The sequence below is a fragment of the Drosophila subobscura genome, chromosome O (genome assembly GCF_008121235.1).
Source record: "Drosophila subobscura isolate 14011-0131.10 chromosome O, UCBerk_Dsub_1.0, whole genome shotgun sequence".
NCBI classification, from domain to species: Eukaryota; Metazoa; Arthropoda; class Insecta; order Diptera; family Drosophilidae; genus Drosophila; species Drosophila subobscura.
Window position 1 is genome coordinate 3374396 of NC_048533.1, and position 103853 is coordinate 3478248.

Consider the following 103853-nt stretch of genomic DNA (forward strand, 5'->3'; position numbering starts at 1 on the left):
AGTCTGTTTCTGTGCAAGTTCGAGTGTAGGAATGCTTGATCGTAGATCTGACAAAACGTGTGCACAATCACAACAGATTCATTGGATTTTATAGTCGAAACATTGGGAGCAAAGAAACGCGCTAGAGCAGTTATTTTGAGGGTGTCTGGCTTGATGGAAAATGTTCTTATTTCTACTGCCAAACTACGATAATAATGGGGCTAATTTGAGAGACGTGGTCCAAGACTTAAGCTGCATATTTTTCATATTTGTAACGATCTTCTGGCCTTCTTTTTCGCTCCGCTGAATTCGGAGTTGAAGGAAAGATGTATCGATATTGGATGTCTTTTTATTTGCACTTTAATTATGCGTTTCAATCGTTCTAGTATCAAACTTTTGAGATATGCCTCGATGCCTTACACCAAGTCGGAAGGAAGTCTTTTCATTATTCATTCCTACCATATTACTGATACATTCCATGATAATCAAAGCTCCAAGTGCTCCAGCGACTCTCTCATCTTAAAGATGTTTGATTTCCCTTCCTCAAATATTGCAGAATCTCTTGAGGGGAAAACCACACAAATCACATATCAGAGACATCCCAGCAGCAGTCATGGAGCCGAGCCACACAGCCCCCAGGCAGCCCGTTCTCGGGCCAATCATAAATTGTTTATAGTTAAAGTCATAAAGCAAGCAGATATATGAGGGCCATTAACCATGCACAACCAACGAAACGCAAAGAGGTTCTCCACGGTAGAAAGAGGTTCCCCCACATCCACCTTTCGCTGCCCCTCGCTACTCGTAATGCTGACATTACCAGCATTTTCTCCACGCCCGCTCCGCCCACCCGCCACTCCATGAATGGAAATCGGGTTGCTGTGATAATTTTAATTGTTGCAACTCATGTGGTGCATAAATCATGGTGCAAATCTTAAGAGCAAAACCGCCAGACAAAAAGTATCTAATAGCTGCGACTCCGAGTCACGTTGCAAGTAGCAACTGACTGTGGCTGCGGCTCTGGCTGCGTGTCGCAAAATGTCAGCTCAGTGATTAATCACTCAAAAAAATGCTGACAGACAGCCTCCGAACAAATGGCGCTACATGGAATCAACATTACAAGAGATTAATACACGAGAGGGAGAGAGAGGGACAGTCCACTCCCCATGGCAGGAAAACAACTGAAAACTGACTCATGGCCAGGAGGAAGGGAAGCTTCCCGTCTTTCGTCTGTGCAATTAATACCCTAATTGATGGCACCGCCTTGGCCTGGCCTGGCCGGGGCTTTAGGTGCTTTTCAAAGTGAATTTACGGCGTTCGGGCCCGTACGTAAGACGCAAGACTTAGAAGGCGGCAGAACACACAAAAAAACAAAATAGAACCGAACCGAACCAGGGTAGAGGGTGGATGGCAGACTTAGCACTGCTTGACCAGAGTCTCGTATCTACGCCAAAGAATCAAGAAGCCAACTCACACACCCTTCAACTTGTCCACAGTCCAACGTGTCCACGTTGCTTCCAAGTTCTCAAGTGCCACTGCGCCAGCAAACAAAAGACAAGCTCCCAGCTCCAACCTGGAGCTCCGACCAAAATGCTATCTCCTATTCCGACTATCGAGACACTTTTCGTGCCTTGACAGTATCGGTCGAAGGCGATCAGTTCGGTTGTTTGTTTCTTTTTGCTGCTGCGGAATGACTGTAGCAAATTTAATTTATATTTTTTGTACAATTTTCGTCACTTGTTCTGCCAGAATTTAGTTTTGTTATTTTATTTTTTCTGTCCATGTTCGGTGGCGTATTTTGGCGGTCGTCTGTGACGATAAGCGGAAGAGCTCTTTTTCGGGAAATCAAGTGTTTGAGTGCCAACAAAGGCGTGCGCCACAGTTTTAATTATAGCCAGCACCCCACCCTTCCTTTCGAGGGTGGTTCCCACCACAACAGCAGCAGCCACCCCAAAGGCGTTGCCCAATCCGTGGCACACGGCAGCCATCAGCCATGGCGTGGTTCGATCACATAAAGCTGTATGGCAAATGGAACTGCTTCCGAGTCTAATTTTGGCCCTGATCTGAGACTCGAGAGAGACTCTCCTCCCTCTGGTTACTGCATTTCGGGTTCAAGTAAATTCTATTAATCCGCCAGGCGGAGCTCTCCCGCTCCCGCTCTCTCCCTCTTCTGTGTTTTGTGGCCATAAATCATCCGCTACCGACAATTTGGACATGAGTTATGGAAAATGGAACTGCGCATTCGATGAGGCGAATGGGGCCAAGCAGGCTCTGTCTCCTTCGAAATGAAGGCGGAGTTTGCTGGGTGAAAGAGTTGAGCTTTCTTTGTTTGTGTCACTGGGATAATGAATGGTTTCGGGATTATATTTATACGGATATTGGTTCATATCAAGAAATGATGTATACGTTGGGTATGAGTCAGCGAAGAGTTTGGGGCTTACATTAAGGAACATCGTTACATGATATTAGTTTCAAAGGAACCAATGCAGTTTTTCCTGCATTCCCATCTCTAACGCTTCTCATTAAATTTATACAAATTTCATCAAAAATCCATTCACAAATTATACAAATTCATGAGATCATTGAAGTGCACAAACAAAAATGCTTCAAACAATAGTCAAAATTGACAAAATGCCAACAGCTCTGCAGCTGATGATTGAAAGCAATCAATAAAGAAGATCTGTAGAGAACTTTGACAGGTTTTGTTTTTGCTACGATTGGCAGCAGCCAGCAGCAATATGTTTGCGAGTGGCAGTGTCGTCTCCTCCAATGTGGTGGCACATACAGCACTCGTCTCGCCACGTTTGTGGGTACGCACCTTTGTTTGCCAATGAGGCCAGGCCATGGGACGTCGTCGTTGCGGGTTTGTGAGTCATTATTAATACTGGCAATCCATAATAATCCATAAGGTTGCTGCTTGTATTGTGCATTGTTTTGGCCTGGCCAGCAGCGGCGGGGAGTCGGTGAGCGTGGAACGTGGGACGAGAGCAACATCGACACATCGACGCCATTAACGTTAACAACCATGGCTACTGGGGTTGATTGGGTTTGCCACTGGGGAGTGTGGGCACGGGAGTACGGGTATTGGTAGCTTGTTAACCGGAGATACATACAGCAGACACCAAACATTATTTATTACTTATGAACGTCTGACATTTTGTTGTTGAAAATTCAAGCCAAAAACTGAGATAAATGGAAGACGGGAGCAGGAGCTGCTTCCACACTTGAAATTTGCACAGAGAACGGACGGACGATGCACGCTTCGTGGCTGCCTCTTACCAAGGAAATGATCTAAACTTCAGTCATCCGATTGTTTTCCTATCAAACACGAGTGATTTCTCCACACTCCTCTGCCCCCTGCTCTATCCGCCTGCAGATATGTGTGCCTGCACATGCTCCTATATAGAGCGCAACATATCGAATATCTGAGAATAGATAGTGGCCTCAGATAAGTTAACGTATCTTAGCAGAGAGAGGGAGAGAGCGAGAGATTGCAACTCCCCCACGAACACTGCGCGGGAGAGCCCCCCAAGGGATACTCCCGATCCTATCCTCCAGACAGAGTGGCTCCCTCCCCGATAATGCTCCAAGGCAAGGCTTTCCCTCTCGTGACGTCGTTGATTTCTTAGAGGGGTGTGGGGGGGGAAGGGAACTCCTCGTTGACCCACAGCTAGATAAAAGTATCTAATCTTGGCTTTTTAGCAATACAATACACCAGCACCAGCACCAATGCAGCTCGTATTTATAAGATAATGAAGATTTGCTATCAATTTGTTGTAGCTGTAGGGGCAGCACCCCTCCTCCCTCCCGGCCTGGCTGTAGGATATCGGTATCAGTTTGGGGTATCTGCAACCGCACTGCCACGCCACTCCGCCACTCTGCCACTCTTTCACACTTCCACAGCGAGAGTTGTGCCTCTGGGAGGTTCCGCCACAGTTCCACCATGGGCTGTGCTCTCTCTCTTCTGGGCCTCTGGGGACTCTGGTGGTCTTTCTGTATCAGTATATCAGTGTTTGAACTGATAATGTCCCAAGATAATAAGCGATAATAATTTGAATTTTTCAGTAATTCCTTAAGTTTGGACGGCCCAACGGCATGGAATCTAATCACAGTTGGTGAGTGTAACTGGGATTTTCAACATGGAAACATTGTTTCATGTCCGCGTGCGAGTACAGAGTGTAAAAAGAGAGACAACAGAGACTCTGCAAGGATATTCTACATAAAATATAACAAAGTGAAGGAAACCCTTAAAATCCCAACAACCAACAGAGTTTTCCAAGTTCCAAGTGAAAGTACGGAAAGATTTATAATACATTATGGTGTACCCTGTCGGACCAGTGTTCAGCTACGAGTTTTGCAGTTATATAAATAAGTTGCAACATTTTGTTGGCTGATCTTTGACTCTGAACATCGATAAGATACGGGAACGGCACGGTGACTTCTGTATAAATTCTCAACTGCCAAAAGCAACGCTCAAGTAACACTTGAAAGCTGGCGAAAGTCAACGTTTTGGAAGTTAATTAATGATCCACTGATTAGATTAGAATATGCTTATTAAGTGCCCATGCGATAGCAAACAGAATTGAAACCATAGAAAAAATTCCCAGAAATACGACCAGTGGCAACTGACCAAAACAGAAGTGCACTTATCCACGGAGGTGATCTTTCGGGGCAGGAGGAGAACGACATTAAAGGCAGAGTAGGGCAGTAAAGGGAGCGAAAGCCTAAAGAGATATCCTTAACAAATAAGGGCAGCAATTGAGGTTTGAAATTCAGTGAACAAATCACTGAAAGTTGCACCCAAAACTACTTTTAAAGAGTCTACATATCTGTGCACCTTCCATGGAAAAAGTCTGTCAAAAGCGCAGGAAAATTGTCAAGCGATGACAAGACTCTGCTGTCTGTCTGCCTGTACATACATTTTCATTTAAGTTGATGTCTGTTGTTGTGTCTTGTGGATGGATGTCTGCATTGCGATACTTCCATGCCATGCGGGCGATGGCGATGGCGACGGCGACCCCCCTTCATGTCGTGGCCCATGGCTCACTGCCCATGGCATTTCTTCCTCAATTTCATTATCTTAAGTACACATTTTGAAGTACAAACGTCAGTTGGCGATAAGAAACAGCAACAGCAGACGGGGAGGTGGAGGTGAGAGGGAACTGGTGACGGCAAAGGTAGCAAACCAAAAGAAGACATCAAAAAGCAGTCAAGTCAACAACAAACACAGAAACGAACAGAACCGTGAAGGAACCGTGAACCGCGCAATGGAATGAATGCTCTAAATGCAATCTGTTTGCACAATTCCACACAGAGAACACCCATACCATATACGTACGAGTAAATGTATCCCCAGAAACAGACAGAATTTTCAGCATTTTAACGCTAAATAAATCAGGCAAATGTCAAACATTTAATTAGGTGCACCGCAGAGTAGAGAGACGGGAAACCCACTACATGCGATACCCTTAAGAAAAATCATGTAGAAAATCATTATGTAGAGAGCGAGCAAAGCACAGGGAGGGAGACCTTCTGTAGGGTTTCCTCACTGTTCCTCCTTTCTGTTTGTGGCAGTTTCTGCATATGGTAAATACCATTATCAAATCATATTATCTTATTTATAAGCATTATCGTGCCACAGATACAGATTGCCTATCTATGGAATGGGCATGTAAAAAAATCATATATACACAGATATCTTACTGGCGGCTACGTTATTTCGTTGCTGTCTGCCAGTAAGTTTTGCACTTTCGATTTAAACACGTTCCGCTCCCGCCAGCCAGCCATCAGCCGATCCGTCGAGTAATTATGAAAATATTATAATTATAATGCATTATAATGCCACCCCAAAATCTCTACGTGCGAGAGTGATAGAGATCGTAAAGTGACAAAACCAGCAACAAAAAGGTTCTACGGTTCTACGTTCTGCGAGTATTGTAAAAAAAAAACAGAGCCATAAAATGGCTCGGGGCATGAAATCATCGCATGTTATGGCCTGGCCTGGCCTGGCATGGACTTTAAGTGTGTGTACCGAGTACAAAATATACGAGCATGATAGTTTTATATTAAACCAACAAAAGAGAGCAGCAGCACAGAGTCTTACAGTGACAGTGACAGTGACAGTTTGTGGCAAGGAAAGGAAACCAAGTGCGAGTACTCCTCCTCCGATATTAATGGGGAAAACCCAAATGAGTTTTCAGTGCAGTGTATGAATAATTCTTGTACTTGGACTTGTACTCCATCATTCATTCCACATTTGTTCTTCTCCAAGAAGGCAAAAGATAAGAGCTGCTCAGAGACCTACTTACTGCTTAATAAGCATGATTAAATTTATTTCTAGCACTCGCTAATCGTATTTTTAGACACACATTATTTGGAGGAAAAGAAACGTTTCTCGAGCAACAAAATGGCTTTCTGAAACATTCGCAAGCATTTACAGATGGCATTTTCTGCTTTCCTCTGCTGCATAGTGATTGATATTTGTGCAGACATTTTATCTAAGAAATTACACAATAGTTTCCGTAAACACACATCTAACTAGTACATTCCCTGCTTAAAGCTCTTGTTTTTGAGCAATTTAGCAACTTGTTTGCCTGCAGTAAATAACTAGGAATTGGGTAAACAGCTTCAGACAATGGATTTCATGATCTCCAAGAAATACTTAAAGAGAAAACTCATCCCTTGGATGACCTCCTACCTCCCCCAACAGCGGATCTCGACTAAGAAACTTCTATATGCTCGAATGTACATTCACTCGGGAAGAGGGGTACTCCATAGTATGATTGGAAATCAAAGCCCAAGACCATATCTTTCTATATCTTATCACGGGCTATGCTTGTGTGTATGATGCGATATCATGTAAGACAAGGCTATATACAATATATGCCACTGGCATGGCATTATCATCCCATTATCTGGCCCCAAAGCGTTAATAGGGAAACCCTGACCCAGCCAGCCCCAAAAAAAAAGAAAATAATAAAAGAACTTACAATCTCTCGTGCTTAGTGTTTGAGTGAAAGTTTTGCTAAAACGAACAGAATCTCTCCGTACAATGACCGATTAGAGCTGCAAAGAGTGAGAGAGAGAAGACAGAAGAGAAGAGAAGGGAAACAGCTAAAAACTATTGAGTGACGATGGTGGGGTACAAATTGGTATTTGAGTGCCAAAAAGTGAACATTCTGATGAGCATGGAAGGGAGGATTCCGCTCTTATCGGATAGGCTATCAATCAGAGTGGACGCGGATCGAGACGGAGGTTCCATTTGGTGGCACTTGAACGAGTCTACGACCCAGCGCCGTCACCGACATGCGACACTTTGGTACAGTCACGTAGACATAGGCGCGTACACTCCCTCCCCCACTACCCCTCTTCAGTGTGGTAGCAAACAACCCTAGCAATAAACAAAAAACTGTTTTGCCACATGAAATGACTTTCAGATTTTCTGTTGTTGTTGTCGTTTTGTAACGCGTGACTCCCATAAAAAACAAAGTTTATTAAAAAAATAGGAAAAAGAGAGCAAAATAAAAGGGTGGAGGGTGCCTGATGAAAGGGGGGATGGGTAACTCGCGAGAGAGTGACAGGGACAGAGGGGTGGAGGGGAACTCAGCAATGCGACGTTATCTTATCGCTGAAAATGTCGCTTTCGTAAATGGCGGCGCACAAAATAAAATAATACACACACAGGCATACAGACATCCAAGCACACGTACATCCCCCCACACACACATTCTATATACACACATACATATGTATATATATGGCAGATATATGTATCTATGCAATACACCCTACTACCATTTATATCGTTCCGTTCCTGTCTGTGACGGCAAAATTGTTGCTACGGGATTGGGATTGGAATTGGAGGAGTACCTGCTCGCCGCTTACAAATTTATAGATTTCATGTAACGAAAATTGTCAATAAAATTCAATGAAATTATACCATAATGTACATGTTTTAATTCATAGCTGAAGTGTAGAAGTCAGCTGCAGGAAAATTTAAACAATTAATTGACCAAAGAGAGCAGTTAGTCCGCGCCTATGATCTACGAGCCTCTTGGAATTATTCATGAAAAATCAGCGATTCTTTTCTCATATAATCTGCAAATTGGAGTAAGGCCTAAACTCTGTTTCTTATATTTTGTATAGTTAATTAATATTAATTCTAATATTGTTAATTCTGCTTATTAAATGTAAATTATACACGAGATATACATAAATACACAAATGTATGTATAGAAATCATGTAGAATAAATGTAAGTCCCCAAAAATTACATGATGTGGCGCTGTCTACTTTGGGAAATACTTAAAGAAACTACTGGCGCCCTACAGGCAACAGCGGCCACTTTTTGAACTAACAAGTTTGCAGACATTAATGAGCTCGTTGCTGTGAAACTCAAAATCAAGCACACGCCATGGAGGCCAAACCCTCTTAATACTTATTTGTGGAAATTAATAGACAATTGTCGTTTATTTGTTCAAAAAGAAATAAAATTAATATTGCAAAATTATGTAAAAATGTGTGTGTGTGTTGTGTTGTGTTACGAGACTAAAACTTAAATTGCTTTAAATATTTCTACATGTATAGTGGCATAAAATATATGTATTTAAATTATTAACTAAATTGCATGAGATGGTTGCTTGTTTCGCTTGTTATTCGTTTTGTCATTGTTTTCGCTATGTGGCGCAACTAAAGTTAGGATCTAATAATCTTATATCTAAGTGGAATTTGATTGTAGGAGAAATCTCAAAAGGTATTCTTCATTCACTCGATTTGATAACAAATACAAAAAAAGTTAAACGAATGCCACACACCAAGAAGTCTTTGGCTGGCGATTAGGCTAGGATCTGCAATCGATAATTTAGCATTTTGCTAGGAATTAAACTAGAGTTTTAAATAAAGAAAAATTCGAGTAGTGCGCGATACAGAGTCGCCGAATGGAATCAATTTGCTTAAATCGTATTTACAGAATATATAATGTGATAGGGTTAGTGTAAGACAGAGAAGAGAGAGTAGAGGATAGAGGAGGGTTCTTGGAGAACTGCTCTTGGGTATACACGCTATAAATTCTTTGGAGCTATGAGATTTAACAACAGGATCTTTGGTCATGCTATAGTGCAACATTTTTCAGACGATGAACAACGTCTACTCCATCTTCACGACAGTCTCCCGATCCACACCGTACTTACGCTCCAGCTCCTGCAGCTGCTTGGCCTGCATGGCATAGCTGGCCACAGCGACTTGCTGCTCGTGGAGCAAACTCTGTTGGAGATGAAGCTCCTGTTGCTGCCGCTGGAAGGCCGCCAGTTCGTAGTGCTCGTCCAGCGAGCCCGATCGGCTGAGCATTAGCTCTCCCTGATGATGATGCTGCTGAAGGGTGTGCGAGTGGGGCTGCTCCTGATGATGCTGATGTTCCATCTGCTCGAGTTTTATGTGCTGCTCCTCCTCCGTGAGATAGTAGGGCGGGGAAGCACTGCGTCCGCCCTGCTTAGACAATGCCATCGCCTGCTGCCCAAGCCCCAGCTGTTGATAGGGATTTTGCAGACTGATAATGTTGCTGTTGCTGTTGCTGAGGCTCAGTGAGGATAATGTGCTCGATGCCGTGGTCGGTGTTGATGCCGTGATTGTGGCTGTGGCTGACGATGTGACTTCTGGCTTGATCGTTGTCTGTGCTGCTGCTGCTGCTGCTAGTGCTGCCGCCGTAATGGAGTTCGGCATTAGGTGCGCCAATAGATCCGTGCTCCCGCTGTTGCTGTTGCTGTTGTTGCTCCCGTTCAATGGTTGAGATTGCAGATATTTCTGTATAATTTTCGTGTTATTCTCATTGCTAATATTGTTGTTGTGGTTGTTGTTGTTGTTGTTGTTGAACAATGTGCTATTGTTGTTGTTATTGTGGATATTATGTTGATGATGTTGATGGGTGGGTGATGGTGTGTTGTAAATGGAGGCCGTGCTTGAGGTGGGAGTGCTGGGCGAATGCTGCTGCATGCTGCAGGATTGCTGTTGCTGCTGATGGGATGAATGTTGCTGCTGCTGCATATTGATGGGTGACATTTGATAGGGCGACGTGGGCGACATGTCCAGGCCAGAGCACAGCTGATGTTGCTGCTGCTGTTGATGATGCGAATGCGACTGCGACTGCGAATGTGATGTGGCTGAGGGGGACAATGAGGAGGAGGCCATGCTATGGGGCGAACTGGCAGCCGATGAATGCTGCTGTTGATCAGCAATGAGTTGCTGCTGATGATGCTGCTGTTGCTGCTGCTGCTGTGATTGCTGCTGCTGCTGTTGCGATGTGGTTGTGGTGTATGGCATGTATGGTTTCATATCTAAGACAGAGCAGAGAGACAGACACACGAATTAGGCATGCACCCTCAGAGCGAAGGATCATTCAGGCGACACTTACCTTCATTCACATCTAAGCCCATGCCACCCACATTGTGGGAACCAGAGCCAGCTGAGCCGGCACCACCGCCTGCACCGCCCTCTAGATTGGCATTCAGTGCCATTTTCATTTTCTTGGACTTTTCACTCTTTGTTCCCTTGGGTTTGCGCTTTCGTTTCTAAAGGATTAATAATATAGGATATAGAATTCAGTTTCCGTTGAGTTCTCCTCTAATTGCTCACCTGAATGGTATCCTTTTTCATGGCCAGAGGACGTGTGACGCTGTGCAACTTAAAGTACAACCCACAGGCATTGCACACAGGCTCTCCCGCAGGATTGCGGCGCCACAACGATGTATAGGTGGTTAGGCAATTGCTGCACGACAGACCAGCGCGCTTCGAGGCACTCTACATTGAGGGATAAAACAATCATTAATTAGTTAAGTTTGTACACATCCTTTGAGCCTTTTTCATGTGGAACAATATTTTCTATACAAGTATTTATGGGATTTCTACTCTACTCCTTCGATTTCTTTTTCTTTCGGTTTTTGTTAGTTGTGGGAGGTTCTTAGGCGGGGGTTTGTTTTTGTTGTTCTTTGGTTTGGTTTGGTTTGGTTTGGTTTGTTAATTAATGAGCGACCTACCAAGCGTCTCGAATTGGCGCGACTAACATGCTCTTCAAGCGTCGCTGTTGCATTTGCCGCTGCCGTCGAAGCTGTCGCTGTCGGGTTTGCCGTTGCACCACCCGCAGTTGCAACAGCAGTAGCAATGGCTGTTGGAGTGTTGGCCTTACTACGGCTGGCGTTCACATTAAATTGGTAGCTCTTATAGAAATCCCCGCCTGATTCAGCGGCCACTGTAATTATATTATCAGAAGATTTTTGATTGAGCAAAAAAGCAGTAGGCAAAATGGCAAAACAGTAGTAGTAGAAGGAGTAGAAGAGTAGCAGAAATTTGTACGTTTTGTTTTATCATCTTTTTGTTTTGTTTTGATTTTTGTTCTTTTTTGTATATAAAACTAATAATAAATTCAATTAATTTTTGTACGCTCTTTGAGGTTTGTTTTGGAATATGATTTTCCGATGGTGGGGGAGATTTCGGTTCAGAGGACGGTTTCGGTTCGATACAGAGGCTGGCGGTTTTTGGATTTCTATAAGTTTTTCCCATATTTCTTCTTTACAATACAAATATAATTTTGTTCCACACAAAAAAGCTTTTTTTGGGTTAGTAATAATTAGAGGAGTTTTCAAGAGAGATGAGGAGAGACATGAGAGAGTGACATTTACCAATCTTCTAGGCTGTTTTATTAGTGGACGATTCATGCCGTTCATTTTCATGTACAAGCCGCAGGCGTTGCACAGATAGTGTCCCGTGTTATCGCGTCGCCACAGCGGTGTCTGGATCGCACCACAATTGACGCACTCTCGCCCCTCAGTGAAATAATCGGCATCGAAAAATGCTTCAAAAAGATGCGAAACGGTTTTACATGGAAAAAGTCATACAAATTATCATCAAAATTTGGTTGGTTGGTTGGTTGGTTGGTTGGTTGGGAGTGGTTTTTGTGTGTTTGTTTTTTGTTTTTTGCTTTTTGTGGTGGTGTTTTTTGTTTTCTTGTGGTTTGGATTCTTTTTTGTTGTTGTAAGCTCAAGAGTGGATGTAAAATTAATTGAATTTATTATAGAGACGTAAGACTTAGAGATAGATTTGTATGCTAGGCATAGTTTCGGGTTCGAAAAGGAGTTTGTGTTTGGTGTGTGTTTTTGTTTGCATAGGAAAACAGCAGTTGGCAGCAGCAGTTGCAGCAGTTCCTTCGTTGCCGTTTGCTCAGGTTCCGTAAATATCCATCCTCCGGGATCGTGCGGGTGCGAACTTCTACCTAACGAGAGGGTTCTTCCTCCTTTCTCCTCCTCTTGTGGTAAGGCAAACAATTCTCCTCCAATTGTATTTTCTATTTTCTATTTCCTATATTCTATATACGAAATAGAGGCAAAAACTTACGTGCTGACAGCGAGGCTGATGCTGTTAGGTAGGATCCTGGATCCACTCGTCCTGCGGCGCCATCTACGGCCGCTGCTGCTGCTGCATTTGCCGCAAAGATCTCTCGGCCGTTGCGGATCACATTCGTGACTACGCCGGCCCCACCAAGGCCGCTGCCGAGCTGCGTCTGGACACCGGATGCGGTGGCTGCAGCGTAACTGATTGGCTCGTAATGACCCGGCCAGGCATCGTTCTGAAGGGGGGCAGAGAGCAGTGTGTTAGCATGGAATCAATCAGCAGGAGAGTCCCTGAGGGCAACACACTCACCTGAGTGCGATAATTGACCAGCGATGCGTAGCCAGCGGATCGTTCAGCTCCACTGACCACCGAGGAGCCATTGGAGCCGCCAGACGACGCACAGCAACCAGTTGCGGCAGCAACATCACGCGCTCCTGCTGCACGCAAACTCCCAGCTGCTGCCCAGCCGCTGCTCGCCGATGCAATGCGCTGGAAGGCGGGCAATGTGCCACCGCCGACGCTTCCACCTCCTCCTCCGCCGCCGCTGTGGCTGCTCTTTGGCGAGCCATAGCCATCGTCCAGGAGCCCACTGCCATTGACAGTCGTTCCAGTGGCCAGGCCCACTGGTCCTGGGCTGCTGCTGCTAGAATTGTGATGCTGATGGAGCTGCTGCTGCTGCTGCTGTTGCTGTTGAGGATTGTGCTGCTGCTGGTGGGAATGATGCTGCTGCTGATGGGGATGCTGCTGCTGCTGCAGATGCGCATGGGCGTGGTTTGGAGACTGCATTCCGTACTGCATGCCATTTGCCGCTTGGGTAAGCAGGGGTCCCGCATACACGGAACTGCAAAGCAAGGTAGGAAATTATTTAGTATTAAATTTATAAATATTTTATTTCGGATTAAAAATACGATTTTAAGGGCGTTACCTATAGCAATAGTTCTTCAAATACATATTATTGTAATTAGAGAAAAACATTTTGTTGGCTTTTTAGGAATTTTAGATAATTTTTAAGTTTTAGCTTTTTTATCAGGCGTTTAAAACAGCTGCTAAAACAAACGTTGGCATACGTTTAAAAACGCTTGGTACACATTTACGCGCGGTTTTAATCGCGAGGTTGTTAACAGCTCTGTTGTGGTGGCTGTTACTCCAGCTGTTATTGTTCCTGTAACTGCTTTTGCTTCTGTCAATGTTACTCTTGCTATCTCTTCTTCTCTACTTTTGCTCTGTCCTTCTCTGTGTGTCTCTCTGTTGGTGCCAAAAGGAATGAATCTGCTATTAACATTTCCTGATTTTTGTTTATTTTACAAGATTGTTGTTGGAGTTTATGCTGCTGTTGGACCACCAAAGCGGATTAGTGGATCGCATTTTGCAGTGTACTGTGTAGGTGTGTTTGAGTGTGTGTTTGGGTGCATATTTTGGTATGGTCATGTGTATTTCCATAAAACTTTTAATTACAAATAAAAGTGCTTGCGAGTCGTCTGAAAATGTCATTCCAGTAGGATCTCCCTCTCTTTCTATTTATTCTCTCTACTCATTCATCCGCTTCTTTCTCTTACCCAAACAGTAGCCTGTACAAATATTTATCCCCCAGGCCCCCAAGAGAAGGAACCAAAAGTGCTGCGTGGTCAAAGGTCTCTTTGTCACACAGATTTCTCACTTTTGACAGGATTTTGAACCAGAAATATACATTTGTATGTATATAGAAATCTACTAGAATTACTAGAATTAGGAACTATAGCTTCAGCAGATTTTCCTCAGACGAGTTATTGATTGCGCACTAAAATTCCACTAAGCAAACAGTCTTTCAAAGAAAGCAGATATTCTTCCACTTGAAAGGATTTGCTCGTATTTTATGAAGTAAAAATATATCATTAAAGACTGCAAACACGTACACACTCCACTAAAAGGACACTACAAAGTTCTCTGCAGACTTTTACAGCCCTTTTTGTTTTTTGTTTGGTATAAAAATACAATTATCATTTAATTCGTCCACATGCGCAGGCTTTAGCACTCGAAGGTATTTTTCTTCCACTAAATTGAAGTTTCATTTTGATTTATTTTTATTTGAGGAGGAGATCGATCCCGTAGCTGAGGCTGAGGCTGGAGACGAGAACGAGACCGAAAGCACAACCGAAACGGGGCACGCGCGTTTGCATAATGACTTGACGTCGGGTTTTAGGTTTTATGCCAGTGGAAGTTGCAGTTGCAGTCACCGCTGCTGCTGCACTGCTTTTGCTTTTGGCTGAGACGTAGACGCCGAGGGAGAGTTTAAGCCACAAAATAAGCGATAAAATTGTGTGAAAACTTGTACAAAATACAAATTGGAAATAAGCCATTTGACAATTTGCGTATGTACAGTGATCGCTCGGAGAGTGAAACCAAAGAGACCTAGAACATATACGTATTTTATAAAATTTAAACAATTTTAAAAACATTTAAACCTGATGTAAAGAAATATTAGGAAATTATGTTTGAGGATAGTTTCGGGATGGTTCAGGCATGATTATGGATTCCAAAGCTATCGAAATTCTGGTCCAAAAAAGGTTCTTCGTTCCTAGCAACCACTGTAGGTTTTAATAATCACCCAAAACGCTAGAACTATAGCTCTTCTTTAACATAAAACAAAGTCTTGCCAAAGTCTTAAAGCACGCTCTCTGATAACACAGTCAGGCCCAACAACAAAACCAATTTTCAAAGTTTCCGAGATGCCAAGTATATCTTTATCTCTGGCTATAGGTACTCATACTCGAACCTGCACTCGACTATGTAGAGAATGGCATACAATATATATAGGAAGTCGTCTCTGAGTGACAACAAAAAATGCACGACAACGATATAATTTATCATCGCTTCAGTTTTCTGTCGGTTCTGTCGGTTGTGTCGATTCTGTCGGTCGGTCCGCTGCTGCTGTTTGTTGCAGGTGAGTATTTTCTGCATTCAATTCGACTTCTTGTTTTTCCACAATACTCGTCTCGTACTCGTATGTGAGCTCTCGACGAATGTCGGGCGTTGTGATATCTTCTTCTGGTTTTCTGGTTTTCGCACTGCCGCCACAAAATGAATAAAAAGTCACATACAAAATGTTCCGAGCATCGTCATCACCGTCGAACCAAACCATAAGAGTTCTCTCTGAAGATCTTCTCCCAAGAATCAAAAATAAGCTTAGCAGTACTTTTCTTCCTTTAACCATAATTCGATATACCTTCTATGATATTTGCCGATCTTTCGGCATCTATAATTTGATCCCTTTCAATCTTAACGATCTCTCATCTATCCCCTTTCTTATTCTGTGATCTTAGGCGCTGTTTTGGGGCGCTGTTTTGGGGCGTATTCGAGGCTCAACCTTTCGAAAGATCAAAATAAACAATGGGAGAACATAAACAGAGGTTCACACTTGCATAAATGTATGGGGCGACGCGTCGTGCTCCGCTCCGTTCCGCACCCTTCTGTCTGTTTGCTTCTCCTGTCGTTGTCGTTGACGCTGAGTTTTGAGGCTCAGCGAAAAAAAATAATACGAATTGACGCTCAAATTTCGTAAACAAGAAAATATGCAATGTCTCCAATTATTGACGTAAGGGACGCACTGGCTGTGACTTCGACTCGGACTTTCTGACTCATGAGTTTTCTCGAGGGTCGGCCCAAACAGATGTTAGCGGCTCAACAAATGCTTGGCTAACTTTTGGCCTAAACAGGGGGGTTACCAGCAGTATTTTGTGGCCAGAGACGACACACGTGTCCAAAAAAAGTCAGGCACGTGCCACACTCAAAAAAAATTAAACGAAAAGGGGGGCGTGACCCGCATTTGATCGGCAGTTCCAAAATGCAATTGTAGCGCATTTTTCTAGCTTGTTTGTTGGATCGGATCGGGGTATTCCAATTTCAAAGCTCTCTATTCGAGGAGGATACCTGGTAGTGGTGGTGTCTCTGAATTTCTTGCGGGGTAATCTAAAGCCATCCCGTGACATAGAAACCGCCACCTGAACGAAACGAAACTCAAACCCAAACTCAAACCGAAACTCTGAAAACAGCTTCAAAGCCGCAGCTGAGTCAGCTTCAAAAACCCCTCTACAATACCTCTAGAAAGGAAGAACACTGGGGGGTTCTCTAACGATCCAAAAGGGTGGGATCCCACACGGTACAACCCGCACTTTGAATGCTCGTCCGCCAGTCGTCTTTCCATTGATCTCATTTCTGTTTCTGCCTTTGGATCTCATTCTTCTTCTCTGTTTTTCCCTCTGTTTTGGACTTGTTTTTCTCTCCTCTATTTTTCGCCACATTTTGAACTTCATTTGAGATCGCTTTTTGTGTGGTTATTTATTTTAAATTGGAAACGTGTTTTGCACATAGGAAAATACAGGCATGGCATGAAAACAGTCTGTGGGTTGAGTGAGGAATTTCTGTTTGTTCGGTTGATGATTGGAAATTAATGAAAATTTGTCAGAGGAAATATTTTGTTCCTGTGTTTATGGCATTTATTATTGGAAGGTATTCCCTTGATTTGCTTCCAGTTCGTGCCACACCTACTAAAACCCATACAAACTCTAGAGGCTGGCCGATTTTTCATATGACATCTGTGATGGCGAAAAAATCGCAACTGTTTTTTATGATTGTGTTTTCATTTGTATGCAGAAAAACAAGGCACACATTCCTCTCTCTAGACATGAAACACAAAATAGATGGAACCAGATTTTTGTAAGCATTCCATTAGTCGAATAAACCACCTGAGAATGCCACAGAACAGAAATGTGTGTGAGCAGGGATCGATCGATCGATCGAACCCACACTTTTTGAGAGCAAAGTCTAAAACCTGGAGGAACAATGAGCAACAATTATGACTAAAGTATAATACACATATAACCCAGTGGAGAAATGGAGCACCCTAACACAGAACAGAGAACTGAGGAAAAATCATAGTCACAGTCGCGACTGTCGTCGGTGGGGAAAGAGAGAGGGAAATATGAATCAACGAATGCGCTTCTCTGATCATGACTTTTGGCGGTGTCGCTCGTAGCTCGAAGCTCGGTTAAGGCACGTGCGATATGGATCGTGATAATGAGCTCATACTCTCGTTCGAGTAGCACGCGGGACGGTGGGTGCCACACACACAAACAATCACTCACCTGGTTGTCTGCAGGCTGGGACTGAAGTATCCCCCATGCTGTTCCGGCGAGAGGCTGTCCCGGTGGCCGGCGCTCGTCAGCTGCGTGAAGCTCTGGAGCGAGGACAATGCATGCGATGATGACGAGGGGGAATCCCCTCCTGCCGAACTGGCGGAAATGTTGTGATGGTGGTGCTGTTGTTGGTGGTGGTACAATTGTTGTTGCAACTGTTGCTGCTGCTGCTGTTGCTGGTGTGTCAGCGAGTAAATGGTGGGACTGGGATCCTTCAGGGAATGCAAATCTGAGACGGAGGTAAGCATGTGGTAGCTGGTGCTGTGCCCATCATCGAAGCACTCATCCTTCAGTGTGTCCTGGATGACCTCGTCAATGTTGGGCGTATTCTGGGCATTCGCTGCCGCTGCGGCGGCTGCCACCACATGATCGTGAGTGATCATTCCTCCTGCTCCTACTCCTCCCGCCGATCCTCCTCCTCCCCCACCATAGACGCTGTACAGCGCAAAGTTATTCCTCATTATGGATGGATCCGTGCTTGCGCCGGTGATGCTCTGGTAGTGTTCGTACAGCTGTGCGGGTGGATGCGGTGGCGGATAGCTCAGATGTCCGAAGAAATGATGCGAGGCTGCCAACGCATACAAATCGGTTGGCTTTTGCTCCACTGCTTGGACTGCTTGCACAGCTGCTGCGGATCCGCTTGTCAAATCGTAGGCCAACCAACGTTGCTCCTGTTGGTGCTGTTGTTCTTGTATTAATTGCTGACTGAGAAACTGTTGTTGCTGTTGTTGTTGTTGTTGTTGCTGCTGATCGTAGATTTGTTGGTGCTGCTGATGCGCATAGTTTATTACTTTGATCTTATTATCGACACTTTCACTCGCGTTGTTGCTCTCTTGAGTACCGTTGTTTAGCGCCGCCGCTTCACGATTAGGATCTCTCTCGATCTCTGCGGTAACTGATGTGGCTTCAGCTGCGGAATCTACTGTTAGAGTGTCGCTGGTGGTAACCGTTTCGTTTGTGAGTTTCGATGCAACTGAAGTGTGAGCCTGCAAACGCGCGGACTCAAATGACGATAAATTTGTGGCCGACGCCGACGTCGGCGCTGCCTCATTGTCGTCGGCGGTGGCGGCGGACCGAGTCTCTGTCTCTGTCTCGGCCTCTGTCGTAGGCTCCGTTTCGGTCGCAAGAGCTGATATAGTCGTCTCTTTCGCTGCTGCCGCTTCGACTGCATTTGCTGTTGTTGTTGCTGCTGCATTTGATCCTGTTGCTGTTGTCTCTTGTTGCTTTGGTTCTTTTGTTGCTGATGCAGCAGCACGTCCTTGCTTGTTCTGCTGCTGCGTCTTGGCATTGGACAGGGCTTTGGTGATCTTCATTTTGGCCGCATTTGCAAGCAAATTGGTGGAAGCACGCGCCGGCGTTGACGGCCCCTTCTCCTTGGGCTTAGTGGTCTTGGTCATCGTCTATGTACTCCCCACTCTCTGGCTCCCACAAAAAACTCGCGCGCGTCCAGAGTCCCAGAGTCTCGTGTCCCACTAATAAATCGATCCGCGCTCTGATCCGGCGTACGTGTCCGTGTCCGGCGAGTTTTTCAAACAAACTGGAGCCACTGGGGCTCTTGGGGCTCGACCGTTGGCGAGCGCTTAAAAATTTCGAAAACACGGACACAAATAAAACCTCGAGTAAAAATCATAAAAAAATTGTTTTTAGATTCCTCCACACACTACACGAGACGAGACGAGAGCGAGCGCGAGCTTAAGTTCTCATCTCCCTGGCACCACTTCCATTCATCCCCCCCACACATACTCATATCCCAACACTTTTGTTAGCTCTGCGCTTTGCTCCACTTGCCGTTATACGAAGCACAATCATAATCATCATCAATGTACAGCTTCAAACGTCGCTGTCAAAGCGTGAGAGAGAGAGAGAGTGAGAGTCAGCAAAAGCTTAAGCTCTCTTTGCCTCGTTGCCTCTCTTCCTTTTGCTGTTGTGTCTCTGCGACTGCGTTCGTGGACTTGTTGCTTGCTTGCCAGTTTTTAGCTACGCCTCTTAATATAATTACAACAGCAACAACACGCAGCAGGCAGCCGGGGGCTCATTTGTAGTTGTTGCTTTTTCTTTTATTGCTTCCATTGTGGTTGGCTGTTGCCAGCGAGCACATACATATACATGAGTACATATGTATGTAAGTATGAACATGTGTATGCATGTACAAGCAACAATTTAAGCAAATAGTAGTAACATTTACTAAATCGGTCTACAACGTTTGTTTTCACTGTACAGGCATGATATGTTATCGAACAGCGATCGTCGAGAAGCCACTTTGTCAATTATGGCGGAAATCAATATTTAAAAGTAGAACATTTAAAATTTTAATGTAATATATTACCAATTAAGTTAAGATTATATCAACCCGAACTGTGCGTAGCGTTTCCATAAATACAGCCCCTGGAATTTTAGTTCTATATTTTTCCAAAGTAATTTCAAAATTTAGTCGCACTTCATTAACCAAAATAAATCGGTACCCATTGTGGTTGGACTCTCCTTTCGTTGTGGCCAATAACCTCTCGATTTCTTCACGGTTACTTTTGAAAATCCTACGTAAATGGTTCCATAAATCAGTTCGTATTAGAACACACAAAATGCTCTCTAAAATTTCATATTTATAACAAGCGTAGAGTACTCGTACAGCAAGGGGAACTGTAGCCACAACCCAGAAAACACTTTCGTGCCTATCGCGAGGACGTGAACATTAAATGTTCATAGGAGACGCGTATAGAATTTCAGAATCAGGGCAAAGGACACACTCTGGAGTCGCGACAAGTGTTCGCTGGAGCCAGAGACCTACCCGACTCGACGGAGGGGCGCCGTGAGAAAAATCCAAGAGGAAAGCCTTTCCCGTAGCGGCCAGAGTTTTCTTTTGCAAATTCCCCAGACGACGCGCCAAAAAAGAATATTCAAAAACGATCGTAAAATGTTTGTCCGTGTACTTGAGATCCGTTATATTGGTTGATTAAAAAATTGTTATATTTGAACCAGGACGAAAAGTCGTAAAACGGCGAGGATCGCTCTGAAAATTTTATGGCATTTTTATCGTCATTTGAATAGGCGGCACCAACGATCTGTTTGGACATTTTGAGAACACTTTTACGATCCGATGGATCGATGGTGAATTGGGAAAAGTAGGCGGCGAGACTCTCAAGTGGGTCGCCACCGACTCCGGCTCCGTCGACCTCTCCTCGTCGCGGTTCGGTGAGGTTCAATACGGATCGGTTCGTTACAAAAACAAATCTAAATTCGAATTTAAATTCTACAAACTCGTACTCATCGAGCGCATAGACATACATACATATGTACATATGTACATGGCTTGTTGTTAACCTTTGTGGCCATTAAAAAATTATATTTAATATAAAAAAATGAAGGAAAAAACACTGATAACACTGGATGGGAGGGGGACCTGTCCGTACCGGACCTTTCCCTAGTCCCGCGTACACATGGGTCGGTCTCTGTATATGTAAAATATGTACATAGAATACATATTAAATGTTTGTGTATTTTGGTTGCCACAGCCACAGCCACAACCACAAAACTCTTGATCATTAACAAAAGTTTTCAATTTTTATTCGAACGCAAAAAAACAATTCAAATATTTAGACATTTTCAATACGCTTGCTCGTGGGTTGCATGTGTCGGTGATTTATATGGAACTTTAACCTTGGATTTATTAAATAACTCAGCACGAAAAACTTGCAGTGTAGACGTCACCCGGCGGCGGCGCCTGGTCCAGCGCTCTTTGGTACACAACACGCCATTCGAGCATGTCGGCAGAGAGGGGCTAAAGGTATGTTCAAGTACATATATATTTCTAGGAAGAAAAGTGTGTAGAAATCGGAAAACTAAAGCTTCAAAGAGCAGCAATATCTCTACTATATTTTCTTCATTATTCTTATATAACTTCTTATATTAAGATCCCATTCCTGTCTCGATTTCGGACTGTTTCTCGACAGTAAACTTTCTCACACTTGTGACTGGTGATTCCACCTACATATTCGTATCGTATCCACCCCCCTGTGATACTAAATGCTATGCTTAGTTAAGTCCGTTGATAAGTTTTCGGTTCTGCTATAAACGAAATGCATTGAGCACAAATGCAAATAACGGTAGACGACCTCAAAAGCCCCACCCCCCCAACTATCATTGAGAGTCGCACTGACTCTCCGCCATGTGAGTCAGGGCTGAGTGCCCCCGTGCCCCTGTGTGTGGCACACTCACAACTCTGTCGTGTTCAGTGAGTGTCAACAAACATGAAGAGATCTCTGGTGGAACCAATAAATCATCCAGCGAGCCGTGGCAGTGCCTAAATGCTAATGATGTGATTTATTACAATCCTGAGAAAAAGGATAATCTTTGTGGATCTTGCGGGTAAGGTGCGGGTGCGAGTGCTGGTGCTGGTGCGGGTGGTGCCCTGTTTCACACTCGAACTACAAATGTAATGGGCCGTGGCGATACTCCAATGTGGAACATATCGAATGGCGGCCCAATGTTTATGGCGAAAAGCAATGTAATTAGTTTTATACACAAATGAAAACCACTGAGGGCCAATTTAAAGAACACAAACCATACATGCCATTGCCATCGTAGAGTATATTTGTATATCCCACGAGACCCACGAAAAAACGAAGTTTTTTTTCTGTTGGGTGTTTGCTCTGGAATTATTTTGACATATTTATGGCTGCCACGAACGAAAATGGGTTGCAACAAGTGTGGACTGTGTGGCAAAGAGTCTCATGTATCATAGGAATGATCACATATAGTTCCAGTTCCAGTGCTGATGTATTTATGCATTTTTAATATTTTCGTGTACATCTACTCCTCAGGTCATAAACATTACACTCTTGGTAATCCAATCCTCCTCCTCCTCCTCCTCCTCGGGATCTCCTCTTTCGCAGTGCCCTCTGCCTATCTTTCGGGTACAACTTGCTTGACTCCTTAAGCGCCAATTATCAGCATCGTTATGTGGTAGGAATTATCCAATATAAATGCCATCAAAGAAAAGAAACAGCATCTGATTCAAGTGGTTCGCAATTGAGTTCTTCCGACGCTTATCAAAAACCCCATTTAACGACCGCGGAGAACATGTCTTTAACACTCTTTTAGGGCTACGATAACCAAGGCAAGTGCCCCAGCAGCTTCTTATCTCTGGGGTCCTGCAATGGATCCGAAAAGGGTAAAGAGTGTAATGGAAATAGTGGGAGAAATAGCCATGGAGCGGTATGTTTGATATTAGGAGTTAAAAAGTACTTTGACCAAGGAAAATCTGCTCGAAAAGATCTCTCCATATGTCCGCCATAATATCCGAATTTCTCAATATTATGCAAATAGAAAAAACATTTATTTCCCAGCTAATTTGTAGAGTCAACAGTTTTGACTGGCTTGTGCAGGATTTGATGCAATTTTCCCTAAGTGACTCTTAGATCTCTCCTAGATCCTGTCGCTCAACGAACGTAACATATTTCCCGCACATGAGCAACTTTTCCCACAGCCAAATAAACAACAAACAAAACGAAACGAAACGAAACGACAAACATCACAAATTGAACCTATTTAAATAGAGTTTTATATTGGGAGAAAGAAAACTGTCAAGAAGCCACGATTAAGCCGCTCAGATCAGTGCTAATCGGGCAGCAGTCCGGCCACAGAGACCACAGCCACAGACACAAGCAAAGGCCACAGACGGCTGCCATTTGCCACAAGCAGAGGGAGAGGTACGATCGATCCACAGGTAGAACTCATCCCCCCAGCCAACATCAGGTAAGCCACGGCCACAATTTGTGGCAAAAGGTAAACACAAACAAAATGGAAACACGCGCCGACACGATACAAATTGATCATGACAAAAAGGACAACCTTCGCTCTCTCTCTTTCTCTCTCTCTCTCTTTGAGGGTCCTTTCTGTGACAGGACAAACAAACAGCAACTCATCTCTCTGCTTTTGATTATTGTTTTCGCTGACAATATTTTCTATTCCATTTTCGCTTCTCTCCTTTGTTGGGTTATATAATTTTGTTGGCTGGAAAATATGTTTTCGTGTCCTGTGTCATGTGTCCTGTGTGACACGTACCTGGCGCTGCCGCTGGCGCTTTCTAATTAGGCCGTCGTCTTCCTCTCAGCACTTGGAAATGAATGCCTTGTATATTTTTTTAGGCAACCAATGTTTGTTTGATGATTTTTTAATGGCCTGAATGGGCTGAGTGACTTCAAAGTCTCCACCCCAGGCGGTGGTCAACTAATGGGCGAAGTCAAAGAAAATAGGTCTGAGATTTAGTAATATTTTGAATAATTTTACAAAGAAACTAGAAGAGTTTTGAATGAAGGGATATTAGTTTTCAAAGACTGAAAATAATCGAATGGAAGAACCGAATTTCTGTTAAATTTGCTAACCTAAGAACAGGAAAGAAATAAAACGAAAACGAGGAGGAACGTTGTGAGACGCGTCTTAAGCCGCGTCACAACTCTTATACCCGGTACTCAGTACTACATCTGCACCTTAGCGGTTATTTGTCAAATTTTACATTTTCTCTTCATCTGTCATCTACATCAACAACACTACTCACGCCAACACGCTCCTTTAGCTCGCCACCCTCCCCTAGAGACACACACTGCAGAGTCAGGGCAGAGGCAGCGGCAGAGTCGTGGCAGAGGATGAGTCAGAGACGTGTCAGGGGAAGAGGCCTCTGCCACTGCGCGAAGCAGAGTGTGAATGAGAGAATGTGTAAAAGCAACAAAAGCTGCTGGACAGGGTGGGTTTAGCCACTGCAACTTAATTTCTTCATTGTGGCCATAATAATGATCCAATCGGATCCCAATTTGGTGATCAGATAGATATGGTCATTCCCTACGGAATGGCGTTTTTAGTTTTCTTTTATCTTTAAAATTGTAGATTTGGGAGGTTTTCGCCCTTTTGCGGGGGCGGAAGAGGGCGTGGCTGATTTTTGAAATACACTTGTAACAGTGTGAGCATACAGAAGTCTGGATGCAAAATTTGGTGGCTCTAGCTTTTATGGTCTCTGAGATCCAGGCGCTCAACAAGACGGACGGACAGACGGACAGACGGACAGACGGACGGACAGACAGACATGGCTCAATCGACTCGGCTATTGATGCTGATCAAGAATATATATACTTTATGGGGTCGGAGACGTTTCCTTCTGTGCGTTACATACAACCGTTATGTGCACAAATACAATATACCCTATTTACTCTTCGAGTACCGGGTATAATGAAGACCAGAAAGCTTGGAAAAAGCATGAGTAAATAAAGTTGAAGTAAAAAAGTAAACGAAATAAAGAAAAGAAAAAGAATTATGAGCATTACAAGAAACCAGCATGACGATCGACGAACTCCACAAAAAAGAAGTGCAGAAACGAAACGAAGCCGGGGCTGGCAATGGAACTGGGACTGGGGCTAGGGCTAGGGCTGTGGCTGGTGCCTCTCCTTCGTTCGATGTGGGATCGTGTGGAAATGGAAATGGAATGGGCATATGGATGGGGTGCAAGTACGGTACTGCTGTCACAGAAACAAGTGGTTATGTGCCATATAAGACTGTGAAATAGGTACATACATATATATGCTCGAATGTATGTACATACTTATAACAGAAAAACAAAATGCGTGTCGTTCGTTGGGGCCCTGCCCTCTGGAGTGTCCGTCCGCAGGCTTACAATGTGCCTCTGGGCACTGCCTCAGCGCGGTCGTTGAGTTGCGACGCCGACGACGACAACAAACGACCGACAGCCTTATCAACTTGCCCCTACAGCAACAACCATACATACATATAATATACATATATATGGGGGAAATACAAACATATAAATAAATATATTATTGAAGAAAAAAAAAGCATTTCGTTGAAGAGAATTCACAAAACAAAAGAAATATAATTATACACAGTATACAGTCCGACTTCCTGCCATAGGTCAGCCATATTGGAAATTAATTATATATATAAAACAACTCTGAACAACAAAAGTCGTTTGCTCAGTAATTTTCCAAGGAAATTGTGCCCCATCAAAGCAGGAGAAAAGTGTGGCAGCGAGGCGGAGTGACAGACAGGCACGTGCAACAAAAAGGCATCGAAATGCATCTGCAAATAGTAGGAACATCTCAGCACGAACGAGGTTTAGGTTTACTTTTGGGAGGAACAATGGATGAAAACCGCAATAACAAATACCGCAAAAAAAAAGAACCAAAACCAAAACGCAAAGAACAAATAGCGGGACAAACATTAAGAGAGCGAACATGAACAAATTGTAGAATAAAAGGAATTTGAGTGAAATTCCGAAAGACAAACAACAACGTACAGAAAGACAAGATACAAGATACAAGATACAACACACACGGCACACAGCACACAACGAAACACGATGTTTGTCTTAATTGTTAATTGCTGTGAGCTCAGCTCGTCCCTCTTCCGATCTGCCCAAGTTTCAGTTCCAATCCCAGTTTCAGTGCAGTTCCAGTGCAGTTCCAGTCATGCGCCAAAGCCTAGGAAAAACCACACCTACTCCCATACCAAATATAAATACAGAAAGAAGACAGACGGACAGAGAGACTGCACTCATCACATCTCCAACTCCATGTCTCTTAGGAGCACTCCTCATAGTCGTCGTAATTCTGTATCAGCGCGTGTCTGGACTGGAGTACCTGTTCTTGTATCTCTCGATGGACGAACCTACCTGTCCATCCACATTACTGCCAATGTAATGTGTGTGTTTGACAGGATATACCCACGACCCCTGGCCCGAGTTCCCGAGTTCCCGATCCCCAGACAGACACTGCTGCAGTCATGGACTTGCATTGTTTTGCGTTTATGGAACTTTAATTGCCCAACAAATAAGCGATGAAACCTCTCTGGCCAGCCACTTTCACTCTCTTTCTCTCCTCCTGTTTGTCCCTATAACAATTAATGAGTTTAGGACTGCTGCCCTTCTGCTGGTTTTGGTTCTTCCATTCATAAATTTGGTTTCTAGTTTGGGAAATTCCCAGCCAGTGATTCGGTTGCCAACATTTTCATGAATGGACGGGACACTGGCAGTGCTCTGAGATTGTATTTTGTTTCATCTATTTTGGATTGGTTTTTAATGTGGAAATTCCATTTGTCTGATTGAGTCACACATACGATACACGAGACGATCCATGGTTAAGGGTGGGGACTAGGAGTGCCAGAGTATGGAAATTGGAATGCAGAAGAAGCATTTTTCTACACCTAGAATGGAGGTAACTTTCTGGTGATATATTCTAAAGACCTGATATACATATATTCTATTCTGCGACTTCTTTAGAGCTTGGTAAACAGTGGGTTCAAGAGGGGTTTATGGCGACACAAGTTGAAACCACTCCATGAAAATTATATAATTGAAACATTGAGTTCAAATCCCATAAAGTACTCTCTGTTTTCCACCCACAAGTCCCTTAACTTTACTCTTGGGAACTTACCAAATGGACGACCAGACGGTGCCACACATCGTACATGCATAGTATACCCATGGCAATGGGGAATACTTTTGGTTCCAGCCGCTAGAGCGAGATGCGATCCATGATGAGATTCTAGAGTCCAGAAATTCGTGTGTGGATAGATCCGCGTCAATTATGAGGGGCGTTTGACACACATCGGCACGGCACACACATGTGGCTTACATCGATTCAATGATGACCGAACGAACGAGCGAGCGAACCTTCGGATCAGGCATCTGGCAAACACACACACACTAGAACACACACACTAGCACACGCGAGCGTTAAGCAACCGTTAAATTTCGATGATTGCCAGGGAATCGCCCCTGAAATCTGCAATCTGGATATTCTCTGCATGTGTGTGAGTCTGCTATGTGTTTGTGTGTGTGGTTGGGGGGGCGTTAACACAACCAAATGAAAGTGTCACACAGATCACAACTCTTTCGTCGTCGGAGAAGAAGGAGGAGGAGTACGAGGAGGAGGATCCTGAGGTAGGAGTGGGCGTGCTGGGACACCGGGGGATTCCCTTGCCTACGCCGGCGCCACACGCACCCGCACCCGCACCCGAACCCAAACCCGTACCCGGCTTTTGTGTTGGTTAAACTCCCGTCACGTTTGTGGTTAAACATATTTAAAGGATTTTCCATGCGCCGGCGCAACTTTCCTTCACAATTTCCTTTCACAGTTCAAGAGTTGTCTCGTTTTGGCCAGATAGCGATTATCAGGCGGCACAGCACACAATCGCCGAGATGGCTACCGCCAATCCCGACTTGGACCCGCATCCGATCCGATTCGCGCTCCGTCCTCCGTACTACTACAACTTTTCAAATGCTACTCGCGTGAGAGTAGCCTGAGCCCATAGCAAGAGCCGCCCAAAGCAGCAAAATACGAGTAAAAATATTCTTGATTAAAACTTATCAGACCACAATTTCATATCACCTTTTCAGCAACAGCAACAGCAACAACAACAATAACAACGTCAACGGCAGCCACAGAGCAGCAAAGTAACGATTATACTTATTATCGGCCGCCTGTCCGTCCGTCCGTCCGTCCGTCCGTCCGCTCCTCTGTCCGTCCATACGGAGGGGCAACGGGAACATCACACTCATTGCGCGCCGTGTACTCTCCCAGCCTGGGCTCTGTAGTTTGTCCCTCCGTCCGCTGATTGGAAGCCCGTTCCAAGATATGGCTATCTCAGAGGCACAGTCACCGGAGCAACCAGCAGCCCCACTGACGCCACAACCACATCATGTATTAAGAGAGAGAGAGAGGGAGAAAGAGAGCGGGGGTAGTACCCAGGGAGCAATACCAAAAATTCAATCCGATTTGATTAAAAGTTGCATCACGCGGCTGTCGCGCGACTATCCTTATCGGTGGAGACAAGACACCAGCCGGAACACTCCGATTCCGGACACTGTCCGTCCATCTATCTGTATGGTGTCCTTATCAACAGTCCAGCAATAGTGCGAGTAAGTGTGTGCTCGACTATGATTAAAACCGAAACGACTAAACCTGATGAAAACTGATTGAGGTCTAAACAAAACTCAGCTCAAAAGTTGATCGTCATGAAAAGAAAAGGTAGCTAAAATTGTAACAAAAGATGGATTTCCATGTCCATTCCAGTGGCAAATCTACTAGCATATATTATGCTCCAAAGTAGTTCTCGTTAATGAAGCATTTCCAATATGCTTCATGTCTTTTTCACAGTGAAACAATCTCCTGATGATTGTTTTTCTTAGAATATGTAGAAAATAATAAAAATCAACAAACATAACTTCAGAAAATATACGAAAATTCATAATAAAAAGCTATAAAATGAACAATTGGTTCTATGTTTTGCATAGAAATTCGCTCAAGTTTCGCTGCCTAGAAGCCCCGCTACATATTGTAATACAATTTCTCTATAGATAATGCAAAAGCCACATTCCCCCCTCTGTTTTGGCTGATAACTAAACCAAGCAGCAGACGACCTTGCCTATCTTCATTCATATGTATGTACATACATACATATGTATACTCTCCCTGACTCACTCTCCAACTAACTCCCTATTTGCCCCTTCAGGGGTTTTTAGCGATAAAGCAGAACCATATCAAGCATTTGCTCTACTCCAAACAAAAACACCAGGAGAATGCCAAAGTGTCTGCTCGGTACAAAAAACCTAAAAACAAAATAAAAACGAACGATAAAAATACAACAAAAAAGTGTCAAGAAATTCCAATCAAATACTGTAAATGCCGGTTCTTGTGACGTCATGCGGATTTGATAAGAGCAAAAATAACAAAAGAATAATAGAATAAACAGAGAGAAGAAAAACATATTGCAAACATTGATAAAACGGCACAAAACGAACACTAAGAGGGAGGAGGGGATGGGGAGAGGGAACAATACACTCAGCGATAAGGAGGTAAAAATGTAAACAACCTGAAAACAGAGTGAAACAAAAACTTAAAGCAGAGGCGCCAGAGAACGGATCAAGAGAGCTGGAGCGAAAGAGAGATCGAGGGGTACATGTAGTATGTGGGCAGTAGAAACAGAAACCCGATAAAGATATAAGGCCCTGCGGGTGGGTGACGACGAGTGCGGGTGTAAGTCGCCTGCCTATCAGCAGCAGCGGACCGACCGACCGACCGACCGACCGACCGGCAGTAGCAGTAGCTCCGGCAAAAGTCTCCGGAAGATGCTATTGTGTTCATTCGAAAAGATAAGCCCCAGAGTTGGGACGCCTTATCAGCCCCTGGCTTCGCTTCGCTTTGTTTCGACTTTGGTTGTTATTTTGTTTGTGGGCATTTAAATCCAACATATTAATGGCCATTTAAAAGGAGTATTCCAAAGCAAAGGAACCGTCCAGGGAAGGGGTAAGATAAGGCTCTATCCTGCCTTAAGAGAATTGAAATGCAGGCTCCTCAATTGTGGATCGGGCACATAAATAATAATCTACGCCATGGATGGATGCTATACTAGTCTTTGGCTGCTATATGGATCCCATAATCCATAGCCACATCATCGTGACGGAGCACTCCACAGATAAGCGGAGAGGCGTACAAAAATTGAAAATATTATGTGTCTGTGGTGTGTGGCAAGAGGTCAAACTTCAAGTATTTACTAGGCGCAGAGTCGGGGATGGGGAGGAGACACCATTCTAATGGGGTAACAGGTCGCCCACTGATAGCCCCATCTACCAGTCAAGGTACTGGGTTCACACGAGACACGAGGGATAGTGACAGGGGAACAACCCAATATTATGCTCATTAAAACTGGAAAACACAAAAACCGATTTCCAAGGCATAATTTTCCATGACAATCAGATCGTAAGTACGGGTATGATATGAGAGGATCGCTTAGACAATGCCATCCGAAGGCAAACACTTGATAAGAGCCACATTATTGAGGCATAAATATTGACTGGGAAAACTGCGATTCCACTCAAATAAGAAATCTGTTTGGCAAACATTTGCACGGCCCTTATCAGAAGGAGAGCGACAGTGCAGCACTGATAAGGTTGACCGACACCTACAAATATATGATATTTCCATGTTCATCCATAGCTTTTGGAACAAAAGTTAAACAATAAATCAATATACGTTTTTAAAGATGAAAATAAGAATTTAAATATCTTTATCAAATAATCAAATATCGAATAACTTATTAAATTCAACAAAATAAATTTACACAAATGTCAGCGCCCTCTGTTGTTGGTTACAGAAACACACACGTTTCGCAGCAACCAGAATCCGACTGATGTTGCACATATTTATCGGCTATCGCTCATCGCTAATAAAGTTGATGTTTTTACAACGATCACCGCACAGCAACCTACCAGCCAACAAACATTTGAATTTAATGTTAGATAAGGAGCCAGATAAGAGCCCTTACTAACAGTTGGCTAAGAATTAGCTATATCTGCTATATTGGTAGTAGAACAGACGCAGCAGCATGTCGAACAACGATCAATTCACATTCCAGCGTGCCAAAGTGGAAGACATTAAAGATGTCTTGGCCATGATCCAGGTGGATAATCCACTCACACTAGATAATCATACTTTATGCTGTCTTTCAATGATCTTTAGGAACTGGCGGACTTTGAAAAGATGAGCAATGGCCCACGGCTGACGGAAGAGGGTAAGAACTTGGCAGTCTATCAAAGAAATCCACACAAAAGATCCCATTCCAACAGATCTCATACGTGATGCAGGACTCTCGGGTGAACAGGAATGCTGTGAAGTGTATGTGCTCGTGGACAATGCCACCAAGTGAGTAAAGTAAACCCAAACGATGCGATAAGAATTCAAAGGCAAACACCTGGAAATCTATTTGACTCGGGCAAGCATTTCGCCTGCCAATTTTGATAAGAACAATTTCTGTTTATTTTCTTGCCACAGACTGGCCATTGGCTATTCGATCTGCTACAAGGCCTATTCCACCTGGCAGGGACGCTACTTCTTTGTGGAGGACATCTACGTGAGGCCGGAGCATCGCCAGCGGGGCGCTGGCCGGCGCATCTTCCTCGAGGTGTCTGCCCGCGCGGTCGAGTTGAAGTGCCCGCGGCTGGAGTTCAATGTGCTCGAATGGAATCCCGCACGCAAGTTCTACGAGAGCCTGGGCGCCGTCGATTTGACCGCCAAAGAGGGCTGGCACTACTACCGCGTGGAGGAGCAGCAGCTGTCCAAGCTGGCCAACGATTTGGCCAGCTCCAAGTCTTGATTTTGAGTTGTTTTTTGGTGTTTTGTTTTTTTACTTTTATAAATATAAATAATACTTTGGAGCCCACGGGGCCATGGATGTTGTAGTTGAGTCGTTCACTGATTCTCCGCCACGCTGGCTATCACATGGATCTGCATGCTCTTCGTGGAGTTGTACACCTGTCCGGGCGGAAAGGGATGCACCTTGGAGTGGGCGTCGGCTTTGGTTTTGCCACCAGCCGTGTATTTGGACAAACGAATGCTGGGCATCGGCAGGAAGCCAGTGCTCAGTGGCATCACATCCAGGGATATGGAATGGCTGTCCACGTCTTTCATGGAGACGACACCTAAAATAACGGAGAAATAATTAGCCAGGAAAGTCCACAGAAATTGGAAAAGAAAGCTTAAGTTAGTGGTGGGTGAAAGCAGAGGAACAGATTGCTAAGTGGGATCTATGTACTCCAAGTTCTGGGCGTTAGTTTCGCTAGGGATTGTTCTACGTGTGTGTGTGTGTGTGTGGGTGTGTGTCCAAGGACCAACAACAACTTACCCATATCTTAAAGAGTGTGTGTGAGAAACGTGTGTAGAGAAACCAGAATTAAATCATAAAATAAACGAGACCAAAGACCAACAGCGCGACGCCGCAACCTGCAAACTCACCCGCAGAGCGACCGCAAACGGCCCAGAGATTCTGATCGTTGAGCACCTCGTACATGAGATCCGTGTATGGGTTCTCGTGCACTTTGCTGATCTTCAGATTCATGTTGCACACGGTGCGCAGGCGACACAGCTCGTTGGGCTCCAACTGCGCCTGCAGCTTGAAGAGCGTCCTGTAGTCCACGAGGTCGAAGGCACAGCCGTAGCTGCGCCACACCTCGGGCTGCGTGAGCGTCGCATATTTGATCACAAAGTGCACCTTGACGATGGGCAGCTCGTGCTCGGTCTTCAGGGGTTCCACTTGGATCTCGTACAGATACGTGACAGTCAGGGATTTGTAGATTTCCTGCAGAGGAAATAAACGCGGTTAGCAGGGAAGATCGAACTCCTTTTGGGTCCCTCTTACAATGGGCTGTTGGGGCATTGGGTTGAGGTCCAGCAGCTGAACGCCAGGCACATCGCACTTCACCTTGGCGTGGTGCAGCAGCAGATGCGCATCGAGACCCTTCATTATGACCTGCAGGAACTTTTGGGTGCCGCACGTGTGCAGCCGACATGTGGCCTCCATGGCCGGCTGGAACTCGATGGGTATCTGCAGCTCGCTGCGCGCCCACGGACAGCTCAGCGCTATGTGATGCTCGTGATGCTTGGACACCTTTCTGCCCGGCATATCCGTCAGCACCTCCAGCGGAATGTTGCGCTCTTCGAACGACTTGAAGTGGAGTAGTGGCACCTGCAGCAGACTCTCGAACGAGGCATCGTCATGTGTGTCCTGTGCCTGTCGCAGGCGCAGATTCTTGGAGCAGCGCAGCGTAATCTTGGCATCGGGTGGAAAGATGAAACTGCCACCGGACACATTCAGGCTGATGGGCTGCACAATGCCCGCAATGAGCGTCTTGAACTCCAGCGTGGCGCTGGCCGGCTTGGTGCTGATCTCGAAGCAGGGTGCCGCAAACGGCAGCTGCTCCGAGAGGAACTCCAGGCTGGACATGCTCACACAGAGCTGCAATAACAGAAGATTAACAGAGGGAATAAATGGTGGAGCAATTCTCGTACCTGCTTGAACTGCCAGTTGCCCACACGCGTTGCCTTGGCTTTCAGTTCAATGCAGTTGACTCCAGGCTGCAGGGCAATGTTCTCCGCCTGCACAAAGTTGGTAAAGTCACCCTGGACGCTGGGCGAGAGCTTTCGCTTGGTGCTGCTGGTGCGTCGCACGGGCTGCTTGCTTTTGGGCATGTCACACGCCACGGAGGCAGAGTGCAGTCGATTGTCCTGCTTGTACACCAACTGCAGTTCCACCTTCAGGCGCGACGTGGACTCTTTCACCTTTTGCGCTGATGGAGTGGCCGTCAGGGACACATTTTCCATGGCCAATTCGAGGGGAGTGGCCTGCAGCTCGTAGCACAGTTTGATGGTCTCCGCTACAATGCTCCGAGGGTAGAGACTCTCCAGTTTGAGCTGCACCAGGACATGATCGTCCTGTATGATGGGCTTCTGGTTGAGCACCTCAATGTCCAGGAGGCGGAAGTGATCCTCCAGCACACAGAAATTGGCATTCTCCGACGATGGCTGGGCGGAGAGTGTGGTCTTGAGGGTCTTCAGGGACTTGAGGAACTCATCAAAGTAGAATGTGCGCACCAGAGTCTCCAGTTCGACGCAGCAGGAGATGGAGCTGCAGGTCTTTGTGTAGGCCAGCGAGTCGCCCATCTTGCGATAGCAGTTGGCCAGCTCCAGCAGCGTCTGGGAGCTCAGCATGTGCCAGTTCTCGGCCTTAAGCTCGCGCAGCAGATCCGTAAAGAAGCCCACGGCCTTGTGCGGCTCGTTGAGGGCGCAGTAGAAGTTGCCCAGATCCAGGCCCACCAGTCGGGCCGAGCGCAGCCGCGTCACATGTTTGTACGTGCTGATTGCCAGCTCCGCCAGCTCCAGGTAGAGTTTCTGGAATGCCTGATTCGAGCCCAGGGCCTCCTTCAGCTGCTGGGCCGCCGACTTCTTGGGCTTGCGATTGGGCGAGCGGTCCCTGAGATGAGGCGTGGCCTGCAGGAACTGCTGCGGCTGATCGGGCGGCGCATCGCCAATGCCCGACGACAGCTGCACGACGATGTGCAGCTGCTCGGAGGTGGGCGTGCAGCCGGGCAGCAGGCCGCACAGTTTGCCCAGCTCGTAAAGCTTGTCCTTGGCCAGGTTCCAGATGGGCGCACAGTGCTGGAAGCAGGTGACTTCGTTCGGCTCCATGGCCTGCTCGCACAGCTGCAGCACCTCCAGGGCGCAGACGAATTCCCAACAGCACAGGGCGCCCTCCTGGCACTCCAGCTTGATGAACTCCACCTCGCGCAGCGTGGAAAACAGAAAGTTGAGCAGTCGCTTGGCTATCTCGGGTATATCGTTGCTGGTGAGCAGCAGATACGCCTGCCGCTCGAACAGATAGTTGCGAAACTCCAGGAGGGAGACGCCCTCCTCGCGGATCTTCTCGCGCATCTCAAATCGATCCAGGCGCGTCAGACAGATGCCATGGAAGGCGCTCAGCGGACGCTTGAAGTGGCTGAGCCACTGCTGCTTCTCGTTGAAGCCCGTGTGGGTGATGAACTGCGAGAACATGGCGTCCAATTCGTCGTACTGGATCAGCGCCTCGGTGGGCAGCTCCAGCTTCTCGAATATCAACGCCAGATCCTCCTGCATGAAGAAGTACTGGCGGTAGTCCCAGCCCTCGTGGTTGCGCTTCTCCCGCTTGCCGCGTATCATCTCCTCGTACTTGACAATGTTCCGGTTGTAGCTCGTGAGCATGAGGAAGCGTATGCGCTGCACCAGGCAGCGGAAGGACTCTGTGGACTTTTGCTCGAACTTGGCCGGATTCAGCACAGAGATGCAGCGATCATCGTTTTTGCTCCCAAAGTCGAGGCGAATCTTATCGAGGACTGTGGTGCGTGGCATAAAGTTTTTGGTCTTGCGCATGTCCAGCGTCTCCACCAGCAGAATCATCCAGTCCGAGATGCCATAGCTGTTCAGAACCTTAAGCCAGGCATCAATCTCCTCCCTAATGGTGGCCTTGTATGTGTCAATGTCCTGAAAAGTGGTTGAACAGTTTAGAGTTTCTGCTGACATTGTGGGCGTTGCCTTACATTGCATTCCGTGACAAAAATGTGCAGAATTGGATGCTCCAATATGCTCCAGTCTCCCTGCTTGTATTTCTCCAGTGGAGCCACATTGAACTGCTGTGTTTGGGCCTCCAGGCGAACATGTTTCGTGGGCCGTTGGAAGGTTCTACGCCACTCGCAGGTGTCCAAAGGAATGGCATTCAGGATTTGCGATTCCAGCGAACGGAAAAGCGGGCAGGAGCCGGAATCTATTGGAAAATAAAAGTCTTAAGGGAGTACCAATTAGTTTTGTGTGCCACTCACATGTAATAATCGGTTTTATCTGCATTATTATGCTAATTTTGCTTCGTTCAATGCATTTGTTGGTGGATAACGAAAGTGCAGAAAGCTGCCTATCGATTCTTAACAGCTGTTTTGTTATCGCTTGATAAAACTATTAAATTTATGAAATAAACTTCGAAATCTTCGTACTAAGCTGAGTTAATTTAAAGTACCCCATTATTTAACTAAATAAACATTGTTGTTTTTTGGTACACTCAACAGGTGCAGTCCAATCGATTGCACAACCTATCGTTGATCGCCTATCGAACAGCTGTGAACAGAAAATCACTGACACCTAAACAATGCAAAGTGAAAATTTTTGTTAGCTTCCAAAAAAAGCAAAGGGAAACATCTTATTTACTGAATGCCCAAATATCATAATTCAAAGGCAGGCTAGAACGTGTTGAGCAGCAGAATGGATATGGCCAGGAGCATATTCGGCAGGGACCACGATGGTTACGTGGGCCGTGCAGAACATACGGTAAGTACGGGCAGAGCGCAGATAATTAACCAGAAAAGATTGCTTATCAAAGCTAATTGATATTTTATCGTCTTCACGCACCAACTGGCAACTGGCAACTGCCAACACAGCGCAAACTGCAAAACTTGGGCTCGGAAGACGATCTGGGCGAGCTGCCGCCAATGATGGAAGAACTGAGCGTGGCCGATGGCGTTAGACCGAACCCGGGGGGGCCATTCTCCGCTCTGACGGCCTCCATGTGGCCGCAGGAGATCCTTGCAAAGCTTGGCAGTGAGGCTGAGCTGGGCTCGGGGCCCAACGACCAGCCCGAGTATCGTTTCGATGAGTTTGGGTTTCGCGTGGAGGAGGAGGACGGACCCGAGCAGAGCTCAAATAAACTGCTAGGCATACCGTTTGTGGAGGATGCGCAGCAGCGACTGCAGTGGATAGCCCATCTGGAGTTCTCGCACAACAAGGAGGCCACGGAGCTCACCTGGGAGCATGTGGATGTGATGCTGCCGCGCACCGAGAAGCTGCGCAACATGGTGCGACAGGGAATTCCACACACACTGCGCGCTCAGATGTGGATGCGACTCTCGGGTGCATTGGCCAAGAAGCAGAAGAGCGAGACGAGCTACCAGGACATTGTCAAGGGTAGGACTAAGCGCCACAGATGGAGAATCTCTTCTGACATACGTTCCTCTTTTAGCTTCCAGCAACGACCAACTGATGACATCGAAGCAGATCGAAAAGGATCTGCTGCGCATCCTGCCCACAAACGCGTGCTTCAGCAATCCCAATGGCACGGGCATTCCTCGCCTGCGTCGCATCCTGCGTGGCATTGCGTGGCTCTTCCCAGACATTGGCTACTGCCAGGGCACGGGCGTCATTGTCGCGTGCCTGCTGCTGTTCATGGAGGAGGAGAATGCCTTCTGGATGATGGCCACCATTGTGGAGGATCTGCTGCCCGCCTCGTACTACAGCTCCACGCTGCTGGGCATCCAAGCGGACCAGCGCGTCATGCAGACGCTCATCGCCAATTACCTGACCAACGTGGACGAGTCGCTCAAGAAGCACGACATTGAGTTGTCGCTGATTACGCTCCACTGGTTCCTCACGGTCTTCGCCAATGTCGTGCACATGAAGATTCTCGTGCGGATATGGGACTGGTTCTTCTACGAGGGATCCATTGTGCTCTTCCAGCTCACCCTGGGCATGCTCAAGGTCAAGGAGCAGGAGCTAAAGCACCTGGAGAACTCTGCCCAGATCTTCAATTCCCTTTCGGACATTCCGGGCGAGGTCACCGATGTGGAAGTGCTCTTCAGCCAGGCCCTGGAGGTGGGCGGCTCCCTCAGTCAGACGGTGATTGACACGCATCGGCGGCGCCACTTGGCCTACCTCATGGCCGATCAGGGGCATCAAATAGGCAATCCCGAGGCCACATCGAATCTGCCCAAGCAGCAGCTAGCCAGGAGGCAGGTGCGAAAAAGCAAATCCATACTGGAGGCATTCCTCTTCCGCGGCGACGGCTCGGAGGCCGACCAGCTGAAGAACAAGAACATCCGCCAAACGGAGATCCTGGTGGATCTGCGCGAGGCCATACTGAAGGTGGGGCGGCACTTCATCACGATTGAGCCCAAGCTGGCGGGGCACATCCAGCTGACGGCGAACTACAGCAGCGAATCGCATGCCAAGGACCACGAGAATTTCATCAATGTGGCGCGAACGCGCAAGCGGCGCGCCAAGGCGCTGCACGACTTTGAGCGGCACGACGACGACGAGCTGGGCTTCAGACGCAACGACATCATTACCATCATCAGCCAGAAGGATGAGCACTGCTGGGTGGGCGAGCTGAACGGACTGCGGGGCTGGTTTCCCGCCAAGTTCGTGGAGCTGCTGGACGAGCGCAGCAAGCTGTACACCTCCGCCGGCGATGATGCCATCTCCGAGACGGTGACGGATCTGGTACGCGGCACACTGGCGCCGGCCATCAAGGCCTTTCTGGAGCACGGCATGAAGCGGCCATCGTTCCTCGGCGGACCCATCCACCCCTGGCTGTACATCGAGGAGGCGGCCACGCGTGAAGTGGAAAAGGACTTTGAGAGCGTCTACAGCCGCCTGGTGCTGTGCAAAACGTATCGTCTGGACGAGGATGGCAAGGTGTTGACGCCCGAGGAGCTGCTCTACCGCTGCGTGCAGGCCATCAATCAGACGCACGACGATGCCCACGCACAGATGGATGTCAAGCTGCGCTCCCTCATCTGCCTGGGCCTCAACGAGCAGGTGCTACATCTCTGGCTGGAGGTGCTCTGCGCCTGCCAGGAGGTGGTGCAGAAATGGTACCACACCTGGAGCTTCATCGACTCCCCCGGCTGGGTGCAGATCAAGTGCGAGCTGCGGATACTCTCGCAGTTTGCCTTCAATCTGAATCCAGACTGGGAGCTGCCGCCGAAACGTGGCAAGGAGTCGCAGCCGCTGAAGGACGGTGTGCGCGACATGCTCGTCAAGCATCATCTCTTCTCGTGGGACCTGTGAGGCCTAACCCTAAACATTCCACAAATCAATCTGAACAAAAACAATATCTCAATCGCCGCGTAATCTTCTACTGCTTTATGATTTTTCTCCACATGTGCAATCACAGTCTAGGGACCCTCTAGATTTCGGCTTTTATATATGTACTTAAGTGCTTTACCTTACCACCTATCGTATATATATCTCTTTAGCTACTATAATTGTAACTACTTATGCACTATGTATAGCTCTTGTTCGTTTTTCCATCCATCCACATTGGTAGCTACACTTCGCACACACACACACAACAAACTAAAAGGAAATTACAAATGTAAACGTACCTCTTTCAATCGAAATCAAATCTTATAAAGTACATATTTATTACTATATATACACATAGATATTTAGCTGTCTAAATGCATTTCATTAAAGTTTAATATATATATATATAATTAAATTGTACATCAACAAAAGGGATGACTTCCTGCCTAGTTGCAAACGAGACCCAAATAATCATCCATCAGAGTGCCAATGGCAAACTAGGGGAAAAAGTAGCAATCAAAATCAGGCATTAAAATGTCTAAAGGATGCAACTTACTATGCCTGTGGCATCCACACGTGTGCCCACAATCTTGAGACGTATTTTGTCCTCTCCCGAGATGACCACATCCTCGTCTTTGCTCTTGTAGCAGGGCGGATTTCCATTCGGACAGAATTGCATATCAGCGGGAATAGACTGGATGGAATGAACATGAAATATAACATCATTTCAAAGGCTAAGTATCTGTCCACTCACATGATGCGATATAAAACAAGACAGTGGTCCTATTTCGGCAAACATCCCGACTTTGTTGATCTGCTTTACCACTGCATCCAGCACTTCTCCCTTGAAGGGACGAAACACAATGGCCTTGTACTTGACGGGGTACACCACAAAGCCCTGTCCGGGCTGGATGACACCAGATCCGATCTGATCTATGGTCGTGACAGCAATCACAAAACCATATTTGCCCGTGCAGGTTCCCTCCACTTCCGAGTACAATTTCTGCTTCACCGTCTCCAGCAGCTGCGGTCCAAAGTAGCGAGGATGCAGTAGAATCTCATGCTCCAGTGATATCTGAGGGAAGTAGCGGTTAGTCAGTTAATGTAAAAGCCTAACAACAAAACAACTCACATGATAAAACATTTTTTTAATAATTACAAAAAAATAGCAAAAATACACAACGCCGGACGCTTAACAATCTGTCATCGTTATCCAATACTGACGGAAAAATGCAATCACTTTACAGCACTGCTGGAAGGTAGTTTCGATATATATCGATAAGCATGTATCTGCACGTGTTAAAATAGTTGTATTTTTTATCAACGTAAAATTTAATTAAACAAGATGCGGCCCACCACGGAAATATTACAAGAAATGAGGGAAAAGTATTTCCCAGAGTCCGTCAAGCCAAGTAGTACATCGAAAAAGAAGGAAACACTGCTGACGGAGTACACAGAGTATCGTGACCGCCTGCTCGATCTGCTGACAACCGCTGGCGTGCCGTACTCCAAGGAGGAAGGTTCGTACGAACTGCTAATCCAAATGAAATTTAATTATATATAATATATGCTCTTCCAGACGATGACACCTACGAGGACTACTTGCTGTCGGACACCGAAGAAGAGCCTAAGAAAAAGAGCAAAAAACAAAAAGCAAATGGTGAACGTGGTGCGGATGAGGATCTGGAGGAGCGACTGGCATCCATGAAGAACAAACTGCGCCAGAAGAAGGGCCCCACCACAGAGCGCCAGCAGAAGCGGCGCGAGGCCAAGAAGATGAAGCGCAGCAAGGGTGTCCAGAAGCTGATGCTCTCCTCGGCCAAGAATCTGAAGAACGAGAACGTCAAGCAGAAAAAGTTGACCAATGGTGCGATAAAGCACGAGGAGGAAAATGGTGATTCCAAGGCACTCATCAAAGCCGTGAAACAGCAACCGGTGTACAATCAAGAGGGCAAAATTGTCTACTCCAAAGTGGACTTTGCCGCCACACCCGGCGGAAAGCAGAAGAAGTCGCATCAAAATCCCAAGGAAATCCTCAAGAAACTGAAGGACACCAAGAAACAGATCAACGAGCTGAAGGAGCAAGGCGAAACGGAGAAGGCGGCAGAGATGCAGACGGATATTGCGTGGAAGAAGGCGTTCGACAAGGTTGCCGGCAAGAAGGTGAAGGATGATCCCAAGCTCCTGCTGAAGTCCATCAAGAAGCGCAAGGTGGAGAAGAAGAAGGCCAAGACAAAGTGGTCGGAGCGCAAGCAGAAGGTGGACTACGACAAGGAGAAGCGACAGAAGAAGCGGCAAGATAATCTGGAGAAGCGCAGCAAGGACAAGAAGAAAACGAAGCTGAAGAAGGCCAGCAAGAAGGGTCGCATCATACCTGGCTACTAATAGATATAGACACTATACCAATTCTAGACTAAGTTTTTATGGGCCCATTGAAAATCTACTCAAATGGAAATAGAAATGTCTTACAAAACTGACAAATTTCAGTTTGTTTTATGGTTTCCCAAATTCACATACGTCTTGGCCTCACAACAGTCCAAATTTCTTGTTATTTCCATTTTCCGAAATTGTTGTACTTGGCCCACGGTGCGTTGTGACAAGAAGAGGAAGAGAGAAACCAGCTGTTCGCGAGTATCGATTGAGCTATCGATTGCACTACAAAGACAGTTCAGTGGGAAGATTTTTCTTGTTACAGCCCGCTGGCAATATTTGTGTTTAATCCATACTCTAGTTAGAGGTTTTAAGCAAAAACAAGTGCAATAATCAAAGCTGTTTTGGCGCCGCAAAGTAGCAGCCGTCAGCCACCTACACACAGACAGCTACCGAAAGGTGGAAAAGCAATCAGAGACAGCAGAAGTAATCGACATACACGCACACAGCGAAACACATTACGTGCCGAGCGCAATCTCTTTCCTTCCCCCCATTTTCCACCAAAAAAAAAAATAGCAGTGGCAGGCGAAAAAATCAACACAATTGCGTCGTAAACCAAGCGGACTGCAAAGCGTTTTCAAGTTTGTGCAAAATAACCAACAGCCTCGGCTGAAGTCTAGAAGAAACGTCTAAAGGAACAGTCTCGAAACAAGAATTCCACAGATCAGCAGCTTCAACAGGGGACAGAGGAGCAGAAGCAGCGCTCAGCTGAGACTTCCGCAGGCAGTGGATAAGCAGGGGAGAGAAGAGTGAAGTGAAGTGAAGCGGGCAGTAGCCATTATGAGCATGGTGCGGCGGATAATCTTGTTGGGCCCTAAATACAGCGTCTGGGCAAAGGGTAAGTGTCTTCTCCCCACTTGGCTACTGGGCTACTATTGCTGCGAAAATCATGGCATCGCATACGTAACTGCGTCATTTCCTGCTGGTGCAGCTGCTTTCGTATGAATCCAATTCCGATTGCTGTTTACCTATCTGTCTTATCAGAATTCCCTAGCCAGGCCCCCCACGTACGGCGCCACGAGATGCGCCTCTGGGCCACTCTACGTGAAGGTCGTCTTCTTTTGGTATCAAAAAAGCTGCTCTCGCGGTCAACATCCCGCACAGAGGCGTCGCTTCCAAGGGGATCGCATTGGATCGGATGTATCAGGCTATCGATAGTCGTTCGATCGTTTTGATTTTACATACATACATAAATCAAACATGCGCGAATTCCAACTGAGGTTTGCCTCGTACCTTTTCCCAATTAGGAGCTATATGAGCTCTTGTAAATGCACTTCATAAGAAGGGGTATGATTGCAAGAAAAGGTTAAGCATCTATCGATTTCAGATATCAACAATCGATCTGCAAAAGAGTATCAAATGCTGCGCCTTCAGCAGCTTCCTTTCTCGCTGTTTTGTTGGTCTTTGGACTGAACTTGAATTGTCTAAAAAAGTAGCTTGAATATTACCTGTGGATATCTATGCTCTGCTCGGCGTCTGACGCAATGATTTTTTATTATTACATGGCCTGGTGGTCGTCGGCATAAGTTTTTTGATATATTTAATAGCCAGGCCAGGCCCGGCAGTCTGCTATTACATTTGTGGGCCTACGGGTTATGTAGATAGGGAAAGCGATCGGATGCGGAAGTTAATGGCGGGAAATCCTACACTGAGCGAAAGTGCTCCATTATCCACTCTTGGGCATCACAGCTACCTGTAAAAAGAAGATCCAATGATGATCCATGATGCGACAATAAGCTGAGAGTGTGAAAAAGATAGTTTCGCCGGTCATCTATCATCTCTGATATCGGAAGATGCTAATTGGCCTTGGCCTTTATTTGTTTTGCATTCTGCGGTTGAAATCTCTCTCTCTATCTCCCTCTCTGCGTTGTTATCTGTCTTTTATATGGATTCCCATGCTATTAACCTTTGAAGAGTACAGGGTCAATGATTCCATTCTTTTATTGAATGTCTTTTTGAATGCCAACATCCCACTGATTCCGTCTTTGTGTGGTTCTTTTTAGGTGGCGGAGTTCCTACCACACAGCACACAGCCAAATGTGTGATACTGAGCCGGCAGAATGCAGCAGCAGCAGAAGGTGGAGGACCAGGAGTGTGTGGCGGGAGACGCTTCCACTTGGCCACACGCCAATGCGCTGCCAACAGGCAGATTGTACTGGAGCCCGTCATGAATATACCCGCGTACATTGACATCACCAATGGAACGACGCAGCCGCCAGAGGATACAAGCGACAGCGGGAGTGGCGGCGGCAGCAGCGCCAGCAGTGGCGGCACCTCAAAGATCCCTGGAGCTGGCTCGAGTGCTGGTGGCGCGAGCACAACGAGCGGTGGGGATCCGCCCGGCGGTGGCGACAAGTTTCTCTCGTGCCCGAAGTGCGGCAGTGCCTGCACGCAGGTGGAGACGTTCGTCAGCTCGACGCGATTCGTCAAGTGCGCCAAGTGCAACTACTTCTTTGTGGTGCTCTCCGAAGTGGAGACCAAGCAGCGGGTCAAGGACGAGCCGAAGAACCAGCGCAAGCCGCCTCCGCCGCCCCAGAAGATCATGGAGTACCTCGACAAGCATGTGGTGGGCCAGGACTTTGCCAAGAAAGTGCTCGCCGTGGCGGTCTACAATCACTACAAGCGCATCCACCACAATCTGCCACAGCTGCAGCAGCAGCAGGGCGGCGGCCATGGCGGACAGGGAGGCAGCGGGCTGGACGGCATTCCGCGTCCCGATCTCCTGCACATCACAGGCATTGGTCACACCCTGAACAGCACGCCGGGCAACGAGCTGCCCCCCAAACCCGCACAGATGGGCATGGGCGGAGGCATGGGTGGTGGTCTGGGCAGCAGCCTGGGCAATCATTCGGGACGCGGCGGCGGCGACAATCGCGCCGGCTCCGATATACTGGACAACAAGTCCACCGACGTGAAGCTGGAGAAGAGCAACATCATCATGCTGGGTCCCACGGGATCGGGCAAGACGCTGATTGCCCAAACGATTGCCCGCTGCCTGGACGTTCCCTTCGCCATCTGCGACTGCACGACCCTCACCCAAGCGGGTTACGTCGGCGAGGACATTGAGAGCGTCATCTCCAAGCTGCTGCAGGATGCCAACTACAATGTGGATCGTGCCCAGACAGGCATTGTGTTCCTCGACGAAGTGGACAAGATTGGCGCCGTCCCTGGCATCCATCAGCTGCGCGACGTTGGCGGCGAAGGTGTCCAGCAGGGCATGCTCAAGATGCTCGAGGGCACGGTCGTCAATGTGCCTGAGCGAAACTCCCCGCGAAAGCTGCGCGGCGAAACGGTGCAGGTGGACACCACGAATATCCTCTTTGTGGCCTCGGGCGCCTACACAGGATTGGATCGGCTCATTGGCAGACGCCTCAACGAGAAGGTAAGAGATCTCTATTGCAGAAGTCAATTTTATGATTAATCTGAGTTTGTTTTACCTTTAGTATTTGGGCTTTGGCATGCCTTCTTCGTCCAGCGGCTCTGGCAACCGTCGGGCCGTGCAATCGGTGGCCGCACCCATGGACAATGATCAGGAGGAGCGTGACAAATGCCTCACCAAAGTGCAGGCCCGTGATCTCGTTGAATTTGGCATGATTCCCGTGAGTGCATGATCCATTTTGGCATTGATTTATTCTATTAATGCCTTGGGTGTTATAGGAATTCGTTGGACGCTTTCCGGTTATTGTGCCCTTCCACAGTTTGAATGTCAGCATGTTGGTGCGCATTCTCACCGAGCCAAGGAATGCCCTGGTGCCTCAATACAAGGCGCTGCTGGGTCTGGATGAGGTCGATCTAACATTTGACGAGGATGCAGTGGAATCAATAGCCAAGCTGGCAATGGAAAGGCATACAGGTGCCAGAGGATTGCGCTCCATAATGGTACGAAAAGTCACGCATATTATTTTTAGTTTGTGTAAGCCTAAAGGATGTTTTTTGTTGTAGGAACAACTCTTGCTGGATCCCATGTTCATAGTGCCAGGCTCTGATATTCGTGGCGTGCACATCACCGGCGAATATGTGAGAGGACAGAGCACACCCGTCTACAGTCGCGACACGGATGCGACGGCGAACAGCAGCAGTGGTGCTGGGTCCTCTTCGGACTCCGAGAACACCAACGATAATGATAAGAACTTTGAGGATAGTGAAAAAGTACGCGTAAAACAGTAGAAACCTCACCACACAACAGAAACAGAATACAGAAACAGAGCTAGCGCCACAAAACGAATAATACGTTGAGTCTTCTATATTTAATCTGCCCGTATTCTATATATATTTGCTGCTTATTCTACAGTCCAAACTACTTGCTTGCTTCGAACACAGAACCCAATGTTTAAACTCCCCTTTCTATATATTTTAATACGTATATTTTTTTAGTCGTTTGTGAATGATACATTGGCTGGCACGTCGTAGCTCTTCCCCTATCTCTTCCTGTACAAAAAATCCCCCGAAAAACGGCGCCTAATATATACATTATAATAATATATAATCCCATATGCATCTGTGATTCATGAAACGACAAGCAGCAACTGTGAGCGGAGGAATATATAGATTAAAAGAACACCTAAAAAGCAGGAATAACGAGTAATAAAAAAACCCTATAAACCCCCTTTTAAATAATATTTAATTGTAATGTGTACCTCTCTGTAATCTGAATCGTGGTCGATCCTGTTTGGCGCTGAGATCCTCTCTCTATGATTATCTGATTATACCAATTATATCTATATATACACGATGTATTTAGGCAAATTTTTGCATAGTCTAAAAGCGAGTTTCATCATGAGTTCTCTGTTGGCGTTTTCAAATGATGACAAACGAGAAGTAAATTCTATTTTTAACTACATTTAAGTTAAACTTTGAAAACAAACAAAAAATCAAAAACAACAAAAACAGAAATTTAATAATAAAAAAAAAACAATGAAAAAAAACAATAGAATTTTGTTTTGATTTGGTGATTGGAAGAAGAAGAGCAATGGAAGATGATGAATGAAGTCAACGAAATCCAACAAAGAGAACGAGAGTGCAAGCTGTTCGTCGTCATCTCCTTAAAGCAGCATATTTTCTATAAAAAAATTGCAGTATTTTACAAACAATTCATGGTAGTTGATTTTCAATTAATTTATTTTATTCGTCATTAAAATTCAACTAAAATCTTTAGAAACTCATAAATAAATAATTCGAATTTATTGCACATATGGGACTAAAACTATTTCCTTTTCTTTTTTTTTCTTTCGTTCTTTTGTTTCTTTGTTTTGTTTCTTTGTTTCTTTCATTTTCAGTTTTTCATTTTACGTAGTGTATAAATTTGTATAAAAATTTGTATGTTAATAAATATGTGTGGTTTATCTTTAAGCGATCCCTCAATCTTAATCGTTCTCCTCGGATATGAGAAGTTCGTATTCCTGTGCCGCAAATCGATCCCAATCGGAGGTCTATTAAAGATATAAGATTTTGATATAGAGAGTGCACACCGGGTGCCACTGCGGCATGACAAACACTTACATATTCATCACGCTGCGAGGCAAATGGATCTCTTTGTTCATGATCCAAATACTTCTCCAGATTGAAGAAGGTATCGAAAAAGACGTGCGTCATTTTGCAGCGTTTCAGATCGCCCAACGTAATGCAGTCCCGATTCGCAGGCTTAATCATATCTAGCATCTGGAAAAAATACAAAATCTAAGACTCCACGACAGATAGAAAAGAATACTCCTTACCTGACACAGACAATCCTCAAATGGCAGACACTCGATGCCAATGCCCTCCATGCGCTGCTGTTGCTCTTCGTAGAAATACTCGAGCTCGTACATGGATAATGCTCCATCGCCATCGATGTCCATGCAGCGGAACCAATACTCAATGGCTGTCGGTGTGCGTTTGTCCTCCTCAGAGAGTATGAACCAAACAAAGTCTGTGTAGGACATTTTGGCCTCGTCCTCGGGTGCCTTTTTGCTGTCCGTGCGCGTAACACAGCCGGAGAAGATGCGCTCCACAATCCGCGAGGACAACGCATGATCGCTGTGCTTGGCCAGATCCTCTTGATTGATGAGCAGATCGTGATCCTTGTCCAGTTCCCAGAACTTGCAGTAGATCACATAAAAGTGCTCATAGCTAAAGAAGGCCATAATCTGATTGATGTCCTCCTCCTCCTCTAGAAGACTAATCATCTGTGGCGATTAAAGAGAGATCTTTAAGTAAGGATTTATTGGGCAATCTGAGGGTATAAGTACCTCTAAAAGATCAGATCTCTTGAGTTCTGCAATTGTGATCCTGCCGCTCCAACTGCGATTCACCGAATAGAAAATGCGCGCGATGACCGTGTGCACGTATCTGGAATGAAACTCGGTGGCCTCCTTGAGGAAGGCCAAACCGGGATGTGTGTCGACCACATCCTGCACCATCGGCACCAAATCCTCTGGCACAATGTAAGAGCGAAATCGCTGGCCACGCGACAAGATGTACACGAAACGAGACGCAGCCTCATGGCAATAGATATTCATTCTGCAAGTGACAGATACATAAATCAATCAGTAAATGATCCTTCGGGGGCAGTATCAATGTGCTTACTGTTTCCAGAACTCCACAAATCTCTGACGCTCGACAAGACCCGAATTCGATGTCTGGCAAAAGACCATTACGGGCATGCGCCAGTAGTAGGGCATGCCGCACAGCTTCAGGATCCTTGGCAGATCGTCTTTGGTCACCTGATTGTTGGGAAAGCTATCGAAGCCGGAGAGTATGCCTCGGACCACACGCTCCATGGCAATATTTGGCTGTGGTTTGCCATGTGGAAAGTAAAATCTATAAAAAAAATATTTTAGTATTCATATTTAAGGACTCTTAGAGGACTCTTCACCTTGGTATATAAACACTCTTGGTTGAGCGTATTTCCTTTTGCAGCAAATTTGTCTCCTGTGGCGGTGGCGGCGGTGTGGCATGCAGCTTGACCTGCGAGTTCCGTATAAATAATAAATTTTAACCATATTAATCTTTCCATCACTCTTGAATTGTTTACTCAAAGTCTTTGCTGCCTGCCCCGCCGCCACTCAATAAAATTACGAATTTATTTATTTTCGTTTGGTTTCGTTTCTTTTGTTTATATTTCGCAGAATTTTTTTGCAGACAGGCCACGCCCCAAATTTTTCGACGTATTTTGCGCCCTTTACCTTTTAATTTATTATGAAATGTTTGCCATTCAAATAAACATAAACAAAATTGCTGTCTAATGTGTGCGGTTGAGTGGGGCAGAGTAGCAGAATCAGATGAAAGCAGAAAAGATTGTGGATACCCTTTTAAAATATCTCATACATTTCTCTTTCACCTTCTCAAACCTCAATTCAATTCTATAGCACCCTCCTTTTCTTAGGGTACAACTACTGTACGTCTTTTGGGGCAAGTACTCGTGAAATTAAAGCATGTATGAGCATTCCCCTTCCCTCCGATCCGTTGGTGTGGTTTTTATGTGCCAAATCTGCTAATTAGCTACGGAATTTTGGGGCGGAAGGTAGGAAGATTTTGTGCCATAAATTTTTGAAACAGCAGAAAATGTGGGTAGAAGGGGGCGGATTCCTGATGGATTGCATGGATCATTATTTGGGGATTCATAAATGAATATATTATATGTTCTAAATTGTTTTAAAATTAGGTTAATCTATCTATAGAAATTATTAAGTGACTTTTACGTTGACTCTTTGAGTCATTAATTGAAACTATTAGCCTTAGAAGTACATTTTTCATCTTTCTTTCTGAGAAAGTCTTTTCTAAGATCAGAAAGGAATCGCATAATTGACTGGAAACTCGTTCACTTCATTAATCTTCAAAGAGCAATAAAAAACTGGAAATTTTTTTTCTTGAGCCATCTCTAGGGCTATTAAACGGCAATTAAAATGCGGAAAACATGTTTTCCTACTTTGAGATTCAAGGCCCTTTCTCAGTGTGTCTGTATTATTTCTGCCTGTTTTTATTAACCTTAACCCGAATATATGTACAAGTAAATCCCTCCCTGTCTCTCGCTGTCTTAAGGGAACTTCTTCCCATCTTTATGGTTGCTGCTCAATGGCCATTCATGATTTTAAAACTGTCAACGAGGACATAAATATTAATCTTTGCGCCCATCTATACACAAAAAAAAGAAAACAATCTACGAAATACTCTCGAGGCATGTGCGCGCACAAGAGTCTATTACGTATACGCCCGGCTACACAATCGTTTATACTCGTAGTCAAATATTACGCATACGCATTGTTGCCCAATTTATAGGAATAGAGATATCTCTCACAGAGAATAAGAAAGAGAGAGTGAGAGAGAGAAAAGCAAAGCCAAAAACTAAATACAACATTTGTCTGCCTAAAAGTTAATTGCAAAAAATAGTGGGGGGAGATGGGTTTATATTTTTAGACAATTTATTTGCTTTGATCCAACAATTCAACGATCCAACGAATCGAACGTTCACGTTCGATGAAGTGAGGAATTTCACAGCAGCCAACAATCGTCGTTAGGCAAAAACAAAACAAAAGTTCAAGTGTTTCATGGAATCACCGTCGATCGCTGTTTGTATTCGGTTTTGTTTTATTTTTATTTTTGTAGGAATATTGTACACCCTAGTAATTAAATAATTAAACAATTCTACAACACACAACAAAAAAGCAGCAACAATCAACAGCAAAAACACAATTGCATTTCATTTGAGTATTGCTCACAGAAAAAAAACAAACGAAAATTGATAATGATCACATGCGGGTGATTCTACTCTCGGGAGTACTATTCGGAGATTCGACTTTGTTGTTTGTTTTTGGTTTTAGTTTATTTTTTCATCTGCTCGTGTGCACGATCGAGAGGCTATGGTTGATCGTAAATGCTTGATTTGATTTGTTTGTATACGTAAAATATGCATACTCGTACTTGTACTCGTACGTACGAGTAGCGCTCGCATCCCCACACTATTTGTTCGCAAGGGGCACTCGATTTGCGCTAGTCAGATGCAGGGCCCATCCCCAAAATCAGAAAGAACAGAGGAGGTAGAGGATCTAGAACTTGGGAAAGTTAAAGGGATAGCTGAATGGATATTAAGATTACAATTCCACTTTTCTATCTAAGTATTCGGCAGAAAATAACTCTTTTTGAACTCCAGTATGTAATAACAAAATACACGTATTGCTCTCGAGCCCACTGCTGTATTAAGCTAAGAACGATCTAACCTGGAGCTCTATAAGGACCGTAATCCCCTCTATAGTCTTCGCAAAAGTAGAACCCACTAAAAAATATGTCTAGCCTAAATCTGGCCTACGACAACACCTTTTCCATGTGAAACCCCCACATTTCTTCTTGACTTTCTTTCTATTTCTCTGAATTTAGTCACTGATTTGGCACATGCTTTCATCTCTCATTTGGCGGTGGCGGCGTCTCAGGGGGTAACCTTAAATCAATCAATGTTGCCGCTGCTGTTGCTGCTGCTTCTGCTTCTGCCACTGCCACTCGCATCGATAACAAGTGCAATTATCTGAGTGGCGATCGGAGAGGGACGAGGGGCCTGAGGCAGGCACTCATTTTGTTGCTATAGTTTTCGCTTTTTCACATTTTCCTCTGGCATTTTCAACTGTTAGATAACAATCGCAAGGCAAGGCATGGGCATTCAATTGGTGGCGGCGGGAGGGCAAAATCCAACAGCCGCAGCCTCATGAATATCGTTCAATTAGGGCCTCCCTCAGAGAGGCAGTGGGACTGCAAGGGCAGAGGGATGGAATAGGTGACTGCGGTGGAGACTCACCTTGAGTAGACTCTTGGGCGCAACGTCGGCCTGGGGGCGCTTGATGTTGAGGAATGCATGCCTCACGTCCGGACACTTTTCGAACATCAGAACACGCTCCGCCACCGATCCGCGTGTGAGGAGACCCGCTAGAAGAGATGACGTGTCATCATCATTTCTGGGATTTCTGGTACGGTAACGGGGACTACAGGTACTACGTGGACTACTACGGGTATGGGGTGCTCTGGATGGATTCTGGGTGCTACTATTTTCAATCGTACCATTTTTATTCTTTGTCGGATCCTGGCCATTGGTTAGGACTGCCCGTGCCCCGCTAGTGGGTTTCACTTTATTCAACGTTGGCATCGCTGTACTGACGGATGTTGCATCCATCTCTGTTGCTGCTGCTGCTGCTGCCTCTGGTGCGGATGTTGCCACAGAAGATGCGTTAGCCACAATGTTGCTTGAACTGTGGCTGTTATCAGTGGCTATGCTGCCTCTTGTGGATTTGCGTGTGGCAGTAGCTGCTGTGGGTTTTTCTTTGGTTGCCGGCTGCTGCTTCCCTTCGGCACTGTTCTCTTTGGTTTTGCTTGACTTCCGATTTGTGGCCACCACCGTCGTCTCGGCGCTCTTATCACTCACTGCCTCTGCCACTCTATGAGCCTGTTGTGGGGCATCTATAACATCGATGCCAACTGCTGTTGCCGTTGCCGTTGCTGTTACGGCACTCCCGCTCTTGGCTTTGTTCTGCTTTTTGGCGGGGGATTGTGGCTCTGAGGCTGCTGCCGCTGTTACCTTTACAGAGTTGGCAACTTTCCCGCTGCTGCCAGTCTGCCGCTTCTTCACAGAATTCGCTGCCGTCGCGTCCTTCTGCTGCTGGATTATTTCACTGATCTTCAGGAGATGCTGCGTCTGCTCCTGCGACAGATTATTCATATCCAAATGGACATTGATGTCATAATTGAGATTCACATCCGGCAGAGGTTTGCTGACGGCAGCCACTTTCTTGGGCGATTGCAGGGCCTGCTCGAAGGTGGAAGCGCCTCCGAAAGCAGCGGATTCGGTCGTTGACTTCTTTACCTTGCCATTTGTGGTGGGTCCGTCGGATTTCTTTGCAGTCTTTCCCCGTTGCTCCTTGTCCATGTTTACAAAGCTGGTGACCATTTTTTTGAGTCCCTCCGCGTCCGCTGTGGTTGCTCCTGCTACCTCTGCAAAATCCCCGGATGCGGCCGCATTTTTGTAGATCTCAAGGAGGTCCACCGGGTGCCTCCCGTGACTCTTCCACGTGTGGTATAAGGCATCCGCATGCTCGTTGATTTTCTTTGAAAGCTCCGCGATCTCTGCCTGGGAATCGCTTGCACTGGATGCGGCAGTCACTGATGATCCCATTGTGGATGCCTTTGGCGACTTGGGGCTGGCTCCAGCCGGCTTCCGGGTGGTGGTTGTCGTCTTTGTGGCACTCGTCACCGCCACCGAGCTGATCATGTTGCTGCCACCCGTACTTGCGCCCGTGCTGCTGCTCAGCTTTTTCGTTTTTGTGGTTGTTGTTGTGGTGGTGCTCGAGGCCTGCATTTTGTTGCTGTAGTTTTGATGTTTTCTTCGATAATTCTCTTGTTCTTTATGCTTTTCTTTGCCGAAAATTCACATTTTTCGATCACATTTTCTCTCCAATAGATTTATGAAATTTTTAATTCAATTTCCAGCTTTTTATTCAAGCGATTTCTCAGGGCGAGTCAGATTCACATGCGTTTCATTCACTTTTCACTTTTCACATTTCACATCGTCTACACTTCAGAGTTTTTCCACCGTAGGCTGCGTATGGTATGGCGAAATCTATTTATAAATGAAACATACCAAATTTTCCTATTTCGTTTATTTCAGAAGCCGAAAACCGAAAGAGAAACAGAACAGACAGGCACACACGCACACAATTTGAGCACATGGATAGGGATCGTGAGGAGAAGACGCATCACACGAAAGTATACACGGAGAACGGGACCAGGCACAGGCAGAGCATGGCATCCCCGCACAGTGGTTGTGGGAGAATGGAAAAAGAATACAAACTACCCTAAACAATTATCATGTCACTCAATTAATAAAGTTTTCACACCTTTTATGAACAAAAAACAAACCATTATCAAGTCAAGTTTAATCATTCTCTCATTTCAATTGGATTCGCTGATATTCGTGGGAAAACAATCAATTAATCAATTGAACTAATTGAATCAAGGTTCACTGCAACTCAAATACAAATCATTCCACTGTGCATGCGTATGAATTGTATGTATAAATGCCGTCCGCCCGCCTGTGCCGTTGTTTTTACGTGTGTTGGGCGGGATGGGATGGGAATGGAAGATGGGATGAACAAACGGGATGGGGATGAGACCGGGCTGCGCTGCATAATACGACCGCAGCAGAGTCTTGGTCGGCGGCGGCTGCTTTCTACTGCTTCCTCTTCAACTTTGTACTATTTATTCGAAAATAAATTTCGAACAAGTACCGTACGCACACTCATTCTCATTCCGCCTTCTAATGCATTTTACATATGACTGATGTTCTCTCTTACTGTGTGTGTGTGTGTGTGTGTATCACCATACATACATATATTTCAATATTTGTCTGGTTTTTATTAATGATTTAATTGCATTTTTGCCTCAGAGGCGCGCGTGCTGACGACAATGGAGATGGATTTCGTCATTAATTAATTAACCAAACCAAAGGTTAATAGAATTTTCGCGGTTTGACATTTCGTTTTCGTTTTGTCAAGCCAATATTTGCAATCATGACTGAACTAGAAAAACACACGCGGCGGAAAATGGATTTGTACTTTTTGGAAAAACGCTGGCAGGCTTCCGCTTTAAACGAGTGTCTAAATTTAACAGCGAAACTGATCGAATTTGAACAAAAAATTAACAAATGTAAATTTTATCCGAGAGCGAACTGCACGCGGACGCTGCCCGATGCTGCTTAGCGGTTCGGGTTTGTTACTGTAAATCCCTCAGCCGCTGAAAATAACATCAGCCATGGCGCAAGAGAGTGAGTGTGTAGTCCGAGGTGATCTCAGCTGTTCGCTTCCACTGCACTAAACTAATGACACTCTCTTCCGTAGCCAACAAGAACAAGCGCTCCCACACACGACCCCAACCAAGCCCCAACAACCAGCAGATCGTCGGGCGCAGAGAGCTAGTGAGAGAGCAGAGGCCGAAAACATTGGCGTTCTCTCTTTCTCGCCCATTTACCCCCACACGAATAGGCTGTCGCCGAGGGAGGGCAGCGGCAGAACACTTGCCGTCGTTTACCCACTCACGCTCACACACATATACACGTGCAAGCGCCAAGCCATTGTCGAACATAGAAAAATACAAAAATCAAATCATAGGTGTTTGTTAATTATACACTGTCCTACCGGGGACAGAGGGCTTAACTTCATGGATATTAAGTTTGGCAAAAACCACTAAAAAGTAATATTAGCCAACCCCGTTAAGCACACTTGCTTATATTCCCATATGGTAGAGTGTAGGCCAAAGAGTGAGAGAGAGTGCCATCACCCTATCTCGTCACTCGAACATCATTGACTTGAGTTCGATTTTAGAACAATTAACGGCCTGAGCACTGGAAGGGCATACAATAACGGCTTTTGGTGCACGTTTCTCCGCTTTTTTTCGTGTCTGCCTCATTGAACAGGAAAACAGCAGCAGCAACAAATAATAGCAGCACCAGCAAAAACAACAAATCGAAGCATTTATCTCGCTTATTTGCTAATGCTAAATTATCTCCAACTTCTGCTTCTTCTTCTCGTTCCATCTTCTTCTTCTTGTGCTGCTGCTGCCCCCGCAAATGTTTGCTGCAATTGTTGTTGCCTTTGTTGTACCTTTACCGTACCCCTCCTTTTTTTCCACGCTTTGTTTATGGTATTTTGTTGTTGTTTTTTGCAGGTGGGCGAGCGAATACGAATTTTGTGTTTGTTTGTTTAAAGAAACCCGAATAAATGTTGAATAAATTGAAATGCGATTCATGTTTTCGCATAGTTTCGAAAAGTTTTCCTTCTGGATACCCTACAATTTCAACAATTTGTTGATGGATTTTACACCTACATACATACATACATACATATGTACATACAATACATATACAATCAGACATCCGTGCAAACAGTAAACCGCAAAAACACAGCTCTGACGCGATGATAATGATATAATAATAATGATGACGCTGAGAATGACTGCGAAGATAATGATGATCTGAGCTCAGCTTCCGGTTTTGCGCATTTGGTATGTATTTAAATATATTTTTAGGTTATATTTGATCTCCGTCTAACTTTATTTATCACACGATTATGCCGTTTCATGGCTTATAAAATCTCTGGTTGGATGCTTTGCGGTGTGTAATTGACTTAAACCAAAAGATCGTCAAACCCTAACATGTGTCGACTGTCACATAAATTGTCACACACAAATTGACACTTACAGTGACGCTCATCGATTGATGGACAGCTCCCAGACTCTTGTCTGACATCCCCTTGGACAGAATTCACTGTACTATTTAGACCTCGCTTCGTTTCTGCCATAAAACCATATAAAGGGTTAGGAGAGAGAGATTAGCTAAAAATTTGACCCAATTCAAGCAAAACAAAAGGCTTTAATGTTAAAATTTGGATCCACAAAAAGCAACCCCCCCCACACAAAAGCGACACAAACGCACACCTATTCGGAAAATTAGTGTCCGCGACCAGACGCCCCAACAATCGGACCTCCAAGCGTGACAATGGAAGTGTGAATAGATCAATCGCTATAGAGAGGGGGCACGAGTACCGTCTATAAGCAGCTTAAAGCCAGAGAGCCACAGAGCCAAAGCCCAAAGCGGGGGATTACTCTCCGAAGAGTTTGTATTTGCTTTTGGGCATTTTTCTAATGGCTCGTGACTGTGAGGGCACATTCCGGTGGGACATTGGGTGTGGAATATTAATAGCATGAATAATGGATGCCACTCATCTTTATATATACGTTTTTTGTTGTTACTTTTAGAGTACAAAATTAATTGAAATACTGAAAAACAGTTTTGGATATCTTCCATAATTGTGTTTACTGCTCAACACGTGTCGCGTGTTACGCAGCAGCGCCCCTCGGTCTGATACGCATGGCACACACGCACTCTTCTTAAGTTTCCCTATATCGTTTTTCCCATCGATTTCTTAAGCAATGACATATCGAATCGCTGACTTTCCACGCCTCTTTTTTTCGGGCACAATGTCAGAGACCCATAGAGGAGAGACCATAATCGAGTGCTGAAAGAAGCCACTGAAATGTCAAACTATTGACATTGGCCCATTGCAATGGGCAGTGGATTCTCTTGCGTTTTGTTATGGCTATTATGATTATAAGCCAAAAGCTGTCTGCACTCTTGTAGTATATATTTTTAGGTGTCTTGGCTAATTGAATTTGAACCCTACCTGGGGGTGCTCTTTCAAGAATCTCCTAGAAAAACTATAAAAGCCTGAGACGCCAGTGCGGACGTTGCAGGTTTCCAATGACCCATCGCCGCGAATAGTCCGCTCCAGTGAAATTTTCAGAAACAAATTAGGGACTCCTTTAATGTAAAAAGTGTTTGAAAAATATACAACGGAATTTGCAAGCTTTTTATGTAGAAAGAGTGTGATATATAGGCGGGATATAGTGACACACAACTGGGAAAAATCAAATCAAAATGGATAGGTAGGAAGACATCGTAGATCGAAGGTGATGGAATGATATCTATACCATGAGTTGTTCTGTTGCAGCTTTGCAGCAGTAGCCACACAACTGGGGCCGCATTTTGCAGCCCTCTCCAATGGATCGGTGGTGGATAAGGTCACACCCGATATGGCGCATCTCATCAGCCCGTACTGGAACCAGTTCCCCGCCATGGACCCCATCTGGGCAAAGATCCTCACGGCCTACATGATCATAATTGGAATGATTTCCTGGTGCGGAAATGGCGTGGTGATCTACATCTTTGCCACCACAAAATCACTGCGCACTCCTGCAAACCTCCTGGTCATCAATTTGGCCATCTCCGACTTTGGCATCATGATTACCAACACCCCGATGATGGGCATCAATTTGTACTTTGAGACCTGGGTCCTCGGGCCCATGATGTGCGACATTTATGCGGGCCTGGGCTCCGCCTTTGGCTGCAGCTCCATTTGGTCCATGTGCATGATCTCCCTGGATCGTTATCAAGTCATTGTCAAGGGCATGGCCGGTCGGCCGATGACCATTCCACTGGCATTGGGCAAGATTGCCTACATCTGGTTCATGTCGAGCATTTGGTGCCTGGCCCCCGTCTTCGGCTGGAGCAGGTGTGCAGAGACAAAACATCTTCATTTGGTTCTTTAAGCATTATCCTCTATCACCTTATCAAGGTATGTGCCGGAGGGTAATTTGACATCGTGCGGCATTGACTACTTGGAGCGCGACTGGAATCCACGCTCATACCTGATCTTCTACTCGATCTTCGTCTACTATATCCCGCTCTTCCTTATCTGCTATTCCTATTGGTTCATCATTGCTGTAAGTACACACCGCCTACACCCACCCTATATCCTCCAATGGCATCCGTTCTCTCCTTCAGGCCGTTTCCGCTCACGAGAAGGCCATGCGGGAGCAGGCCAAGAAAATGAATGTCAAGTCGCTGCGTTCCTCCGAGGATGCCGACAAGAGCGCCGAGGGCAAGCTGGCCAAAGTGGCTCTGGTCACCATTTCGCTGTGGTTCATGGCGTGGACTCCTTACCTAGTCATCAACTGCATGGGACTGTTCAAATTTGAGGGTCTCACTCCACTAAACACCATCTGGGGTGCCTGCTTTGCCAAGTCGGCGGCCTGCTACAATCCCATTGTCTATGGCATTAGGTGGGTACAACCTTTAACATATCCATGATATATAATCCTGATCCTATATCTCTTTTATAGCCATCCCAAGTATCGCTTGGCTTTGAAGGAAAAGTGCCCTTGCTGTGTCTTCGGCAAGGTCGACGATGGCAAATCGAGCGATGCCCAATCGCAGGCCACCGCCAGCGAAGCTGAATCCAAGGCATAAGCAAAAACATTTATCTTACAACAGCAACAACAACAGCAACAAAAGCAACAACTTACAACAACAACATACAACAACAAGATCAAGAACAACAAGAACAACTGCAGCAACAGAACGAAACGCTTTCGAATAACAACTTCAAACAAAGGGGGAAAGAACAACAATCGCTCCGCTATGAAAAAATGTGTAAATTTCTTGCCTCTAACCAACATCTAAAAGCAACAAATGTTTATAAAAAAATCAAATTATTATCAAACAACTACTGCAATGTCACTAAAGACGAAACCAAAAAAACCTTAAACAAAAAAAAAAATAAATGCAAACGAACTAGAAAAGTTATCAGAGGGGAAAAGTGTGTGAGTTTTCTTGCTAAATGTTTATCTAGAGATCCCTTAGAAATTTACATTTCTAGTACCTTTCCTTTCCCATTACCTTTCTTGTGATAAAACCTCTTAATCGTGTTAAATTTTAATTTTTGTTATTGTTTTAAATTAAGGCACTTAAATTCCATTTTGTTGTTTGATAAATTAACATGCATGTGAGGGTGGGTTGGGGGCAGGGAAAGGCACAAAAGCAGGGGAGGACACCCTGAGGACATTCCCCAAAAAAGAGAGAGAGAGAGAGAAGAATCTCTGCCATTAAGGCGACTGCTGCATACCCTGTAAATGGGGGGCATCAGACAGCTGTTAGTAGCACATGAGACATAAACATTAACAATTAATTAAGGCATTGCTTTGGGTCTGCGGGCGGCGACGACGGCTTGATCTGGATCACTCGCTGCAGGAATCGTATTCGCTTTCGCTCTTTTTGATCTTCGTCTTGATGCCGCCTGTGGTGCCCGGTGTGCATGGTGTCGTGGTTGTGGGCGATGCCAGGGTATTGTTGTTCAGGGAGGAGCCACCACTACCACCGCCAATGGGCTTGTGGTAGGTGCTGGGCGGACTATCCAGACAATCGGATGAAGTGCAGACACGCTCCTGAATGATGAGCTTCCACAAGCGCACCTCAATGCCAACGCTGTAAAAGAGGATTTACATTTAGAGAAGGTCAACGATGAGGTATTCGTGGTATACCCACCGCAATCCCAAACGCATGAGATCGAGCTTTTCCATGTTGTAGATGAAATCCTCAAAGGTAAAGCCCTCATTCAGTATGAGTGTCTTTGAGAACTCATCAATGTCCTGCTGCGTTAGCCACTGCTCCAACTGCTCGTCTATCTCGTGCAGACCAAAGTTGTGCTTGTTTAGCTGCCGCCTGGCATTGCCAGACACTGCTGGACGTGCGCTGCCCGCTCCTCCGCCCACTGCCGCTGCACTGGGACTCATTCTATGGCACTTTTTGTTGAATCCATTGATGGTGCGTCTACGGAAGGAGAGTCTTTAATTAGAAATACATTAAAAATGTTCCGAAATTCCTCACCTTAATCTCTTCCTGCCACCCATGTAGATATGGGCTAGCTCCTGGCTTATGTTGTGCAATGCCCGCATGTTCTGGCGCTCCTGCTCCATCATCTGGCGCTGCAGCTTGAGCTGATTCTCACGAATGTCGCGCAGTATGCGCACAGACTCCACCGAGCTGTGGAGTGCCCCATCGTAGCCAGCGTCCGAGGGCAGCACGCCGCCAGAACTGCTCAAGGGTAGGACCTTCTCCAGGCACTGCTGCCTCTCCTGACTGTCTGAGGAACCCGCATGCTGCAGCGGTGACGTCTGCACGCTCTCATCATCATTCCCAGAGAGATCCTTGTCCGCCAGATTGGCGCCCAGCTCCGGCGAGAAGATGGTGACGGCTGCCTGCACGGCGCGCTTCACGAGATTATCCAAGGCGAACATCCAATGCGGCTTGATGCAGTGATACCTCAGGACACACACTACTGCATCCTGAAAGGAGTACAGCGCCAAATGGAGATGATCCAAGGCCACTGCATCGTTGTTTAGCTTCTGCTTCAGCTCATTGATCGTGGCCTCCAAATGCTTCTCATTCTCGTTCATAATGTAGTCCCTCAATCCGCGTATCAGAACCTCAAGATCGCTCTTCCGAATGGCAATCGAATTCTGATCTGCATCGATTTTTTTAAGCCAAATATCGCAGATCTTGGACTCATCCAAAGCGAGGACTTTCGATAGAGTGGTGCGTCGCTGCGAGTCCTTTTTCAGCCTATAAAAGCCATCCGTTTCGCTAGTCTCACTGATGCTAGTGCGCAGCGATGGCGTTGAGGGTTCAATCTCGGGAGAGAGCAGAAATCCAGAAGAGTTGCGGCGCTCCAGCAGGCTGGGCAGCTCATCAATATCCACAGAAGATGTGTGAGTAACGCTAAAAGGGAGCAACAGCCATTAGTTTTGCTGTGAGTGAGGCTTGGGTGGGGGGCAGAACTTACTCCAACTCTGGTGTGGTGGGCGTATTGCAGGTAGTATTGTAGGTCAATGGAGGCGTCGTCTTGTGTATGAGACGATCCGCTGGCACCGAAATGCTTCTGCCAAAGTCGGTATTAATGGGTAGCCCAGGTCTCGGTTTGCGTGGTTTGCTGTGGGTATGAAGAATGTGGAGAATGTTCAACCAGTGGCTGTATCAATGGGTTATCCAAAAAACATACTCAGCCAGAAACGGATCCTCCAGCAGCTGCGATGCCGATGGTCTGTCCAACACGCTGATAGCAAAGCAACGCAGAATAAAGTTCTTGGCATTCGTGGACAACTCCACTGGTATATTTGGATGCTCCTTGTAGTACCCCACTTTGAACATGGCCGCCTGGGCGCAGCCCAACTCAATAAAGGGCGGTTTGCCGGTGGCCATTTCCACGTTTGTGCAGCCAAAGGACCAGATATCTGCCGCTGGGCCATAGCCACGTACACCTTGGTCAATCACCTCGGGCGCCATGTATTGGAGGGTGCCAGTGAAGGTCTCTGTCATGGGATTGATGCGCGCCAGCCGCTTGGAGGTGCCAAAGTCGGAGATCTTGACGACCCCGCTGTACGTGTTCACTAGCACATTGTCGCCCTTGATGTCGCGATGGACAATGTCCTGCTCGTGCAGGTATTTCAGGCCCTCCAGTATCTGCTTGGAGTAAAAGGCCATGGTGGACTCGTTGTCCTTGAGCGGACCCCATTTGGTCTCGAGCAAGTCGGAGAGCGAGCCGCCCGGCACCTGCTCCATGAAGATCTTGAAGAAACCATCCTCCGAGCGTGAGCCCAAATACTGTACGATATTGCGATGCCGCAGCTGCGAGTGCAGTTTGATCTCCTCGTGCAGTGGCTGCACATCCTGTGAGTTCTTCTCCGGCACCTCCTTGATGGCAATTCGCACTTGCGTTTGCTTATCCCTGGCGGCATAAACCGTGCCGTAGGTGCCCTTGCCCAGGACCATCTTGCGATTCTGCTCATCGTAATCGTATTCGTACTGGAAGTAAGATTAGAATTACAAATTAGTGGAGATTTCACGGAATTTTAAATAGTTAATCGATTATAATCGATCCTTAAATGATGTAAGGGACAAAGTATTTCATTTATCGAAAATTATCGATCCTTTATCGATGACATTTTTAAACACTCAAGACTCACCTCTATTTGTGCATCATCATTGCTGAGATTAACAAACACCTCCTGATCGGCCGTCATTTCCAGTATCAAATCGTAAAACTTTTGCCGGCACTCGGGCGACGGGAAGTAGATTTGAAAGTCATCCGAGTTGTGATGGACATAAAGATACGCGCAGCGATCGTCGCGTTTGTACTGGCTGACAGATTTGATTTTCGAGGCCACAAAGAGGAAGTCGTGGAGCTTCTTGCAGGTGTTCTTGGAGTGGGCCAGACAGATGTTGACAATCTGAATGGATTTCTCATCCGCATCCATATTGATGGTCACATAGCTGGGCATGTAGATCTTCTGTGGCTCGAGTATCTATTAGAGAGAGGGAAAGATGTTATCAAATATCATGGGAGAACGCTCTTTGGACACTAACCAATATGGGAAATCGTATGCTGTTCTTAATCTCCTCAGTGTTTGTGGCCTCCAGGAAGAAATCCATCCAGAATTGAAAGACCTGCTCTTCGATGGTGGGCATGCGATCCTCGGGCTTCTTGCGGAACCTGTGAATTAGCGAAATGTTGCCAATCGTTGACTTTAGATACCAGTTCGGGGGCTTCAGCTTGAACATGCACTCGGCCGCCTGAATGGCCTTCGCATAGTCCTCGGCCAGCACGGAGATCTCAAAGAATGTGGCCACATCCCAGTATTCACTGAGCGTCGAGAGGCTGCCCTTCTTCCCGATGAGATTGTTCAGGGTCATGCCAATGTGTTGCAGCTCCTCCGTGTTGCTGAATTCCTTGCCCTCGATGACCAGCAGGGTGGCCAGATTGATGCCCGCGTACTCGTTTGGCTGCACTTCAAAGCTCTGGCGGTACCATTTGATGGCATGCGCCAGGCTGTTGGCGTCCGTGTAGTCCGACTCCACGAATATGTCCTTGTAGATGCGTCCGCATAGGCACAGCATGTCCGGGAAGTGGTTCTCCTTCTTCTCGAGCGCTTTCAGTGATGACTCCAGGGCCTTCTCTCTGTCTCCCTTACGATTTCTGCGATTCAGGGCAAAGGCATAGAGAAAACTCATGTTTCCCGCCTCCACAAACTTGCGGGTGTTTGGTATATTCTTCAGATCATTGACCAGCCGCACCATGGCATCGTAGTCCTGCACATCCCGCAGCGAACACATAAAACTGTGCACCACCTCGCCGGAGAGCACATGTGGATCGTCCAGACGCTTGCGCATCTCATGGAGTATGGTCTGTAGTTTGGCCCCATTCGTGGCGTACGTGTCCCTGGCTGTGCGCATATCACTCAGGAATTTCTCCCGCATGTGTGCTCTAAAAAAAGGGGATTTCCGTTAGCAGCAGGCACCCGAGATTAAGTTGGATTTCTACTCACTTTGATTGTATTTCCACATCTTGAAGCTTGCGACGCAGACGCCACTGCAGTGTGCCCACGCGACCGTCTCCGGGTTGATCTTTGCTGTTGGGTTGATTGGTCAAAAGGCAGCTATTGGTCTCTGCATTCAGTTTGTAGCTGAGAAACAAGTAATTGCCACAAGAGACCTGAGAGAGACGAGAGAGAGGTGTACACAATTTAATGACCGCCAGTGTAGGTGTGCTGCCAGTGTTGGGTGTTTGCGTGGGCGTGCGATTAAAAATAACAATAATACGAGCTATATCTTCACCGGAAATAGAAAAACAACAAACAATCGTCAAGAAACATGACTTGTTGGCTGCCGTTTCAAACACACGCACAGATATTGCTCAACATTTATCTTATCGCAAATGACGCCCGTTGCATCATTCGCAATAAGATGTTTGCGGCTGGGCGGCCGCACACATAGGGCACAACACCTCTGCCAACCCCAAATCCGAGATAATACACACCTTAAGGCTGAGAGTCTGTTTGGATTCCACATCGTTGTAGATTAAGATGATTTCCTTCATTCCAAAACTCTCCCGCACCCCGTAGTGATACGAGAGCGGTCGCTGCTGGGCCAAAACACTCAAATCTATTACCGCAACATCGGCATTGTAGAATGTTTCCATCACATTCGTCTCGCCGAAGTCCAATTTCTCAAACTGCAAACAAAATTTTGTTTCAGTGTATTTTGTAAGGAATTTCCAATTGAACTCCCACCTGCACACGCTGAAAGTTAGCACCGGCAGCCTGTACTGCCCTTTTGACCTCCTCCAGGGCACAGATGCGATCTTCCAGATGATCGCCCACGACGGTATCAATTACACAAACAACGTCCATGGCTGCGGGCTATGCTATTCCTGGCACCGACTGATGGCTGGACTGGGACGGATGGATGGATGGACGGGGACAATTGGGGCGTTCGTAACGTACTTTCTGTTGGCCGAAATCGCGCACTTCAATTGTAAACAGCTTCATTACCACGTACTTGTGGCCATAGCATTGTGTTAATTGCCGTGCAACGAAAAATGATCAATAAATAAAGAAATTCGTAGAAATGTGCGCGAGAGAACGCGCAGTAGATGCAAACAATCGAAACAGCCAACCGAATATGTCGATAGCACCATTATCGATAGCCCCGCCATGAAAAATACCAAAACAAACCGAAAATACCACAAAAGTATGATTTATATAAAATTTCACATTTAAAAACATTTGAATTGATTAAAAAACGATCTCGTTTCACTTAACTGGCGTACTCCTTGAGAATGGAGCCCGCAATAACCAGGCGCTGAATCTCAGAGGTGCCCTCATAGATCTCCGTGATGCGAGCATCGCGATAATGCCGTTCCGCTGGCATATCAGAGACATATCCCATGCCTCCAAGGATCTGAATGCATTGGTGGGAGCACAGGGTCGCAGCCTCGGAGGCTGCCAATTTGGCCATGGCCGCCTCCTTAGTGTAGGCCAGCTTGTTGTCCTTCAGCCAGGCGGCACGCCAGGTTAAGAGTCGCGCCGATTCCATGGCCAGAGACATGTCAGCAATCTTCTGCTGGATGGACTGCAGCTTGGAGATGGGTTTGCCAAAGGCCTGACGCTTCTGGGCGTAGTCCACGGCCAACTCCAGGGCAGCCTGTCCAATTCCCAGGGCCTGGCCGGCAATGCCAATGCGTCCGGCATCCAATGTTTGCATCGCAATCTTAAAACCGAATCCCGGCTCACCCAGCATGCTGTCCTTGGGAATTTCGCAGTCTTCGAATATCAGTTGGCACGTGGACGATCCTCGGATGCCCAGTTTGTCCTCCTTCTTGCCCAGCGAGAAGCCCTTCAGTCCTTTGGGTACAATAAAGGCGGAGATGCCCTTATGCTTCAGCTGTTTGTTTGTCGTGGCAAATACGACTGCTGCTTCCGCCTCAAAGCCATTGGTTATCCACGCCTTGGTGCCGTTCAGGACATAGTGATCGCCCTTTTCCGTGGCTATGGTGGAGGCAGCACCGGCATCCGAGCCATTGCCCGGCTCCGACAGAGCAAAGCATCCCACACGCTCGCCCGTCGTGTATGGCGTGATGAAGGCATCCTTCTGGGCGGCATTGCCAAAGCCCAGCAGTGGACCCAGATACAGAGAATTATTGACCGACATTATGACACCCGCTGAGGCACAGCCGCGTGAGATCTCCTCCATTGCTATCGCGTACGCCAGATAATCCAATCCAGTGCCACCTGTTGAGCCATAGACAACCTGTAGCTTGTTAAGGGTGCGGGCTGTTGTCACAGTAAATACCTAGCTCCTCCGGAATGGCCACCGCCATGACGCCGAGCTCCCCCATCTGCTTGATCTGCTGCGCCGGGTAGACATGATCTCGATCAAATTTCGCTGCATTTGGACTCAGTTCGGCGTTGGCAAAGTCGCGACAGGTCTTCTGCAGCATCTGATGGGTATCGGGGAGTGCGGCAATAGAGGCGATATGTCGCATCGGCACCGATCTGCGGGCTGAGAGCGAATTATCAGTAAAGATCTTTGCATATAAAAATTCATTACATCCGATCGAGTTCAAAGTCCATGGGGAATTTGACTTACCAATGTTTAGGGAGCGGCTGAAGACGGACTGCATGTTGGCTTTTGACTATTTCTAACTTTTTATCTTTATAAAATCTTGCATAAAAAACGTATAAAACGACGATAATAAACTTGTTAATTTAATTAAAATTAAAAATAATTAGTGTGCCCAAAGGTGAAGCAACAGTTTGTTGTTTGCCGATTTTTTTTTTTGGTATATACTGAATAAACGCGAACTATTTTCCAGTTGCTGATGCTGGTAACACAAATCTGCATGGGAAACCTGATATCAATTTTATTTTGTTATTTATTTAAAAAAACCATAATCAAATCGGCAGAAGCGCCATCATGAACGAGGAGCAATTCCTCGAGATAGAGGCACTCGAGTGTGCGTCCGACGATGAGGTGGAGAGTAAGTAGACAGCAACAGGCAATGAGCAAGCAATTTATATTCTTTCTGCTTGTTGCAGCATACATCGACATCGAGCCAAAGGAGCCAGAGCCAGATGATCAATCGGAGAAGAAAACGAAACGACTTCATTGCCTGATTGAAGGCTGCAACTATATGACGAACAGGAGACGAGACCTCCGTCGTCACCGGCGTTCAAAGAAACACATCCATGCCATGGCGGTTGTATCCGATTCCGACTCGGATTTCGAGAGGCCTCTGTACAACTGCGTCCTCTGTTCGTATACAACAGCGAAGAAGTTCTGCTATGATCGGCACAACAAGTCGACGAAACACTGCCGTAGACTGGAGGCACTGGGGGATCCACTAAAAAAAAAGAAAGTGCCGCTGCGCCGTGATTTGGGATCGACTTCATCACAGCCATCCGATGGCAACATGTACACCTGTGCCCCCTGCGAATACACAACACTCCGCAAGGAGTCTTTTCTGTTGCACAAGACGAAGGATAACCATCTGTATGTTATGGACGTCTTGAGGCGGAATAACCAAGTCATCACCTCAGGACCCATGGCGGATAGTGAAGGAGTAGTATTCACCCCGCCAGAATCTGAGGATGAGGCGGACAGCTACGATCGTGGAATATTTTACTGCGACCTTTGTGATTACAACACCAACATTCGAAGCAGCTTTCAATGCCACAAGAAGTCGAGAAAGCACCGTGCCAGAGCTCAGGAAGCTGAGGAACTGGATAAAACGTCTGAATGCTTGCCGGGTGCAGATGCAGACAATACTCAGACAGTAGAAATTATCTTATCCTGCGTCCCTGAGCCGGAGCAGGATGACCATCAGTTCGATGAGACCATTGAATACGAGCCTGAGGTGCAAGAGGAAGTGGTGGTGGAGCATGAAAACGACTTCCAGGAGATAATTTATTTGCCCGAAGAGGAAACGGGGGAGGAGCAACACTATTTCATAGTGTTAGGCAACGACTAGCAGAGTGCTGGCACTTTACACAGCACTGTTTCTGCGCAGATTTAACGCGCACGCACTGGGAAACTTTGTTTAACGTTTTTTATGTTTTTCTCTGCACATAACTTGTAAATTAAGCACACAAAAAATAAATAGAGCATTGAATTAAGTTTAAACAGTACCCAACAGCACCAGCCCCCACATCTTGAGTGACTTGCACACCGTGAACGAAATCATTGCAATAGGAATCCTATTTTGTTGTCTTGTCTTATTGATTTGCCGTCAATTTTGAAGTTCTTGCTATTTGTTGCCCCCTTACTTTTTTGTTTGCGTTTTGTTTTTTTGGAATAAATCGTGTTGCTTCCCGCCGAGGCGAGTGAGTGGTAAGTGCATATTCTATGTTCAACAAATTGAAACATTAGGAGGCGGCCAAATGTGTTGTATGTATGAGTTGTGTGTGTGTATGTTTGCAGGAGCATCTGTAGCAACAACAAACAGTTACATGTTGGTGCATGTTGAGAGATTTGCTCTCTCAACTCAGAACGTGTTCAGTGCATGTTCACTTGATCTGATCCAACATGGGAAAGCGAGACGGCAAGTCAACAAATGTCGAAATCTGATTCAGTGAGACTGCTTTACCTTTCTATTACTGTACCTTGTGCCTGCTCTCTGGCTCTCTCCCTCTCTCTGGCTGGACACGCTCCCATCTTGTACGATCGCCGCACAATTGATAAGACAGGCACGAACCTGTCGCTACTCGCAACGCGGCCCGAAACGCCAGTCGGTGCATTCCCCCCTTTTTGACTATAAAAGCATTGGCCTGACTGGCCACGAGCCAAGTTTTTGCCGTTAGCCGTGCGAGCGAGAAGCTGCTGCCTCCGCAACATCCAAGTGTCAATTCTCTGTGAGTGCCTGCCGACCCATCAATGGGATTTTCCTGTTAACTAAACAAATTCTAAAACGGATATACACGTAATATTTATGTGGAAATGAAGTGATTTAAAATCAGTGACGGATCAATGGAAGAATTTTTGGGAATGTGTGTGCCACAGATCGTAAAACTCTATCAAAACGCGTCAATTTTATCGCCTGACCCCGAAACAAACACAAACGAAAAAAACAATGTTAATCTACTAATAGTCCAAATAAACATCAGAAAAAAAATTACTATGAAGTCATCATTAGTCAACAATTTGAAGATTGAAGAATGAAGAAATCTTTTGTCAAAGATTGGGCATGGAAATATGCCATTCCAGATAGGAATACCTTTCGATATGGGTCAAATTTCGGGGAATGCAAAGTGAAATTAATAATAATTTTGTATTCCATTTCATAGCGACACATATTAAAGAAGAGATATAGTATCCCCCGACCCGACCAATGACCAGGAAGTGAAAGAATTTATCCAAACGACCACCAAACCAGACCAACAAAATGCAATCAATGAAAGCCGACGAACTGCCGGAGAATCCGCGCGAGACCTCAAATATCTTTTCATCATTGATGTTCTGGTGAGTAAATTAAATATATTAATATCTAAACTTAGTTATTGATTAATTTTGGTGTCCTTTTAGCTTTGCCATGCCCACATTTTTCAAGGGGCGCAAGAAAACTCTGGATGAAAACGATCTCTATCGAGCTTTGAAGGAACACAAATCGGGTGAGGCTTTCCCACTAATTGAGTCATTTATTACGATATAAAATCCCCAAAAATCAAAAGAGAGAATTGGTTGAATCGATGGAGTGTGCCTTGCATAATAAATGGGCATATTATTTTATAATTTATGGCCATTGATAATGATGGAAAGCTTTCACAGGGCCATCCATCCATTCAATAAATAATCTCAATCTTTTTTTAAATTTAATTAGGAAATGAAAATTTGATAGGGCTTTGACGAAATGAAGAATGAGAAGAGAAAATTCTTATCCGCACGTAAGCGAGATTATAATGCACGTGACGTCATGTGGCAGCCAGTGACTGTCAATAGATGGGGCAATTATGATCCCAATAAAAATAAGATACTTTCCACCTTAGAAAAGGAGACTTCTGAGCTTAGATCCAAAGACATATCGAAGTTCAATGTTCATTTGGTTTAATTTTCAATGATCTTTGTCCCTCGTGCTTTGGAGGGCTGTGTAATCCCCAGTGCCGTGAAGTGGATCGACACACTTCCTTGGTTCTCAAAAATGCAGGCAGAAGGGTATAAGCACCTTTTGCAATATTATCACTCTGCACAGACAGCATTTCCCGAATCAAGTGCGCGACCGACCGCAGGGGCACTTCAAGGTACCACCGACCGACGCTTACGATTAGATAGGGTTTTAGCATGTGGCCCCATCACTGGAGAATATTGTTTCAATTTCTGATTCAGATTCACATTCCCGCTGGCACATTGGGGTATTTGGGTTATTCCATTTCGGAACTTGAAGGATTACAACATTTTATGTGCCCCTATAAAGACTAGTTTCATTGAGATCATTTTATGGGCCCTAAAAGGCGCCCAAATCCCACCCACAGATAAGATATTCTGCACATTCATTGAATAATACTTTGTGACTATCATTATCTTATATCCAAGCTGTCTTTATCTGTTATCATCCTTTAGAGACCTTTGAGTTTTCACTCCACACCATTCAAATCTTTCGAAATTGTCTCGAGCATTGTGGCATATCCCACCGGGTGATAGCTTCGACAGGCGTCCGTTTTGCCGCAATTAATTTAATTTTGTGCCCAAAAATAATTGATAGCATAGCCCATACTTCAACTAGTTGATAGGAAGATACTGTTTAGTAAATATAATACAATTAGCTATCTGTGCGGTTTATATACTCACTGCCAGAGATAGATAGTCCGTTAAGTGGTTCCTGACTTATGCAATGCCCGCATATCTCTTGCGAAAATAAATGATCAAGCGATACTTGATATGCCATTAAGTAATCTCCATGAAATGTTAATCCCTGCAAGGGTAAAGCATTCCGGAAGTTCCAAATACCAAGAGATGTATGTGTGTTTCGCGATTTCCACTGATACTGGGAGTCGTATCGTTGGTTTCCTTCCCGATAGGAGCAGCTGCCAGCTGGTTGGGATTTGCGTTTGTTGCCAGCCATAACTCATGGTTGGCGGCCAAATCATGGACAATGGAGAGTTTATAGGGCGGTAAATCCCATAAAACAATGACTATTAGGTAGTGTCTATAGGTCCTAATCTTTGCATTGCATTTACGCTCTAAAGATAACGATTACCCCTAGGAGTACAAATAAAGCCATTAATATTATTGTTTTCAAACAGATCTAATAGGCAATTTCTTGACTCGAATGCTGGGCAAGGAATCCATTTCAATTTGCATTTGGAACACAGATCTTAAAATAGTTTTCGAATGCACTTTGCTTCACTTTATACATTATTTGCATTCGTCAGATGGACCTTGTTTATGGCCCTCGGCCATGCATGTGGGCTTCATAATAAACAATCTGTCGCATCTGCCAATTACAAAATCCGAGCACAAAGTAAACTCTTCTTCCGACATTGTTTGTTATCGCGAATAATTTATTGGCACTCACCTTTGGGAGTCTATTTGTTTCTGATATCTTAATCTTGTATGCCCCACAGACACACTGGGCGCCCAGTTGAGCGAAGCCTGGGAGCGGGAGGTGGAGAAGAAGCGCAAGAAGAAGAAGACGCCCAGCCTGCTGAAGGCCTCCGTGGATGTGTTTGGCTGGCGCTTGGCGGGACTTGGCTTGGTGCTGTTTATACTGGAGATTGGTTTCCGGTAAGGCCACGCCCACACGCACACAGCGATGGGCTTGGGGAGTTATTTATGATCCTTTATTGTATGATTATTTATTTACAGCGTCACTCAGCCTCTTTTTCTGGGCGGCCTGGTGGCCTTCTATGCGGATTCGAGCAACCAGGAGGGCGATGGGGAGAACCAAGTGAAAGCCTATCTGTACGCCCTGGGCGTGATCTTGTGCAGTGCCTTCAATGTCTTGCTCATGCATCCCTACATGCTGGGCATGTTTCATCTGGGCATGAAGGCCAGGATAGCCATGACAAGTAAGTGGAGTGGCGTGCCCCCAGAGGAGCCATGATAAATGATCATCTCTCACCCCGCTCTCCGTTGTTGTTGCAGGCATGATATATCGCAAGGCATTGCGTCTGAGTCGAACAGCGCTGGGGGACACGACAATCGGACAGGTGGTTAATCTCATATCGAACGATGTGGGACGGCTGGATCTGTCGGTCATACACATGAATTATTTATGGCTCGGACCAGTGGAGATTGGAATTATCACATATCTGATGTACAGAGAGGTACGGATATCAGGCTCTATTTCGGGCAGTGTAACACCAAGTAATCCTTTCCTTTCTGTTATCCCTTTAGATTGGTGTCTCTGCTTTCTTTGGCGTGGCTGTGATGCTGATGTTTATCCCACTGCAAGCGTATCTGGGCAAAAAGACCTCCGTGCTGCGTCTGCGCACTGCGCTGAGGACAGACGAACGTGTACGCATGATGAATGAGATCATTTCGGGCATTCAAGTGATCAAAATGTACGCCTGGGAGATCCCATTCAGCAAGATGATCAACTATGTGCGCACCAAGGAGATGAATGCCATACGAAATGTGAACTATATTCGCGGCACGCTGCAGAGTTTCATTATGTTTGTCACGCGCATATCGGTGTTCGTCAGCCTCGTGGGCTTCGTGCTGCTGGGCAAGCTACTCACCGCAGAGAAGGCCTTCGTGATCACGGCATACTACAACATCCTAAGGAATACCATGACGGTTTATTTCCCCATGGGCATCTCGCAGTTTGCGGAGCTTCTCGTGTCGATTCGTCGCATTCAGACGTTCATGCTGCACGAGGAGACGAGAGTGCGCGACAAGTCGGATGATTTGGATGAGCAGAAACTGGGCAAGGCTGCGGTGGCTGCACTTGTGTCGGAGCCAATAGCCCAAGCTACGGGCGTCCTCAAGCCCAACAGTCGTCGCACCAGCGAGGCAGAGCCCACCATCAACATTAGTAACCTCAAGGCCAAGTGGGATAAACAGAGCAACGAAAATACGCTGGACAACATCACGCTGAAGTTCAAGCCACGCCAACTGGTGGCAGTCATCGGCCCGGTGGGCTCTGGCAAGTCCAGTCTTATTCAGGCGGTTCTCGGAGAACTCAATCCGGATGCGGGATCGGTGAAGGTCAATGGCACCCTGTCGTATGCCTCCCAGGAGCCATGGCTCTTCACGGGCACCGTGCGACAAAACATACTCTTTGGCCTGCCCATGGACAAGCATCGCTATCGCACTGTGGTGAAAAAGTGCGCCCTGGAGCGGGACTTCGAGCTTCTGCCGTATGCGGACAAGACGATTGTGGGCGAGCGTGGAGCCTCACTCTCGGGCGGGCAAAAGGCGCGCATTAGTCTGGCCCGAGCAGTGTACCGAAAGGCGGATATCTATCTGTTGGATGATCCTCTTAGTGCTGTAGACACACACGTGGGACGCCACCTGTTCGATCAGTGCATGCGCGGATTCCTGCGCGAGAATATTGTGTTGCTGGTGACGCATCAGCTGCAGTTCCTGGAGCAGGCCGATATCATTGTGATCATGGACAAGGGCAAGATCAGTGCCATGGGCACCTACGCGTCGATGTGCCAGAGCGGCCTCGACTTTGCCCAAATGCTGACGGATCCGAGCAAAAAGGATGAGGGTGCCAGCGGTGATGCCGAAAAGAAGAAGGAGCTCTCGCGGCAGAATAGCAAACTACGCGATCGTCATGGCAGCATCTCCTCCATGGAATCCGCCGCAGAGTCTCTGGTCGTCGATTCGCCCATGCAAACGCAAGAGGCGCGCGTGGAGGGACGCATTGGCATGTCGCTGTATAAAAAGTATTTCGGTGCCAATGGCTATGGTCTGTTCATTGTGTTTGCCTTCTTCTGTGTGGGCGCACAGGTGCTCGGCTCTGGCGGTGACATTTTCCTATCCTATTGGTGAGTAAATGATAGAGGAACAACACCGAAAAGATCGCTCACGAATGAATCTCTTGCAGGGTCAACAAGAATGGTGAAGCAGAGAGGGACACCTTTATGGCTCGTTTGCGTCGCGCTTTTCCCGAAACCCGCATCAATTCCGACACAGATCCCAAGGACATTTACTACTTTACGGGCATCAATGTCTCGGTGATTGTCTTCTCGCTGGTGAGGAGCATGCTCTTCTTCTACCTGGCCATGCGGAGCTCCACAACGCTGCACAACACAATGTTCAAGGGTGTGACGCGTGCGGCAATGCACTTCTTCAACACGAACCCCTCTGGCCGTATATTGAATCGTTTCTCCAAGGATCTGGGACAAGTGGATGAGATACTGCCCTCCGTGATGATGGATGTCATGCAGATATTCTTAGCGATACTCGGCATAGTCGTGGTGCTCTGCATCATCAATGTCTGGTATATTTTGGCCACCTTTTTCCTGGTGATCGTCTTCTATGTGTTGCGATCGTTTTACTTGAATACCTCGCGAGATGTCAAGCGTTTGGAGGCAGTCAGTGAGTGGTTTTTGGAATAGTTCCCCATAGGTATATCATCTAATGTAATCCTCTTTTCAGCGCGTTCCCCGATCTACTCCCATTTGAGTGCCTCGTTGAATGGTTTGCCAACGATTCGTGCATTTGGCGCGCAGAAGGAACTAATAGCGGAGTTTGACAATTACCAGGATATGCACAGCTCGGGCTACTACATGTTTTTGGCCACCAGTCGCGCCTTTGGCTACTGGCTGGACTGCGTTTGTGTCGTCTACATAGCCGTGATTACGCTCTCGTTCTTCCTGTTCTCCCCGGAGAATGGCGGCGATGTGGGTCTGGCCATTACCCAGGCGATGGGCATGACGGGCATGGTGCAGTGGGGCATGCGACAGTCGGCGGAGCTGGAGAACACCATGACGGCGGTGGAGCGAGTGGTAGAGTACGAAGATCTGGAGCCAGAGGGTGACTTTGAGTCGAAGCCGAACAAGAAGCCGCCAAAGGACTGGCCAGAGGAGGGCAAGATCGTCTTCGATGATCTCTCGCTGAAGTACTTCCCCGACAAGGCTGCCGATTATGTGCTGCGATCGCTGAACATTGCCATTCAGGGCTGTGAAAAGGTCGGCATTGTGGGACGCACAGGCGCTGGCAAATCCTCACTGATCAATGCCCTGTTCCGACTCTCCTACAACGAGGGATCGATTGTGATTGACAGGCGTGACACCAACGATCTGGGACTGCACGATCTGCGCAGCAAGATCTCCATTATACCCCAGGAACCGGTGCTCTTCTCTGGCACCATGCGCTACAACCTGGATCCCTTTGACGAGTATAGCGACGCCAAGCTGTGGGAGTCCCTGGAGGAGGTGAAGCTCAAGGAAGTTGTCGCTGATCTGCCCAGTGGCCTGCAGAGCAAAATCTCCGAGGGCGGCACCAATTTCAGCGTGGGACAACGGCAGCTGGTCTGCCTGGCTCGTGCCATCCTACGCGAGAATCGCATCCTAGTGATGGACGAGGCCACCGCCAATGTGGATCCCCAAACGGATGCGCTCATTCAGACGACGATTCGGAACAAGTTTAAGGATTGCACAGTGCTAACGATTGCCCATCGTCTGCACACGGTAATGGATTCGGACAAGGTGCTTGTTATGGATGCCGGCAAGGCGGTGGAGTTTGGATCGCCCTTCGAGCTGCTAACCACCAGCGAGAAGAAGGTGTTCCATGCAATGGTGAAGCAAACGGGAGACTCGACATTCGATGCGCTGCTCAAAGTAGCACAAAAGGTAACTGAAAATTTATTATTTGTGTTCATTTGATTATTATTTCCTTTATCCATTAAAGGCCCATGATGATAATTTGCGGATCAAGAAAGATTCTTGACATTTCGCCGTACCGAAGGCCTTCAAAGACTATATACTTAAGATACTGGAACCAATTACGAATCATCCGGCGGCCAATGCGCGCATACAGAAGACCTTCCTCTTTGCGGAGGCCTCCAAGCAGAAGTTATTAGGATAGCACAGCATACAGGATAACCATATCCCCACTAACTAAATGAATTTTTACTACCCTTAACCCTATATCGCTCCCTACCTACTACAAATTGTGTACAAAACAAATCAAACTAATTGTTAGACTAAAAGAGTGTGTGTATAAACTAGGAGAGACTTAATCTCTGACAGACGGTTAATCGTGTGCGCATGGAAACAGAAGTAAAATCAAAACAGCAGGACAATAAGGAGTAGAAGGAGCAGTGTAGTAGCAGGAGTGACTGTTTTTTATATGTGCAATACATTTAATTTTAGCTAAACAAAAACAAAAGATAAACTTTGTGCATTTCCGGCCTTCAAAAGGTCGCATTGCATTTGTATTATGTGTTCCAGTAAACAGTAAAAATAACGACAATAACTAAAAGAAAAACTATAAAAAGGAGAGAAATTCTATGAAAATGTTACGCCTAGTATTAACATACATGTATATGTGTGTGTTTTTTATAGTAATTTATTAATGTGTGCAGGTATACAATAAATGTAACAAATTTCTGTTTGTTTTTACTCCTTTTTGTTTGACATTTTTGTTTGTTTTCATTTTGTTTCTAGAACTACTGCATTTCGTATACAGACATATATATACTAAGAAATTTAAACGCATTTAAACACACAAAAACAGAAACAGAAACAAAGAAGTATCTTCCATTAGATGAAAGGCCTCCTAGAGATTTATTTGTGTAATCCTATATGGTAGTATATATATATATATAAATATATTAATTATAGAACTTCAGCGAAAAAGAATTCATTCTGCAGCAGGCTTTAGCTTTAGCTTTAGATTTTACGTTGCCTATAGCTTAAAACTTAAGATGCGGGCAGCCAGCCTCCTACATGACAAGCGTTAGCCAAGCGGCCATCAGACAGAAGCCACCCACAGTGGCATAGGCCTGGAAACGCTTCTCGCCCGTCAATGCACGATAGTACATGCAGCCGCTGAAGAGCAGTGTGCCAGTGGTCATCAGTGAACCAGTCTACGAGAGAGAGGATATATCATATATCAGAATTAGTCATAGTTGTTTAGAACCTAAGATTACGATAGATGAGGCAGTCGATTGTGTGCATATTTTGATGTTAGCTTTAGTTGTTGGCTTTAAAAAAAACCCAAAGAACAAACGAGAAGAGCCTGAACATGGGCTTGGGCTTCTCCCACATTTTACTTATCAAATAAGGCTGATGATAAACCACATCCAAAAAGAAAACGTAAATGAAGTAACCCCAAATAATATAATGAAGAATGGACGATGCCTTTTTGGTACACAATTTTTAAAAGAAAAGAAAAGTTAAAAATCAATTGTAAATCTCCATATTCCTGTTCCTGAGACCCATATCAGCTAATGAAATGAACCTGCATCCATATCACAATGAATTAAACACCCCAGAACAACCAAACAAATGGTATTGAAAATTACTTTGTAAGCTGCAATTAGTGGTTGTTGAACAATTTAGCTTTAGCTTTGGAAAACATTTCATATACAACACACAATATACATAAATATGGTATACATATACATACATATATATAGTCATCATATATAGAATCGATGGATGGATGGCAAACGCTTAGCATTTACTAAATGTGGTTTGTTCATAGCTCAAAGAAATAGGTTTTTTGTAACCTGACAAAAGTCAATCAATCAGCGCACTAGAAAGTCAATTATGAGGAGAGATTATCAGAATCGGATCAGTCGAGTGTTTGAGATAGATTTCCATTCATTTTATCATTCGAAAAACGTAACGCGAGTTGTTGTAAATTCCGTTCAGAAATCGTAAACTTTACACAAACAGAATTAACGAAAAGCTTTATGAATAAACCAAAAACAGAAACTTTGTATTTTCTATTCGGGGGGATACCCTCTAGCATGGGACTTACCAACAAGGGGTAGTGCACGAGCGGCATGGCCATCATGGCAAACGAGTGCAAAAAGTGTATGCGATTAGCGACATCAGCAAAGGCCTGCGAGTCCTGCTGCTCCTTGGGGTCCTTGATGTCCCGCAAAACGTACTTGCAGTAGGCGCCCATGAAGATGGCCGAGGCGCCGCCCAAGCCGGCCAAGCGAACAAAGTGGTAATGGCTGCCGGCCAAACTATGCAGCGAGCCAGTCGGAAACTGATTCATCACCGGGCGCATGGTCTGCGTCTCCTTTGGCACCAACTGTTTCGGTCGCAGCCCCTGCAAGAACCAACGGTAAAAGGAATCACTGGAGCAAGGGAATGAAGGGATAATTACAATTGCGCGGAATATAGCCGATCCGGAAGATATGACCGCCTTGCTCACTGGGTTGCTGAGCGTTATGTAGTCCAAGGTGTCCATCATTGTTTGTTGTTTAATATCTGTTCCTACGACGCCGCACAATTGCCAAAATTTACAGCAGAAACTTTTGACGCTGAGATGACAAGTGTTGGAAAGCGAGCTGTTCTACTCCATTGAAATTTTGATGATCAAATTTAGGCAGATATGTTTCCCCTCCCCTGAGGAGCATAGTATGTTGCCCACACACAAAGGGAACGGGTTGCTTGTTGGTAAAAATTTTAAACTGGTTAAAATAACTAACAAATATCTGGTCGGGCAGTCTAGTCTGCACACTAGTACCGCTTCCATTGCTTGCCATTTGTGCCCAGCTGCGGTCACACTGTAAATTCAACCCGTTTTTATATTTTTGCCGGTTTTCGCAGCAAAATAAGAAATAAATAGGAAAGTACTGATTATACTTGCTTATCAGCGAAGTGGTGAGTGGGCTGGGGGCGTTTAAGAGCCAAACAAAGCATTTATTGTCAACTATTGTCTTCCAGTTCTTGGGTGGCAGAGCACGCAACAACAGCAACAATGAAAACTGCAACTCATTGCGCAGTTTTGATTTTCGTCGCGATTATCGCAGCCTGCAGTGCAGCCGACGGAGGGGAACGCCCCTATAGACGTAGCTTCATCAACCCGTATCCACGGTACAAGTTCTACGAGGATGGCGTCGATCCCGGCGAGCCGCTGTTCCTCACGCCCCTCATCCACAATTCGTCCATGCCCAGGGAGCAGGTGCAGAAGTTGGCCCGTGTTGTGGGCTCGCAGTACCATGGCGTGGAGAGCTATGCGGGATATCTGACGGTGGATAAGGGATTCAACTCGAACATGTTCTTTTGGTACTTCCCCGCGCAACAGGATGCTGATTATGCCCCAGTAGTGTTGTGGCTCCAGGGCGGTCCCGGGGCCTCCTCCCTCTTCGGGCTGTTCACGGAGAACGGGCCGCTGGAGCTGGATGCCCATAGCAAGCTGCAGAAGCGCAACTACACCTGGAGCAAGACGCACAATCTGATCTACATTGACAATCCCGTGGGCACGGGCTTCAGCTTCACGGACAAGGACGAGGGCTATGCCAAAAACGAAAAGGATGTCGGTCGCAATCTGCACGAGGCCGTAATGCAGCTGTACGAGCTTTTCCAGTGGAGCAACTCAAGTGGCTTTTGGGTCACTGGCGAGTCCTACGCTGGAAAATATGTCCCAGCGCTGGCGTATCACATCCACCAGGTGCAGAATGCCATCGAGACGCGCGTCTATGTGCCGCTCAAGGGCGTGGCCATCGGCAACGGGCTGTCGGATCCACTGCATCAGCTCAAGTACGGCGACTATCTCTATCAGCTTGGCCTCATTGACGACAATGGCCTGGAGAGCTTCCATGCAGCCGAGGAAAAGGGTGCCTCCTGTATTAAGAACCACGACATGGAGTGCGCCTTCAATGTGTTTGATTCCCTCATCAACGGAGACCTCACCAATGGCTCGCTCTTTAGCAATCTCACGGGCTATAATTGGTACTACAACTACCTGAAGACGCACGACAACTCGGGCGAGAATCTGGGACAATTCCTACAGGCCGGTGAAACGCGTCGCTCCATCCATGTGGGCAACAAGCCCTTCCACGACCTCGATAAGGAAAACAAGGTGGAGCTGCACCTGAAGCACGACGTGATGGATAGTGTGGCCCCCTGGATAGCCGAACTTCTGGCCCACTACACGGTGTGCATCTACAGCGGCCAGCTGGACATCATTGTCGCCTATCCGCTGACCCGCAACTACCTCAAACAGTTGAAATTCCCAGGCTCCGATCGGTACAGGGTGGCCCCACGCGAGATCTGGCGCATTGACGGAGAGGTGGCTGGTTATGTGAAGCACGCCGGGCATCTGGTGGAGATAATGGTGCGCAATGCCGGCCACATGGCTCCACACGATCAGCCCAAGTGGCTCTACGAGATGATCACCCATCTCACGCACTACAAGCATTAGCTTTACTCAGTCCGAGATTACTTAAAATTGGATATTTAATCGAATTCTATATTTGTTCTATATTTGATCTTATCTTAAATAAATCATGTTGAGTTTACGACGCTGCCGTCGCTTCTTTGTATCCGCGTGCCACGAGGAAATGCTCGGCGGAGTCGCCCCGACTGGCGCGCGGCTTCACCCGCTTCACCTTTTCGTAGAACCTTAGCATATCCCGCTCCAGCTTGGGCACATCGCCATTGTCCCACACTTTGACCACCAGATTGGCCTGCGGGGCGGACATGGCCAGTGCGAAACGCAGCACCTCGTAGCAGAGATTTGTGATGCTCTCCTGGTCCAGCATCCGCACGCCTGTCGCGTTGGGCGCCATGTCGGAAAGGACACAGTTGACCTGCCGTCCAGCCAGTGCTTCTTTAAGACGTTGCTGTGCCAGCGGCGTGGTGAAGTCCATGCCGCCGTATATTGTGGCACCCGGCACGGCATGAAAATGCAACAGGTCGATGCTGAAGACTGCTCCGACGGGCGTTCGCTCCTGTTTACCATGGGCATTGGTCCGCTCCACGGCCATTTGCGTCCAGCTTCCAGGGGCTGCTCCACAGTCCAGGACAGTGTCACCCGGCTTCAGGATTTTGTATTTGTCGTCAATTTCCAGCAGCTTAAAGGCGCTCCGGCAGCGATAGTTCATCATACGCGCCTTCTCCACGTAGGGATCGGCCAGCTGCCGTGTCAGCCACTCCTGCGAGCTCTTGCTCTTACCCTTGAGGTTGCGCGGCTGCTGTTTGGCATATTTTCCTACAATATCCGTTTGAAATAGGCGTTTATATAAATAATTACTCAAAATTGTCCGCATTGTGTAATGTATCGATACGGAGCGGCCTATCGATAGTGAAACAAAATTCAAGCTACTTGGTTTATACGAAGATCAATTTTCCCAATCTGTTCATAAACAGTTGTCAAAAGGTGGTGTGACATATACAATAACATCAATTGGCAATGCAAATGGAAATTGGTTGTACGGGATTTAAGTAAATTTATTGTCATATAAGGTCCTTTGATTTCATGAATTTAAATGCCTCGTATAAACATTGTCCCGATAGCAAGATAGGAGAGAAATGAAATGTATCGGTCATGATACAACTATATAAGGTGGTTTCGTCAGATGCCTAATCGCTTCGTTTTCCCACCATTAGAGTTCAGTGCGTGTTTGCTTGTCGACTTGTGTGCTTACGAATTTTGTCACAAATATTAACCCTTGCCTGTTACAAATTTGTTTAGAACTAAGAGCCAAAGAAAAAAAATCTATTAAGAAACAAATATAACGACCACTTTCAAGTGGTAAATTTTTAAAAATCAAAATGAAATAAAAATTTAAGATCCCTTTCATGCAATTGGTAACTTTAAACCCCATGCCATCAAAGAATTATTCAGCACACTCTATTGTCTGTTTTTACTCACACTTACTACGCAGTATAATACTTATACTATTTGGTTAGTGGCAGAACCCTTGCACTCGTACTTTTTGACACCATTGTTAGTGTCGCCGTTTTTCCGACCGGACCACCTATGTATATTATCATCATGGTATCGATAAAACTATTGGTCATTTTGCAACTCTGTATAGACAGATGAGAGAAAGAGAGGAGCCATTCAACTCAATATTCTCAACAATGGCGAATGGAAATAGTGGTCTCATGTGAATGTGAAATGGAAATAAAATGCGTGAATTAAGCCACTGCGAGTGCTGGAAGTGTTTATAAATTGAAATGATATAAGTGGGCATGAAAATATGCCAGAGTTATACAACAAAAACTAATTGCAAGTGCAAAAGAAACCCAAATATTGTACACGGCCTTTCGCTCGCTCCCTCTCTGTCGCCCCTCGTTGCTCCCTCGATGTTGTGCAAAATGAGATTCTGCGTTTTAGTTTGTAGCGTGTTATTTTTGCTTGCCAGCGGCTCGATTGCATCAGCTAATGCCGCTGTCGACTCGGCAGAAGTTGTGAGTGGCAGCAGCTCTGAAGAAAAGACGGTAAGAGGCGGGCGCAGACAAAAGGGCAGGCAGGCAGCCAACCAGCCAGTCAGCCGGGTGGTTTTTACGCATGTCCCACAAATGTCAATTAAATATTTCAACAATTTGTGTGTCATGTTGGTAATCAATTGAGTTTTTAACATTCTTTCCGCAGGACTGCACGGACCTAGCCCGCGATGAGGAGGCCCTGATGGTGTTCTCCACTTTGGGTGGCGGTCTGACAGCCATCGATCCGATTACAAGTGAAATACGCTGGACAATAGCAGATGGTAATTACCCGCACACCACACACATTTCCATTCCCATTCCCATTCCTATTCCCCATTCCCATACACATGGTAGACCGATGCCGACCCGTGCTCTATATTTTAGTTGTGGTTTGTGGCTTCCCCAAAACTTGCTACCCCATTTATGGAGCGTGCCGCTGTGTGTGTGAGACATGAAACACATGCCCTATGCTTATGCACCATATGCACTACGCCGGCATGCGCCTTCCAAGAATTCCCATCAAATGCACTTTGGAATGCAATCTGTGCGAATTTCTGTGCAACATAAACATGCGTTTCGATGAGCTCATCGCTCTCGCCACCGCGGTGACATCCGTAACAACACAAACAGATGGTGAAACGGGAGTACGAGAGAGTGATGTTGTTTCCTTCTCTAAAATTTCCCTCTCCTCTCTCGTCTTTTGTGTTTTTGTGCTGTGCTTGTGACTGAATCTTGTGGACTGATAAGAGGTCTCACGTATATACACAATCTAGACAGGCACACACAATTCCTTTCAATTAAGTTGCCAGCGCGATATCACCAGTTGCTGCTTATGAATACTCTACACCCCGTTTGTGGGTGTCTTTAGACTTTGGAGCGATTTGTCAGACAATTTGAATTATTTATCAGGCGTGACGTTGTGATTTTTAATGGTCTACGGGTTATAATGGCTGTTATAATCTTGCGGTCAAGCTCTAGAATTGTTTTTACCAGTATATTCTACCAAATGGGGAGCTAAAGCATTTTCCAGAATTTAAAACTAGCGCAAAATGGAAATGTGAGTCATAGTCGGAGCGGATCGGAGGTTAAAGAAATATAAACACAAACAGTGAGAGTCTCCAAGCGTTTTGACAGGTGTTTGTTGGTAAAATTGGAGACGTACTTACTAACGAGTCGAATTGCATTATTATTGATTTGTATAGTGTTGTAAAAGATACTTGAAACAAGGCATTTTACACATTATTGCACTGACTAATTGCAAGCAACTGTAGTTAGAGGAATATGACAATAATCCGAAATAATCCTTATATCAGGGTTGCCTGGTTATTGATTACTAATTTCAATTTAAATTCAAAAAGTGCATCCAAAATTCGACCTCCTTTCTGTTTCCTTTTTTTATTGTTTTGATTCCCAGCTCTCTTAGTTTTCCTATTTATAGTACACTTGGGCTTTCTTTTGCGATTGCCTGTGCTAACATTTTCAATTAATAATGCTCTTAAAACTCATTCTGCTGGCCTCCCAATGCACAGTATTTGAGTTATGCCTCCAAATAAATTCCCCAGACAATAATTTCTATCCTCCCAACACATGTGTTTTGGTTTTTGAGAAACGAACCAAAAAAAAGTCCACGCCCCGTAAAGATTGTTTTATGCGATAACTTACTTGCGCATGGATGGATGGATGGGACGTTTTGTATAATTAGAAATTTTCAATGCTGTCGCATGGATTCGGGTTCGGTGGTTCGGGGAACTGCAGTCATCGACACATGTGGACCATAGGTCCCAGGCCTGGTGTGTGACCTGAGGTTTCCAAAGCAAAAAAATCACATCCGTATGCATTGATGCCATTAATTTGTTTGTTTTGAACATACACATTAATTACTACGATTTGCCCAGCCATAACACAACAGATCTATATTTCTGATAAATGTATTTCCGATATTTAGATGGGAATTCGTTTTATTCTTTCAATTCTATTACCTCATCACATGTCGGCGGAAACTTGTTTTTGTGGCGTCTTCTAGCGGTGGCAGCTAATTAGAATCTATATGCTAATGAAAGTGCCCGGCAGGCCCGGAGTGGGTTAAATGACCTGCCCCAGAAATTGATTGTATTGGTAGGATCTATCCAACCCTCTTGTACGACAACCATGTGCATTCGGAGCGGGTAGTGGCTGGCTGTAATTAGTGATAAGAGCTGGCAATAGTAGAGGAATGAGTGAGATTTTATGAAGTGCCTGGAAACGCGTGGGTCTTTGGGTAATATATCAATTTTTGGTGCTCCTCACTTCACTCTCTTTATCGCTGGCAGCAGTAGTCGCCATGCTTTAGCCATTTGCATTTGTCGTTGAAGTCGTTATTTGTTCGTTATTCATTCTGTTGGGCACAGCAGCGATAACATAAATTGCCAACAGGTTGACTGGCTGTTGGTGGAGTAAATAAGTACATCTATGGCATATATCGTATTTGCGCGTGGTTCACAAAACAAAGATCTGACTGCCAGAAGAATGCATGTGGAATTGGTTGTTTAACCAACTGTTGTATGCCTCAAATTACGATCTGGGGGTTTTCAAGGGAAACACAATGTATGTTAATGCATTAAAGGGTTATAGAATGACTCTAAAATCTAGAGTTTTCAGTGGGAAGGGGTTCTTAAATGTTTTATGGCATGGGTTCTGTTTGGTTCTCGTTGCCAACAGACATTTATTATATTGATTACACCTTCTTGCTAGCCTCATTCGGGTGTTTAAAGTTTATAATATAAATAAGATAAGGGTTATCTGGTATGGAATCGATTTTCGACAGATTTTATTACAGCTCCAAGCACTGTTGATTGTAAACCAAGTTGATAAGTGACTTGAAAACATTTCAAATTTGAGGGTACGACAAAAAGGAAGGTTTACATTTTTAGATTTACCATTATAAGTAAATGTATTCATTTGAAAAAATATGAAAGATAGTATATACGGAGATTAGTGTATTGTAATTCCCCATTTTGGCAATGCGAAGAAGATACGCGCAATCTTTGAGTATTTTAAATAAGAATTTATGAATAGTTTCCTCTTTGGCTAGTACTTCAACTGCTTTTGCAATGAACTACTTGCACTGCTTGTTTGATAACTGTCTTTATCGATAACTCACTCAATTGGATAACGAGAATCGATGAGCAATCATTATTAATCACACAATTCTCACCAATTTCAGATCCCCCCATCGTAGCCGAGCCGCAGGAAAATCTCCAAGTGCCACACTTTCTGCCCGACCCGCGAGATGGCAGCATTTATCAGCTGGGCCAGATGGGCAGCCTTAAGAAGCTGCCCTACACCATTCCTCAGCTGGTGGCCAATGCCCCGTGTCGCTCCTCTGATGGGATACTGTACTCTGGCAAGAAGAGCGACACCTGGTACATGGTCGATCCCAAGACAGGGCGACGCGAGAAGGTCATGGGTTTTGGCGATGCCTCAATGGATGGGAAGGAGGGGGAACAGATTGGATGGGCCACCTCGCGGGCCATTTATTTGGGCAGGACACAGTACACGGTGATGATGTTCGATAGCTTGGCCAAGGATAAGAATGCCAAGCCATGGAATATCACATTTTATGACTACAATGCGCTCAGTGCACCGCCAGAGCTGGTCAAGGAGTATGGTGAGTGGAGCAGAGAATCTTTAAGTGTCATTCGTTTGCTAATAAATCTCTTCTTTCCACAGAGTACATTCACCTGACGACCACCACAAATGGACAGATCGTTACCCTAGATCGCAAACAGGGCAAATTCTTGTGGCAGCGAGATCTAAGCAGTCCCGTGGTGGCTGCCTTTCTGCTGGGACCCGATGGACTGCTCAGTGTGCCTTTTACCACGCTCTCGGATGAGGCCTATCAGGCGATACTCGAGGAATCCAAAACAGGGAATGTAAACACCGTGAAACTATTGTAAGCACAGAAAAATCGCTTTCTTTTTTACCTTTACGAAATCATTCTGTACTTTTACAGTCAATCGTTGTATGTGGGCGAGCATCAGAGCGGCTTGTATGCCCTTCCCTCGCTGGTGGATAAGAATACAGCTAGAATTTCCACCACACCACCAGTGAAACTACTCGATGGACCCGTTGGGGAGCAGAATAGCAACAAGGAAACGGATCCCAAGACCGTATACATCAATGATGTGCTGCACGAGCATGCGGGCATCATGTTGGGCCACTACAATATGCCCAATGAAGGGCATGCGAATCTACAGCTATCACCCACGCCCGCAGGTGGCAAAGATGTCCAAAGTCTAGCGACCATCGACAACTACAACGATGGATATGGCCTGCTGGCCAACAATGAGAAGAATGCGGCGGATATTGGTGTGCAAACGGATCCTGAACTCGTCGAGATGGGCATTAATCAGCGGACAAACAGCAACACCATCAATCGCACTAAGACGATCATCCTGCAGAACAGCAACAAGGTGCAGGCATTCATCAATGAGTGGTTTATGGAGCATCCAAGCGGAAAGGTGCACCAGATACTGATTGTCATTGTGCTCGGAATGATTGCGCTGTTCTGGTACACCTGCAGCACCATGCGGGAACTGCAGAAGCAGAGCGAGAATGGCTCCAAAACGCTGGCCATGACCGCAGAGGGCACAAACGGAAGCGGCAGCAAGGGGAGCAACGGCAGCAACATAAGTGCCGAGGATTTGGTGGATCTGGGCAACGGACAGGTGCGTGTCGGCAAGATTAGCTTCAACTCAAACGAAGTGCTGGGCAAGGGCTGCGAGGGCACCTTTGTCTTTAAAGGCTCCTTCGAGGAGCGATCGGTGGCCGTCAAGCGACTCCTGCCCGAGTGCTTTACCTTTGCGGATCGCGAGGTGGCGCTGCTCCGTGAATCGGATGCCCACGAGAATGTTGTGCGCTATTTCTGCACCGAACAGGATCGTCAGTTCCGCTACATAGCCGTGGAGCTGTGTGCCGCCACGCTGCAGGACTACACCGAAGGCGATCGTTCGCTGGAGCTGCAGCATCACATTGATGTGTGGCAAGTGCTTGGCCAGGCGGCCTCCGGACTGAGTCATTTGCACTCCCTGGACATTGTCCATCGGGATATCAAGCCACAGAATGTTCTGATCTCGCTGCCCGATGCCAGGGGCAAGGTGCGAGTAATGATCTCTGATTTTGGACTGTGCAAAAAGTTGAATTTCGGCAAGACGAGCTTCTCCCGCCGCTCGGGCGTTACGGGCACAGATGGTTGGATAGCACCCGAAATGATGAGGGCCCAAAGAACGGTAAGCTATGATTTAAATCTGCCTTTGGGTTATCTTCTGAAACATTTTTCATCTTACAGACCACCGCTGTGGATATCTTTTCGCTGGGCTGTGTCTACTATTATGTTCTGAGCGGAGGCCACCATGCCTTTGGGGACAATCTGAAGCGCCAGGCCAACATACTCTCCCATGAGTACAATCTGTCAAAGCTGCGCTCCGATGATGACAGCGACAATAGCAAGACGGTAAGCATAATGATTTTCCCTTCACTAGATCGTTTCATTAAACTGATCTTCCTTTTGGCAGGTTCTTGCTGAGCAACTCATTTCCGACATGATACACAAGGATCCACAGTCGCGTCCGCCTGCACGCTGCATTGGCAATCATCCTTTGTTTTGGGATGAGCCTAAGATGCTCTCCTTCCTGCAGGATGTGAGCGATCGCGTGGAGAAGCTGCAATTCCATGCAGAGCCTCTCAAATCGCTGGAGAAGAATGGCCGCATTGTGGTGTTGGATGATTGGAATGAGCATTTGGATCCCATGATCACCGATGATCTGCGTAAGTATCGCGGATATATGGGCGCCAGTGTAAGAGATCTGCTGCGGGCGCTGCGCAACAAGAAGCATCACTATCACGAGCTGACGCCAGCTGCCCAGGAAATGCTTGGCTGCATACCGCACGAGTTCACCAACTACTGGGTGGATCGCTTCCCGCAGCTCATATCGCACGCCTATCACGCCTTCAGTATTTGCTCGAATGAGCCCATCTTCAAGCCGTACTACAGTGCCGGCTATCACTTTTCGCGCCCATGGTACTTTGATGCCGACGATGCGCTGTTTCCCCTACTGATGCGGGATCCAAAGCCACTGCCAAAGATGGGCAGCCCCAAGAAGACGCCGCCATCTACGGCCAGTCAACAGCTGCAGTTGCAGCAGCAATTGAAGCTGCGCAAGGGTTCGTACAACTTCCGCAAGGCAAGCGATGAGCTGCCCATTGCGGGGGTGGGACTGCAGCGTAACTTAGACCTGGACCAGTCTCTGGCGCTGGAAGGTGATCCAAAGCGTGATGTGTTTGCCAACTTCAAGTTCCGTCGCTCAAAAGCGGCGGCCAATCGCAGCAACTACAAGGACACGCAGGAGAAGGAGAAGTACGTGAGCTGGACTTTGCCGCCCACAACGCAGGACTAGGACACACAGATAAATCCATTTATTTATCATTTAGATGCAATCATTTATTAATTAATCTATATTTGTTGTTATTTTTAGTTATATTTTGTGCAATTTGTGTACCACATGCAGAGAAAACTATTCCAAAACCAATTCCCTATAATTCAGTAGCAAAAAAAAGGATGAACTTATATATTTTGTATACCGGCAACGAACGCTAGATAGATGTTAACAGAGAGAGGAAAATGATAATGATAATGATATAGAAGATATAGCTGTATAGGGTGTATCCGTCATCTGTCGAATGCACGCAATTTAACTGTGATAATTTTTATTTTTCTGTTTTGCCCGGGTGCAAAGAAATGATCTAGACAAATACGCGTTGGAGTTTTATATTGGAAGATACTTAGATACTATATTTATGCAATAGTTAAGTGCCCTTACCCAACCCCAAGCCCCTGCTGAACTTCCCACACTCCCCTCCCGACCCCCTGACAAGCGGAATATTTAATTCTAAAAATCACTTAGTATTAATTTTTGAGGTGAAGAAAAGAGAAGAAAAAGAGAAAGGAGTAAGAGATCCTTTTGATGCGAATTTTATCTGAATGCATTTTCTAGCAAGTCTTTAAATCTTAATCAAAAATTAAAAGAAAACTAAATAAAAATGTAATAAAAACTTGAAAAAACAATTTATTAATTATGCTATATAACAAAATGGGGGTTCAACAATATTTTCTATGCATTTTCGTGGTTGCGGATGAGAGTTTTTTTCATATTTAACAAATTTCATAAATAATTCGATGCATTAACAATACAATTTTTTGTTTTAAATAATTTCTATACAAGAGATTTTGTTTCTTTGGAAGAAAAATTTGTGGTAACTAGAATTTGGGTTTGTTTCACTTTGGCGTAGATTTTCATAATTTCCTCCCCATCCATTCCTTCCCTTAGTTGGAGGACTTCATGAGGGTCTTCATCTCTTGGCGCACACAGAACCTGAAGGCATCCCAGCCCTCGGACTTGGCCACGGACTGTAAGGAAGGTTTATTTGGAGGATTAGTTAAAGACCAGGCGGAAGGCAGCTCACAAACGAAAAGTGAAAATTGGGGGAGAGACACAAGTGATTGGAGGAGGCAGAACAGAAAAAAGTGAACAGCAAAGTGAAAATTGTGGGTTCGACGGCACCCACTGACCTCCTCTGGGGCACCCTGGGGCTCGAGCGAATCAAGGGGTACCGCTAAACGTTCGTCTAGATCTGGAACATCCTCTTGCTGAGGAAAAGAAAATATAAGCAGCTAAAACGTGGAAAACTGTGACGTAAAATGGTCGCAAATGAATGTAAATGTGGGAAATCTTAATTTAATTGGTTAAAACAAATATAAAACTATAACAAATTAACAATTTTACAATGTTCCTTACATTTTTCAAATGTTTTTGAAGGAATAAAAATCAAATTTCTTGTGCTCATCAGGGTTTAATGATTGTATGGCCAATTTGAGTGTAAAATTAATATTAAAGATAAAATAAAATGTGCCTTTGTTAAGAGAAATTATAAATTAGCTAAGAAAAAACATTAAGCTTAGAGCTAAAATAAAAACGATTACAGTCGAAAACGAAAGCAAACACAAAAACAAATGAGTAACAATGAGATTAGAGAGCTGCAGGACATTCGAGTGTAATGCAAACAAAACAACTAAAACGAGTGATTTAATTAAGCTTATTTAGTGCCACAGCGCATCGCTGTCAATGAAGTAGTCCAAGTGCCTGCAGACGCGATGTCGCCAGGCCACAAATATGGGATAATCGGGCTCGTCATAGGCATCCAGAGCCTCGTTGTAATCAAAGAAACGACCACTTACTTTGAAGCCGCGATGCAGGCGATCCTTCATGATGGCAATAAACTCCTTGTAGGACAACAGACCATCGCCATCGGCATCGAATATGGCAAAGACAGTGTCAATCAAATGCTGACTGAGGCTATAGCCCGTGCAGATCTTGACAGCGCGCGAGAATTCTTCTACAAATATGAGGAAGAAAATGAGTTTCCGTAGAGAGTAAGGAGTAGTTCTACCCACCCTTTGATATGGCCCTATCTGCCAGTGTATACATCCGCATGGCAATTGTAAAATCATCCAAATTGTTGAGAAAATGACAAAAGTCACGAAAATCATGAAAGGTTATGCCCTTTTCATCCTTCACCCGCTCCAGCAGTCGCTCCAGAAAGACATCGTACTCATCGGTGGCCAGATACGTGTAACGCAACAGAATCTTGGCAAAGTCCAGCTCACTGATGATGCTGTTGCCCTTGGAGAACTCATGGAACTCCAGCTCCAGCACCTCTGTCTGCAGATTGTCCATGAAGCGATAGAAATTGTCATAGTTGATGACGCCAGTGCCGCGTTTGCCAAAGAAGTGCAGCTGCAAGGTGGTGGGCACCACATGACGACGTTGCAGTCCCTCGCCATCGTTCACATAGTCCTTCTGGGAATTTTTAAAGGTAGTGGGATTAGTCAAATTGGTAGTTGGTAGCTGGAAGCTGCTAGTTAGTCACACTTTGGGGAGGGGTTATCATGCTGTTGGGTTTTACCTCAATGGGGGGCACTTCATGCTCGAGCTCCTGGGACTCTTGCTCGCCGTGCTTCTCCTTCCAAGCGCCGCTGAAAATGCGCTCCATCTGGGTATATTGAATGTACATGCCGGCGGATAGAGCAGGAATTTGTGGATTTGCGGGTTTGTGTTTGGTTTTAGACAGAGAAGAAAAGTTAGGGAGGTTTTAGTGAGGATTTTGGTTTTTTTGGTGGGAGCTTGGTTTGTCGTTTGTGGGGGGCATCAAAAACGATAAGCGCAGAAGAACAAAAGTAACAAAAAGTAACTTTAAACAGCAATACAAAAGATACAAAAGATGTACTTAAAGCAAAAACAAATATACATTTAGAAATATGATCTATAACGTAACGTAACATAAACAAAACGAAACGTAGCACAACGTAAGCATACATGGGACTTGTGCGATTTTGTGGCCTTTGTTTTGAGCCTTCTTTTTGCTCTTTGCAGCGAAGCCAACATAACTTGTATACGATTTTTATTTGATTTAATTCTCCCACTTACAAGACCCTTCTTAGCCATGGGCATGCGGCTATTCTGCATGTCTCTTTGCTCATCATAGGACACTAAACGCGATAGCTAACATACGAGTGGGGGATACGTGAGGGTTTTAACAAATAAAACAAATTGTACATTAAACATAAATATAAGTGTAGAAGAATCAATAGAAATCATAGCTTAATTGATAGGTTTTTGGTGTGCCCGTTAAGTGCAGCTTACTTCCATTGCCCTTAGGCTGGCTTAAACGAATTATCATTTTTAAATTAAATTGTAGACTTAACTTAAATCAAATAAAAGGAAAAATAATGCTTACAATTCGCTTGGTTTGGGGATCAACATTTTGATTCTCTTTAAAGGCGCCCGCCAAAATGGAAACTATCTAATGAATAAAATTTGTAATATAAATTATAAATAAATCATACGAAAAGCCAATACGAAGAAGCCATAAATGTGGCGGCACCTAGAAGCAGCAGCACCACTATTTACCACTAGAAATTCGTCTTTGTCCACGCGCTGATTGCCGTCCGTGTCGAACATGTTGAAGGCAATGCGAAAACCAGATTTGGGTTCTGTAAAATTATGGAAAAAGGCTTAATTTGGGGTTACTTTTGAGGTTTAATCAGGAAACTACTTACTTGTGAGAATGGAGAGCAAGAACAGGTATTCCGTGTAGGAGACAATGCCTGCAATTTAAGAGGAAAGTTTATTACGGAAATAAACCATGAATGCAACTATAAACGCAGCGTTTAAGAGCTTAGAGAAAGATGTAGTTAAAACCCATGTGACTATAATCGAAAGATTCCTTAAAGCTTGGGTATTTATATGATTTGTTGGTTATCTGGTTATCTCATACGATCGAGACTTTAAAGCTGCCAATAGTAGGATGTTTTTCCAGTAGGAATGTAGAACAGAACATGATTAAATTCTAATCTCTCTAAGCTCCCAAAACGCTCATAATGTACTGCTGTCGTTTACCCTTATCCCTCAAATTCCGAAACAGCCGTGTGGAGCCCTTCTTCAATGCGGGTGTATTTTCCTTGTATTTGTCCACCTCATCGCTGGATAGCTGCCGGCGCTTTAAGCGAGCTGCAAAAACAAAAACAAATTAGAATAAATATTCATAAGAAATATCTCAAAATGAAACTCACGTCTGGGCTCTTGTTCCACGACAGACTCTAGAAAATCCTGGGGCGTCATGTACAACTGATCATCGTACTCCACGGAGGCAAATTTGATGAAGCGACGCTCGCGTGCCGTCAGCTTGACATTCTCCAGTTCGCTATCATCGCGCTGGAAAGGAATGGATGCGGAATGGGTTTAATATTGAATCAGAGCCAAATCGAAAGGATGAAGGAAGGTAACTTAATATGCCTGCTCTGGTCTTGCCGTTGTTGTGCGTATTTGGTGGGGAATAACTCTCGTATAATTGAAATAAATCAATGAAATGATTGGATCGCGCCACGACCAACGATATTTCCGCCGCTTGGTCACAAAGGCCGTCACCCGACAACAAAAGCTTTGGCTTTGGCCTGGGGGACTGCAATCTGCTGCGAGGTCTCCCATCTGGTGACGTTTTGATTAATGCCTGCCTGGTGTCCAGTGCCCAGTGCCCAGTGGGCATCCAACTGCGCTCCGAAATATTAATTTGATCCGGTTTTCGGATCGTGCATGTAGATCTTTCGCATTTAATTCGCATTTTGATGATCGACTTGGACAGGATTCCCACGTTGTGATGTTGCCTTTGGCAAATAAAGTGTCAAATTGATTTTGAGAACATTTTGTGAGGGTATCATCTCTCTCCCTTCTTCATCCTCATAAATCTGACATTTAATGCCACCCACAAAACCCGAAAAAAATGTAATCTAGACCCTGTCTCGTAGGGGGGCCCACAGGAATGACTCAATTGTATTTTATTTGTGGTGCAAAGACAACTCCCAGGCCATAACTCTACTCCTCCTCCGCCTCCTACTGCTCCTCCCAGGAGTACCCTGCCACAGACACTCATTCAATTCAATTCGAATCTCCGATGTCTGAACAAAGGCCAATTTGAATGTTAGACATGTGCAGCAAACACTTCGCAACGGCCACGCCCACGTCTTCAAGAACGAAATAAGACCAAAACACCGAGAGGCACCACAGATACAATTCCTCATAAAGCCAAAAGCTGACATCATTCTGCAGGCTGCAGTCGTCGCAAGGAACAGTAGTTCAAGAGTACAATTCAATTATGGCAATTTTTCGAGGGTTTTATGATCAGAGAAAATTTGAAGTAACCTTGGAAGTGGAGTAAAAAACTACGAACAGGACAGGACACAGATTGGGAGACTTAAAATCAGGCTTATTTCGGGAATAACATTCATAGAAAATTATTTTAAAATTAACGAAAATATGAGCATATTTCGGGCCCTGGATAATTTCTTTGAGTAAGAACTAGATTAAGAATTATAACCATGATAATAAGTTCTTCCTTCAGAAGTTGTTTCTCCAACTAAATCTCTAACATTTTGAGCTCCTTTCTATACCCAAAAACCCCCGTCTTATATTTGCTAATTTCCATGGCTTCGGCACCACTGTGCTGGTGGACCTGGTAGCTCGGGTGTACAAGGAGAGATTTGATGTGGCTGCAGGCGCTGCTGGCTTTATAGGCAACAATTAAAACTCATTCATCATCATCAGGCGCAGTCGTCGGCGCAGTTGTCATAACACACATGTCAGGGACAAACCAAAACTCAAAATCCAAATCTCCGGATTGAAGCTCAGGCCAGGCCACGCCTGCGTCTGGCATTGGGCGATGGGGGGGGGAGGGACATGTTTGGTGGGTGTATCAAATCCGTTAACCAGATCGATTGATAGATAAATTTATCAGTAACTGGCATTCTGTCAGCATTCAGAGCCGCAGGAGAGTGAGAACAGAACATTGGATAGTCGCCGCCGCCGCCGCCTGCAGGTGCGTGGGCGTATCGTATCATAACTACTTTGCCACTTCATCATATCATATCATATATCTCCCTGCCGCTGCTGCCGCGGTAATGCATTTTTCAAGGTGTGTGGTGCATGATTTCATATGAATTTGTGGCACTTACAATGTGGCATTAAGAGTATTTGATCTTGAGATATTTAAGATGGGATTTGATGTGGGATTTCGTATGGAATTGAAAGATATTTAATGATATGTAAATGAAGATTTGGGTAGGTAGTGTATGAATATTTAAGGAATGAAGGAAATTAAGGATTTATTTAGCTGAATTCTGGAGAAAAATCCATTTATTTGCTGGGTAAAATCTAAAATTGAAATCCTGTCTAAAACTTTCCTTCCATCCGAGCTGTTTGCTTTGGTTTCAGGTGAATTATGAATGGCATTTCCTGAGGGAGTCAACACTATCAATAGAGGGATTTCTTTACCCAATCCACATGACTAACGCCCCTTCCCCTAAGCACCATACAAAGTACTTGGCAATATAATCCTATCTCTCACCTACTTCCAAAGCTTTATGCTCTGATAAGCAATTGCTCAGAGCCCTCTCCCCTACCCCTACCAATGTAAATATTAACATTTCACACCACAAATCGTGGAAGTACTCATAGGGGTCTGGTCTTATCGTCGGACACCCTCTATAGGGCGGCACGCACCGCACATCACCGTCTGTCTGGTGGGTCCGAGCCAGAGACAATGTCAACAGGTTGACAAATGACGGGTAGATAGTGCCTGCGGGTTTAATTGGTGATTTTGGATACCCTTTGGGCCGAGTAGGCCCCTGGAAGTTTTTTATTTGTGGATATATTACAGTGAAACTTTACGAGCAGAATTTCTAGGGATTCATTTATAGTTATGCAAAATTTCATCAACATCAGTTAACAATATCACATAGCAACCAAGCAAAATCACAATCTCTTAGGGTATTTAATGCTTCGTTGACCAAGCAGCAATTACGCCCCTAACTATTGTTGATTTTTTGTTATTTCATTGAACTTGGAACCAAAACGAAAACCAAAAGCGACAACAAAAATTACAACACATTCAATGGGGAGTGAGCAGTGATAACGGCCCTGAACCAAATTTCTGGTTTTTCCAACGTGTGGGACTGCATACAAACCCACGGAATACACAGATCGAAAGGCAATTGCCATTAAAGAGCTAATTAAACCATTGATTAGCTAAACAAACTAATTAAAACGTAAATGAACTCATAAAAATCCGATGTAGTGCAGCGAATATCGCGAGCAAAACAAAACAAAACAATAGAAAACAGCTGACGGCTAGCGTAACGATAGAAGCAACACTGTCGCAGCTACGGTATAGCGTAACGTAGCGCAGAACCACCACAATCTAAAAATAGATGCGCAAGTCTTTTCACGTCCATAAAAATTATTGACTTTTTCACACCAGGCACAACACTTATTTGCATTCTTCTGCTGCACTTTTGTGCACATAATTACCATGCGTTTCTTCAGGCTCACTGCATTCACGGGATTATCCAGCGCACGCAGTTTTATAATTGCAATGACGGCGGCCACGGAAATTGCACTGCCGCCCAACAGCGAAAACAAGCGACGCGTTTTTTTGCTAAATCCGCCTGGATTCGCCGGTCCACTTGAGTATTTGGCATATCTGCACACGGCCACGCCCACGCTGGTGCGTTGTGTGATTAGTGCGCCTGTTTTAACCGTTAATCGGGCGACTAAATTGGCCATTTTTGTGCGGGTCGAGGTAAAAAAAAAGCGAAACAGTCAACGAATGACAAATGGGAAGACGTGAAACGTAAGCGCGGTCGGTTTGCTTGCGTAGTGCTAAGCAGTGTTGCCAGACGGCGGTAAATGAGTCAGAGCTGCATCTAGCCGGCGGGCAAAGTGGCGCGTAATTTGAAATTCATTGTGTGATAAATGGAAATTATTTATATTATAAGCTGATAAATATATACAACACGTGGGTAAGTTTAGAAAAAAAACTTACTGTAAAATTATGAGTAAGCTTTAACAACTGTTACTCATTTTGCAATAAAAATCTGCATATTATACTCTTGAGTAGTTCTCATAGAATGGGTCTACGTGCCCAGGTTCACACAGAACCGCAGCCAAAACAGATTTCCAGAAATTATTTCCAATTTGAAATCCTGGCAGCGTCAATTGTTGCGGTTTGCCGCCTTTGACGTCCGATATTCCACCCTACCAAAACCTTGGATATTTTTGGCACACAACTATTGTGTTTTTGGTTATTTTTTATGGTGCATGACCATAATGTTTGCCGATGACGCGGCCACCCGGGGGAATTACGCAAACGAAATAGAAATTTCTGACCCAAAGCGCGTCAAGAGTCCAAAGGTTCCTTCGGTTGAGTCATTTTGGTGGGGATATCGGGCTAAGAATTATGTCAAAAATGCAACTAGAAAACTCAACAATCAATAAAAATGTCGAAATATTTTATGGCCAAACAAATGACAATAAAATGATCTAACAAAAAATAAATAAAAACCAAACCTGTTGCACCATGAAAATTCCACAAACAAAAATTCAACAGAAATGTTTGTCTGTTCTTTTGGTATTCGGAATTCTCTTTGGTAAATAAATACATATCAATTTCATTTGATCGGCGAAACCTTATACCCTCCACCCCCCGCTCTCTCAGGTGTATACCCCTGATAGTTGACACTTTTTGTAGTAGGAGGAGCAGCAGTCTTACTCGATGAACTCTCAATATCCGCGGGCACGTCGGAGAGTCGCCTGCGCCTGTGACTTGCATCTTGGCTGGCAGCTTCCTGCTCTCTGGTTTCGTTATGAGCTCGTAAATTATTTGTTTCAATTTTTAACTGCAGCATTGTGTTTCCATTCCTGCCTTCCATTTCCTGCGAAAGTTGTAAAAGAAGTAACCGAAATGGGGTCTGGGGCGCCACTCCAATCGATTCGTAAGGCCCGCAAAGATCCGTTTGCAAACACATAAAAATGGTGCAGTGTTGACGCCTTCTCCTGCTTGTAAATATCCTCGAGGCGTGCCACACAATCCTCCTGCCTTGTGCAATATTCAATATTTTTGGTTGGTAATAAAGTTGTTTCAATTAGGGTTTCCCGAAAAATACGAGTATAAGAAAAAAATATATACTTGGAAGCTTAGCGCCGGTCAGTAAGCCCTTGAGGCTGTTCTTTTGGTGGTTCCCTTTTTGGTTTTTGCTGTTTTTTTGTTTACCAGTTAATTAGTTTGGCATTTTGCTGGAACTGGAATTGGTCTTTAGGCCCTGCGATTAGGTAATGTTTCAAGAGCGGCAGAGACAGCCAGCGGCATTTTTGGGCATGGGCCTGGGCCTGCGTTCGAGATTCTTTTTGGGTTTGCCGCATCATTTAACGGTGAAATTGATATACGAGGCTGAACTGACACTCAAGAAAAGGCAGAGAACAAACTGGAAATCAGATTATTGATTTCATTGGAAGTCGCTGAGGCTGTAGATGATATCAGTACAACAAAAACAATAACAAAAAGTTCAATGTCAATCAATTGAGAGAAAGGTTTTCGAGGGGGTGGCCCACCTGTTGAGCGAAGTTCACTCGAAGTTCATTGAGTTGCAATTAAACAAATGAAAAGATAAATACAAAAAGAAGTAAGTCAGAGAGGAGGAGGAGGAGGTGGAGCTGGGACCACACACACGCACACACAAGGCGCTGGCTCTGTCACACACACAAAAATATAATAAATCTCAATGGCACATGCGGGAATAAAAGTGTAGAAGGAGAGCCATCCGTCCTCTTGGATGCATCACCTTCAAGAAAACACCACAGAAAAAAGGGTGCCAACTTCTTACCTAAGGATGGCTACTGCGAGAGAGGGGGAAAGAGGCATGGCAACCGGTTTGTGGTTGTGTGTTCTTGCGGCCTCTAACATGTTGATTTATGCCTTGCCCCTGGGTCATGACCATCAACTGCATCCAGGGACTGCCATCCACAAATAGAAGCCGCTCCAATTACATCACTCAAACTACAGTTAAGGTGGAAAAACACTCTCAGGAGCTGGAACTGGTACTCGCCAGCTGGAACTGGAACGTCGTTTGGCTGTCACATTAGGCCACACTAATCAGACAGATAGCCAAGTTTATCGCCTGGACAAGATCTACAAAGGATTAACCAGTCTAGACTACAGAACTTTGTGCTCTTTAACGGTGTTGTTGCTGCTCGCTCTCCAAGGCCGGTTTTTTGCCCAACTGGCGCTAGTGGCCCCAAAAAATTGGGCACCCCAAAGACACACCAGACGAAACATCAGTTTCCACGCGCCCAAATGGGCCTTTGTTGTCTCTCTACACGATTGCTTCTTTGATTAAGTTCTGATATCTTTTTGAAGTGGGTAACCCGAGATATGCACCTTAGCCTCCTCCTAGCCCCTCCCCTTTCCCTTCAATTTTTATTAATTGTTATTGCCAGCTAGATCCATAAATTTACATAGAACACATGCATATCCATTGGTCTCCATTGGCCGTTCCACTGATTTTGTTAATAGCCCAGATATTGATATCGATTTCGTTGGCAGTCCAGTCCACGGCCCAGTCCAGGCACAATAAAAATTGCTCACATTTACGAGTAGTAGTAGATTGTGGGATGAAAGGCGATCTATTGACTGAATCGTTGCCATAGAGCATGGGACACAATGAGCGATTGTGGGACCCCACCAGAGAGACCAGAAGAATGTTTAACCCAAAAGACAAGAAGCTTTTGGAAATTTGAATTTCGGTAGATCAGATGGGAAAGTTGTGCATTGAAATGGTGGATAGATTAAAGCAGATGAGGCAGAACTGCGTTTTGGGGCTGTAGTGCTCTGGGTAGTGTCGATAGAAAAAGGTGTAGAGTGCATAGTTTTAGAGATAAAAGGTTGAAATTGAGTAGAAATTGGTATTTATCTATCAACTTGGAGTATGTAAAGTTTCATCAAAATTGAATCATATTTAAGTTCAAAATAGCAACCCAAACAAAACATTTATTTTCAATCTTTACAGTAAAAGTCTTCTTGAAATTCCTCTAAATATAGCTCCTACCTCCTTTAGATTTACCCTCAGCTCTCCCATTTTCATTACCTAGTTCAGGGTTGCACAGTTTTCAAGGTGCCCTTCGTTGAAACGCTCATCAATTGCTCAACACAGCAAACAGTGCTCCAAAATTCAATTAAATTCAGGCAGCAAATTTATTAAATTGCCATCGATGGCTGCCAAATTAAAATGTCAACGGCACCGACAACAGACAGACAGAAACAGACAGACACTGGTTGAGGGGCGTCAGAAAAGTGTCATAAACTTGTTTGACAGATTTCTTTTGATTCATTGGTGGCCCTCGCATAAATAAAGCTGGCAAAATTTCGCTGGGCGTGGTCCACCAAAGTCAATGCGAGATGCATAAATATTTTGGCAAACCAAATGAGATTCGATTCATTTAGCTGTCAACGTCACCCGCACAGCGCCAAAGGAATGCACAAACCAGATTCAGATTCAGATTCAGTTCGAGATCCAGATCCACATCCAATCATTGCATGTGCCGCACTCATAATTCTTAAGCGCAAGATGATGACATTCGAAATGGGCTAAAAGGAGGCGCCAGAATGTACAAGAATTGACTCATGAATTGGAGTCTGAAGCTGTGGTCTGTGGTCTCTTGCCTGTGGTCTCTGATCCAGCAACTAACTATCCAAACAGCTTGAAGCACCTGCCAACGGGTTCCGTTCCTCGCTGGTGATTCCATCCATCAGGTGCAACTTTTTTTACGATCATTGCCCAACGCTCACCTGGGGGCGTGGCGTTAAGTGTGCAGTAAATTCGAATCAAAGTGGAGCCACTTTTGGTGTTGGGTTTGTTGGTTTATTGGGCGGGTGGGCAGCTCTAAAAACTATTGCTTGGTGGCAGCTCCTCAATTCGAAGCAAATGCTGAATCAGGGCTCTGTTTAAATCGGGTATTAATTCATTGATATTCAGCACGTCGAGGCAGGGTGAAGTGTTGATGTACCAGCCATCAGAGAGGACCGAATCCGCGGCTTTGAATATCTGTCAGAAAAGGAGGGGAATGCTTGAGGGAATATTTCATAGCTTTATCCTTGACCCTACCTTTCTGCAAATGTTGACAAATTCACGTATATAAGCCATTATCCCTGGCTCAGGGTCAGTTGCGGGTCTCTGATCGGTGGTGAGCGGACGGGAGAGATAATCCAAACTCGATTCAATGCACAATGCCCGCAGATTGGGCGTGTATCTGCTCCACCAGCAGGCGCACTGTAGCCCAATCGCCTCTCGTGCATTCTCCATCAGGGTGCGTCGTTGCAGCTTCCACATCTTGCGCTGGTACAGCACATGATCCAGGGCAGCAGTCAGACCCGGCACCGAGCCATGCAGCTCGTAGCGCGAGTCCACGGGCGGGATGCTGTCCAGCTGCTGAAGCTCCTGCTGCTTCTGGTGCTGCTGCAGTATGTAGTCTGTGGAGGCCTCAAATTCGGAGAGCAAACGCTCGGAGGAGCTGCATCTGGAGTTGGTTTCCGAGTGATAGCCACGAAAGCGTCGAGGATTTGCAGCCCAATCCGCGCCGCCAGTGAAACGAAAGCTGCGCTGTGGCATTCTCGATCGACATGGGCGCTGTGTCTTGGATGTTTTGTGGGGTCTTAGGGGGGTTTATATCTCTGTGAGCGATAGAAATCTCAAAGGAGAATCGTTTGTCGTACCTTTCTGGACCAAAACATCTGCGTATGCCAGAGTAAATGTTCTCCACAACCATCGCTAGTTCGAGCGTCGGCATTTTGTCGTTGGTTTGGGGGCTACTTTTTTTTGAAAATGTTTTTTTGATGTTATAACTTTAAAATTTTGTACAATTTGTTCTCAATTCGCTTAGCCCCCGCCCCGCTCTATCAACGTATCAATTGTACACGCCTGCCCTGATGTGGCCTTTGAGCCCTTCGGCACTTTCGGAGCGCCTCCATCGCCCTATTGTGTTCCCTGATCATGGCAACGGCAGATTCGCACATTGGCAGCCAAACTTTATGCCAAAACAGAGAGCAAGCCGGCAAGATAAGCGGCAACACAAATATCAGAAGGGAATAAAACATTTTTGCTTATTTTTTGAACCGAAATGTTGTTGGTTTAATTTAGAAGAAAGTCAAATGCTGGAATGCTGGAATTTTGATTTATAACAGAGTTCCGATAGATCTCAGCCATAGTGGGGGAAATGGGTGTAGAGCTCAAGGCCCACTCGGCAAGGAACACAGATGTAATTTATGGCTCACATAATTTGCATTGCAATCCAAAACAAAATATTTACGTATCAATTATTGTGATTAGAGCGAAGTGCCACTGCTACTGCCACTCGTAGCACTTCCAGCATAATCGATCACTCAGCTGGCGGTTTTCTCATTACCGATATAGATAGAGATGCAGATAGGGATGTAGACACAGATGCAGATACAGATCCAGATACGAATCTTAAGTTCAATCTAATGCGATCGGAGTACGACAACAACATTTCACTTTAACCACTAATTTTATTTGCATTTGCTTTAACCCCTTGGTATGTATAGAATATATCCATTACTTAAACTATTTACAAGTACTCCTGATAAATAGATAAAATTCCATGTTAAGTCTGTTACAAATTTCAGGGAAAAGACTGAACAGGAGAGTACATTTTGTGGATGGTTTTAAGGATTTGGAATGGTATTATAAATTACGATATGGGAGAATGGTGGAGGATCTGTCTCAAGACCTTCATTAATAACAAAGAAACGTATGGAAATAAAGAGACTACAGGCCCCAAAACATAATTCCAAAGAGACTAACTGGTAGAGAGTTATTAGGGACAGAAAAAGAAAGTTATGTAGGCTTCATATTTGTGAACAATCCTAGTATTTAATGAGCATAGGCCAGAGAATAAACCTTTATCCTCCTAAATCCTCTTGTCCGCTTTCTATCTTCTAAAAAGCTAAGGGTTTTCACTTTTTTTTATTATTATACAAATTTATTATAGATATTTCGTAGGTAATATTACAAATATTTCCATGTTTCCTTGCACTCCCGCGTCAAGGGTTAACTAACATGTTTTTGTATATTAAACAAAGCGAGACAACAACTTGTTGCTGGTCACTTGGCTAAAGACAAAAGACAGGCCAGGCAGCAGCAGATTGGTTACCGATTGGTTTTTAATTGATTCGATTTGAATTGAGCTGAGCCGATCTGTATGACGGCTGGCTGCATGTTCGTCGCCATTTCGCTGACAGCCGACTATTACAATTTTATTAACATAAATTATTGCATTTACAGATACTTTGCGTCTCTGTGATTAGCTCCGATGGCAGCCTAATGGCTCTGCTAATACCTTGCTAATGGCATACCAATGCTTTCCCAAATGCTGCGCCAATACACTTATTGATCATCCATCGATGGCAGATGCTTTTCAAGAAGAAATCAGATCGTTTTTGTCTACCAATTTATAAACCAGTGGAAATCATGTCCGCTGACAGTGGACATGACAATGTATTTTGTAATTGAATACGCGACGTGAATGGAACAATTGCAAACGCGCAGATACAGATAGCGATCTACTAGATACATTTCTGTGTAGACAAGGAAAAAGCCGCCAACCTTGGATGCTGGAGCTGGAGCTGGCGCGTTTTTAAACGCCCGCGAAACGCGCGCACGCTCTGAGACCAGCAAGGTGTAAACATGGAGTCTGGTTTTTTGGTCGGTAGGGGACTGCCGGGGCAGCTGCCTCATTTATTTCACATATTTAAATGCTGTGGCAAACACCTCTCCGCACACTGGGTGCATCACTTGCCACACATTTTCGGTTGGTTTCGTTTCGTTTCGTTTCGGCTACGGTCTTATTTTTTTTTGTAAATTAATTAAATTAACATCTTGCGGAAGGCCGAAGGAGCAGCGGCAGTTGCAGTTTACGTGGAAAAAGGGTCAAAGGTCTCTTTTCTCTCACTTGTGTTGAGGCGACCACATTAAGCTGTGGAACACTCAACTGGCGGGTTAATTAAGTCATTAGCCCGAAAAATGTCCTGCCGCTGCTGCTGCTCCTTAATTAATCATTTTAATTGTCTGCCTGCATTCTGAAGGATAATCGGGGGTAAAAGTGGGGATAGGCTATGCCTAAAATCAACAGAGTCAAAAGGCTGCTCTCTCGCTCGGTCTCTAGAAAACTGCGGGGGAGCCGCACTCACGCACAGCCTGTGTCGTAGGTTATTTATAGGGTCATCACTCGAGAGGGATGGGGAGGGAGGAAAATGAAAGGCCAAGGGCAAGGGACACGGACATTTGACATGTGCTCGGGGGCACGTCTCGAAGGCGAGAAATTCTCGGGGCACACAAATGTTGTCGTTGAAACTTAATTGAGTTAATTGTTTTGGGGCAGCAGCATTAGCAGCCCCACTTTTGTGGAAACACTTAAGAAAAAGTTGTGAGTGAAGGAAACTAAAAGAAATTTCAAGTTTACAATTGCAAAGAAAAGAAAGGAAATAGATTAGACAATGGGGTTTGAGACAGATGAAAGAAGACATGGAATTCCTTAAGAGGATCTGTAAGCATAGTTTATTTATTTTAGAGCAAATCCTTCTAAGATGTATGTATGTATGTTTCAGTTATGAGTCAGAGATTCTTTTCGTAGCTAAAAATATATTTCGTGCAATTTCTTCTTTGCACTAGGAAACCCCTGTCAAACCTTACCCTTGAGTGCTGCCCTTCCATTTTCCACAGAATGCCAACAAAGAGAGTTCCCAAAATCTTTATCTTTTGGCCTTATCGCTAGATAGTGTCTTTATCTACGCATCGTTGACGCAGTCAGCAGTCATTAGGCGTGACGTGGTCTATCCCCAGAAGTAGATATTTTTGCGGGGCATTGTCAAGTTCAATGTACATTATATTTTGCACCAAAAGTGGGACTCTCTCTCTCTCCCGGGCCCATGTGATTTTTGACCATGCAGATAAGATAAATATTCGCGCTGGAATTTCTCGTGCCTAAACAGCCAAAGTTGATCTGCATTTGACAGCAGCTGAGGCACTTTGAGCCACGATTTAGTGAGCCCAAAATACTTTTTGTGTTGCAGTAAATAGATCAATAAACGGTCAAAGGCTGTTTGCTTATCAGTCGCCTAATCAAACTGTGCCGATTGGACGTTCCCCCCTGCTGTTGTAGACC

General features: G+C 45.5%; 19 protein-coding genes across 39 annotated transcripts; 9 read left to right on the top strand and 10 right to left on the bottom strand.

The window, feature by feature from the left end:
* Positions 1-8375: 8375 nt before the first annotated feature.
* LOC117898514 (box A-binding factor) lies at positions 8376-27793 on the bottom strand. Of its 8 annotated transcripts, XM_034807974.1 has the most exons (9): positions 26959-27792; positions 17474-19103; positions 12663-13194; positions 12357-12588; positions 11003-11214; positions 10602-10766; positions 10381-10537; positions 10223-10303; positions 8426-10087 (listed from the first exon to the last, which is right to left on the bottom strand). In XM_034807974.1, the coding sequence occupies exons 2-9, from the start codon at positions 18919-18921 to the stop codon at positions 9120-9122; spliced, it is 3795 nt and encodes a 1264-aa protein (XP_034663865.1). In that variant the 5' UTR covers positions 18922-19103; positions 26959-27792; the 3' UTR covers positions 8426-9119. The 8 variants fall into 8 exon arrangements, with proteins under 8 accessions (XP_034663864.1, XP_034663869.1, XP_034663868.1 ...); XM_034807973.1 differs by lacking the exon at positions 11003-11214 and adding an exon at positions 11645-11817 and having other exon boundaries at positions 8376-10303; positions 26959-27793; XM_034807978.1 differs by lacking the exons at positions 17474-19103; positions 26959-27792 and adding an exon at positions 13279-13416 and having other exon boundaries at positions 8376-10303.
* On the bottom strand, positions 15289-35863 carry LOC117898515 (trafficking protein particle complex subunit 10). 2 transcript variants are annotated; one of them, XM_034807981.1, is made up of 9 exons: positions 35709-35863; positions 35430-35653; positions 33370-35373; positions 32720-33316; positions 32317-32659; positions 32207-32212; positions 31774-32003; positions 24923-24943; positions 15289-15302 (listed from the first exon to the last, which is right to left on the bottom strand). In XM_034807981.1, exons 1-7 carry the CDS (start codon positions 35731-35733, stop codon positions 31774-31776), a joined length of 3429 nt encoding a protein of 1142 aa, XP_034663872.1. In that variant the 5' UTR covers positions 35734-35863; the 3' UTR covers positions 15289-15302; positions 24923-24943. The 2 variants fall into 2 exon arrangements, with proteins under 2 accessions (XP_034663872.1, XP_034663873.1); XM_034807982.1 differs by lacking the exon at positions 32207-32212.
* LOC117898529 (diamine acetyltransferase 2) lies at positions 30773-31712 on the top strand. Its single transcript, XM_034807998.1, has 4 exons — positions 30773-30985; positions 31045-31096; positions 31152-31227; positions 31357-31712. The coding sequence occupies exons 1-4, from the start codon at positions 30911-30913 to the stop codon at positions 31676-31678; spliced, it is 525 nt and encodes a 174-aa protein (XP_034663889.1). The 5' UTR covers positions 30773-30910; the 3' UTR covers positions 31679-31712.
* Positions 35864-36000: 137 nt separating the features above from the next.
* On the top strand, positions 36001-39086 carry LOC117898517 (small G protein signaling modulator 3 homolog). The gene is made up of 3 exons (XM_034807984.1): positions 36001-36207; positions 36318-36840; positions 36896-39086. The coding sequence occupies exons 1-3, from the start codon at positions 36142-36144 to the stop codon at positions 38719-38721; spliced, it is 2415 nt and encodes an 804-aa protein (XP_034663875.1). The 5' UTR covers positions 36001-36141; the 3' UTR covers positions 38722-39086.
* On the bottom strand, positions 39085-39968 carry LOC117898530 (DNA-directed RNA polymerase II subunit RPB7). Its single transcript, XM_034807999.1, has 4 exons — positions 39872-39968; positions 39494-39814; positions 39296-39433; positions 39085-39236 (listed from the first exon to the last, which is right to left on the bottom strand). Exons 1-4 carry the CDS (start codon positions 39881-39883, stop codon positions 39186-39188), a joined length of 522 nt encoding a protein of 173 aa, XP_034663890.1. The 5' UTR covers positions 39884-39968; the 3' UTR covers positions 39085-39185.
* A 51-nt stretch (positions 39969-40019) lies between these two features.
* On the top strand, positions 40020-41220 carry LOC117898524 (surfeit locus protein 6 homolog). The gene is made up of 2 exons (XM_034807993.1): positions 40020-40259; positions 40319-41220. The coding sequence occupies exons 1-2, from the start codon at positions 40085-40087 to the stop codon at positions 41122-41124; spliced, it is 981 nt and encodes a 326-aa protein (XP_034663884.1). The 5' UTR covers positions 40020-40084; the 3' UTR covers positions 41125-41220.
* A 178-nt stretch (positions 41221-41398) lies between these two features.
* Positions 41399-45750, top strand: LOC117898521 (ATP-dependent Clp protease ATP-binding subunit clpX-like, mitochondrial). Its single transcript, XM_034807987.1, has 7 exons — positions 41399-42007; positions 43173-44551; positions 44613-44768; positions 44827-45048; positions 45112-45318; positions 45544-45627; positions 45663-45750. Exons 1-6 carry the CDS (start codon positions 41950-41952, stop codon positions 45577-45579), a joined length of 2058 nt encoding a protein of 685 aa, XP_034663878.1. The 5' UTR covers positions 41399-41949; the 3' UTR covers positions 45580-45627; positions 45663-45750.
* A 666-nt stretch (positions 45751-46416) lies between these two features.
* LOC117898516 (serine/threonine-protein phosphatase 2A regulatory subunit B'' subunit alpha) lies at positions 46417-53876 on the bottom strand. Its single transcript, XM_034807983.1, has 9 exons — positions 53513-53876; positions 51193-52744; positions 50933-51060; positions 48023-48114; positions 47734-47967; positions 47397-47667; positions 46884-47333; positions 46669-46827; positions 46417-46598 (listed from the first exon to the last, which is right to left on the bottom strand). Exons 2-9 carry the CDS (start codon positions 52481-52483, stop codon positions 46533-46535), a joined length of 2691 nt encoding a protein of 896 aa, XP_034663874.1. The 5' UTR covers positions 52484-52744; positions 53513-53876; the 3' UTR covers positions 46417-46532.
* Positions 53877-56417: 2541 nt separating this feature from the next.
* On the top strand, positions 56418-58321 carry LOC117898523 (opsin Rh1). The gene is made up of 5 exons (XM_034807992.1): positions 56418-56622; positions 56688-57248; positions 57312-57459; positions 57521-57798; positions 57859-58321. The coding sequence occupies exons 1-5, from the start codon at positions 56615-56617 to the stop codon at positions 57983-57985; spliced, it is 1122 nt and encodes a 373-aa protein (XP_034663883.1). The 5' UTR covers positions 56418-56614; the 3' UTR covers positions 57986-58321.
* A 126-nt stretch (positions 58322-58447) lies between these two features.
* LOC117898512 (mitogen-activated protein kinase kinase kinase 15) lies at positions 58448-64016 on the bottom strand. Of its 2 annotated transcripts, none has more exons than XM_034807971.1 (10): positions 63640-64016; positions 63387-63581; positions 62896-63062; positions 61937-62834; positions 61537-61875; positions 60573-61375; positions 60357-60503; positions 59402-60292; positions 59060-59344; positions 58448-58999 (listed from the first exon to the last, which is right to left on the bottom strand). In XM_034807971.1, exons 1-10 carry the CDS (start codon positions 63757-63759, stop codon positions 58753-58755), a joined length of 4092 nt encoding a protein of 1363 aa, XP_034663862.1. In that variant the 5' UTR covers positions 63760-64016; the 3' UTR covers positions 58448-58752. The 2 variants fall into 2 exon arrangements, with proteins under 2 accessions (XP_034663862.1, XP_034663861.1); XM_034807970.1 differs by having other exon boundaries at positions 59060-59359.
* Positions 64017-64102: 86 nt separating this feature from the next.
* On the bottom strand, positions 64103-65642 carry LOC117897902 (short-chain specific acyl-CoA dehydrogenase, mitochondrial). The gene is made up of 3 exons (XM_034806981.1): positions 65498-65642; positions 65201-65410; positions 64103-65139 (listed from the first exon to the last, which is right to left on the bottom strand). The coding sequence occupies exons 1-3, from the start codon at positions 65529-65531 to the stop codon at positions 64166-64168; spliced, it is 1218 nt and encodes a 405-aa protein (XP_034662872.1). The 5' UTR covers positions 65532-65642; the 3' UTR covers positions 64103-64165.
* Positions 65643-65737: 95 nt separating this feature from the next.
* LOC117898506 lies at positions 65738-67035 on the top strand. The gene is made up of 2 exons (XM_034807958.1): positions 65738-65888; positions 65947-67035. The coding sequence occupies exons 1-2, from the start codon at positions 65825-65827 to the stop codon at positions 66876-66878; spliced, it is 996 nt and encodes a 331-aa protein (XP_034663849.1). The 5' UTR covers positions 65738-65824; the 3' UTR covers positions 66879-67035.
* A 628-nt stretch (positions 67036-67663) lies between these two features.
* LOC117898500 (probable multidrug resistance-associated protein lethal(2)03659) lies at positions 67664-75282 on the top strand. The gene is made up of 10 exons (XM_034807942.1): positions 67664-67758; positions 68191-68365; positions 68429-68514; positions 70465-70624; positions 70706-70908; positions 70985-71166; positions 71237-72837; positions 72897-73390; positions 73451-74646; positions 74705-75282. The coding sequence occupies exons 2-10, from the start codon at positions 68289-68291 to the stop codon at positions 74741-74743; spliced, it is 4038 nt and encodes a 1345-aa protein (XP_034663833.1). The 5' UTR covers positions 67664-67758; positions 68191-68288; the 3' UTR covers positions 74744-75282.
* Positions 75283-75486: 204 nt separating this feature from the next.
* Positions 75487-77324, bottom strand: LOC117898508 (transmembrane protein 256 homolog). Its single transcript, XM_034807960.1, has 3 exons — positions 77141-77324; positions 76784-77083; positions 75487-75884 (listed from the first exon to the last, which is right to left on the bottom strand). The coding sequence occupies exons 1-3, from the start codon at positions 77225-77227 to the stop codon at positions 75741-75743; spliced, it is 531 nt and encodes a 176-aa protein (XP_034663851.1). The 5' UTR covers positions 77228-77324; the 3' UTR covers positions 75487-75740.
* Positions 77325-77494: 170 nt separating this feature from the next.
* On the top strand, positions 77495-79280 carry LOC117898504 (venom serine carboxypeptidase). The gene is made up of 2 exons (XM_034807957.1): positions 77495-77640; positions 77704-79280. Exon 2 carries the CDS (start codon positions 77738-77740, stop codon positions 79181-79183), a length of 1446 nt encoding a protein of 481 aa, XP_034663848.1. The 5' UTR covers positions 77495-77640; positions 77704-77737; the 3' UTR covers positions 79184-79280.
* On the bottom strand, positions 79201-80053 carry LOC117898507 (rRNA methyltransferase 2, mitochondrial). The gene has a single exon (XM_034807959.1). It carries the CDS (start codon positions 80028-80030, stop codon positions 79278-79280), a length of 753 nt encoding a protein of 250 aa, XP_034663850.1. The 5' UTR covers positions 80031-80053; the 3' UTR covers positions 79201-79277.
* Positions 80054-80818: 765 nt separating this feature from the next.
* LOC117898501 (serine/threonine-protein kinase/endoribonuclease IRE1) lies at positions 80819-88162 on the top strand. Its single transcript, XM_034807943.1, has 7 exons — positions 80819-81207; positions 81362-81476; positions 84398-84841; positions 84904-85126; positions 85187-86462; positions 86522-86686; positions 86748-88162. The coding sequence occupies exons 1-7, from the start codon at positions 80959-80961 to the stop codon at positions 87627-87629; spliced, it is 3354 nt and encodes a 1117-aa protein (XP_034663834.1). The 5' UTR covers positions 80819-80958; the 3' UTR covers positions 87630-88162.
* Positions 88163-88273: 111 nt separating this feature from the next.
* LOC117898503 (calcium uptake protein 3, mitochondrial) lies at positions 88274-95467 on the bottom strand. Of its 12 annotated transcripts, none has more exons than XM_034807945.1 (12): positions 95151-95467; positions 91862-92003; positions 91689-91799; positions 91349-91396; positions 91200-91282; positions 91027-91092; positions 90717-90791; positions 90196-90282; positions 89684-90086; positions 89468-89625; positions 88802-88879; positions 88274-88639 (listed from the first exon to the last, which is right to left on the bottom strand). In XM_034807945.1, the coding sequence occupies exons 1-12, from the start codon at positions 95403-95405 to the stop codon at positions 88556-88558; spliced, it is 1590 nt and encodes a 529-aa protein (XP_034663836.1). In that variant the 5' UTR covers positions 95406-95467; the 3' UTR covers positions 88274-88555. The 12 variants fall into 12 exon arrangements, with proteins under 12 accessions (XP_034663836.1, XP_034663835.1, XP_034663841.1 ...); XM_034807944.1 differs by having other exon boundaries at positions 89684-90089; positions 95151-95466; XM_034807950.1 differs by lacking the exon at positions 90717-90791 and having other exon boundaries at positions 95151-95466.
* Positions 95468-99513: 4046 nt separating this feature from the next.
* LOC117898402 lies at positions 99514-100815 on the bottom strand. Its single transcript, XM_034807763.1, has 3 exons — positions 100387-100815; positions 99779-100325; positions 99514-99718 (listed from the first exon to the last, which is right to left on the bottom strand). Exons 1-3 carry the CDS (start codon positions 100458-100460, stop codon positions 99557-99559), a joined length of 783 nt encoding a protein of 260 aa, XP_034663654.1. The 5' UTR covers positions 100461-100815; the 3' UTR covers positions 99514-99556.
* Between the last annotated feature and the right edge of the window lie 3038 nt (positions 100816-103853).

Coding starts and splice junctions, on each gene's coding strand:
- LOC117898530 (XM_034807999.1), bottom strand. Junction 39,434..39,493: donor CTTGTTTTATATCGCATCAT/GTGAGTGGACAG, acceptor CATTCCATCCAG/TCTATTCCCGCTGATATGCA. Junction 39,237..39,295: donor GTGTGGATGCCACAGGCATA/GTAAGTTGCATC, acceptor TTTTTCCCCTAG/TTTGCCATTGGCACTCTGAT.
- LOC117898506 (XM_034807958.1), top strand. CDS start 65,825: ATGAACGAGGAGCAATTCCTCGAGATAGAGGCACTCGAGTGTGCGTCC. Junction 65,889..65,946: donor GTCCGACGATGAGGTGGAGA/GTAAGTAGACAG, acceptor TGCTTGTTGCAG/CATACATCGACATCGAGCCA.
- LOC117897902 (XM_034806981.1), bottom strand. CDS start 65,531: ATGCAGTCCGTCTTCAGCCGCTCCCTAAACATTG. Junction 65,411..65,497: donor CAGCCGCTCCCTAAACATTG/GTAAGTCAAATT, acceptor ATTCGCTCTCAG/CCCGCAGATCGGTGCCGATG. Junction 65,140..65,200: donor GGCCATTCCGGAGGAGCTAG/GTATTTACTGTG, acceptor ATGGCTCAACAG/GTGGCACTGGATTGGATTAT.
- LOC117898512 (XM_034807970.1), bottom strand. CDS start 63,759: ATGGACGTTGTTTGTGTAATTGATACCGTCGTGGGCGATCATCTGGAA. Junction 61,376..61,536: donor ATGATGATGCACAAATAGAG/GTGAGTCTTGAG, acceptor TCTTACTTCCAG/TACGAATACGATTACGATGA. Junction 59,360..59,401: donor GGTGGCAGGAAGAGATTAAG/GTGAGGAATTTC, acceptor TTCTAATTAAAG/ACTCTCCTTCCGTAGACGCA.
- LOC117898515 (XM_034807981.1), bottom strand. CDS start 35,733: ATGCAGATAAAACCGATTATTACAT. Junction 35,654..35,708: donor GATAAAACCGATTATTACAT/GTGAGTGGCACA, acceptor ATTTTCCAATAG/ATTCCGGCTCCTGCCCGCTT. Junction 35,374..35,429: donor TTTTTGTCACGGAATGCAAT/GTAAGGCAACGC, acceptor ACCACTTTTCAG/GACATTGACACATACAAGGC.
- LOC117898402 (XM_034807763.1), bottom strand. CDS start 100,460: ATGCCGACGCTCGAACTAGCGATGGTTGTGGAGAACATTTACTCTGGC. Junction 100,326..100,386: donor AGATGTTTTGGTCCAGAAAG/GTACGACAAACG, acceptor AACCCCCCTAAG/ACCCCACAAAACATCCAAGA. Junction 99,719..99,778: donor TTGTCAACATTTGCAGAAAG/GTAGGGTCAAGG, acceptor CTTTTCTGACAG/ATATTCAAAGCCGCGGATTC.
- LOC117898529 (XM_034807998.1), top strand. CDS start 30,911: ATGTCGAACAACGATCAATTCACATTCCAGCGTGCCAAAGTGGAAGAC. Junction 30,986..31,044: donor ATGTCTTGGCCATGATCCAG/GTGGATAATCCA, acceptor AATGATCTTTAG/GAACTGGCGGACTTTGAAAA. Junction 31,228..31,356: donor CTCGTGGACAATGCCACCAA/GTGAGTAAAGTA, acceptor TTCTTGCCACAG/ACTGGCCATTGGCTATTCGA.
- LOC117898501 (XM_034807943.1), top strand. CDS start 80,959: ATGAAAATATGCCAGAGTTATACAACAAAAACTAATTGCAAGTGCAAA. Junction 81,208..81,361: donor GCAGCTCTGAAGAAAAGACG/GTAAGAGGCGGG, acceptor TTCTTTCCGCAG/GACTGCACGGACCTAGCCCG. Junction 81,477..84,397: donor ACGCTGGACAATAGCAGATG/GTAATTACCCGC, acceptor CACCAATTTCAG/ATCCCCCCATCGTAGCCGAG.
- LOC117898517 (XM_034807984.1), top strand. CDS start 36,142: ATGGATATGGCCAGGAGCATATTCGGCAGGGACCACGATGGTTACGTG. Junction 36,208..36,317: donor TGGGCCGTGCAGAACATACG/GTAAGTACGGGC, acceptor CTGCCAACACAG/CGCAAACTGCAAAACTTGGG. Junction 36,841..36,895: donor CTACCAGGACATTGTCAAGG/GTAGGACTAAGC, acceptor TTCCTCTTTTAG/CTTCCAGCAACGACCAACTG.
- LOC117898500 (XM_034807942.1), top strand. CDS start 68,289: ATGCAATCAATGAAAGCCGACGAACTGCCGGAGAATCCGCGCGAGACC. Junction 70,625..70,705: donor ATACTGGAGATTGGTTTCCG/GTAAGGCCACGC, acceptor ATTTATTTACAG/CGTCACTCAGCCTCTTTTTC. Junction 70,909..70,984: donor GGCCAGGATAGCCATGACAA/GTAAGTGGAGTG, acceptor TTGTTGTTGCAG/GCATGATATATCGCAAGGCA.
- LOC117898523 (XM_034807992.1), top strand. Junction 57,249..57,311: donor CCCGTCTTCGGCTGGAGCAG/GTGTGCAGAGAC, acceptor CACCTTATCAAG/GTATGTGCCGGAGGGTAATT. Junction 57,460..57,520: donor CCTATTGGTTCATCATTGCT/GTAAGTACACAC, acceptor TCTCTCCTTCAG/GCCGTTTCCGCTCACGAGAA.
- LOC117898521 (XM_034807987.1), top strand. CDS start 41,950: ATGAGCATGGTGCGGCGGATAATCTTGTTGGGCCCTAAATACAGCGTC. Junction 44,769..44,826: donor TTGAATTTGGCATGATTCCC/GTGAGTGCATGA, acceptor TGGGTGTTATAG/GAATTCGTTGGACGCTTTCC. Junction 45,049..45,111: donor GAGGATTGCGCTCCATAATG/GTACGAAAAGTC, acceptor TTTTTGTTGTAG/GAACAACTCTTGCTGGATCC.
- LOC117898524 (XM_034807993.1), top strand. CDS start 40,085: ATGCGGCCCACCACGGAAATATTACAAGAAATGAGGGAAAAGTATTTC. Junction 40,260..40,318: donor GCCGTACTCCAAGGAGGAAG/GTTCGTACGAAC, acceptor ATGCTCTTCCAG/ACGATGACACCTACGAGGAC.
- LOC117898507 (XM_034807959.1), bottom strand. CDS start 80,030: ATGCGGACAATTTTGAGTAATTATTTATATAAACGCCTATTTCAAACG.
- LOC117898504 (XM_034807957.1), top strand. CDS start 77,738: ATGAAAACTGCAACTCATTGCGCAGTTTTGATTTTCGTCGCGATTATC.
- LOC117898514 (XM_034807972.1), bottom strand. CDS start 18,921: ATGACCAAGACCACTAAGCCCAAGGAGAAGGGGCCGTCAACGCCGGCG. Junction 13,195..17,473: donor CCCAGCCTGCAGACAACCAG/GTGAGTGATTGT, acceptor CTTGCTTTGCAG/TTCCGTGTATGCGGGACCCC. Junction 11,215..12,356: donor ATCAGCCTCGCTGTCAGCAC/GTAAGTTTTTGC, acceptor ATATAATTACAG/TGGCCGCTGAATCAGGCGGG.
- LOC117898508 (XM_034807960.1), bottom strand. CDS start 77,227: ATGATGGACACCTTGGACTACATAACGCTCAGCAACCCAGTGAGCAAG. Junction 77,084..77,140: donor CGGCTATATTCCGCGCAATT/GTAATTATCCCT, acceptor TGGTTCTTGCAG/GGGCTGCGACCGAAACAGTT. Junction 75,885..76,783: donor TCGTGCACTACCCCTTGTTG/GTAAGTCCCATG, acceptor TCTCTCTCGTAG/ACTGGTTCACTGATGACCAC.
- LOC117898503 (XM_034807944.1), bottom strand. CDS start 95,405: ATGGCCAATTTAGTCGCCCGATTAACGGTTAAAACAGGCGCACTAATC. Junction 91,283..91,348: donor CTTGCTCTCCATTCTCACAA/GTAAGTAGTTTC, acceptor ATAATTTTACAG/AACCCAAATCTGGTTTTCGC. Junction 88,640..88,801: donor CCCAGGGTGCCCCAGAGGAG/GTCAGTGGGTGC, acceptor CCTTCCTTACAG/TCCGTGGCCAAGTCCGAGGG.
- LOC117898516 (XM_034807983.1), bottom strand. CDS start 52,483: ATGCAGGCCTCGAGCACCACCACAACAACAACCACAAAAACGAAAAAG. Junction 47,668..47,733: donor TTTGTGGAGTTCTGGAAACA/GTAAGCACATTG, acceptor TGTCACTTGCAG/AATGAATATCTATTGCCATG. Junction 46,828..46,883: donor TTGAGGATTGTCTGTGTCAG/GTAAGGAGTATT, acceptor TATTTTTTCCAG/ATGCTAGATATGATTAAGCC.